We start from the raw sequence: 143,060 nt of genomic DNA, 5'->3' as shown, positions 1-143,060 counted from the left end.
GATAGCCTGCTGTCATCCCTGAGCATAACAATGCCTCAGCACACCTAAGCACTATATGAGAATGCTAAAATAATCTTCAGAGATGAATATTCAGCAGAAATCTTAGCACCTCATTTTTCCATGATATTTTTCCTAATCAAAATTCAGCTCAGTTTAGCTTTTCTCCCTTTTCTAAGCATGTCTGCATAATATCAAATGCTTGCAGTTAGGCTAATTTTGCTCTCATGTGACAGAATTCATTTTGACATCATGCTAGACTTGGCATCAGTTTTGGGTACATACCAGTGGGGACAGGTGGAATTTCAATAATAACTTGTCTCCTGGGTTGTGTTATAAAGCTAACCCGTGGAATCCAAGAAGATGAAGCAAAAGTGGGCTGCAGTAAATTGTATTTTATAGAGATCGAACTTTTTTAGTATTGAGTATATATCTTAAATCCTATAGACAACACTGGTTTAAACACATTTTACATCATAAATCATACAGAATAGTGATTTGCTTTTATAACACCTATTTCCTTTGCCAACTTCTAAAATGATATTTTAAGAGCCCGGATATAACAAGAATTTTATAGAACATTTGTGGAATAAAAAATTTGAGGAATTACTGCAGTTTGTTTATTTCTTTAAAATGAACTGCAGTATAAAGCTAGTTACACTGCACTTCAAATATTTCCCCATATGCTCTTAATAAGTAGCACTGCTGCACTACACTGGTCTGAATTGGATGAGGGTGACCATCTGGGGCCATTTCTCACACAAACGGAAATGGCTGAATAATTTTGTTATTTAACATGACTGCCGTAATTAGCCAAGATGTAACACAGTCGCATAATTACTCCAAATATAGACTTTCTGAGACTTCGAAGAGCTTGGCTAGCTTGTAAAAATAGCTTCATCTACCCCCTCCACAAGCAGTTTTGCTATACTGGCTAGCGGCTGCTCCACTCGGTCTGTTTTTGCCCCCGTCTGTTTGTGCATTGTGTGTTGACAACTGTATCATGTTTGTACTACAAACCATGCTTTGAATGAGGGCTTAAATCTGTTCAAGCTTCCTAATGTGAAAGGAATGTTGGCACAGCTAGAGAGAAAAAGAAACCCTTTTAAAAATCTTCCTGCATGAAGAAGAAACTTTTTCTCCACAGTAAATATGATGTGAATAGAACAGGACTAATTGTTTTCTTCTTGTTCTGGCACATATGTTGTGAATTGGGTGTGACCATATTTAACTTCAGCATCTATTCAAATTGGTAGCAAATAATTGAGCACTAAATAAGAGTTTTATTTGGGAAGGAAGTTTAGTACAGCCCTTGCTGTGGATTTCAACATGTACTCAAGGGGAACACTTTTTCAAAGATTATGCCTTTAGAAACAAAATATACATATATACACACACTGAGCAGACAGATAACTCAAAGGTAGGTGCCCTAAGTGACACTCATGATAACTACAGGTTACTGTAAGGCATATTGGCTGACACCTGGAAATTTTCAGCCTCCTGTCCCTTGTTATGACAACCAACTACCACCTCCAGCATCCACCGCTGTTCCCGAAAAACAAGTCTTTAGCTGAAGTCAGTTGTTTTGCTGACCATCTCACTGCCCACTGAAGATCTCAATTTTTACCTCATCAGAGCACAGGGCTTCAAAAGAACTAATGCCCTGTTGGTTCCTGACATGTTCTCTTCCTTCTTCCCCTCCATTAGAAGACCCCATGTCTGCACTAAAACTAGACTTTACCAGCTTCTGAACTTCTCATTTTTTGTCAGTGAAATCCTCTTAGACCTAGAGAAATGTCAGATTGTTTCTACTTCCACATTATGAAAATGTAGTATGAAAACTTCCAATAAAATTTTAACATTTTAAAGAGTTTCATAAATTTTTGGATGCAGCTTATACTGCATGCGAATAGTTCTAAAGGGCGGGTTTATGAAGTTATATATAGTGTGTGAAGAAAGATGATTCTTCTTCTCAATAAGAAGTGCTTTTGACATAATAACAGTCCTTATAAAGCAACTGCATTTTGTTGCTTTTTCTTCTCTTGGGAAAACCACTTCTTTGCTTGCTCTGTCCATATCTGCACAGAGCCAGAAATTATACTGGAAACAAAACAGTAGCTGTGTTATTTCTGTTCCTGGGGTTCTTTGTCTCTCAGACTGGCAGATCTGAGAATGCTGGGAAGACATTAGGTGATCAATTGTTTATGGAAAAAAAAAAAAACAAACAGCCTTATATCTTGAAAAAAAACCTGCCTTACATTTTTTCACTGGTTATCTTCCTTGTTGGTTAAAATACAGCACTTCCACAGCTTTGAATCCAATTTTCCTTAGCCAGAACACTACTGGTAGGCAATGAAGGGCCTATCAGTAGAGAAATGAAACAAGAAAGTCACAAAAAATTGGAAGAGGATGGAGGATGCTGTGCAATTTTAAATTAAATAAAATCTTGTCTCCTTAGCAAAACTATTTACAAACATGCCAGTAATGATGGTTAAGAACACAATGGTGTTTTGGGGAGTTGGGATTTTTTTTCCTATTATAATGGTTGTCCCATTGCTTCTGAGTGAAGAGCAGCCAGCTTCAGAAGAGCTGCAAGGAGCTCACCATCATCCCATGTGGAACAGGGGAAGCAAACTAATGCAAGCCTGGCCTCTAACTGCCACCAGCATGATTCAGAACCAGGCTGACATTATTCAGCCTGCTGATGACTGGGTAGGGGTTCTTTTTCCTGCTCCCCTAGCTGTGGAGTGCTGGAAATGCTCATGGATGGAGAACAAGCGCCCTTGCCCAGGTACATTTTCTTACTGCAGCATTAGCAGCAGGACAAATTTCAAATTTATATTTAAATAAGATGTGTCACACATGGCTATCTACTTGTAAGCGGTTTTGGGAGGAGGAGCACAGCCTAGTACCCACTACTTTTTATTTTTCCCCAGTGTACCCTCAGCACAACAGCCACAGTGGCAACGCCACAGTCCTGCCCACACCATACTAGCAGGACCCTCAACAGATTTGTATGCACCCGAGAGACTGAGCAAGACTCCTTCAGAGAAAAGTGCATATTGTACACTTTGCCCTGCACCAGCACTCAGTTTCACCTGAGAACTGACCTTTTATGTTCCTGCACCCCTCCTGACCATGCAATGCTGTGTGCTGTTCTTTCCAAGTAGCACATGCAAGGCAAAAGTTATTTTTATAAAGGTTGTTCCATATACCCTATTTGAGGTTAAAAGCTTTTGTTCTACAGGAGAGTGGTCTTCATTGTAATAATTGGCTTCCTTGGCCTTTAAAACCATTAATTTACAAAAAAAATCTTTGCTTAAATAAGTTCAACAGACATAAACTTACATGGCTAAAGTATTCTAGGATGCCTTTCCACTCAAACTCCTGGTTTCTTATTTGTTCCTTTTTGGATGGAAAAGGAAGTTTAGTTAGATTCAAATTTAACAATAGGACCTTTGACATGATGAAGTATTTATGTCCGATTTCAGCCATGCGTTTTGTGTTGTTTGATTTTCCAGAGCTGCCAGTTCAAACAGCTGTAGAAAGGAGTATCACATCACTTATTTTTCTTCCTATCTGTTTCTACATCTGGAACGCTAATGAAGTACTTGTGCTAGGAAAGACAACTCTGGTTTATATATCGTCATCAGGTTTATAAACATCACATCCTTACCACAGACAGAGAAGGAAAAATGGTCTTCAGGAATGAACACTAACATCAGCATTCATCAGAAAAATCCCATCTTCTAGCCATAACTCCATACATGGCTATTTGTAGGGTCTTAGGCAAATCACATCTTTTCTTTGCCTCATAACCTCCACCTATAAGCTATAGCTAAGTGAAAGAGTTAACAATGTGACAGGTGGGTAGTGAAAAATAATTGATGAGCGAAAAACCTCCCCACCCATTTTATACCTTCAGAAAAGCATTGTTCTGATTTGCACCATTTCCAGTGAAAGGAGAATGAATGGTACTTTGAAGAATTACATCAAGGCAAAATATTGTATTTGGCATTTAAATGCAAAGTTGATAGCTGTTTCAGAAATGCCTGAACCAGATAGTCAATGCCAACTGCTACATTTTTTGTATTCTGTAATATTCTTCAATAATCGCTTCAAGACTCATACAGAGAAAACAGCACACAATGAAGGCTGTTAGTAATACTTTGATCAAAGTCACATGATTTGCCCTTCTGATTTCTTAAACTTTCAAAGCTGGTTTTGGTTTGTTTTCAGTTGTAAGAGTTCTCGACATAAAGTACCACTTACACATTCTCAGCAGCTCCCAAGGTTTGTACATGGGCTGTGTAAGTCATAACAATCAAGGCGCAGTAAATTTCCTGAGGATTAACGACCGGCTGGGATGAGACGAAGGTCAGAAGCACAGCCAAGGATCATTAACCCAAGCTGGTCATTAATCTCAAGAATTTACCTCATGCTAAGGTCAGTATTGTTATTTTAACCTGGAAATCAAAAACCATGGCCATATGAATTTTTATTTGACAGCTTTACCTGTAACATCTAGCATATTTTAGGAAAAAATGTATTTTATTTGGGAGAATTGCATTAGTTAATCAGACCACCAGGTTACCTTTCAGTGTTTGATTAGTTTTGCTTTCTTTAACGTATATACTGGACTATGACAGGCAGAAAGAATTTATAACATTTTTCTTCCATATGCAGTTGCTATGGACCTATTAAATAGTGACCTTGTTTATATACCTATTTACAAGTTTTGATTTTGATTCCAAATTTCATCTCCTAGAGCTTACCAACCTCTCTCATAAAATATTTGTTTTGACTGAACATCTGTTCAAGTGATTAGTTTGAAAGCAGTATTTCATAAAGATTGTTGTTTATAAAGTGAGGGTGTTAGAGATAACTAGAGGGTGTCTACAATTTAGGTAGCTTTTACTCCCTTTAGAAAACATTAGTCCTTTTAGAAGAAAAATAAAAACCTCATAGCAGCCTTCCAGTATCTGAAGGGGGCCTATAAGGATACTGGGGAGGGACTCTTCATTAGGGACTGTAGTGATAGGACAAGGGTAACGGGTTCAAACTTAAACAGGAGAAGTTTAGATTGGATATAAGGAGGAAATTCTTTCCTGTTAGGGTGGTGAGGCACTGGAATGGATTGCCCAGGGAAGTTGTGAATGCTCCATCCCTGGCAGTGTTCAAGGCCAGGCTGGACAGAGCCTTGGGTGAGACGGTTTAGTGGGAGGTGTCCCTGCCCATGGCAGGGGGGCTGGAATTTGACAATCTTAAGGTCCTTTCCAACCCTAACTATTCTATGATTTTAAAAAGGCAATTTTGCTGTCCAACTAATATTCACCTTTTAATTCATGGTCATTTGGTATTTAAACTAACACTGCCAATTAATTCTTTCTGTAGCTTTTTATCCTATTTCTGTGTCAGTACAGATATGCTGGTCTTAAAAGACTTTAAATCCTCCCTGATTAGGAAGGAGCCGGCCATCAGCTCAGCAGCATGCTTCACGAGGGCAGACTCCCCCACATACTTTGCTGAAATAGGTCTCCAAAATAAAGAGGTGCTGGCAGTCCTTGTGTCTAGGCACAAAAGGTGCCTAAACGGCCCCCAAGTCTTCTGGCACGTTCCAATTTACCATTGATCCACGTTACAGTTGAAGAAAACACATATAGACTCAGCAAAAGGAAAACATATAGCAATTTACCTTATCCAATACACAACATATTTAGATCTTTCTATAGCAAATAATGTTTTACTTGTGAAGCTTGTCTTTTGCTTTATAATGTTTCTTCTTGCAAGGAAATTTGTCCCTGTAAGTTACTCCTGAACTTCCCAGCCTTTGCAGTTTTAAATCTCCAGTCTATTATTTCCCTCTTTGCTCCCAGCTGGGGATTTGCTGCTGAAAAGGACCAAATGGATATTTGAGTTCAGTCCTCCACAGCTATGCAACAGATGCAGATCTACAGAGTTTTGACTATGTTGGACCCAACTCACCACAGATCGCAAAATCTTTTCCAACATTTCTTACAAACTTCAGCTCCACACTAAGGGACCAAAGTGAGAGTGTAATGTGCTGTACAGAGAGCAGTAATGACAAGGACCCACTACAGCAATTTTACTTGCTGGCTATATCCTGTTTCCAGCTGAGGTCAATCTGCAATGCTTTAGAGCATGGCTCACCAGCCAGGCACCTTGAAAATTTTAATACAATTCTAAATCACCTCATTTATTCTTACTGACATCTGTTATGTCTTTACTTGTAACATATTTTTAGTATTTCCTTTAAAATATATTAACAGGTGTGCATGTGAAAAGTGGACAGCTTAAGGAGCTTGTTGTTGCTGGACAAAGACTCAGTTTGAGTGTAGTCCAATGAAAATGTTACACTATGTAGCTTTACAAGCCAAAAAAAAAAAGTTGGTCAAATCTCACATTCTGATTGTAGATCAGGCTAACTCTGCCAGAAATAAGCTAATCTTCAGGCTCTTTCCCACAACATATTTAGTTTCTTCTTTCAGTCATGCTTTTTTCTATCTTCTCATTTTACATTTCTCCTGTAAAAACCTAGGAAATGTAATTAAAGTCTTGATATAAAGTTATTGAAAGTCTGTAAACCCATGAAACACAGGATTGCTTCATTATTTATTAAGTGCTAGCAGACTTTTGTTGCTATGGAAAGGCACAGCAAACATGGACTCCCATCCATAGTTCTTAGCATGAAATTAGAGTATTTTGGTGGCAGCCTTATCTTGGCTGTTTTGTGCCATGACAAGGTCCTTCAGTATAGGCCAAATTTTGCTGTTCGTTTTTTGACTGAACAATGTGTGATTTCAGAAATTATTCTACTGAAGCAGCATTATGTGAGTACTTATGACACGAACTTTTTTACCTGAATATACAGCTACACACAATATGTTTTGCCTAACATTAGTATCTTTTTCCTAAGTCTGTCAAGATGCTTTATTTATATAAGCCACAAGAAAATCTTTCCTCTGAGGTGCCCAATGACATGTTCTATCCAGTTCCTACTAAGCTTGCTACATCAACATTCAGTGTTTTGGTAGACAGCTGCTTAAGCACCCGCACCCCACTTCTGAAGCAAGTTCCATTTAATGGAACATCAAATGTCGTTATGAAGGTGGCTATGAAGTGAAAATACTTTTTAATCTCTCTTCCTTAGATTTTCATACTAAAATATATACAGGGAAAACTGCCATACAAGCCATAATTACATGCAGATTTTTGTTCAGGTTCTTAATAGTCATGCTTTACTAACCTATGAACGTATTAATATTAATATCAATATTAATGTTGTCCAGGAAATAGTATGGGTAAGAAAGTGCTGGCAAAATATTCACAATATAGCCAAACAAAAAGAGAAACATAACATTTACAAATGCATGAACCACAGCCTGCCTAATCTAGTATTGCTATCAGTGCAATCAGTATCGGCAGTGTCAGCCAGAAGTTACACAAAATCCTCCCCAAGTGGGTGCTTTCCCTGAAGTTTTTATGAGCACATTGAACTGTAATGGACTCCCAAGCAAACTTTCAGGTGAACAACTGGGAAGACCAGTTTTGTGGTGGAAGGACAAGAAACAGTGAACACAAGTTGAAGCAAGAGAGGTTTGGGCTGGATATAAAGAAAAAACCTCTTACCCTGAGGAGAGTCATGCAGTGGAACAGGTTGAGGCTGTGCAGGCTCCATCTTTGGAGGGTTTTACAACCTGCCTGGAGAAAGCCCCAGGCAGCCTTGTCTGATCCCAGGGATGACCCTGGTTTGGTCAGGAGGTTGGACCAGAGACCTGAAGCCCCTTCCCACCTGAGTGGCTCTTTGATCCTATAATTAGAGGTCTTTTAATAGAAACAATAAGACTTAAAAAAAAAAAAAGTCAGGTGAAACCTTCTCACAATGTTTGGTTGTTCTTTCCCTAGCTTCAACAGCTTTTCATCACCCGTTTATGAGCTTCTTTACAAAACAAATACACAATATTATATACATATATAAAAATATATGTACACATAACTGAGTACCAAATACGATATGTATATTTTTATATAATGTCATTGTAAATGTATGTATGTATATGTACCTCAACATCAATATATATATAATAGTATTATGATATTCCCAATTTTCTTTTCTCTCCTATTCTAACCTAAGGTATTCCTAAGGTATCTCTTGCAGTTGTTAAACAGATTTTCACTGATTTTCCATGACAGTAGTTGAATTTCTGAAGAGTGACAACAAATTTATTCTGAAATGTATGTGGACACTAATTGTTCTGTCCAGTTTTTCTATCTTCCATTTATTAACACCAGAGTAACTATGACTCTGCTGAAGTTATATAAGCTATAATAATTTAAACTAGGTAAAGATTCAATCCACTGTATTTATATCTACTCAGATGCCTAGACAAGACTGGTGTTCATTATATTTTTTTTAACACTAACTTAAATAACCAACAGACTGTACTGTTGCTGCTTCTCTATACAGTCCTGCACAATGCCAGAACTATCGCAGATAATTTGAACAAATTGTTAACCCATTGCTCCCTGCAGATATATACATTTTATTAATAATGTAATTAAAAGACAGTAAAACTGTCTCAATTATGTATGCATACACAAACCAGCTATTTCCTTGGTACATTCCTTGCCATGATCCTACTGAGCCTAACTGCATTGTAATTTTGCTATTTGTAAGAGATTTCAAATCAATCCGTTCCATCTTCCTGTAGCTGATGGCTTTAGCTTAAAGGAATACAGCTACATTTTAGACTATGATGAGTGCTGCTGACAGACTAACAGAGTGATTAGAGTAATTCATGTTATTTTTAACCTTTTTAGAAAGGACTCGGGGGTTTTTATAATTGTCAAGAAGGAATATTGCCTTGTGACTGCATATAATTTTCCTGTTTTCTCTCCGTTTCTCTGAATTCTCCATTAAAAGTCTTGGAGACAAAATAAGAAAGCACACTCAACACTAGCTGTCCTGAGAGAGGCTTCTCTTCAGTATTTGGGCAGGCAGAAAGTAAGGGAATCTCTTATTTTGCTAGTTTGTTTGTCGGAATCCAATGCAATAGAACATGTTTTAGTCTCACTTACCTCTAAAAACTAGCCATTTAAAATGACAATAAGAGGCAGAAATGTCCTGAAAATAGCTAAAGAAGCCAATTTGCCCTGAGGCACATTGTTGTAAATTCCTGAGGAAATCAGACATCATTCTTGCCCACTAAAGGAGGCAATGTTGGTAAGCCAGTTGTAAAGGAAGCCTCAACTACAACTCTGCTGCTTGCGGTGTTGTGTATTAAGATGTAAAACCAAAGAACTGATCACTTGTACCTTAAAAATCCCAATTACACTTTTTGCATTAGCAGTAGTTTTTTTTACTAGGTTTCTGGCCTACATCCAGTTAAAACAACTATATATAACTACTTACCTAAACATTCTATTTCTGCTCAGTTGATTATGGCATTATTTATTTTCTCTCCTGAAGTGTTGAAATACTTTCACACACTGTTAAAAAGTTCCTTGCCTTCTCCCTAAGGTAGCTGCATTTCAATGATGAGTGATGTAATTCATCATCAGTTCAATAGAACAGTTGGTAATTGGTTTGTAAAGTTGAGCATGCACTCTGGGATGTTTTCAGGAAGGGCTATAAACAACTACCCATCATTCTTACTCTCTAATATGTCATCCCTGGACCTCTCACTTAGCAGGTCTAAAGTTCCAGAGCTGTGATGAAATATTACCATGCCACGATGTGCTGAAGCAATGTCATGATGTAAGGGCAAGAATTTTCATCAGTCAGTAGGGAAGTGAAAAAACGATTGAAGCTACTCCTCTTAGAAATACAAAAGAAAGGAGAGTGTGTAAAACTCAGCATTGATTCACCTGACAGTACCTATGGAGAACAGGGAGTATGACAGTTTTATTGGAGTATATTCTCCAGGGTTTGGCTTTTGGTATGGTTAGGGAACTCCATAATATGATTAGAAAGGGAAATGAAATTGGGAAATGTGACACTTGGAAAAATACGCTAATTATCCAAAGATTAGAAATGAGTAACATCCAAGTGTTCTTCACATCAGCAGTAGCATAGTTCTTTACTTAATAGTTTAGGAAGTAGTAAAAAGATGATACTATTTTTGTCTTTGCTAAGTAATGATTCTATGTTAGTTCAGGTGTGTCACGGAAAATAACCTTACATGACTGACCATGGAATAATGTAATATAATTAAACATAGGATAAAAATAGAGGTCTGTAACTAAAAGTCACTATTCTATGACAATCTTCAAGAGAAGAATTAAATGAAATTAAATAAATGATGACTGGAATGATGTTTGTTAATTATTACTGGGTTTAAATTATGATTTTTTTTTTTTTCCGCCTCCAGAGAGGAGCCTTCAACCCCCGAGTGAGGGGAAACCCCGCGCCCAGGAGCCTCAGTTCTGCTCGGCGAGAGCCACCGAGCGAGCCGCGAGCCCTCGCCAGGCCTTGCCCAGGAGCCGGCAGCTCCGCTGACGCGAGCAGGGACTCACAGGGGGCGGTGAGGGGAGGGACGGCCCCGGCCTGGGGGGGGTAAAACACCCCCGTAAGCAGCACGAGCGGCCGGGAGTGTGACGGGCAGGGTGGGCGGTGAGGGTGTGGAGCGGCAGTTCGAGGGAGCAGGTGAGCGCCCGCCTCAGGGCCAGGGCCCGCTCTGGGAGCTCTTCTCTGGCTGCCCCGGCGGTGGCAGCGTCGGCACCTGACAGAGCCGGTGAGAGGGGAGGCTGCAGCGCGGAGCTCGGGGTGCAGAAAGGCGGTCTCGTGAGGGGAGGGTGCACAATGGGCAGGGCTGCACTCGGTGCCCTGGTGGAGGTCCTCCTGCGGCAGGGGCTGAGCTGTGGGATACTGTCGGTAGCTGAAAGGTGTCAGGGTTGCTGAGAGGGAGCTGGACTGCTTGCTCCGGGCCCTAACTGTGCAGGAGTCACAAGCGTCCATTTTAGGACATACAGAAAAGGAGGAGAGTGTTAATCCAGGAAGCTGGGAGCTAGTAACAAAGAAAAAACAAAAACCAAACCAAACAAACAAACACCACCAAAAACAACCCCACAACAACAAAGAAAAAAAAAAGAAAAAAGACAAAAAGGACAATTAAAAGCAAGGGGCTTCCTCCTAAATCCAATATCCCCGCCCAGAGCTGCTTCGCAGTTCTGCAGAAGGCTAACAAGGACACGCACACAGCACCGAATGAACAACCAGATGATGCACCGGTAAAGAGGATCACTACTGACATCTCCAGGAAAAAAGCGGCGGCTCATACCAGTAGGTGGCTACTTCGAAAGGCACAGAGGCACCCATCTGTCAGCTTGACCCAGTCTCCAGGGAGGCGTGTTGCCTACCAGGGGCTCAGATCAGGGATGGTGCTGAGAGGCTGCCTGGTCTAGTTAGTCCTGCTGACACCCACTTCTAGTGGTCCATGTGGGTGCTAGTGATACTGACAGCAGTAGCCTGGGAATCACTAAGAAGGACTACAGAGCCCTGGGAGAGGTGGTTAGGGGCACATGTGTTAAAAAAGACAAGAAGGAAAGCAGCAGGACCTATGTTGGAATAACAAAGCCCCCAAATGGATGATGATTTTGGCCATGCTGGCAAAGGCAGCACATCTTGCTGCATTACTGTGTCTCCATCTTTAAACAGGAAAAATTAAGCACATTGAATCTTCTTAGGCTCCCATGCAGCTTTTGATGTGATGTTATGAGGAAAAGTATGAACTAAGCTGGAGATGATGGAATTGGCAAAGGGAACATGAGGTGAACAAGAAACTGAATAAAGGTTAGATAGTCATACGTCATACTGAAAATGAATAGTATCAGGTTAAAAGTCACTAATGGTGACTTCCTGAAATATCAGTCTTTTGGCTGATTTAATTAGTGTTTTTACAATATCCTTGACATCAATCTGATGACAACATTAAGTCAGGAGATGTGATGCAGGGGGAAACAAAATGACCATGCCTGTGAGCAACAGGCATGCAAAGTGGGCTAATAAAAACAATAAACCCTTACAGAATTCTCATATTATAGTCAGTTATTTGGAAACCACTGAGGAAAATCAGTGGAAGAACAAATGGTAAGAAACCATTTCTGAGAGGAAAATGCAACCATAATCCTGGGATATACCAGGAAAGTTCCAGGAAAGTGGCAGCTAATTCTGCAAAACATCAGTGAGGCATTACCTGGAGTAATCTGTACAAGTCACATGCAGGGTGAAGTCAGACTTGAATCCACATGCGGAAAGTCTAAAAGAGTGGTAAGAGAAATGAAAATAGTATCCTATGACAGGAAACTTTTAAGAGCACGTCTTTCTTAGTCAAGCAAATCAAAGGCTGATCAGAGCCTTTCTTTGTCTACATATCCATCAAGCAAAAACTATGAAAAGAAACGCTTCAGCTTTCGTATTTGCCAGAAAAGTATCAAACGTATCACCACCATGTTTAGGCTGGGAATTACAAGGTTTCTAATAATTAGAGTACTGAAGTGGCTTTTCATTAGAAATATGGATGGCAAGAAACCTAGCTACTTTTAGGAAGATACCTTCTCAGTTTAAGGAAGAGATTATATGATGTGGTTGCCTGCTGAACTACATAAAGAGATCTCTTCCAGACCTCTCTTAGCAGTTCTGTTTCTGCAGTGGTGTTTTCCTCGTGGCTCCACTCCCTCAAGTGCACTGAAAAAGGAGCATTCATGGGTCCAGCACGGGCCTAGGTTTACTTCCGCGACATGGAGGGGCAGACACAGACCTGTTTGAGAAGTTTACAATTGAGACTTCTGAGGGCTGACAGGCAGCTAGGAAGTTACGGGTTAAGCATCACTGCATGAGAGGAAGGGCACTGAACTCCAAATGGGATAGAGCCGTACAACATAGTGTAAACAAATGGTTATGATTCCTGTCAAGAACAATTTTTCATATCTCCATAAAGCCTGGTTTAATAACATGGCACAGGCACCACTGATAATGGGAATATTAGTTATCCAACAATTTCCCAAAATTGAAATAGAACCTGTTTTGGCAAAAACAGTACAGTTTTCTACCAAGAAAAACATTTTAGCTAGTTATATAAGCAATAAAAATAAATGTTTTATAAAATTCACCCAGAAGGACTTACAAGTATTAAACCCTCCAATAATAATTAACCAGATTTCATGATGTATGAAACAGCCAAAAGTAACAGCCAGTACAGCTGAAGATGGTGAAGTCATTTCTTCTACTTGCACTCCAAAGCCTGACCACCCGTAGAGATTAAAAAAAATATATCCAAAGAATTAATTTTCCTAATATGGACACAGTGCAAAATTCTGTCTCTTAACATGACTTCATTTTGCCGAAGTAATGGAATTTTATGCAAGCTTAATATGTTTTACAAGTACTTGCTCCTCTAGTGTAGCAGCAAATCATTGGGAAGACAGATGAAATGACAGAGTATCTTATTGAGTTTCCTTTCCCGGTTAAAAAACTGGCATTGTCTCCAGCCAGGCTTCTGCTCACTACTGCCCCTTGAAGCAGCCTGTCATGCTCCACTGATGATCGAGATAGTTTATGAAAAGCAGACTTTAATTGAGATTAATTTAACCTCTGTCAGAACCTACTGTTCTGTCAGAAACGTGATAATCCTACTCTGCAAAGCAGCAGAGTATGATTATCAGGAAAAGGATTTTCAGTAAAGGAAACCATCAACATCTCACAGGCTAAGATCTTGTTTAGCCTGTATGAGGACACTATGCTGAAAGACACAATGACTCCTATCAGAACAGGTTTCACGAGAGAGCATGATAAGGACATAAATTAGGAGGCAACAACAGATAATTCTGTTGGCAAAATGGTTGCGATAGGTTATGACAACATTTCATATGGGGGAATAAATGAAGGGAAAAATAATATCTTAAACTCAAAGGTCATACAAGATCAGGACCATAAATAAATTTACTCAGGAAATTGAACTTTTCTAAACTTCTGAGTTTCTAGAGTTGCTTTACATGCTAGACAGTGGACCAAGACACCTAAACTGCTTTAAGATAAAGCTTGATGCTTTCATTTCTGTGACAGGACACAAAAGTGATCCATGGGTTAAAACCTCATCTTTGGATCTCTGATTATTAATCTCTGGATATCCAATTGCACTGACTTACCCCAAAAGACTGGACCTGAAGGATGCTTACTACTGACTGATCATAATTCTTTGCATATATTTTTGGTATATTAATTACGAATCTCTGTAATTTCTGTTGGCTACTTGAAAAAGCATTGGCTTTGAGGTGAAAGAGTAGCACATTGGTTTGACTTGGAAACATACAGCTAAAGGCAGATGTAAGGCAGGATGCACTACTACTGAATTTTCAGCTAAATTTTCCAGATACCTGGCTGCTGAGCTGGTGTCCAACAGTTAGGTCAGGTAACACCAGTCATCGCACCTGCAGCAAGAATGGAACTTTGCCCTGCTGTAAGACTCCCAGAGATTCAGCGGTTGTTGCTATGTTGTTTGGGGTTTTTTGTCTTCAGTGTGCAGGAGCAGTCCTTTCCCTAAGAGAATTTACCCAAACAAATTTCTTGTTACTGCAAGGACTGAGTACATTGACGAAATAATTTTTTCCTCACATGTTTCTGTGGTATAGATAAACTATGAATTTTCAGGACAACGTATCTACTTCACGGTTCTTTTCAATGGAGGATAAAGGACAAGACCCTCCCATGAAGCATGAACTGCCTTTCTGTGTTCTCCTGCAAAACTAACCTATGGCAGATACAGGAAAAAACAGAATGTGCCTAGCTTCAAAATGAGTTAGCTGCATTTACAAACTATGAGCAACTCAGAAATCAAGTTCTTCTATAGGAATGGAAGATACCCTCTGTTTTATAGAGGCCACTTACAGTTGCAAGTGAAAAATGGAAATTGGTTATCTTTCCCTAGTTCCAGAGCCAAAACTGGAGGCTAGCCAACAAGCAACAACCCCAACCTTTAAATATACTTAAATCATCAAAGGTCAATCTACTGGATTACTCGTGGGGTGGTTTTTTGGGGGTTGGCTTTTTTTGTTTGTTTGGTTTTTGTGGGGGTTTTTTTGGTTTGTTTTTTCCCCTTCTTTTCCAAAACTTATGTTCTTTTAAATTATTACAAAAATCATGTTTTAGGATTCTGGCCTGTTTAGTTAACATCACCTTTTATTGACTGAGAAATTCATCTCACTCTCAGAATTTGAGTGATCAGTGCATTGATACGTGAACTCAGACATTTTATGGGAATTAGAACTTGTACACCCCTCCGGCTTCTGATCAGAATTTGTTTGCTTGCTTGTGTTTTGTTGTGTAGAGCAAATCATTAATCTGATCAGTGCCCTGAAATTTCCCCTCAGTGTATAGTTCTGCAGACCTAATTTTTGTTTGAATTCTGGAGTTCATAGGGTTGGGCCTGAGGATGCTGTCAGGTGTTGCTGGCAAAAAATCATAGAAACATAGCCTTTTGTAACTGGAAAAAAGAGCTTCATTTGAGTATTGATGTCTTTCCCACGTGTGCTTCACTGCAGGACTGACACTTAGAAACTTCCTCAGCACCTCCTTTTGTTTGGCTTTGTGTTAACTTCATGTGCAGAGGTGTTACTTCTCATGAAGGAGAAGCAGTCAGTTTGGGAAGCTGAAGCAAAAACAGTAAGCAAGAGTAGTGGGTCTTTCACATCAGTCTTCATGGGCAGCTGGGCAGCAAAGGCCAGAGGCATCCTGGCGGCCAGCAGGGGCAGAGCAGTGATTGTCCACCTGTACTGGGCACTGGTGAGGCTGCACCTGAAATCCTGTGTTCAGTCCTGGGCCCCAGGAAAGACACTGAGATGCTGGATTGGGTCCAGAGAAGGACAACAGAACTGGTGAAGGGCCTGGAGCATAGCTGTGATGAGGAGCGGCGGAGGGAACTGAGGTTGTTTAGCCTGGACAAGAGAAGGCTCAGAGGGAACCTTATCGCTCTCTACAGCTACCTGAAAGGAGGCTGTAGTGAAATGGGTTTGGTCTCTTCTCCCAGGTAGGGATAGAACAAGAGGTAATGGCTTCAAGCTGCACCAGGGGTTTTAGATTGGGTATTAGGAAAAATTTCTTCACTGGGAGGGTGATCAGGTATTGGCACAAGCTGCCCAGGGCAGTGGTGGAGTCACCATCCCGGAGTGATTAAAAACCCGTGTACATGGTTTAGGGTGGGCTTAGCAGTGCGGGGGTGGACTTGATCTTCAAGGTCTTTTCCAGCCTAGCCCGTTCTATGATTGTGCTGCGGGGATCGCCACGCACACCTGAACTGATGACAGTGATGGGCTCTAAGGTCCGATCAGCCGCACGGCTACGACGAAGTTTAGCGAGAGAAAGCACCGCCCGCGGCGGTGCTCACCGGAAGTGACGGCACAGCTCACTAATAACGAGGCCGCAGCGACAACCGCCGCAGTTGGCGCGGTCAGCCCTAGGGCGAGGCGAGGCGAGGCCAGGCCAGGCCAAGCCGGCGCCATCGCATTGGCGGTGTCGGCGGCGCGGCTGCTTCGGCTCTCCCCTTTCCTGCCCTCCGGGAGCCCGCGCAGGCGCACCCCGGGGTAGGACGGGACGGGATGGGATGGCGACGTCCTCGCTCCCGACACCGCGGTACGATCACGTGGGGCCGCACGGGCCCTTCCGCGATGTGTATGAGCCGGCCGAGGACACCTTCTTGCTGCTGGACGCGCTGGAGCAGGACGCGGCCCGCCTGAGGCAGGCCCGGTAGGCACCGCGGGGAGGGGCGGGAGCGGCCCTTGGGAGCGGCCAGTGGACGGGAGGGGGCGAGGCGAGGCGGTCCCGTCCGTCGCCTCTCCGCGGGCTGTTGGCTGAGGGGAGCGCGGTAACACCGCGTCTGCCGCGCTCCTTAGAACGGCTTCGGGCTCTGTTGGTTGTCCGTAGGGTGGCGCTTTGGGGGTAACATACGAGCAGCGTGCAAGGGCTGCACCGTATTTCGGTGGCAGCAGCACGTATTTGAGTATTTCAGCTCTGGGGCCTGGAGGACTGGAGCACCTCTCCTGTGAACACAAGCTGAGAGAGCTGGGGCTGTTCAGCCTGGAGGCTCCGGGGAGACCTTAGAGCAGGTTCCAGTGCCTAAAGGGGCCTTCAGGGATGCCGTAGAGGGACTTCATCCCCTTCAGGGATGCCGTACAAGGGCATGTAGTGACAGGACAAGGGGTGATGTTTTGAAACTGAAAAGTGTACATTTAGATTAAATATTACAAAGAAATCATTTACTATGAGGGTGGTGAGACATAGCAGAGGTTGCCCAGAGAAGCTGTGGCTGCCCTATCCCTGGCAGTGTTCAAGGCCAGGTTGGAGGGGGCTTTGAGCAACTTCCTCTAGTGGAAGGTGTCGCTGGCCGTGGCAGGGGGTTGAAACTGGATGAGCTTTAAGATCCCTTCCAATCCAAACCATTCTGCGATTTTTATGAATGTGGTAAAATGCTTGTGTCTCAACCCCAGTGAAGCTGTAGGAGTTGTGTAGCTGCTCGGGTTGCTGCCCAGTGTCAGCAGCTGAAGTATGCCTCTGTAACTATAACCACTACAGAAATCGCCCAAGGAGTTAATGTTATGAGTGATTATTTTGAAACTGCCTGCCACTGCTGTTTGCTCAGAGCTGGCTGAAACTCTTATGAGGTATTCTGCATTTGAGTCCTGCTTTAGTTGTGTGGCTTCGTAGAATAGTTAGGGTTGGAAAGGACCTTGAGATCATCTAGTTCCAACCCCCCTGCCATGGGCAGGGACACCTCACACTAAACCATGTCACCCAAGGCTTTGTCCAGCCTGGCCTTGAACACTGCCAGGGATGGAGCATTCACAACTTCCCTGGACAAATCATTGGAGGTGTTCATCAGTTTCTATTGGAGTTCAGTATTGCTGCAATAAATCTGTACTAAATGCTGTAGAAATGTAGCCTGTCCTGTTGAGATTGTGCAGTTAATGGAAACTTTATGTTAGTAGGCATGAGGGAAATGTTATCACAGGCCACTTTGGGAAACACATAAGGAATTGTCTGTATGGTCACCAAGAGGCCTGAAAAACACCGTGGAACAGGCAACAAGATGTGGGCTTTGACATGTCATAGGCTTTGAAGGCTGTATGATAAATATTTCAGCACATAGGATGGCATCAGGTTTTTTAACACTGCCTTGACTAATTCTGCATCTGTTGTAGGTGGTCTTATACATTACAAATAAGTCATCCAGAGTCTTCTCTCTTTAGAGTTGAGATCTGCCTTGAAATAGGATCTGGATCTGGTGTGGTTTCGACATTTGTAGCTTCCTCCATTATTGGATCCAGTGCACTGTATATGTAAGTATAATAGCACTTAAACTGCTGCATGCACTAATAAACAATACTTAACCTTCACATATATACTTTCCATTTTTACATTTTAAAACCTGTTCTTTTCACAAAGCAATATCAGTTCAATTCTGCAGGTATGGAAATCAAAGCAAAGCAAGCCTAAACTACTTACTTCAGGTTCTTTAAGTAGTGGTGCCACTAGAATTCCATTTTCCCACTTCTGAGACAAATTGCTAAGTTTACCATTGTGTTCACTTATCTAAATTTTAGCCACTGACTAGTCTTACTGAGGTATGATGACACGACGTTAGTTATGGATGCTGGCAGTAACAGAATTTTATGAGAGACTTGTATGCATATGTATTTATGCAGAGTTAGCATTGAAAAACAGATGCTGCACTTTAGCTTTCATACAGTCATTGAAACTTCCAGCATAGTGTTGAGTGGTTTAGCTGCTGATACATTGTGTGTATTTTACTGGTTATTTTTTGCTATAGACTTGAAAAGTAAAGGATGTTTTCACTGGGAGTACATAAATCAGCATATGGTTCACGGTGATGTTACAGTACCCAAATATAGTACCCAGTAACTTAGGCTTTGTAATATTTTGCTTCTAGATGCACAGATATCAACCCAATGGCAGCTTACTGTACACTGGAGACAGCTCTGCTTAACAACGTTCACCTTCAGCCAGTCATTACTGACTTGGTAAGATGTTTCAGTAATATCTTTATAGGTTTTGTAATTTTTAATACTTATTAGGGATACTGAAAAGTAACTGTGGCCTGGAACAAGCATTCTCTTAAAAAGCACAGAAGTAAAAAAGAAAACAATAAAATTCGAAAGTGTTTCTGAAAGAAGGGAAAACCAAACTGCTTCAGCTCTAAAATTCAAATTTAAGCTTTAAAATTTCACTGAATTAATTTTAAAACTTAATCATGTAGATACAGTTTAGAAAGTCTTGCACAAGGAACTCTGCAGTGACCTGAAATTATCATAGCTCTTTCTCTAATGTGATGCATTTCTTAGTTCTCGGCTCTTTCTGATTTAATTAGGAACTGTGTATGTTGTTACTTTTTCCTTACAAAACTTGATATGGAGAAAAGCTAGGTTTCTCATCACTTTAGCAAGATGTTTGTTTAAAATACTCTAAATATCTGTGTTTATAAAAGATAATGAAGATAGGCTCTAAAATGGATGAAATACTGCTCATACTTGAGAAATGAACTGCCGTTGTCACTGATTGGTAATTTTGGGTAACAAATATTAAGCAATGATAACTTAAATTCTTTTATATCTGACTTATCTAATTTTGTGTCCACATATGTGTCTCTTTCTCTTCTACATCCCATACATAACATACTCTTTAAGATGACTGAAATGTTCTGCTGTGCGTGAATACTTCTTCGTGATGCTTCTCTTGCACTTAGAAAGTAGAGCTCAGTGTTCCAGAGTCAGGCTGAAATGCTCAGAATATCCAGCATTATGTAACTGTATTTTTGCAAAATGCTTGCATTGTTTCAAAAAAAGAGGGAAAATTAACCAAAGAACCTTCAACTCATCTACAGGTCAAAGGACTGTCTCCAAGATTAAATGGGAAGGTTGATCTACTGCTATTTAATCCACCATATGTGGTGACACCTTCTGAAGAGGTAGGAAAAATTGGAAATACACAATAAAAATGATATTTCTACTGTCGGAGGAGAAATGGCAAAACAAATACGCTCTGCTATGAAAACTGAAGGGGTTTGGTTTTGTTTTTAAATAATAGAGGATGTTGTAGGACCAGCACTCTTCTAACAGCACTGTTGTGGAAATTATTTACTGGAGTTGCTTATAAAGACTATGTGGGAATAAGGATTGCTAGCTGCTGCTTCTCAAGACCTAGTTTCTCCATCAAGTATAAATTGTGTAAGACTTTTGTTAGGCATGCTAAGGCATTCCCATGAGAGACTTTCAATGTAAAATGCACTTTTTCCCTGCAAAATATCCTCTGCTTCTGCAGTCACTATTCTCAGAATTTGACCCAAAAACACTTAAAGGGTTTTCTGGCCACCTTCCATTTGGCAAACACACTCATAAAACATAACAAGAAAATATGTAAAAAGCACATGACAAAATGTAGCTCTTTTAATCCAGTTTAAGAGTAGAATTTGAAACAGAAATTGTATGTTCATTGTGTAAAAAGTAGTCTTGAAGTAATTTTGCTGCATATTATGTATTCGCATGCTTCAAGCTGAAACATTATCACTCTGAGCATACACTAATCTGATAAATTAAAGTTGACAGATTTCTAATGGCAGACATCCAAAACTAGAGATTACGGTAATGTTTCTCTTCTGAGTGACTCTTCTATCATTCTGTATTGTGACAATCTTTGCCTTCATTCCTTCTAGGTGAAAAGCCACGGAATAGAGGCATCCTGGGCTGGTGGCAAGAAGGGCAGAGAAGTAATGGATAGAGTTTTTCCATTAGTACCAGACCTACTTTCACCAGAAGGATTATTCTACTTGGTCACAATTAAAGAAAATAATCCAGGTGATCGCTTTCCTTGGACCATTAAATGTGCCAAACCAGATCTAACACTATATTAAATCAAAATGTTGATCACTGCAATGTTCTCCAGCTTATCAGACTTCAGTAAACAAGAAAAAGTTGAATCTAACATGTGGTGACAGCAACTAAGTCAAGATTGACAGCATGTATTGACATTCATATAGGTGGTTTAGGTCCTCATTTAGAAATGCTGTAGATGACCATATCTGCCTGCTTCATAAAGGCCATGGCATCTCTGTGGACTCTTGTGCTTCTCGTCTTTTAATTTCATGTGGGTGTCTAATCTACAAAGGGACTTTTACGTAAACTGATGTCTCTTGGGAGTCCTTTTCCTGAATTGATGGCTTTTGCATCCAGTGCATGGTGAGCTAGACAAAATATATAAGCAAATTTACCAAAAGAACACCCTAACTTAGTTTGGAAAATGGTATTATGTAGGTCCTGACCCCAGCAGGGTCAGGACCCCACACTCAAGTGTGGGCTTCAGTTCCACACTTGAAAGGTGACTGTAAATCTTAAGAACTAAGTATAACAAAGCCAGGCCCATCCTTCCTTGTCAAAGAGAATGATGGTGTGAACTTAAAGGGCAAGAGCCTTCAGTTGGGTATGTGATGTCTTTCATTTTGGCAGGCATAGAGAAAAGGTGCAGACTTGTTTCTTCTAATCTAGTGCTTAATGGCTATGCATTGTTTTAAGAAACGCTTTTCTTTCACATCCTGTAGATTAGGCAACTTTTGGGAGAAGGTGCTACAAATTTTAGTTTCTTCTACAAATTAGTTTCATAACTGAATTGTTTATTGCTATTAATACCAAATACAGAACTTCAGTTAGCAAATTGTGAACTTCATTTGTTCTTGGTTGAAGACTATTTTGGATAAAACTTAGCAACAGCACAGTTTATAATCTTTGTTTTACAGCTTATGTTCGGTAGATACTTCAGCATTGCCTTTTACAGCTGCTTTCCATATGAACTCAATTGTAATGCTACACTTTCAATTACAGATGAAATCCTGGAAACAATGAAGAAACATGGCTTAGAAGGCACACAAGTACTTTCCAGACAAGCAGGACCAGAGATGCTTACTGTCCTCAGATTTAGGAAGTCACTGATAACTGCTCTTCATCTTCCAGACACTAGACATGCAGAAAGCTGAACACAAGAGAACTGAAGTTGCCCAATCAAATTTTAAGCCTAGATTTTCCATCCTCTTGAAGAGTATCTTCACTTCCCGATTACTGCAGTGAAACTGATCAAGATGCTATATTTGTTTTTATTCTGGATGTCACCCAGCAGTTGTTGGCTTTCAGAGGTGTAGGGGTTCTCTAGCTATCCACAGGACAGTTGAAGGGCAACTGTGAAATACCCTGCCTTGTTGTATTTGCACTTAAATATTGAAAACTGTTTCCTTTATAAATAGGTATTTGTATATTTTGTCATTGTGGCTTATTAAAATAATTTACTTGCTATAATTCTTCCAGATTTAATATCCTTATAATATCTTTAATATATCCTTTTAATAACTTGCTCTCTATGCCTGTGCTGGATTTGAATGAACACTTAAAATCAGTGTTACTTATTTTGATGTGGCATAAGATACTTTTAGAAGTCTAAGGCACAGTTACTGAGTTTCCTTCACTTGCAAGGAAACGGTGTACTTTTGAACAGTAAGCGTCTATCAAGAGCTAAAGCAAAAGCAAGCTCTTACTCCCCTAAAGTCTTCTGGGCAACAGTGGGGTGACTGTGCTCCCTCTTCTGTCATTTTTCATGTAATCTACAGCAGTACCCTCCTTGTAAAGTTTTCATCCATGAAAAGGCAGTAATAGGGGAAAAAGAAGAGATGCTATAGAACAGGCTGGTTACTGGGTAGCTGAAAACAAGGACTTTAGGTAGACAAGTGGAGTGAAAGTCGTCCCTCACTGTCCAAAATGGGAAGCTATTTCCTTACCACTGAATCCAGATGAAGAGCTTTCCTCTGCAGTTTCTTCCTCCTCCTGCCGCCCACAGAATGTTCATGTACAGAGGTGCCCCAGCAGCATACATGAGATGTGTGCTGTGCAGTGGGCACAGTCCAACAAAGAAGATGTTTTGCTCACATGCAGCACAACGGCAGAGACAGTCGTGTATGCAGCACCACTGCTGATACATTGCAATACTAAACCAATCCTCCCTATGCCCTTCACCCCCCCCATATCTTCTCAAAACTATTCCCTAGCGCTGCCTGGGAGAATGCTTTCAGAGACACTGACCTTTAAGAATTTGTGTCAAGTGCTGTTTGATAGACCATCAGCTAACTCTTCTATAGGGACCAGGGTCACAAGGGGTTTTCTGTAGAATGCTGAGGTACTGAAGAGACTTCCACTTCAGACTACAGAAGTGAACTTACAACTCTTGTGCTTACCCAGCTTGCACAAACATTAAAAGTTCTTCCATGCTTTGAATTGACCAAAAACCTTAACTAGGACACTGAAAAAAGAAAGTTTTGAACAGGAAGAATAAAACATGGGAAGTGTTAAGTGCTGTTAGCAAAAACACATGATTATAAACCTAGCTAGGCAGCTTGAGATTTTTTAGTGCAAAGAACATGAGAAGCTACCTTTCACTCCAGACTTGTCTATGGACTGTCAAAGTTGAGGAACTGGGGAGGAACTTTGTGACCATCTGAAGTAACATGTTTCCACAGTTTTCCACTGAAAACTTTAATCTGTTCTTGCAGCTTAGCAAGTAGACAACGCTCCAGAGTTGTATTTCGGTCTACTTCCTACTTCTAGGACCTGACTTAATGGCAGACCCTTTGCTAAGCAACACTTTTTTTTTTTTTGGTTCAGTTTTCCCTTACAAAGCTGTAAGGAGAAGAGGTTTTATGGTTAGTGATTTTACTTTGATGTAAATCATGGCTTTTAAAGTAACAATCAGAGCTGCAGGGCTGTTTGAACCAAAACACTATCATACTTACACCACTCTCAAAGTTTTATGTTAACCACTTTGGCTAGCAAAGTTAAGTTGCTGAGCAAAAGTCATAACATCAAAAGAGGATTTTTAAGAGGTAGTCAAAACATTTAATAGACTAAAACTACAGGTTTAACAAAGTTTAATTAATGTCTAGTTATAACTAAAGAATTGGTTTTAAAAGGTAATCAAAGATAAAAACAGGCAATTATCTGGCACATATTGCAATGCTCAACAGTGTGTGCAGTTTTAAATTATAAAGAACAGAATAATGAAGATCAGAACAGAAACTAATAAAATGTAACAAACATCCTTTCCCCAGAACATGATTGCACTGGGCTATCTAACAGCTGGATATTTGGACAAAGAAATACAAGCATCCAGTTCAACAAATCATAAGTTCAATTTTCCTGGCCCCTCTCTACTGCTGTCTGCTGCAACTCTGGAGTTTTAGTATCAGTAAAAATGAAAAACTACAGCTTGCTCCTTAATCTGTGTTTCCAGTTAGAGCTTTTCAGTACCAGCTTTAAAGCCTTTCCATTCTGTCTTTCTCAAAAACTGTGAAGAAATTTCTCCTCTGGAAGGTCAGCACTACCTGTTAAAAATACAGACTTATTAACAGCTAAAACTCATTTCTAGAGCTTCAACGTCAGAAGGGACCAACTTGTTATCTTAAAATTTATATTATTAATTTCTGAAACTTTATCACACAAACTAATAGAAAACAATCCAGACACTACACAGGTCAATTAAAATTTATTTATTCCCTCCCTTTTATTCACTTTTCAAAAGATATCCACCCCAAATACCATTCAACTTTGAATATATTAGTATACTACTGCTGTTTAAAAAAATAAACAGCATGGAAAATGTATAGTTGGCAACAATATTAAGTTTTGATACATCTGTCATATTCACTTGGAGTCCTTGTAATTCTGGGACAGTGGAAGTACAGTGTCCATTCAGTGATAGCTGCTTTGCCAGCTAACGAAGACATCAACTAAAACAGTAAGAACTGATAGGTGCATATGCCTTCTCTTTAAAAGCCAGTTGGCAATAAATGAGTAGCATTTTTCATTGTCATGCAGGAATGATTGTATTCTACTTACTTGGGCTTCTGAGTTTTTGTGGTTTTAGGGTGCTGGATGGTTAAGGGATTTTTGGAAAACGAGGCTGTTAAAGGTGAAAGCTCAGCATACAAGCATGTTAATTTAAAGCATCCTATGTTTAAATTTTATGCTTTAACTGAAGACTGTCACCCTAGATCCATGCCTTCATGTCTAACAGCAACAACATTCTTTTTTCCCCGTAAAAGGAATTATTATGAACACACTATAACCAAAAATCAAGGGTTTATACCACCTATGTTAAATTCACCTGCTATATTAAAAGGCATGAGCTGGGTTAAGTGCCTGACACCGTGTTAGAATACATCTAAAATAAGAGTTTTTAATCAACTATGTTGTGGCTTAAACACAACTTTTGAAACATAACTGCATTATTTCCAAATTTTTAATATATCTCATCTTAAAAATATACACATTAAAATAAATTATTCTTAATATATTTCTTTATATCAAAGAAGAATCTTCAAACTTACAAAAAACAGTCCAGAGGTAAATACGTGTCATATATCCCACTAGTCAAAAATTTAAAGTAACTGACATTATTTCCAAGTAGTTAGCTTCTTACAACAGTTTTTTGCCATCTCTTCATTTATTACTTAGCTCACAGAAAGGAGAATGTTTTAATTCAGAAAAATGTCTCTCGACAGAGTGGACAGGTGGATTTGTTGCTCGATGTGAACCATTTGTACTGAAAGATAAATATAGTAGTTTAAGACACACATGCAAGCTCTCAGGAATGACAGTTTAGCACCAATAACCACCATTATTTGCCAATTTTTATAATTGTCAAAGCATTAACTGTACTTTAAAAAGACCAAATAAACAACAACAAACTGTAAAAAGACCTTTCCACTTCTGTATGTATGCATGTGCACATACAGATACACATGTATTTGTATATACACATCACACACATATAATACTAAGGTCTAATTCTAAAAAGCCTGACACAAAGGAATTCTCATCCAGTCTCATTTTAGAATAAAAAGCTAGCATTTTTAAAGCAGCAATGATCTCTCCATTTCATGTCCATACAGGTGCTAACCTGATCCAGTACGCTCTGTACAACTACTGCCTACAATGACTTGGGTATAGTTAAATGTTAATTGTCCACATCAGTATTGTTTACTAAAGAGCATGCTGCACAAATTAAATTTAACCTTTTCCATTCCCATATTGGTGTGGATAACAGCGAGATGCTGTTGCTACACCCTACGTAGATGTAAGGCTTATGTCTTAGTGAATGTGAAATGGATCATTATCGTCTGTGAAGTGTAGCAACCCCTCTCTCATTACATGCTCTTACATCTTATTACAAAAGCCATACAAATAACTCATGAGTTTAGTTAATCCCTGATACTCCAATAACACAACAGAGAACTGACAGTATTACAACAGAATTTCCTGGTTCAAACTACAAATGGATATTTTGCGTATTTGAAAGATTTAGCCTAGGTACTTACCAAGCAAGCTGAATGAAACTTTTTCTTGCATGTTCTGCAAGCTTTTTTGGGAAGTGAATAGTTGGAACCATGAATGACTGAAAAGCAGATCATGCAATCTTCAACACCCTCAAAACGTTTGTCCACGTTATTTTTCCACAAAGACAATCCTTCCATAATACTGCCATTCTAACAGAGGAAAAAGAGCTAGTAATACTGCAGAATTTCTTCACAGTATTCTTACTGTTATTCATAAGCAGATGAAGGAAACAAAGCCTGAAGGCTTTATCTGAAATTATATGCAATATGTGTGGTGAATAATTTATAGAGCAAATGCATGAAATACAGATGAAAGTCTAGTCTATAGAAAAGCAATGAAAGGAATGTACTTAGAAGCACTTAAAAGGGGATTTTAAAATTTTCAATCACTGTTTTGTTCTAACCACAGATGATGCAACTTCAGCAACCACCAATCTTTTACAGAATTTCATGTACTGGGTTTTGGGTTGGTTTTTTTTTTCCTTCCTTCAAATGATAGCTGAAATGGAATTGCAACATATAGCAGACACTGGCCCATGTCTTAAAGGATCTAAATTTCCAACTTTGGCTATGGATTTAACAAAACTTACTAGGCCGATAATTTTACTTCTCTCTTCCAGGATCTGGAGAGATGCAGACAGAAGTGACCAAACCCATGAAGTCTTTTGAGATCTACTGATGAGATCCGTTATACAGATCTAAATAATACTGCATCACTAGGAATGTTTTTCTATTTTCATGACTGATTTCAGTTTTCAAAACTAGGGGCTTCCTCTACACTTACCTGATGTGTAAGGTAGGTGCTTAACTGTAGCATCCAATTGCGCCATTGCTGTACAGCCACACCAACCCTCTTTCCACTCTCAACTGTTATGGATCCCAGTGGGTAATTTGATGGAAGCTGTATTATTAGTTCAATAAATATATCATCAACTGAATAGGTAGCAATGACTTCCCGCGCTGCAGACCGAGCCTTTACCTATTAATAAAATAGAAAAACAATATAGAGATACAAAGATACACTCATTTTTTCTTTATATATATATATATATACACACACACACACACACACACACACACATATATATAGAAAACATAAATACTTTACTACACACATTAAATAATTTTCTTAGACCAGGAAAACACTCTTCTCACAGAAAATAAAAATCCATTCATATGTTGGTAAACCAAAGAAAAAGTTACCAGGCATTTTTCAATCTACTGATTCATTACTTTTATAATAAACTGAAGAAAGTGTATTGATAGCCATATCTTCCACTTACCTCCTCCAACCTCATAAAACCCATTCTTTTGTATTTTTTTCCATACAGAATATTAACAAACATCAACTTAATATACAGATACCAAGCTAAATGTTGTTTTCATCATTTAGAACAAAAATTCAATCATACAGCACACTGTAATACAGCCTTATAATTTCTTAATGTTTCTGAAAAACTGAAGTAAATTAGAAGAAAAAGGACAAAAAGTCTTACTAACCGTCATGCCATTAAATAACTGTGTGCTAGTCTGAACAGAAGCTATTTCCTGTGCAGAAAGCACGCTGCTGACATATTTGCTTGTAAACTTATCTACAACATTGAAGACGCGTTTCTCACAGCTATTCCACCAAAGCCTGACCATGGCCGGAAGGTCTTTCAGTGTTATATGGTACACAGAGCAGGCCAAGTGCGGAATCTGGGATGACAGGACACCTGTCCCTGGGAGGGAAAGAAAAGATGTTGAAATGCATTAATCACAAACGTCAATTCCTCCACACCATGTACAAAAATATTGACACCAACATAACTGTGGGAACCAGAATGTCATGTACATGGTCCTTAGATACTTGCTACCTTTAGTGCTTGTTTGACTGTGTCTTTCTCCATCAGTCTGGTCTCTGTTTCTTAGGCTAATAGCTCACAAATGGAAATTCATCTTCTAATTTAGAGATTAATTCTAGGTGGACTATCAGAAGTCAAAAATACTTTTGCATTCTAGAAACTACAAAATGCACACTTCGGAGCAAACAGTAAGAAATCTGGAACACTTTTGAGATTTGCAGTGTTCCTATAGAAGTTTATAAAGAGATAAGGGAAATCATTCTCTTGGAATGTCACATTAGTAATTCTTTCTACTGTCATCCAGGTAAATTGCTCTGCAACATACAGTGGTGTTCAAGCAAAGTAACAAGAAATGGAAACTCAGTGTCTTTGCTCTCATCTATACAGTACATAACAATTTCAGTGAAGTAACTTTAAAGACTAATTGTCTTTTTCATGTTTCTCGAAAAAAAAAAAAACCAAAAACAAAAACAAACCCCAAACAACCAGCATACCTTCTCACATCACAGTTGATTAACTGGGTCTTCTGAACAGCGTGATGAAAACACATAATCTAATGTCGCAAACATTTCAAAAAGTATGTATTAAAATATGCATAATTACAATTTTTACTAACCTTTGATATCTAAATGAAGCTCTTCAGTAAAAAAGGTTTTTGTGTCCTTATTTGGAACTTCTGAAGTTGGCCCAGAAAAGATGGGGCTTTCAGGCATAAGCCTGAACAAGTGATACAGCAGTTTATTCAAGCTTTTAGTTCTTCTAAGGTATTGTGAGTAGAGAACTCGCAGCTGATAGTGTAAAACAAAAAAGTCAAACCAAAAACCATAACATGTACACGAGACTTAACAAATATAGCTTCCTCTGTAAATAATACAAATTTGTTTCTATAGGAAAGAAAAGCAAGATTATGATTCAGAACAGGTGTTTAGAAGAGTGACTTAGTTCTCTGCATCACTTTGAATGATTAGAAAATTGTAAAAGTAGCAAGCTTGTTTGAAAATGCAAGAATCATCTATTAATTCACCTTAATTCTTTATTACTCTAATACTACCAGCCTTAACTCCTGCAGTGCAGAAATCAAAGTCTATTGATGCTTTCAGAATTCCACTAATTCCACAAAACCAATAGGTGCATAATTAAAAGAATAAAAGGTTGGATGAAACGTCAAGATTTAAACCAAGTAAGTATATTAAGAAATTCAGTTAAGAGGAAAGGACGCAACATATACCTGAGAAGAAGCTGCTTTGAAGAAAGCTAATGTTAACTTCCAAGTGAGAAGGTATCCCAGAACAAGGCAGAACTCATCACTCAGGGGCTGAATAACTGCAAATTCTCCAACCGGAATGCATTCCAGGATGTTTTCCAGCAAGACCTCTTGAGTGGCCAGGACAGACATAAGAGCTGCTGGAGGTGATCTATGGAAAAGTGTTATCTGGTTTAGTAAATTCAGATCTTGAGCAGAGCATTAACTGAATTTATATTCACAGATTTCCTAGAAAAGTCATGTCAGTAAAACTATGTATGTAGAACATAAAAGGGACCTTTTATTACAGGAAAAAATACTTTTAAAATCTAGCACAAATGTGTGAATGTAAGATTTTTTCATTTTTATTTTCTTTTTCCTGAAAAGACAGTTGTTTTTTTTTGCAAGACAAACAAACTGAATGCTGACCGCTTAACCTGGAAGTGGTCACTGTCTAAGCTGATTCAGCCTACACCACGCACAGCTGGTTTGCTTGCTTACTTTGTCTGCAGGTCACACCAACAAAAGAGCAACTGAACAATGGTTCTCCTAATCACTGCATGTGTTGGGTTTGGATTAAAAAGCCCTTTGCGGCTCTATAGTAAAGGTAGGCATTGATCCCTAGGGTGATGTGAAGAAAAAAGATTTTATTGTTGTTTTTTTTTTAAACAGTTACCATGCTTCCTCTTGAAACTGTTGACTTATCATATTCAAGCTGTATACAACACCCAGGTGAGTTTTGGAGGTTCAAGTAACTGAAGCTACCTGTGCAGCTGGACGCAGTCTGAATAGAGCAGTCCAGTAAAAATCTGTGAAGATTTCACAATGCAAAGCATGTACGTTGTGCTTACTCTAGTAACTGTACCTAGAAAACAATTGCAAATACTGCTTGCAGTTTTAGCACAAAGGCAGATTTAACCAATTATAGTGAATATTTTTAATTTTAATATTACCCTACTGTCATAGTCATATCTTTTTTTCTTAACATCTCCTGAGAGGTGACCACTATGATGCTAATCTCAACTGCTATAGCACATTTTAAAAATACAGAAGAGCCACAAAAAAACTATGAGATAAAAATACTCACAATGCTGATTCTTCCTCTTCGTCACCATAAGATTTCAGATCTTCGTCATCAAATTTTGGCAATTCAGGCATTAATCTACAGAAATATGGAAAGGAAATCAGATTTAATTTTTACTATGATGCACAGTTCTTTGCTTATCAGTGTCAAGCTAATGATAAGCAATAAAATAACGGCAATTATTTGTTATTAACAACATAGAATCTTTAAGAGTCATGTCACCATTGCAAAGATGGTTCCTGAATGACAGCCAACAAGCACGTAGCCTTGCTCAGTTCTTTTCCAGACTTCTTATATTTCCTGAGTCACACTACTCTCAATTAACTTTTCTATTGGAATAAAGCTATTGCAACTTTATGCCTCAATGTAAGTGAAAGATAACGGGAGCTTCTTATGCTTAAACCAGCTGCTTCACAACCTGCATTTTGAGCAGTCAAATGTGCACAGTATTTTTCAAATTCTGTATTCTCTCTTTTGGCATTAGAGAGATCCAGAAGGTTCACAAGACTACACATTTCACTTTCTTACTTTCTATTCTGAATTAGTGAAAAGGCCATACTATTTAACAATAGTCAGACCCAGATCAAACCTGGACTAATTCAGTTTTTTATTTTAGGATGCTACAAGTATTAGAATAGGGGCTAAAAATAAATAGCTTTATAGTTACAATACTGTTATCTATGTAAGAATGGTACAGAAAATAAAACTGCATGACTGTATGTTCGTTACTGCAGTAAAATTTCTCAGTATATATTTAGTCGATTTTTACAATTAAATTTAGCATTCATAGTTTTATATAACATCCTCCAATACAGAACACAAGCTGCCCAGTTTTTTCTCCCATAATGGAATATGAGTTTGCTAAACATACATCTGTAAGTGCATGTTCTACAGCATGGTTCTGGGTTTGTTTTGGTTTTTTGTTTTTGTTTGGTTTGGGTTTTGTTGGGTTTTTCTTGGTTTTGTTGTGGTTTTGTTTTTTTTTAATTAGAAAAAAAAAAACATGGGATGGAAGGTGACAGAAGTGAGAAATTTTTGATTCTTACTTATACAACATGTGGTAGACAGAAGTTTGTACAGGTCTAGCCCGGAAAAGCAACAGTGGAGATAATGTATTTAGTAGAGTCTGGAGCTTATCTGGAAGATTTGTTTTTTGGCCTGCAACAAACTTTGGTGGCAATTTATGGTTTAACAACTGGTCCTTCGAGATGTGAGTTAGAGCTTCACCCAAAGACGTTAACACAGAGTTTTGAAAAGAGCCTTCAGATGCATTTTTGGTTTCTCCTATTTAAAATAGAGAAAAATGAGCTGTGATACAGTGTATGGATGATATCATAAACAAGCATTACTATGAACTCACACTGAACTTATCAGAATCCACCTAAACTTAAGAATAACAATGTTAAGTGCAGTTACTTTACTAATTAGCATGTAAGTGTTAAAAAAAGCAAGTTTTTATAAACTGTGTTGACATATTATTACTATAAATTAAAAAATATGGCCCATTGGGTTATATTTCAGAATAGCCTGATGGGTACCACTATGACCCTCCTTGCCATATACTTGCCTGTGACTTTCACCAACAAAGGTAATAGCAAATTGTGAATTCCCTCAGAAAAGAATTCTTTCCATTCGCTGATCAAGTTCACAGGAAGGTTTTCAGTAGTTTTGAGAGTTGCAGCTTCAAAGTAAGTGCTAAGGGCAGATGCCAAGTCACAACTGACACAAGCAAAAATCTGCACAAGCGGGACATGATAAAGTGAACGGTTTTCACTTGTTGTCTAGAAGGAAAAAATAAGAGGACAATGTCTTAACCATAAATTTGCTTTAAAATGTTTCACATTTCCTGTGTACACCAGAAAGTGTAATTTCCAAGAAAATTCAATTGCAAAGACCATTTTAATATGACTGCGGGAAAGTTTAAAAATGTAATCTGTATCATAGCAAGACTTACTGAAATGAATGTCCAAGTCTCATCAACATTTAGAATCCTGGATTGCTTCCTTTATGTGACCTTCTTTTCAATGACAGAAATTGCCACCAAGTGGATTCAAACAGAAATGTATGCAGCTGAGCTTTTCTGTGGCACTTGTGCAGCCAAGTGAGCTAAAACTGGTATGTAAAGTGCTCTCACTTTCCTCTCCCAAACACAAAAGCCATATGGATATCATACTTGTATTTCCAACTCGCAGAAGGAAACTGACAATACACTATTGTAAACTGGAAATTATTGAAGTGGCTATCAGGAGAACATTACCTCTCCCCCAGGAGAGTTTATTCTTCTAATTCATATTCTTACTATTTTCCCCCAAGGAATAACATTAAATATTAAAACTATTCCCAAGCACTTGTCTATGCAACAATTTTTTCATTCAAGTTTGTTGGGTTTTTGTTTATTTGGGTTTATTTGGGTTTGTTTTTTTGTTGTTGTTTTGTTTGTTGTGATTTTCTGCATATACAGCATAGGTAAGGAGATTAATCCCAAGACCAAGAAAGGCCACATGGAAGTTTCCAGCTTGCCCTTAGTAGTGACAGGGTGAGGGATTCTGCATCCTTATTTAACAAATAAAGTAGTCAGCTGTTCACTCTGTTTTCTAACACTGTTGGAATACATTTTGATGCTTCAGGTGATCAGTTTGATATTGCAATGCAGATACTGCTTTACATTCAGATAATTTTTATATGTCATATTAGAATGTGATCTTAAAGGGATATTATTTTTCAACATAGAGACCTACAGCAGACATATTTCAAAATTATTTTCCAACCACCAGTGCCATCGTATTGCTTCAAGAGTAAGGTAATTTCATCTCCATAAACAAAAAGAAACCAGGGATTTAGTATGGCTTGTGCCTTTAAGCAATAGATGACTTTTGTCAATGCTAAGTAAAAAAGGATTTTGTACAATTCTTTTTAACAATGAGACAAATATTTGCTAAGATGAGACGACTATGTCCCTGCCACATGCAGGGAATAATCTAAAAAAGTAAGTACATCAAAAGTGAAGATGCAACATTAGCACTCGAGCAGTAGGTATTTTCTTAGTTCCGTATCTTAATAGAGGTGATATGTAAAATAAGTTACCCTCAAAATGCTGGGTAACCAGCTATTAATATTAATCATTACTCTGAGATACTATAAAGTTAACACACATCAGATGAAACTAAAACTGTTAAGCCCCACCACGTTCTAAAAGTTAAGACTGAAACATTACGAACACTCTGACTTCCATTCCTCTTGGTAATCCTCATGCATCTTTATTCAAATTGCTATGTGGCATTGCTTCTATAGCATTTTATTGTATCATACCCAACTTTCCACTTTGTAAATAGAAAGGCGAACTTTCAACATAAACTTTTAAAAGATTTAGGTTGAAATTTCAATCAGACAGCCCAATAAGATTACAAAAATTGAGTTATTTTGTAGCCTATTTTTTCAGTTGTTCCCCCTTCCCCCTCCCCTGCATCAATCCATCAGGTTTGGAGGTCATCAGGATACTATTAAAAGCTGCAGTGCAACGGTTAGTAATAATCTCTTTCGTATTACCTCTAACCAAGCCAGCATGGAGCACATGATGAAGTCCCATTCACTGTTGTCCAAAGGAGCTATGGAATACTTCAGCAATAAGGGAAGGTAACGGATCACCTCTATGTTGAAACCAAGCAATTGAGCACTTGTCTCTTTCAGATTACTGTAATAAAAATACAACTAAAGCTTACAGATCTTCATGTTGTAAACATGAGCATCTATATTCTTGTCTTCACTCCTCTTAGGACAAATTAAGTGTTGCAGTAGATTCTGCCCTACGTGCTTTTGATACTCCGTCTTTCAAAGTTAGAATACTATATTAGCTGTCAAGTTTAAATAAGCCAGTCAACAGGTACAAAAGAGACTGTAGGAGCTACTTGCTCATCTGCATGTTATAAAGATTTCTAAAATTGTACAATTTACATATTTGCTCAAGTAATACACTTACATGGAACTATGAAATTTAGCAATTACATCAATGCAATAATCATTTAAGTTACTGATTTTAAGAATTTTAAGAATAAGATAGAAGCACGCAAGTGCCCAAATAGCATATATTATTTCGAGACTCTGTGGCCTGGGTTTCTCTCACTACACTCAAGACAAATGAACCTCAGTATATTTTCACTCCTTGCTGGAAGATTTCCAAGCTACATTTGCAGTTACAGAATTTTAAACAACAGCCACCTAAGTTTACTATCCAAGTTTTCTTTCTGGTACCTAAATAGGCAATCAGAATTTGTAGCAACACCTACAAAAACTGAATGCTTTTGAAAACCTTTGATACCCAGGTACATTAAAGAAAGCTCCTAGTTTCCCAACCTTCAACCACCCAGGTAATTTTCTTCAGCATGAGTTATACATGAACACAGGTATATCGAACTAAGGGATGCAGTTCTAGAATGGCTTAAAAATGTAACGTTAGAGTAGCGGATGGCAGTTGTAACTTTCAAATTGATTTTGTTGAGTTAATAACCACTCTGTACTTTTAAACTCTCATGCTTTTTTGGCTAGGACAGAATTAATGTTTTTCATAGTATCTAGTATGGGGCTGTGTCTTGGATTTGTGCTGAAAAGACTGTTGATAATGCAGTGCTCACACAGAGCTATGGTCTTTTATGCTTCTCACCAGGGAGTAGGCTGTGGATGCACAAGGAGTTGGAAGGGTACACAGCCAGGACAGCTGACTCCAACTGACCAAAAGGACATTCCATACTGTATGACATATGCTCTGCATATAAAGCTGGGGAAGAAGGAAGGGGGGGAGGGAGTTCTGAGTGTTGGTGTCTTCCCAAGTTACTGTTAACATGTGGTGGAGCCCTGCTTTCCCATACATGACTGAGCGCCTGCCTGCCAATGGGAAGTGGTCAACAAATTCCTTGATTTGCCCTGCTCGTGCATGCAGCTTTTGCTTTACCTATTAAACTGTCCTTATTTCAACCCACAAGTTTTTTCACTTTTACCCTTCTGATTTTCTCCCCTATCCCATCAGGGGGGAATGAGCAAGTGGCTATGTGGGGCTTAGTTGCCAGCTGGGGTTAAACCACAACATCTCATTTTAGAAATTAAAAGTCAAATTATCTCAAAGTTGCACCTACCAGCTAAAGAGAAAACTGTCTTCACTGTTGTTTTTCCAAGATATTATGATTTTTAGTATTCCAGGTAACAGATGATCACAATCAATACTAGTATCATTCAAGCAGGAGTTCAGAATGGAAAGACACCCAAATGCTCCTGTAACAGAATGAAAATACCATACTCAATAGACCTTTATTATCAAGAGAAAACAAGTGTTACAATGTATGTCAACTGACTATTTTTATTTGAACATCAATACTGTAAGACAATTTGGACAATGCCTACACTTTCTTCTTTGAACACTTAATCTAGAGATGGCATCATTAAATCAAAACCACTATATCTAACCCAAATTTCAGGAAAAAAAATCCTACCAAGAACTTCAAACCAACCACAAATTTGTTATGATTTAAATATATTTGTGCTACTAAAAGTGTGTTATAATATTGCTTAGAGTATGAAATCTCAATCACCTCCAAGTAACTTTTCAAAAGCTGCTGAAAGTGTATGCACTGAAAGAAGTACTCAAAAAAAATCATATATAAGCTGTGAAAGAGCTCTTGCTAAAGCATGTAAATACAATCATGACACTTCCAGTTGACAACAGTAATATTTTTGCATGTTGTGTAAAGCCTAAATGATTGAAAACTCCAGTATTTATAGATGTGTTTAAATCAGACAATTACAATACAGCAGTATCAAAATTCTTCTAACAATATCAGCCTAAATACTTTAGTTCTAATTTTGTACCAGGCAGTATTGCTTGTACTTCCTTAATAAAGCAGAAAACTACTATGCTGAACAGTATATAAACATGCAAACTGAGAAGATCTTTCTAAGAAAAACAATATTAACAGATTTTCTCTAAATGCAAACAGTATTACAAATACATTCTTAAGTTCTCATGGACTGGAGATAAGAACACACTCACCATCGGTGCTGGAAAGCTCTGTCTGTGTGCACGTCATAAGTTTGGCCACACAGTGGAAAACAAGTTCGTTCTTTTCTTCCTCAAGTAGAAAAGGTGACATGCACTGAAGTGTATGTAATCTGCCCTCTGTTAATGGCAGAAACCTATTTATACAAGCAAAACATCATAGAATGAAACCCAAAAATTCAACTAGTAAACAAAATGTCAATTGGTTCACAATGATCAAAGATCCTACGACATACCTAATGCCAGGCACTGAGCTCTCACCTTTACATACCATACACATATTACCAAATTTTCAGTCTTCAACTGTCATTCATCAGAATCAGTATCATTTAACACTATCAACATTTGCAACAAACAAAAAATTGTAAGCGTCAGGACTAAAATACCCTTCTGTTGTCTTAAGTTGTTTCATCTCACAGGATACAGCATTTTCTGCACGAATCACTTTAGCCATGGTTAAGGACCAGAGTCTTCCATGTTCCTCTGATCTTCAAAGAAGAAGAAAGACCCTGGTTAATACTGACAGATGCACAGTTCAGTTCACAACACAAGCATGTGAAGTTTGAGTCAGTACACATAAGGAAATATGGTGACACTTTATAAAATGCAAACATGCAGAGAAGTTGGTTTTCTTGTTCTTACATACCTGTCAAATATTGTTTGCTGAAGGCCAGTTGTATCACTAAGCATCCTGAACTTCTCATAGGTGATATGTATTTCTTCTAACATATGGAGATATTCTTGAAGTGGATAAGGAGGATTTTCCAATTCTTCAACCCATTGTAACGAGTACAACAGTTCTGCAACTAATCAAACCACAAAAGCTGTTGCTTACAAACAACTGCTGAAGATATTCAGTGCGTAAGCAAGAATGTTCAGGTCAAGGTTTTGGTTTTGTTTTTTAAATATATTTTAAATGCATTAAAAAAAGATGATATTTACATGCAATTTCAGGTGCTTCAGAGCATGAACTGGATATTTGCCATTGCATCATAAAATACAAAAGAAAAAGCTACAATAACTTATTCTGTATGTTCAGGACATTTTAAAGTAAATCAAGCATGACAAGAACTGTAGCTTGTCTCTATTCTCTTTATATATACATATATAGATATATACACATATATGTATTTCTTGCAGACAAGGTACTCAAGATTCAAGTCCAGAAAGCAAATAAATTTTATGCTAACACTTAGCATGTGTTTTCTTTATTAGCTTATTGAACAATTATGCTTCTCATCATGGTGAGACTTCCAGAGATAAAAATGTTAATTTGATAATGCTGCTTCTAATTTGAGCATTCTATAAAGAAACAAGATTCCACCTGGTAGAATTAAGAAAAACTGCTGCCTCAAAATATCTTTATGTTATGGCTAAACACTCAGGGAGTCTATCTGATGGCACAGATAAAGATCCTATTGCCCACTCACGCCAATGCACCACATATTTTGGGAATGAACAACTGTGAAGTTCATTGTAAATTGAAACCTCCAAATTCAAAGTCCTGTTGAGACAGCATGTATATAATCACAAGAGGCCCTAGAAATAGATTACATTACATTTGTGCATTATTTATACTTTTCAAGAGAAAAAAGGATGACTTCTCATATCTATGTGCCAAACTTTAAATACACATTTCTAATTATCAATTCAGATTAATTTCCAATTACTATAAAATCAAATTCCTTTAAGTTTTACCACTTACTTATATTATCTATTTTGCTTCTTTCAACATCACAATTTTCATGGGCTGTATCATTTTCCAATACAAGTAGCACCATTTTACTTAATAAGGCTGAAGTACACAGATGGCCTGGAAGTTTAGTTGTGCCACACAGCTGGACACATGATCCCAACGGTTCACAATTCATACTAAGCCTTCCTTCCAAAAGAGGTTTGTGCATCCACTGTAATACATGCGTAAGAAGAGTATGAACAAATAATTGACATTTTAATGATGCACAGAAGAGCTCTGATCTGTTTAACCTTGAAAATCCAGAATTGTTAAAAAAAAATAACCATGAAAGACACAAATGAACATTGAAAGCACAATGGTGATGGTGACCCACTCTGTCATATTTGAAAACCTAAATGCACAACAGTAGCTTGAAACTGCATTGCTGCCTCAGAAATAAATATGCATCTTTGAACTGTAATAATTTTACAAGAAATACTATAGTTAATGAAGATAACTGCTTAGACAGGAAATTTAGTCCTTCCCCACTTTCCACACTATGCATATCAGCATTTTGTTTATAGTCAGCACATCATGTTTCTCTGCAAATATTAGTGCTTTTCACAAAATTTATCTTATAGAAGAATGAAAGATAAGAGCACCTTCATGATCCATATTCTGTCAGATAAAATTTCCTGGACTGTAAGGCAAGTTGCTGGTGTTCCATGCAGAAAAGAATGATTATTATTTTCCACAGTAATACTGGATGGGACCATAAACAAACAGAATTTGTCCTCTATCATTGACAGAGGCTGAAAAAAACCTTTGCTTAGACATATGCATATTTGTAACTGCAGTACCATGTCAAAATAAAGAATGGTTACCACCCTAAAGAACAGAGACTTGAGGTAAGATTGACTACTGCATGCAAGTCTATTATCATTTTCATACCTCAGTAGACAGAGATTCGTGCAATTTCTCCCACTCAGTCTTGTTTGGCATGACATGGTCAACATAAGCTCCCACAAGATATCCAGACTGCAGGTCAGCTTCCATAAGCTTAGACAACAAATCACTGACTGCAAAGATCAAAACCTGAAGGCTGAGATAAGGAGAAAACACTGCAAACGAAAGTTTGACACTATCCAGTGAAAGCAAGCTGCTTTATTTTACATTGATACAATGCTATGTACATTGTATCAATGCTATATACTTTGTATCAATGCTATATACATACTACAGAAATGGCTTTTTAAATGATGCTCCACCTGCAGTTCTCACCTCTGACAGGCTGAAACATCTCTTAGTAGTAAAATTCTAATTAAATAAAGAACAGTATAGCACTGATCTTACTTTGTTTTGGTGACTATATTATGAAATGGACATGTACATCACAATTACCTTTTAACATCCAAGGAAGAAGACTGAATTTGATTCTTGACCCATAGTGCAGATTTATGCAAGAAGGTACTCTGTTTCTGCATACTCCGAAGTTGATGCACAAGTGAATTTACTCCAGACATCCAAGTGTGTTTTAATTTACATACAAGTAAATCTATTGTAGGGAAAAAGAAAATAAAAACTCAATGTTGAGTAGTAACTACTGACATTGTAAATTAAAGCACAAATTTTCATGTGAGTTACAGCTGAAAGCTCCATGTCTATGAACTCAATATTCTGTTATATAATCTGTTTGATGAGAAAGAGTTCAGAAGTAATCATCAACCACAAAAAAGCTTGGTTGAAGTTTTTTTCCAAATTACCTGTTAAGTGCGTAGCATCCTGCCTCTGAGCACACAGCTGGAAGATGGTAAGCAGCAAGTCTTCTGAGGACGGCATCAGTAAACACCCTTTAACTGAACTGAAAAAGCTTGAGGCTACGTCACAGATGAAAGATACCAATGGTTCAGTATTTCCAGCTTCAGAAAGATCCTTAGCTTTAGACAGAGCTGCTTGAAGTTTATCAATAATCCTTTCAACAAAAGTTTCACCAATCAAAGATTCTATTAGGGAGAGGAAAAGACAACATGCTTTGATTACTTGATAAACATGATCATTAAGAGACATCATACAAATATGCACCTTTTTTTTTTTTTATTTGCTAATTTTGAATGCAAAATAAAGTGCAAAGTCATTTCAGTCTCATGTATAGCTAAATTCTCTTTCTTACTCCACAGTTAAAAGATCAGCTAGACAAAGTTTCACATTGCAGAGTATCCTTTCTCTAAACCAGCTGAAGCACCTTAGACAAAAGGTATATAAAATAGAGCAAGTGCAGAGTGGTCCCTTTCCCCTTTTATGCCTTCTTAGCTTCTGGCCAACAGCTGCAAGCCAGAGATTACACCTGATTACCCCAATCACACAGATCTTCCATGAATACACTTACTCCATTTCTCATGGGATAGAAGTAGGCTAATCCCATTTATTCTCGAACTCCACAGCATCTTGTGGCAACAAATTCTATTATTTAGTTATGAAGTGTATGAAGAATTATAGTTTCCTTTTTCCTTAAGCCTATCTAAACAAGGAAAAACCTCTTCCTATTTGTTTTTTTCCATACATATTATGATTTTATGGCTCTTTACCACAACCCCATCCCAATCACTTTCATTGCAAGATGAAAAATTCTAGTCTGTTTTACTGCCCCTACAAGCAGAAGCCACTGCATTTGCCTAACAACCCCTGCCATCTTTCTTTTGGAACATTTTAATTCCATCACACTTTTTTTCAACAGCATATAGGTGACAAGAATATTGCAGGGACCAAAACTACAGGCAATATTCAAAATATCAACACACCAATGCTATAATAATTTTCATTTGTCCCTTGTTCTTTTCACAGCAGCTCCTAAAAAGCTGTATTCCCTTTTTCATTGATAAGCACTATTTACAGAGAACCTTTACAATACCATTTACAGAGAACCTTTACAATGACTGAAGAGCTCTTTTCTGAGTTTTAACAGCTCAGAGCCTATTATTGAACAGACAGTTACAGTTGTGTTCTTCCCATGTATACTTTTGATATTTACTGGGATTGAATTTCATCTGTAATTATATCAGTTATTCATTCAATAACATAACACACTCCTATGGCTCTGTGAAGTTTCAGTTTTGATCACTCCAAATAATTTATCAGAAACAATTATCATCATTCCAGTATTTAACTTTCTTCACCTTTAATTCATATCATTTGATAGGTTACTGATCCACGAAAGGCCCTTCCACTTACTCCATGACAGCTTACCTTCAAAAATTTAGACGAGATCACAAAATAAAAAACTAAAAAAAAAATCCGTTTTAGAGTCCATATACTTTATCTTGGCCCAAATCTAAGTCGAGAATCACCATAGCTCCTGAAGGTTTAGACTTCACCCAAAATGCATTAAAACCAGGTCACACAGCACCCAGCCCAAAATGAGCTCAGCAATACCTCCAGCTCTAGAGCCAAAAGCAAAGTCACTGGAAAATCAGCCCTAGGATACCACTGACTCATACGGTAAGTTTGTTGAAAACTCTCTGGAGAGAGGGAACAGGTTTTCCTGATGCTCCTCTACATCAAAAAGTTCCAGTAGCCAAAGTAACAATCTTACATCTTCAGGATGCACTACCTATGAATATCCACTGCAGTCAACTTGTTGCATGCAATCTTTGATGAATGAAAGCACCACAAGTGTGCCCAGCTTTCAGATAAACCAAAGTATATTACCTCAGGGATTAAAGCAAATGCCAAGTTTAACAAAACAGAAATAACAAGTTTACATGGAAAACATCAAGGAAATCGAACTCCACTAGATGTCTATATGACAGATACCACAAAACTCAATGAAGACGTGAAACAGGAGGTTATTAATAGAAAACAGATTGCATATATAGCATAAATACACACACACACAGTTTTTAAAATACATGAATCTAACTGAAAGTGGCTCAAAGCAATTTATAGGTCCTGTAAGAAGGCACTAGCACCACATGCATGGGTCCATAACCACGATCTTTGATATTCTAGTTCTGAAGGTAAATTTCAGATGTTCTGGTTTAAAAAGTAGTATTATTTTACAGCATATCAGCTAATAATGCAAACTTTCTTAAATTTTCCTCAGGTTTTCCAGACTTGAAAATCTGAATCTGCTCTTTAAACACTGACTTTTGTTTAGCAATAAAGACAAAAAAAAAAAAACTTACAATGTCACTGCTGCAATCTAGTGTTTACAAAATTAAACTGCACATAGTTAATTGGCTCAGGTAAAAAACCAAACACAAACACATCCCCCCTTTACACTTCACAAACTCCAAGGAATAAATATGCTCACCATTTCTAATGTGTTGCGACAACACTAAGCTCAGGAGGGTCCACCTTTCAGAAGAGGATGATTCTGATGAGGTGGCTACAGGTTTTAAACCTAGGTGACACAGATCATCTGTCAGCATTACAAGTCTTTCTCCAAGTGTATCTCCTTTCAGCCAGTCAGAGACCAAGGAAAGTTTTGTTGTGCTTGAGCATGCCTGAATCACAAGAAAATAATACGATTCTCACTCTGTATGTGCAGGTTTGACATATTGATCTTGTGCTTAGTAATAAAAGTTAATACCCCAAAAGATTATTATCTGTCATAAACAATAAGCCTCTAGCTGTTTACATCTGCAACAATTCCCCCAACTTTCTTTTTTGTCAGAGACAGCAACTTATGGCTAGGTTAGACCTCTACTTTAGAGTGAAACAAGTCACCTTCTGAGAGCCTTCTTTTCCCTTTTCTCCAACTATAGAGCCCAGGAAATGCCTACATTGGCATTATAAAGATAACTTACATTTTATTTCAGCCAACCTAGTCATCCATTTGCAACACAAAATCTATTTACAGTATCTGAATTTCTCTAAGAATAAATAGGACGCAAACCAGAAAACTATTTTGGTGGTAAGCCATTAAAAGGTACAATATCACAAAAGAAAAAAAAAAAGAATACCCAAAATACACATTATCTGTAAGGAAAGATACTGTGGTAAATGCACTGGACTGCAAACCACATGCTATGAGTTCTTGTCCAAAAACTTGTAATATGCTTCATATTTCATCCCAGGCAATCATACAAATGTCAGTGTCTCAGTACCCTGCGTGAAAAATGGAATACTATCTTTCCCTTTTAAGCTTGATGTGAGAGTGATTATACAAATAATCATTTTAATTATTGGTCTATTACGCAACTCCATTCTCTCTATCTTAGAAGGAATAACCAGAAGGAAATCAGGAATCCCTCTGGTTCAAAGAGCCAGCTGACCAAAAATAGGAGGGACAAAGATGATTTTGTTTTGGTACCATAGTTTCATTTTTAAAACTGTCCACAGATCTAAATGCAGTTAACATTAACTGCACTAAATGCAGTTTTACCATTTGTTGCTAAAATGAACACTCAAACTATTAGTACAAGATTTTCAAACTACTGAAATTCTCACAACTTTAAAAAAAATAACAAAATTTTCAAACACATGTAACTCTCAAAAGGTAATGTCAGGGAAATATTCAAAACAAGACTAAAAAAGTCTTAAGAGGTACCTTTTGAATTATCTGCAGAAAAATAATCCATTTCAAATCCATCTGAAAAATAAAACAAAATTCCATAATATTTAACAAATTCTTTGCTGAACAGGAAGTATTTCATACCTTTTAAACTCTGTTTACAACCTTTCTGTAAGGGATAGAAGAAGTTGCTACATTTCAGTAACAAAGTTAGTGATTATGTTATTTTTGGCTTCCAAGTCTTTTTCTACTGTGCATATTTATTTATATGAATTTTAAAAAAGGGTCTATATTTGTAAGAAAGGTTACCAATTATAAAAGCACACTGTATAAAGCAGCAAGACCAGAGAAATTCTGATGCTACTTTTTTTTGTTATTGATTATACCATTCAGATAGGGACATGTGTCAACCTTTTATCCCAACACTGCTACGTCAACCTTCCCTAAATTTACCTTTCTTATGTTGAACTTATCAAGTTCATGCAATTATCTTCCAAAGTAAAATTATTAACTAGCCACAGCCCACAAAAAGACTAGTCACTTTGATAAAAACTAACAAAATTAAAAGTCATACCTTTGTTAAATTGTCAAGAATGATTTTCCTTTCATCATTACTGTTGCAACAATTAAGCACACTGTACAAAATGTCAACCAGAAAATGGGTGTCTTTCCTCCAGTCTTCTTTCAGCCAAGTTATTAAATTCATATACAAAAACCTCATGGATGGACTTTCATAATGAACTTTCATTTTATTTTGGGATTCAGCTTGAGTAGAGCTTGCATCATTGCCCTGCTCTAAAAGTACTTGAAAAACTCTATTTGATGAAAAAGAGTTAAGCAGGGCAGAGAGAAATTTCAAATGCCGTTCTGACTTCTGTTCATTCACATACACAATACTCAGTTCAGCAAGGCTGCAGACTAAATTCTCTAAAGGTTCTTTCCTTAGAAGTGAACTATGCTGCAAGTCAGCCTCTATTTCAGAGTCATTATTTCTCACTTCCATAAGCTTTCCATTCTCTGTGTTTCTTTCAGATTCATCCTCATCTGTAAACCTGATTTTTAGAGATTTTCTGTTGTTTGGTTTTGTAGCACTCTTTGGATTCTGAAGAATTTCTAGCATACCAGATATGGCAAACAATGATTTCTCATCAGCGTCCAATGTATCAACATGAAGCACACACATTTTTAAAAGATGGTCCCAAAAATTTGACAACAGTTTCTGGAAAACTTCATCTGTGCCATCATCACTGGGGAGTTCTGCTTTAGCTTCCCAGGAGCTCAGTGTTTCTGCCATTTGATAAAATAATGGTCCATTTTGTAACCTGGGCTCCTTAAGTACAGCATTGGTGAGAGGAATTAGCTATGAAGATAAAAAAAGTTATTAAAGAACAGTGGTCCAACTAAATTATCATTTTACTCTTTATGATACCAGGAAATAATTTGGAAAAACATTTCAGAAGTAATTCTGAAAACATCAGAATTACTCAAGTTTGAACACTTTATAAAAATATACAGGGCAGGGCGCCTTTTTTTTTTTTAATGTAACTTAAACTGCGCACTAAAAGGGATGATTTTATAGGAAGGAAAAAAACTATGAAATTCAGTAGAACTATTTTTTTTTCATAAAATCTAGTGAAAGTTTCAACACAGAAGTAAATCCCACAGAAATGTACATTTTTCTTCAACTTTGAATTATTGACTGTACACTCAATATCGCATATTTCTAACAAATACCTGGTCATATACAAGCATTTGATGAATTTGCCTTTGGTCATCTTCTTCATCTATTTTCTGTAGTATGGCAAAGCGCAGACACTCCATAAAAGCAGTAATAATTGCTGAACTTTCTGAAGGGCTGGCTATTGCTCGCTCACTTGACAACCTATTCAAAGGCAACATTGGACAGAGGGAATACTCAGTCATACAAGCTTCTGAGAAACCCAGTACATGTGTCAAGAATGTAAACTTGGTGATGCTGTTCTTATCCAGACACCATCAATATAAGAATATAGAATCACAGAATCATTGACAGGATGTCAAATCAAAACAAATTCAATAGGACATATTTAAAGCAACACATCCAGGTATTTAATGTAACTTACATTAAAATAACTTTTTCATGCAGTTTTAGCATTCAAAAAAACCCAACACTACATTAATAAAGGAAGCATATCTGGTCAAGCATACTGTCTACTCTTTCAGCTGTTTGTCAAAACTCCTTTGCAATCTTCTACACACACCTCAGAAGCTTAGAAAGTATCACTTTCTGTCATTACATAACAAGAAAAAAAACACCAAAACTCAAAAAACTACGAAACAAAAAGACAAGTTTCACCATAGCCAGTTTGAGATTGAACAACTGTGAGTTGCTACTCATCTTTAAATACTTAAAAATTACCCCTTCTATTTCCAAATGTAAAGGAAACTGATTTCAGAATAAATAAATAATTTTGTAGTTCATACCCTTGAATTATAGAACTGAAAAAAGTCCTGAAATATTCCAGCTTTGGTTCTGCAATGCCAGGAGGTACCTTGCTAATGAACGGCAAAAGATTTGGGTATATAACGGTAGCTAGTCCTCGTCCACCTTCTCGAAGCACTGCCCATAGCTTTGGCAGAACTCCCTTTTTGGCATTTACATGAGCCCAACAGTCCTACAGAAAGAAATACACTTGTTGTAAATTAAATGAGAATATGTTGTCTTGAAAGAACTCCCAAGCTAGATATTCAATATAACTCCGTGTTATAGCTGAAACAAGTTATTGTACAATTGAAATTCACTTACCAGTATTTTTAAGAATCAATTTCTCCCTATCTCAGCTTGCAAATTTAAATTAACATAATAAAACTGTTCCTGCATTGTTTAACACCAGTTGACCTTCCTTGTTAGCAAAATGCACTTAAAGGCTTCTCTTTAATAATTACTTTAAGGATGCTTCGTAAAAATCATTGTAAATCATTGGTCCTGTATTTAATTCTGAGTTCTTCTTACTAAGAATAAGCAATGATTTCAAAATCCTAACTTTAGAAGCATCACTAACTTCAAAATTCCCCTCAGAATTTTTCTGATGGTTACAAAATACCTTGGCACTTATCCCCATACTCCCAAAGTTTTTTGTCATCTCATTTGATTTATCATAGTTCAGATACCTATATTTATAGCAAGCTGAACAACAAAGCTGAACAATAAATCCCCCATAAGTGGTTATAGTTTATACCAGCAGTTACAAAAGAGATCAGCAGCATTAAGCCCTCAAAACATCCCAGTCTATGGCAACACCACTCATCCTGCTAATAAATTCAAAGCTGGTGTTTCACTTAAAAAGATAAAAAAAAAACGACTACCAAAGTTACAGAACCAAACGTTAAATTAGAAGGGGAAAAGAAACAAACCAAAAATGCATATCAGGTCATTTCTATAACTGTCTTCAACCAAGAAAAAAGTTTTAGGTATCATTTTATTTATTAATAATTATATTTACTCAAAGGGATTCAGGTTAATTTGAGTAAACTCATAAAACATCTGATTTTAAGACATGCTGAATACAATATATTTGAAAGTGAAACCCTAAGGGGGGAGAAAAAAAGGAGCATGTAGCATTGATAAGTTCAAGTTATTAATCATACAGAAAACCCAGTCAAGCTATTCTTCCTAATTCTACACAGAGAACAATGGCACTTGGTGAAAAGTTAAATTCAAGTAAAATATCTGCCCCTTAGATTTCCCACATTACCTCAATAGTAGTGACAGCATAAAGTACAGCTTCCCAAAGAGCAGGACACACCACTGCATCACTGTCACCAATGCTGAGAAGAACAGCAGTACAAGCTCTTGGTGCTTCAGCTTTCATCAGCTCAGGCAAATACTGGCAAAAAGCAGAAGCCAGCTCAAAGAAAGCTGAGCGGACCTGATACAGGCCACAGGAAAAAAAAAAAAAAGCAAACACAAAATTTAAGTCAAATTACAAGACTTTGTTGTAGTTTTTCCATGTTCCTTTCACAGTCATCATAACTTACAACTCATGATCCCCATATTTTATCACATCAGCAAACATTTAAATATTAAAAATAAAGAAAAATTGATAAACCTGTTTAATAGTTAAAAGTAATTTTTTAGCTATAAAATGCTCCTTAAAAAATTTGTTTTAATATACTTCTCAAAAGGCATGTTTCCAAAACGCACCTTAAAACTTTTTAACAAAATACTACCAGAATCAATTAGTTACTTTATGCACCATTGGTCTTAGCAGACCAAAGACCAATAAAACAGTTTAAAAAAAAACAAACAGAACACCTCCAAAAAGCACTAAGAATACATGCAGTAAGATGACACAGTCTGTATCTTTTACATTAATTTGAAATGACAGTAGATTACCAAGAAGTAGATGGCGGTGACACGTAAATAACAGATTAGCCTACTGGGCAAAGTTTAAAATTGTATTATCTATTTAAGGCCTAGAAATCCAAAGGCTGTTTGAAACATAATTCAGCAAAGTACAAAGTTCATTCTTGTAGGATACAAGTAATTAACACTTGCTTAGGCTCAGTATATTATCTTTAACTAAAACCAACCAAAAGAAGGAATAAATTAAAAAGTCACCTGTGGCATGTTATGTTTGCTATATTTCCAAAACTTGTTTTGGGACAGAAGTGACATTAACTTTTCCTCCAGAGAGTGTACCTCTGTCTTTGGCAACATGCTCAGCAACTTCTTTAAAGCTAACAACGAACAGGTCAGAATCCGGAAAAATTTAGCTTCCCTTTCTTCCTCTGGTACAGTTCTCAGAAAGCAAAGCAAAACAAATTTAAGTGAACCATAAATAAATCAGAAAGCTTCTCAAGCTCTTCTAAACTGAGTAAACTAAATTGTCTTGAGCCGTTCTACATTCTTTTGATTTCAGAGACCAGCAACGAACATACATAAAGTTTCCATAGGTTCTGATACTACCAAATCACATTACAAAGTGTTAGTAAAAGAGAGTTTCAAGTCATCTGTCTTCCAGATATTCAAAAATGCTATTCCTCAAAGAGCTGAAACAAGAGTTGCACTGATAAGTATAAATGCTTTTGAAAATGTTAAGTCCCAGAGAAAGTTGCTGGGGCTCAAATAACTATTCCGTCTCCTAAAACAAAACTAAATCCACTACCTCCAGGAACACAGAACCAAATACAGACTAAGACTTAAACCATATACATTAGAGCAGGCTAACGTACTGGGGGTCACTGATTGTATCGGCTGTTTCTTTCAGAAGGTGATCTTGAAGTACCTATGGGGAAAAAAAAAAACAAAACACATATTACACATGAGAATCTGATGTTTACATGTTAATAATATAGAACTACAGAATAATTAGGGTTGGAAAGGACCTTAAGATCATTTAATTCCAACTCTCCTGCCATGGGCAGCGACACCTCACACTAGACCACGTCGCCCAATGCTCTGTCCACCCTGGCCTTGAACACAGCCAAGGATGGCACATTTACCACTTCTTTGGGCAACCCATTCCACCTCCTTCACAGTAAAGAGCTTCTTCCTTATATCTAACCTGAACTTCCCTTGTTTAAGTTTGTTGTGGTTTAAAACCAGGCAGAGGGCTCATTCACTCACTCCCCCCCCCCCCTTCTTGCTCTCCCCCTCCTCCCAGAAGGACGGAGAGGAGAATCGAAACGAATGCAACTCCCACGGGTTGAGATAAGAACAGTTTAGTAACTAAGGTATAACACAAACCACTACTGCTACCACCAATAATAATAATGATAAAGGAAATAACAAGGGAAGAGAATACAACACCTCATCACCAGCTGACTGATAATTTGTCCCCCCCACCCCGACCAAGCTCTGACCGATGCCTCCTCCAACCCTGCAGTCCACCAGCCCTTCTGGGTAACTCTCAGTTACATCCTGGACATGATGTGCTGTGGTATGGAATACCTCTTTGGCTAGCTTGGGTCAGGTGTCCTGTCACTGCTTCCTCCCGGCTTCCCCTCCTCCCTGGTAGAGCATGAGGCTCACAAAGTCCTTGGCCAAACCAAAACATCATTGTTATCAGCTCTGTTCCCAAGCTGAAAGTCAAAACACAGCACTGCACCAGCTACCAAGAAGGAGAAAAATGACTGCTACTGCTGAACCCAGGACATTATCCACCCCTTATTCCATACCATTCACGTCATGCTCAGATCCCCCATTTTCAATATACCATCACTCTTATCTTAGTGCATGGACCAGTCCCTATAAAGCTGCTGAGTCCATCTGGTCCATGATGTCAGGCTCCATCTCTTGTAAGTCTTCCAGAGCAGGAGAGGCTGTGTGCAGTGTTCACACTTGTGAATAACCTGGGCAATAGTGTCCATTGCTGAGTCCACCCCTCGATCATGAGTCCATCTCTGTGTTGCATCTCTGCTCTGACGGCCTGAAGTGCCATGGGCCCACCAGGCTCAAAATAATTCACTGTCCCCTTCAGCAGCTTCTGCAGCTTGCTGCTGGGGACTCCATACAGCTGCCTTCCACCTCCGATGCTTCCAAAGCACTGGAGGGGCCCAGTGGACTAGATACTTGCCCAAACTGTCCCACACAACCTGCCACTCATGACTGTCTAGCCTTGGAGAAAAACCTCTTGGTCCCCCTATATCGTCGTCTAACCCCAGACAAGACCCAAACCTGACCTGGCTTAACTTTTGAGATCAGACAAAACGGTTGTGGGTAAAACACACTCTGTATCTGTGCCAACATGCTGATCCCCATCACAATCAGCAGGCAGGTCCCAAGGATACCCAAAGGCCATTCAAAACCTTCAGAACTCTCAGTTGATGCTGCTGTACTTGTCACTGGGGCTGGTGTAGCTGCTGTGCTTGCCGGCTCTCCCACCACCAGCTTCTCTTTTCCTGAGTCCAGCTCTTCCTCCTCTGCCTTGCTGGGAAATGCTGCGTGGTCTCCTGCATTCTCCTGGGGCTCGGCGGGCGGCTGCCGGGGAATGCTCTCGGCCGTCCGGGGCTCGGCTCCTCCGCCGCCTTCTCCCCCTGCTCGGCAGCCTCCTCCTTCCGCTCCTCGACCGCCCCGGCCTCCTCCACCGGCAGCCGTCCCCTCGCGGCTTGCCGGCCCGCTCCCGCCGCCTTTTGGTGCGCGGGGCTGCTCTCCCGGGCCGCTTCAGCAGCCGCCGGCTCGCGAGGCCGCTCCCCCTCGGCTCCCCGCAGCCTCACAAAGATGGAGGCGAGGGCGAGAGCCAGGACGGTCAGGTACAAGTCCACGGCCACATCCGTCCTGCCCTGCTGCTGGAGCCTACCCGTATTACAAGTCATTGCCATAAAGCACAGTGAGACAAGAACCTTAGCCCAAGCCCCACACTTGATAAACACTAACACAGCAAATACCGGCTCTAAGCAAGTTACAACATTCTGAAGCTGTGAGATCAAGAGGAACAACTCTGAGAGCCAATAAATCAGCATTGTGACGAATTACTATTAATCCGGTCAGATCTGTTGTTAGCTCAACCCTTCGTGCCCCACGTTGGGCGCCAAAATGAACTGTCGTGGTTTAAAACCAGGCAGACAGCTTGTTCACTCACTCCCCCCCCTTCTTGCTCTCCCCCTACTCCCAGAGGGACGGAGAGGAGAATCAAAACGAATGCAACTCCCACGGGTTGAGATAAGAACAGTTTAGTAACTAAGGTATAACACAAACCACTACTGCTACCACCAGTAATAATAATTATAAAGGAAATAACAAGGGAAGAGAATACAACACCTCATCGCCAGCTGACCGATAACTCGTCCCCCCTACCCCAATCAAGCTCTGACTGATGCCTCCTCCAACCCTGCAGTCCACCAGCTCCTCTGGGTAACTCTCAGTTACATCCTGGACATGACGTGCTGTGGTATGGAATACCTCTTCGGTCAGTTTAGGCCAGGTGTCCTGTCTCTGCTTCCTCCCGGCTTCCCCTCCTCCCTGGCAGAGCATGAGGCTCACAAAGTCCTTGGCCAAACCAAAACATCATTATTATCAGCTCCATTCCCAAGCCGAAAGTCAAAACACAGCACTGCACCAGCTACCAAGAAGAAAAATGACTGCTACTGCTGAACCCAGGACAAAGTTTAAACCCATTACCCTTCGTCCTATCGCAACAGTCCAGGATGAAGACAGTCTTCACATGATGAAGACAGTCTTCACATGATGAAAGTCTGTATATTTTTCAGAAACAGCTCTAAAACTTCACAACCTCCAAGTCAAGTCTTTCAAACATATTTTAGACATGCTAGTAAACAAAAAAATAATTTAATTGACTCCTGCTGAACACATTAGCTGTGGTACTGTTTGAACCAAGACTTCACAATACTTCATAACCTGCAGTTGTATGCCAACACGCTTCTGGTAAAAAGAAGCCGAACTGAGACAAAGCAAAAATGGTTATGTTTGCATATGATGGGCCAGCAATGCACACTTTGACCTTTTTAAATTCAGTCAGTTCAGTTTCAAACACGACTGGCAAAAGAATGTTAACCCTGGTCAGAACTCAGTTTGCAGAGGCTCTTTGAAACACAGCTCAACATTCAATCCTTTACCACTGAGGATAAACCCTGTCATCATTATTCCATCTGTCAGCATTACATGATGACTGAGCATCATTACATAGAAATGCACACAAGAAAATTCACTTCATACTCTTTTCTCTGATTCCAGTCATTCTAACTGCAAGTTACAGAAACAGAGGATGTTTTTGCCTCAGTCTTCATACTAAGAGGAGCGAAATTTCAGACAAGAAAGAAATTTAACCATGAAGAACAGGTGGGAGAGGATGAGTTTTAAACTCATAAGAAAAATGACATAAACTCAAAACAGAGCCTTAAAGAAATAGAAAAGTATAAACTCACGTTAAGAATTTCATCTTTACAAAATACTAAGGCTTCAGGTTGCTTGCTTGAAGGAAAAGCTTTTTCAAAAGCTACTTTTGCAGCAGAAGCAGCAGGGGAGTAAGTGTCACATTGAGCAATCAACCAGTATCCCATGATACTTTTTAAGTAGGGAGCTAAGTGCTTCTTTACTTTAAGAATCAGTTGCTCAAATGACTGCTGAGTTGCTTCTCGAACACGGCGATCATGATCCTGTTAAAAAAAAAAAAAAAAAGAAGTTTATTGTTTTAAGAATTATACCTTTAGTGCAGAGTACTTCAAAGCAGAAGTAATGATGAAGAAAAAAAGCTGTGTCTCAATTTAGCCATTTTTGCAACGAACTGGGCTACACAGATTTGAAAATACACAATGACAAAAGTCTTGATAACCCTAGGTACGGGGATAGTCCCAACTTAGCAGCATCGTATTCCCAATGTGCTGTAAATTCAAAATTGTAGCCTTTTCTCAATATCCTAATGACAGTTTCTACCTTCACCTTAAACAAACATTTAACAAAAAGACAAGAGGCAAGAGAAACAGGAAGACTTGAAGACACTTTCTTGACTAAAACAACTATAAGCCTACACAAACTGTGCATCATTATCCAATTTTTGTGTGTGAATTTATATCATCATGCATTTCTATGCTCTTGGCTCCTGAAAGACTAGAAATTGCTCTTACAAATCAGCATTGTGATTAACTTTGTCCAATATTTGTTTGGGTTTGGGTTGGTTTGTTTTTTTTTAAAATATTAAGTCTAGTCAGGTATTAGTCCTAGATCAAAATATTTATAAGAGTACATTCTCTTTAGCCATTCTGGAAGGGACATAAAAGAACTTTTCATGAAATGTCTTGTCATCTTTTAAACATAAAGGTCTAACAAACATCTCTATCCAGTAAGTAGAGCCCAGATTTCAACAGTTCAAGATTCCACTCACTGCCAATACTGACATATCTCCACAATAAAGAACATTACTTTCCTTCAACTTCATGTTTGTTCCTAGAACAAGTCAGTAATTCCAACATAGTTAGATATATCAATACAGACCACCTCAGATATTTCCACAGGAAGTATCCACAGAGCTTTTTAATTTAGATACTTTTAATATTTACCAGTGAGATTTTACAATAAATTCTTGGCCAGTAAGGAAGAACACCTTTAACAACTTCTGCTTCCCTTTCCTTGCACATTGTTCCAAATTCTTGCATAGCCTAAAAAATATCAAAAGCATGATTTAAGAATTCAAATAGATGTCCTGCAATTTATCAGCTTCTACCATACAGTAGAAATCTCTTTTTCAAAAATCAATTAATTTCCTGCCATTAAGCATCTACAGATTAGATAATTAATTAGATGCTTCTACAGAATCTAATTACTTTTATGACTACTCCATCAGCACTGCATGGACCTTTGCATAAGTCCTCCAAGATACTTTCTGGATTGCAGTTTTAGCAAATTTGTCAATATGAAATTAGTATTAGCTATCTCGACATAGATAGTATTAGATATCTCTGTGGGAGAGGACAAAGGATATACCTACTTTTAATTTTGTTGTGATATCTCTTTTAGAAAGTTTTCGCAACACCATTCGAAAATCAGCATCCACAAGGCTGTCTATCTCCTCTGCTCCTTGAACTGCAGGAACATATCCTAGATCATTCTGAGATGTTCCAAATCCAATAAACCCAGGCACTGTTCCACGTTCTTTGGCGAGGAGCTCTGCAGCTCGGCCGCTGCTAGAAGGCTGACAAAAAACAGGGACATAAGTCAGTTATCTACTTCAGTAATTTTATTTTAGTCTGCATTTGAAAGAATGCTCCTATTTAAATTGTAGAATTAAGCTTCTATTTAAAATAAAATTTCACAAAAAAAAAAAGAGCCACCACATATGCTTTACACATAAAAGTTTGACCTAGAAAATTATTCTTCACTTCAGAATCAGCGTTCCCTTTTCTAATAATCCATGAATACTTACGAAAAAAAAAAGTTGGTTTTATACAGATACAAAAAAGCATAACAGACAAGCTCTTCTGTAAGTGAAGGATTTATTAAGAAACCATTTATTCTCCTTCACTACTTCTGGTTTTCTTAGTTCTTCTCATGTTATTGCATATGGACTGACACAGCCTCCAAGGAATGCTCTTCATATCACTGGGCAAAATAAGAATACGCATGAAACAAAAGATGATACCAGCAGCAAAGAGGCCAAGAAGGATTTAGAGGAACAGAGTGAAAGGATGCATATGTTACAGAGGGTGATACTATCCCATTAGTTCTACAGTGAGCATTTGAGAGTTCAGCATCTCTTCTAGTTTGCCCCAGTTAAGTCAACACCTTGTTCACTGTATCAGTAGGTCATGTTTATTTCAACCACACTCTTCTCAAAAGATTGTTCCCAAACCAACTGATGCTTTAATGTTCTCCGTGATACCTTATAATCCAAATATCTTTTATTTCATAATGATCCTTACAGTTTGTGAGTTTGAGTTTGCTTGTTTGTTTTTAAAGTAATGACAATTTGATGAAGTCCACTGTACTTTTCTGATTTTTTTGAGGTACATAAGCCACATTTTACCTGACTATTGTATCTACAAGCCTGAGTACTGTATCTACATTCTGCATGTGAAATCTGAAATATAAGGACTGCTTCTTTGTGTTCCCTATTCTTCTCTAAACACATGCAGGTATTACATCACCTGAACACAACTCTTCACGCACAGTTCTCCCATACCAATCCAGCGCCGTATAGCCACCACCTCAGGCCCGGTGTCAGCACAAGAGATTCACGTAGACACAACAGGTGTGCTCCAAACCACTCCACAGAGGAACGCACTACTCACCAGTACCTCGCTGAACTCACACAAGCACTGACTTGCCGGTTACACCCCCTGCCCTTACCCCTCCCTGGAAAGCCCGCACGAAAGCCACAGAAGCGGCAAGCACACTGCCCTGAAGCGCGGACCCAGGCCAAGAGTCGCCTGCAAAGCCCGGCGCTGGCCCCGCCTACGACAGCCGAGTCCTAAGACTGGGCCGCCTCCGGCGGCCTACAACCCAGTCCCGAGGACACCGGAAGGTGAAGTACGGCCTCAACCCACTCGACAGTGCCCGAAGCCCCAGCGCCAAGGCCCGAGCACCGCCACCCTCCCCGTCCAGACCGCCCGCCAGCGGCTCCGGCAGCACGGGACCCGGGCCCCAAGGGCAGGGCGCGCTCACCCGCAGGTTGCCCTTGGTTCGTTGCTTGTTCTTTCCCCCCATAGCGATAGTGATAGCAACAGCAACGACACTGGGGAAGAGCCGGGAGAAAGCAGCAGCGCGGCCGGGGCGCGAGAGGCGGCACTTCCGGGGGGGCGAGGCCACGCCCCTGGCTGTCTCGTCAGTACAGCCGAGTCAGGCCCCTCGGTAGCGGAGGCTTCTGTACGTTTACAAAGACCGGGCCTCTGTCAAAGGACCGGAGGCAAATCGGCGCTTGCCGAAAGAAATCACCGAGGAGTATTGCTACGGAAGGTGTCCGAGTGCACACCAGAGACATGAATGTTGGGAATTTTAACAGATCATCAACATCAGAAGCAAGCAACCCCTGGGGGTGTTCAGCCTAAAGAGAAGGTTCTGGGGAGACCTTGTAGCAGCCTTCCGGTACCTAACGGGACATACAGGAAGGACTTTTTACAAGCGCATGCAGTGACAGGACAAGGGAGAATAGCTTTAAACTAGCAGAAGGTAGATTTAGATGTTAGGAAACAATTCTTTACTATAAGGGTGGTGACTCACTGGAACAGGTTGCCCAGAAAAGTTGTGGCTGCCCTGTCCCTGGCAGTGTTTACGGCCAGGCTGGTCTAGGGAGGTTGGAACTAGACGAGCTTTAAGGTCCCTTCCAACCCAGCCCATTCTATGATTTATGATGTGAATTAGATACACAATCCATAAACAAATCAAAATATCATTCTGATACAACTTTGTTGAAACTGTATTCAAGAGCACCTGCAGTGTAACCCCCTTTGTTCCTTGGCTGCAACTCCACAAGCTCAGACCAGTGAGGATTGCCTCCCTGCTCTGGAGTGTGCTTGCCATAAGGCAGCCCATCCCTGGGTAACGTTCTGCTTTAACATGAGTAGAGACTGGGTTTCTCAGCTACAGGTGCATTAGAAAGATACCACAGCACCTCTCTGCACACACAAGTCTACCTATGGAAAATTCTTATGCCTTAAAGTAGGCATCCTAGCTCATCCTGTTTGCCTAAGCAAGACTTTTGTGAACTTGCTCATTCCTTTTGTGTTTGTTTCCTTTGTTTTGACTAGCTTGGTTTTGTTTTGTTTTGGGTTTTGTTTGTTTGTTTTAATAAAATGTCAATATCACAGCTCAATATACTTCCAGATAGAAAACAGAATAAAAGCTTGTTACAAAAAAGCTTTCATGTAGTGTATGTAAACAGCAATAAATAATACAAACGTTTTGGTATCTCTCCTGAGATACCCATACTTGAATTTTGTCTCTTCTTACTCATATATGCATTCACCACAATTACATCTATTCATTCACCTATAATTCTGTAACGGCCTGATAGTTCATCAAACATATTTTCTTTCCCAATAATTAGGTATGTACCCTAAACATCCAGAAAGTTTAAAAAGCAGTTATTTTAATTTTCATTATTCAGCATCTCACTGGATATTTGTTTTCATTGAAAACTGGATTCATCGTATAAAATCACAAATGATTAATTCCCTCTCTGATAAACTCCTGCAGAACAGCTAAGGAATCTGTTACGAAGATTAACTTACAAACGTAGACGCTTGGACCAGTGGTGATTGTCAACCCCTTCAATGCCCTTCAACCCCAAAGTACATTTGAAAGATGTCAGCACATCCTTTTTCTTCTAAAAAATGATATAGCTGCCCCAAATCCATACGATTTCCCCTGGTACCATGTGCATCAAAACATTTTTCTTCCAAAGTGGAGAACTTTCTTTGTTTCTGAATCTCAGCATGTCCTCCACCTTCCAAAGAAACATCTTCTCTGTGCCGAATGAGAATTCTTTTCCATGTTAATCTTCTCACTCTGAAAGAAATTGGAGAAATATGAATCTGCCTATAAAATAAATACTGTTTTAGAAAATACTATGGAATAGCTATTATCACAGAAGTCAACAAACTCCTTGCACCTGTACCTTTGGCAGAGATAATGGTTCCCTGGCTGGTCACAGAAACACCACTCACATGCAAACACTTCCAAAAGCAGGAGCTTGTTTCTTTGTATTGCCTCAGGATTCAAGAACCTTAATGTTATTGCTCACAAAATAATTGATGAAGATGTGGTTTCAACTTCAGTGCTTATTTCTGCCTTGCCTGTGCTAAGAACTCTCATATTCTTGTACTCTCTTAGCTGTTGCAATCAAATAACAATGTTCATTTAGTCTGCACCACCCAGAAGTATAAATGATGGGAGCAGAATAAAACACAAATGTAGAGGAATATAACAACGTACTTATCTAATGCCACTAGGGTACTGAAGTCCACTGCTATACAAGTGAAATATAGAGGAAGATAAAACAGAAATGAATAGACATTGTGTGGTACTAGCAGCTTTGATTTCTGCAACCAGCACTACAGTTGATATTCACAGTTGGAAATACATTATGATAAGCACACATACTTTGCAGACCTTCACAGGCTGGAAGGTGGTTGGACTTCCCACCTTCTGGCCACATATACAACATGAAAAATGTAATAGTCTAACTACTAATGACATTTAAGAACAAAGAAAAACTAACCTTGACCAGAACTCTTCACAACTACTTTGAAGACCTTCTACACAAACAACACCTGGTTTCCCCGGCATGCAAAACCCTGACAGAGAGAGCTCCTTGGCCCAGTCTATAATATTCTTTCTTTTTTGCTTATTGTAAATGTGATGACTATAGATCCACAGTCGAGTAAACATGATGACTTCTGACTGAGTGGCATTCGATGCTGTCACTGAGGAAGATGAAAGCTCCTTGTCAATGTAAGCAGCTGCATGGTCTTTAACCCATTCCCTTGCACTCAACATGCAGGGCTCACCACTGCAGTTTTGCATCAAATATGTTTTTAGATCCGAGTTCAGGTGAAGCTGCTGAGAGCGGCTCAATAACGATGACCTAGAGAAAAATATAAAAGCAGTTGTAATACACTTACAATTTAGATGTTTTTAAATTTTTTTTTCAGTTTTACTTCAAGCTGCCAAGAAAACCCAGGCCGCATTTAGATGGTATACACTTGCTATTATTTAAGTCATTATTAGCTATGAAAAGGTGTTAATCAGTACTTAATGGGTGTACTAACTCTTTCAGTTCACATAGAATACGACCAATCTGTAAATTAAAATCAAGGAAAATGTACTTGAAAAGTAGGCATCCTGGCTAAACTGACTTCCTGCAATATGCAGGGCTACTTCTTTAAACAGGTATGTTGCAATAAAAATAATTAAAAAAAACAAACCAACCAACCAACCAAAAAAAAAAACCACAAAACAAACCAGAAGCCTGCAAGTGACAGCATTTTGACAAGGGAAGAATAAGACCACCAAGTAACTTTTTACTCTTTTGGCATCCTTGCCAAAATGGACAAGTCTCTCTTTAACATCAACATATGAACGGTACCTGTGTGTAACCCCTCTGTACAGAAGATGGCGCTCCTCCACGGTTTTACTATTTTTCTTACTTGATGAGGACAACAGAGAAATCATAACCTTGTAGATTTGTTTCTCTTCAACACTGTTGTCCTTCTGGCTTAATTTGACAATAAACTATCAAAAAGGGCCTGTCTTTTCCTTTCATAACTCTATCTATGTAGTACACCATAGCTTCTTAATATTTTTGTTACCTGTACTTTTAATGCCATACCTCACAGTAATTTCTGGTAGAACAGCTGGATATTTAAACGGTAAAGCACAGGCCATAGAGAATTCCACCTAAAAAAAACAAATAAGCAAGTGCTCAGGTCAAGTAAACCCTAAAACCTCACAAAATCAAAAATAAGTGTTTACCATACCATAGAAGCATTAGAGACCTCTGGCTTTACATTCAGTATGAACTGAACTTTCGAAGATGGCATCTCTGCAGCCTCATTTTCAACATAGTGTTTTAGCTCTGCTACAGCCAGCTGGTCAGTCACAAGGAACTCTTCCTCATAAGGAAACATGCTAGAGAGTAAATCCAATTCTGAAATTTGTATCTCAGCTTCTTCTCGGTTAGTCATTTCTGTTGATTCCTAGGCAAAGAGGAAACGAGGGAAGAAAATAAGGGCTTGAATACGGGACAAAGTTCATGAACTACCCTTAAGAAATCATATTAATCTTTATAACCAAGCCTTTCGAAACTAGCTCGCACATGCGAGCAGTTCAGGAGCACGAACGCACTCTGTGACAGCCCACGAGGTTTCCAGAGCTGAGAGGGGGCAGGATGTGCTGTGCCAACAGATACATTTCCCTCTCACAAGGCCGCACACCTGGAGCGGAGCCGCCTCTGCTGCTGTGACAGCCGTAGAGAGCTAGACGTTACCGCCCGAGCCTCAGTCAACATCCCCCACCACCGATAACTCACCCTGACGGGGCTGAGGGGCTAAAGGCATGATGCGCATGCGCAGACACGTCCGCATCCCGGTTCCCTCCACTGCTTTCCCATACCGCCGTATCCTCACGGCCCCACAATGCAACGCGCCGGAAACGCGTATGGCAGCTGGTGACCGTTGACAACCGGCTGCAAGATGAGGTGAAGCTGTTGGGCTACCCCGAGAAGGAGCCATGCACCACCAAGCCGTTCACCCCGCGGCGCCGTCAGGTAAAGCACGGAAGCCCTTCGGTACCGCTGTCACGCTCCTATCCCCTCGGCTGCCCGACTTTCCCCCGGCCCTGGACTCACTCCTCCAGCGTTCTGCAGCGTCCGCTCCGGGCCGAGACACTCGGCTCTCCTGTTGGCTGCGGTGCGTGTCAGCGTTGGCACGGCAGGCGGGCGCAGGCCAATCGGAAGCAGGCGGGGCGGTGCAGCGCGGTGGGGTGCGCGGCGGCGGGGCTGGGCAGGGGCGCACGTGGGTGGTGCGGCCCAGTGCGCGGTGAGTGCGGGCTGTGGGGGGGTTGGGGGTGGCTGCCCGCCCGGGGACCTGCCCGGCGGTGGGGGGACGGGACCAGCCGTGCCGAGTCTCGGGGCGCACCTGCTTCCCTCCGCGGGGGGTCCCGGCTGCCTCAGGGACAGGGAGTATTGGCTCCCAGCTGTTGTCCGGCGGCCCGGGACGGCCTGGTGCTTGGGACGGGAGCTTTCCGCGCCCCGGTGTTTTCCTGGGCGTTGGCACACCGCTCTCTTACCAGAGCACCCCCCAAACACCCAAATGGTCGTTTTATTGCTTTGGCTGCTGGCTTTGCAGCACTTTTGCGTGGGCTGTTCCGTGAAAAAGGCTAGTGAGGAGTATGTTAGACAAGTTTATCCAGAGACAGTGTGGGTTCATGCTGCCCTGACCTCCCCGCAGGAGCAAAGTCGATTTGGAAGGGATTTTGACGGTTTAGAGTTGTTCGTGTAGGATCAAATGTTGTCGATTTTGGCAGAAAAACGTGCTGGGGGGGGGGGGGGGGGGGGGGGGGGGGGGTGTAGTTCATCGGGTGAACTGTCATTTGTTTTCCTGAACAAACTTTGAATGCTAATTTGCAAAAACTGATAATTCTGCTGTTGATGATGTGGCTGTCTGCCTGTCATTCAGCAACGGGGTAATTTGTCCTAAAAGCATGCTTCAAAAAGGTTTTTCGTTAAAAAGTTCTCTGTGCCCTGTCTGTCAACTTGACTGGTTTGTGAATGCTCCAGCAGAGAATTCACCCCTAACAGCTATCATGCCTAAACAAAACTTCTCTCCAGTTCTGTTGGGCTGGCTTTAGTTGTTGTTTGTGACAGCCCCACACAGGCAGCTGTTCTCTGTGGCTGGTGTGCTGGTGAGTCCAAGCTAAGAGATGGTTTTGAAAGGATGAGTGTTATACAAGTCAGATTTAGTGCTGTGCTAACATGTTTATGCTAAGGGTGGACAGCTGGCTTAGGCCAGCCTGCAAAGACTGTGTAAGGCTGCAGAAACGTGGTTTTGAACCAGCTTAGGTTGTGTGCTTTCATTGTATAGCATATGTTGGGTTTTAAGTTTACCTGATGTTTATGAATGTTCTTTTGTGAGTTAAGGCACAGACCTCATGGGGCTACAGACAATATATACAAAATATATTTGAAGGCAAGTACTTGACTTGGAACTCTGTAGTAGTAGATTACTCTTGTTTGGAAGGGTCTACAGGCATATAAATAACAGACCCCTTCTGAATTAGTTGGTTGATAGGTTGGGAAGGCGATGATAAATCTCCCCCAGTGAAAAAACTGAAAAGTTTCAGCTCCCACTGTATGTATACTTTCAAGTATGTTAGCATATTGGTGTGTGTGAGACTTCTTCAAAGATACAAGGTATTTGCAGTAAAGAAAACTGAAAGATTGTAATAACTTCAAGATTTAATTGGGACAAACCCAATTCTTTTTCCTGTTATTAGTTAAAGTACAAGTCCTAAAGGTTTATGGGATTTTTGATGCTTAAGTTTCCCATCTTTTATATAATATTTTTGATTTAAGGTTTTAAATCATTTCACTTTTATAGTTCATGCTGTCATCTTGCTTATACAGCAGTTGCATTTGTTTCATGTTAAAGTATAATTAATTTATTTTCTTTTGAAAAGTCAAATTAAAACAAGTTAATTCACCTCAAGGAACATCTTGGCCATAGAAATAATGTATTGTTTAGCACTGAGCAAGTAAAACCAAAGCCTGTTTTCTAATTTATTATTTTTCTTTGCTAGGTCACTGTTCCATGTAAGAAAAATTACAGACTACAAATATGGGAAAGAAACGCATCAAAGGCAAACCTCCACAGACTGATGAGTCTCCAGATACGCTGGGTGTGTTTCCTCTGAGAAGTTTGTGGTCCTAATGTTTGTTTTAACCTTAAAGAGGGCTTGAAAACTCATTAATATTAGAAGGCCTATACATTAGTCACTGGCTTTGAAGTCTCATTTACAAAGTATAGGTTTGTATAATTGAAACTGGACTGCCAGGAAACTGGGTTGCTACTTAGGTTAAGTATGCTAGAAAATAATAATAATAATAATCCTGTCTTGAAAATTAGGATTATTTTCTGGTTTTCAGAAAACTCTGACACACAATTCTTTAGTCATACACAGATTGTATAAAATTCCTCAGAATATAAAGGGTTTGCGGAGTCAGCTACCAAACTGGTTGTGAAAGGTTTAAGTAGTATTTTCCTAATGAAGATTTTGTTGCAGAAGGTTCTTGCTTCAGCAAAAAAGATAGTGATTAAAACGTTTCTGTGAAACCATTTGTCTTTACACTAGCACCTAGCTTAGTACTGTCCCTGGACATTTTAGCTCTCTAGTCATGGTGCTTCTTGGCTAAAACCTCCTTCTGATCCCTGCCTTCTGCTCCTAATCCTAAATTCATGGTACCCTTCTAGCTCTACTGGAGCTCACCCCTGTTTTGAAATTTCATGATCTTGTTTACCCTGGTTGATCTAGCTCTTAATTTTGCTTGTGCTGTGTAGTATTCTGTTCTACCACCTTTTATGACCAGGTCACAGATTGTGTCTTACCCATCCTTTTTGTTGGTCCTGATTGGGCAAATGAGTTGGGCCATGTTAATTAGAGGGCACTTAGAGTTTTAGCTAGGAGGCTTGGTGTGATGGCCTGCCTATTTTAAATTTAAATCTACTTTACTTTGGTCTCCTGGTTGTCTTGGTCTTGTGTTGCCGTCTATCTTTTTAGCTTCTTTTGTCTTTTCTTCCTGAAATCAAGGTCAATGTCTGCTGTGAGTGTTCCAGCAAAGAAATCGGTTATGTTGCATTTACTGATGACATCTCACTTCTTTGGCTAAAAGTAGGCTGGTTTACCCTGACAAAGTCCTTTAAAGCCACAAATGTAAACTAAGACTGATCATTGTAAATAATTCCACTATAGTAGTAGTGGCAATAAACAAAAGTTTTGTTTAAAAAGACAGTTTTGAAGTTGTAGATGAAGCTTATGGGTTGTATGCTGGGGTTTTTTGGTTGGTTGGTTGTGGGGGGGTGTTTTGTTTTTGTGTTTTTTTTTTGTTGTTGGTTTTTTTTTTTTAGGCTTGAAGAGTGTATCTGAATGCCTGTATTTGGCTCTTACTGGCTTGCACTTGTAGTCTGGTAAAATCCTGTAATCTTGGACAGAAATAGAACTGTAGATACAAAACCTTTCACCAGTTTCAGCTCATACCAAGAGAAGTTTCCTGTCTTGAAGCTGTAATCTTGGATATGATCCCCAACAAAGATAGATTGAGGTTTTTATGCCATCTGAGCAATAAAAGTACTTCTGTAGCAAAGGACTTAAGACAGTTTAATTATGTAAACAGCTATATAATTCTTAATAAGTTTCATAAAAATGTGATTTTATTTTTAACATACTAAGTTCATACAGCATTTTGTTTAATCACGGGGTGTTTTTTTTTTTTACTTTTGAGGTAACTGCACTGTCAGATATTTGAACCTGTATTTGCAAATTTAGACACTTGTAACTGCAAGTAGTGAAGAATTGTAGGCTGATGTAGGCTAAATGTCTTAGAAACATGCACAGGAGAAAAAAGGGGAGGGATTAAAATGTGTTCCTCTTATAATTTTTATTTTTTCATTTTATTTGGAAGATCTTGAAACAGTTTGCATATGCGTTGTTTGTCAATTGCAGTTTCTCTGTTCATGACTCAAGCTTACAGCTTTTCTTCACGCAAGTTTAGTGTAACCAGCAATCTTAAAAATTAAACAAAGAAGAAATAAGGTAATTAAACTCCTGATAGTAGCTCTTAGCAACATATGCCTGGTCTCAGTGCAGCCGTTCTTAACAGAATGTGGTTAAATAGATGGAGTTCACACCATGCCCAGAAGGTGCAGCTCCGAGAAGGGTGTAGTATTGTAGTGTGGAGTGATAATGGTATAGGCAGGAGAACTCTACCATTTGCTTCTACCATAGTCTGCTGTATAATTTCACTGATGCAGCTCAGCTAGAAGTACAACCTCCATAACCTCCACTTTATAGGCCAGCCAGGTGCTGCCTTGGTGGCTGGAAATCATGGCAGTGGGTTGTGCCTGCATCCTGGGTGGTGTGGGAGTCACAAGGCCACAATAACAGAAGCCCACAGCCTGACACAGTAGGTAGGTTTTTATGCAGAAGTTTTGTCAACAACTCTGACTAAATGTGGGTTTGAGTGATAATTTTTTTGGTTTGGTTTTGTTTGTTTGTTTGGGGGGTTTTTGGTGGTTTGTTTTGTTTTTTGTAGCTTAGGATGCAGTAACAATATCCGTGTATGTAAATGGAGGTAATGAAGGGTTTCTTTCTGCTATATCCGCTAGATTGTCAGTGTTTCTTTGACTCTGGAAAGGCTGTCCTAGCTTGTGGATTGCTGTCTGTGTCTTCAACATTTCCATTTGTTATGATACCTACAACCTTCTTGTGCTTTTTATTTTGTAGAACCTGTGTGCAAGCATATTCGTAAAGGATTAGAACAAGGTCATCTGAAAAAGGCACTGCTGAATGTGGAATGGCATGTTTGTCAGGACTGCAAGGCAGATAATAAGACACAAGAGAAGTCTGAAGAGGAGACCAGTGAAAGCCCTTCAATATGGTTATGTCTAAAATGTGGCCATATGGTATCTCTTGTTTTGTTTTTAATTTCTCTTAATATCTTTCAGTGCCTCATAATATAGTGAAACAAGAGAGTTTCTATGTCAACTCTTATATTCTTTTTATAATTTTAAAAGTGGTGCATAATTTTAGAAGTGGTGCATAAATCATTTCATCTACTGTAGTGTGATTCAAGAATATCTGCTCTGAATTGGAAATGAAGTACTTAGAAGCTTGGCACAAAGGCATTTAGCAGGCTTAAGGCTAGAACACCATCTTGAGGACTTGTTTTCTTAGAAAGTCCAAATTATTTTCCTAAGAAAATAAAAATTTCTGTTAATGCTCCTGATTTGTGATTCTTACAGTGAGATCTTATGCTCACATTAGTTTAGTAAACTCAGAACTCTGCATGCTGAAGAGCTTTTTGTCTTGTTCCATTCTTCAAGCTGTTCAAATTGGAATTTGTAAATTAAATGTTCTGTCCCTGAGCAACTTTATAGTTATTCTACACCCATTTCTCTCTGCAGAAATAAGGGTCTTAAAATAGAGACCTGACCATCCTAAATAGTTTAACATGATTAAACAGTTTTCATTTTAATTCTTTGTTTATACTTTGACTTTGTTTCATTGATAGTCAACTGGATTTTGTGACGCTTCTGGTTATCAACATTATAGGGCTGTGGCAGAAATTCTCAAGAACAGCATGCTTTAAAGCATTATGAAACGCCAAGATCAGATCCCCATTGTTTGGTTCTCAGTTTGGACAACTGGAGTGTGTGGTGAGTTTGTCAGGCAACAGTTCTAAGCCATAGCTAGAGGGCATCAGAGGCTGGGATATAATTTGTTTTCTTTTATTTGTGAATTCTAGGATTTACCTCTAGACGGGTATAAAGCATTTCCACACACAAAGTTTTCAGCAGTCTTTGCTGAGGTTTGCTAAATAAATACTACTTTCTTGTAAAATTCATAACTAGAAAATTTTTGTAATTGAAGTTGAAATCGACCAACAAGTAAATGGTGCTTTTGCCTGGTCATAATACTAACACGTGGCAACCAATGTTGATATGTAGCTCTAAATCTTAACTTTCAGCTTTGGGAGAAGCTCCTTTCGTGTGCGCTTCATGACAAACTTATTTTCTCAATAAGTGTGACTTCTTAATAGCATATGTAAAGTTTAAGAAGCACAGCTGTAGAATTACAAGATGCTACTGGATCATTTAATACAAATTGCATCTCCCTGGTAGCATATCTTTCTCTTAAAAGGAAGAGTGCACTACATAAGGGGAAACCTTAATTTTCTAAACTGTACTATACACAAATACTGTGCCTGACATAGAATTTTCATTTTGCTTAGTACCCCTTTTTTTTAGAACTCATTATCTGTCACTGTTCATTTTTATAGAATCTTTTTTTATATAACAAGATCTTACTTGATTATGTTAAGCACTTTTATGTGTAATGATCAATATTTTCATTGAACTCTAGAATGAAAATAAATATTAATTGCATGTGTTACTAATGAATTAGTGAACTTTTTAGATTTAAATTAGTGTTAAAAATACTGTTTAGAAGTGCTTTATTTTCTCTTTTCTAAAACTTAGTTTTTAAATCTAAGTGCTTGCAGCTGAGAGGAAGTTGTTTAAGCAAGTTGTTTTGCTTACTTTGCTTCTCGAATTTCTTGGTTGTACAAACTTGCACAAGAAATTAGTCAGTGATTGGTATAAATTGTTATAAATCAAACCTATAGTCAAGAACCGTATTTCACAGTGGGCCTGGTATACAAAAGCAAAACCAGTTTTGGTCAGAATTTATTAATGCTATGAATGTGTGAATAGATCTTTTTATGGTGTGTATGCATTTGTGGTTGAAATTGGCATTTAAATAGTACCTGTAAACAGTTAAAACAAATGTTTTGAACTTGGAGAGAAAGAGGAGAGTTCTAGTAATTCATTAAGTTCTGCTATTTTGGGTTTACAACAAGTGCTGTTGTATGCATGTTCACTACTGGCATGACATAGCAGTTGGACCTACTTATGTTTTTTCCCTCTACCAGTCAAACAGCCATCAATGGGAAAAAAAAGCCAGCTTCTTCCAATGCCTTGATTCCTTCAAGGTTACCTCCAAATTTTTGACAGATAAAAGTTTATGATGTAAACATTACCTTGGAAAAATAACTATCATTTATTCAGGAGTAAGAATGCCTATTTTTATAATTAACCAGATGGACAATAAGTACATAATCAGGGGTACAAAAGTTGAGCAAATTTTCTTACTATGACATGAAGAAATGTGAAAAATTGCAGCTAATTTCAGGGATGCTGGAGATTTAGGGAAGCACTTTGCTGCTGACTTTTACTGCTTTTAATATCAGAAAATAGTCTGATTTATGGTAATCCTGAAATCTGCTAAATGCATTTGTGCCTGAGAACTGTAATTGGTGTGTTTCAAGATGTGAAGTATTTGCAATTTCTTCAATACTTTTTGCCACCTATTCAGAGAGCTGATTTGGCAGAACTGCAAAAATCTATACATGCAACTCTCCTTCAGCTGTATGTGTTCTGGCAGAATTTTACTCAAGCCGTTATCACTGCAGCTTCTTGCACAATTTTGTTTTAAACAGACTAGTGGCCTAACCGTGCGCTTCCTCGCTCATAAAGACACAAATATGTTTGTATCAGCAATGGAAGAGCAAATAAAAATGTGCAGGACTAATGGAGGGCAACAATTTATTTCTTATCCAGTTTAAATAAAATTAAATACTTGCTTGGCTAGAATACTCGTAGTATTTTTCCATGCCATAACAATGTAAGTAATTGTTAGGGCCTGATATTTTTGTTGATTTTGGCAAAATTTTCCCTGCATTTATTTTACTTGCAACAAGGTTTCTAAGCACAGCTTTTCAGAGTCTAATTTATACTTGTAAATCACAGCCTCCAGTCATTGAAATAATTTAGTAGAGATAACTTTTAAGCTTTCTTTTCTTGATTAGAAATAGATTGAACTCTTCTCCAAGACTTCTAAACCTTAAAATAAATCTTGTAATTTTGTGTAATGAACTGCATCAAACAAGCAAATAGTTTAGGAATTTTAAACAATAGAAAAAAAATAGGATTAATTCTCTTTCTTTTTTGGGGTGGCGGAGACAGGTGCTACATATGTGATAATGAAGTTCCATATAGTACTTCAAGCCGATTGGGCCAGACTGTGGATTATATTAGAAAACAAGTTTGCACTGGCTCATCACATACAGGTAAATAATTGTAGTATGCATGCAGTAAATCACAAAGTCCCTTAAATGTAGGAGACACTACTGTAAATCCAGAATGTACACTAAATTAGATTTAACTTTTGGAGCATTTTGTAGTTAAAGTAAAAAGCTGATTTCCTGTTCTTTTTTCATTTTTCCCTCCTGTGTCAGAGTTCTGATAGCATAAGTACTGTTTTAACCTGTGCCCCTAATTGGACCAGGATTTTGCTCAGTGTTTCCTAAACTTTTACAGACCAGAAATACAGGAATAGGAGGGGAAAAAAAATACAATTTTACTGTGACATTTTTCAATTTTTTTTTTTTTTTTTAATGCGTTGCTCAGTTGTTCTGTAAGGCATTGACTTTTGGTACTTAGAAGTGCTGTGTTTATTCATCAGAATTGCTTAGTCTGTCTTGAGATTCGAAGGATACTTTGAATGTTTAAAAGTATTTTTGTAGGTACTTGTGAATGTATCAGCTGGAATTACTGTCTCCAGCTGTTGTAGCACATGAAGGCATATACAAGAGGATTTGTCTGCTGGGTCTGTACATTTAGTTTAGGTAGCTGCAGCGCCTTCAGAACTCCCCTAAAACAGCATGTTCAGCCCACAGTCTGTAAAACGTGGTTGTTTAAAAGGAGATAAACCCAGCAAAACCACCCACTTTCCGCAGTGGCAAAACTGGTTTTGTACAAGGTATTTCCACTAGAAAACCTGGAAGAATTTGCATATCAAAATAAATGCTGTAACTCATAGCTATCAAAAATTACACATTTGGATGAAATTGTAGCCCTGTTGGGAAACAGATCACAACCATCCAGCAATGCCAAGTGACTGTCTCCAAATATTTGTTCAGGAAGCAGCTGAAGTTTTCCCTCACAGACCAGAATCTTTGAGTGGTTTTGGTCAGTCTTTTCCAGATGCATAGTTTTTGTGCATCTAATATCCTTGACCTTCTTATTGGTTCCCAAAATTCTCTTTTTCAGGTTTGATCTGGAAAACAAATGAATACCTGGTTGCAGTTGTTCAGGTGTTCTATCTGTTGTTGTCCATCCGTTTCTTGTCCATCTGCAAAGATTGTACTGTCTGTTGCCCTTTCTTTCTCTGAGCTGGTTTTACTTTATTTTAAAGTTAATCTTGGCTCACAGCTCTATTTGTCAGAAACTGAATCAATAGTAGACTGCCAAACTGTCAGAACCAGTGTGGGTGTTACTCTGAAAATTAACCAGAATTCCTTTATGGTTTTATTATGGTCATTGAAATTTTGAACTACGCACCAAAGTAATTTTAGGGAAGATATCTTAATGTCTTAAAGAATATAAACCTTCCAGTTTCATCTGCCTAGGTTCATGAAATGAACATGTGAATGCGTTCACAGTGGGAGGCCTGTGCATTTCATTTCAGTCAAAACGGGTATCTCAGATGCCATCATGTTGGATGTTGTATAAAGCCCTAACATATATGGTTTGCTACAGGAATTCAACTTCAGATAACACATGCAGAGTTTCAGAGATTGATGGTATGCATGGCTAGTGGGCCAAGTGGCGTGTTTAAATTGCATGCTGATCTGAAATGACATTTCAGGGGTTTGTTGATGTTTTTGTTTGGTTTATTTTTCAACTCCTGTTACCTAGACAGTTTAAGAATCTACCTCAGTAGCATTACACAATTGCAGAATTAATTATATGTTTACGTTTTAAACATCATAAATTGCTGATGCCTATTTTTCTTTTCTTAGCACATTCCCTGTTACTGGGTAATATGTGGTATGTTTTTTCTTTATTATTTCAGTAGTAAAGCAACAAGAGAACAAAGAATTTGAAAATAAAAAAGTAGAAAAGGACAGCAAAAATGAGCAAGAAAAAGAAGTCTCACTTAAAGAAGAGAATTCTAACTCAAGTACTAACTCGGAAGTGACTGTGAAGGGACTTAGTAACTTGGGGAATACATGTTTCTTTAATGCAGTGATGCAGGTATGGTAGTTACTGCTTAAAAAAGAAACCTTAAAAACAAACAAACCAACCAACCAACAACAAACAACCCAAGCCTTTGAATTAAAAAAAAAAAAAAACAACAAAAGAAAAAACAAACAAAAACAAAAAAAAAAGCCAAAGTCAGTCAGCCCACAACTCTGCTGCCACCAGTATTGTACAATGACACAATTAAAATGTTTGGGATTTTTGTTTTGTTTTGTTTTTAATATCTGCCAAGAATGAAGCGTTCTTTTTAAAAATAGTGTGTTGGCCCAGAGAAATGCAAAGAAATGGAGCTGCAGGTTCAGACTTGCTGAAGGGAAAATATAACAAACTGCCTTGTCTTTGAGGGACAGCATCTTTTGCTGATGTAGACTGAGCATGCCAAATTCTTGCTTTTATAAAAAAATAGTCTGGCACATTGCCCTTGCTGACCTCTTAGGATATAAGACATTAATACCCGAACACCATGTGTGTTTACTGAAACACAAATGTTTCTCTCGGCAACAGGAAATCAAACAAAAGTAAATGTTAACAGGATGAGCATATTGCATTGCTATCTTGTGTGTCTTGCTCATCTAAGCAGTGTCTGGATATAATAAGCTTGCTCTTTACATGCAAGTTGTAATACAAATGAATCTTGTGCTCTTTGGCTTTTGATACTGAAGCTTTACTCAAAATTTCTCCTCACAGGTTTTAGTAAACAGTTTGTTTTATTTTTTAAACATGTTTTAAACCAAGCGAATATACACACTCCATTTTACCTTTTGATTTTTAGAAAACAGACACTAGGAAATAGAAGATCAGTCTGTAGAAGAATTTAGGGTTTCTGCAATCTAAAATAATACAGAGAGAAGACCTGACAGTCCCATTAGCTGTATGGAATGTACCTTTAACTGTTAGACACCATTAGAATTTCTGGAGTGGTGGTTTCCACTCTAGTTCTGTATTTGGGAAAAATAAATTGATACTAATCTGATTGCTGCCAATTGCATGACCAGTGGAACTCAACTGCTCTTCCTCTTGTTCCCAGTTACCAACCTTTTTCTTTCATGTTCTGCAGAATTTATCACAAACTCCAGTCCTGAGGGAGCTGCTTAAAGAAGCTAAAATGTCTGGCACAACAGTTAAAATTGAGTCACCTGAGTTATCCATGGTATATATGCTTTGACTTCCATACTGTTTCTTTCCACCTTCCAAGCCTGTTAAAGAATCAAGAAGCACTCATCTCTGGATTTTAAATCTGTTTCAGCTAAATAATAAGATTAAGATGTAAAATCAGCAGGAACTTCCATAAAGCTGCTTCTGAAGTCCACAGAGTTCTTTCATTCAAAGTGAAAGAGCAGTGATTCATTAGCTATTAGTTGTCAGTTGTTAGTACTTACATTATGATTATTTAAAGGGTGAAAATATGTAACTTTTCCTACAGTGTCGCTCGTCTAAATACAAAATAGGAAACTAGAGGATGTTTGTGGTGGCAATTGAAATAACACACCTCTCATTTCAGTTAGGGATTTGGAAGGGAAAGAAGGGTTGTGCGTTTTAAGAAATTGTTGGGTTTTTTTTATTCCTAATAAAAGCAAGAAATCCAGAGTTGCAACTAAGCAGTAAATATTTAATGATTCTTAGCCCAGTGTTTTGGTTTCACCTCAACAGAATCCACCTGTTGATTGTTTTTGTTAGGTTAACTTACTGCCATTTTAGAGGGTTTGTTTATAATAATGTTTTCAATTGTTGAAGTGTTTAAGTAAGGAGAATCTACCCCAGAAGGATCTGTCACCAAATTAAGGCAAAACAACTTTGCTGCTTTTCTTTAAAACAGGAACCTCAGCTGATAAAACTCGATCAGCCAGGTCCTTTGACATTAGCCATGTATCAGTTCCTGACAGAAATGCAAGAAACAAAAAGAGGGGTCGTCACTCCTAAGGAACTTTTTGCTCAGGTTTGTAAAAAGTGAGTATCTTTACAATTGCATGTCATAGCAAGTATGAAAAAAGCTTGCTATTTAAAAAGACAGAGAGTTTTGTCCCTTTTTTTCTTGAGCTCGCATCATAGCCTGTAGAATTTGTATAATACGTAGCAAGTTTTGAAAGAAGCAAAATATAAATGAACAGAAGTAAAATGAAAGATTAACAGTGACATATTCTGATTAGCTAAGCTTCATATTTTTAGAAAACACCGTATATAGACATTTGTTGCTTTTATATACATACATGCTTAAGACTCTGTCCTTTTATGTCTGATGTGAATTGTTTTTACTTTGTCCAAGTTCAGTTATACTTTACAACCATCATTTCACTTAACAGAGCAATACGATTTAAAGGTTATCAGCAGCAAGACAGTCATGAGTTGCTTCGTTACTTACTTGATGGAATGAGATCAGAAGAAATGCAAGTGAGTGCTAATTTCATAGTTTTGCAAAACCTGTCTTCTTCATGCTGTAGATCAAGACTTTCCCCTCTGCTGAGAGGAAAGGAACGTTCTTTCTAAGTTGAACTCTGAGAGTGCTTTGTGCTGCTCATAACACACGCTTCAAGCAGATGAGCTACAAAGCTGTAGAACTGGGCAGCTTCTAAGCAGCGTGGTTGTGAAGGAACAACCATGGGTATTACAGGCCACAAACTTCCCTCTTTGAATACTTTTGTTAAATGAAAGTAGTATCTCCTACATATATTGCATGTGCCGTTTAGGTTTCTAAGGCAATGATATTTTCTGCCATTTTACAAGGCAGGGAACTGATTATGCTCAAGCCAAGTAGAAAGGTTCAGTTTTGCTTGCTTTAAAGGTCTTTGGTTACTTCAACACTACTAACATAAATGTCTGTTGTCCTTCAGAAATAGATTGATTTGTCCAAAATTTCTACAGAAAAGCATGGCGTATGTGTACTCTCCCTAACGTAATGTTCTTTTTTCTTAATTTCTGAAATGCCTGAAAGCTCACTTAATTTGGAAAAGTATTTTACCCTTAGGCTTACTTTCTTGCATCCTAATTGCAACATTAGAGTTGCAAGCTTGTTTCTCAGTTGCTCTTCTTCTCTGGCATTTGTGGTGGTTTATATTGATTCTCTTAATTACTGGTGATTAAATTTTTTTCCTCCATCTGAAACATTTTGTGAAGTTAACTAGTAAACAGAATTAGTTTAGGAAATTTTACAGTATGTGTTTGTTTTGAAAATTTCAGCAAATAAGTGTTGGAATACTGAAGGCACTGACTGACTCTAAAAAACAAAATGAAGAAGAAATGAAAAAGAAAATTAAAGGTAAAATATATGTTTCTGATAATTTAAAACTTTGTTTCATTGAAGTACCCAAAGTAACACTAATAGTATCAACTAAAAAATTTATGTTTAATTGTACAACTTTATGGGATCTCTTGAGTATGTGTGTTTCTAGAGTATAGGGCTCAATAGTGTTAAGTCTATTTAAATGTCTTACCGAACCTTAACAGTCTAAGAGAGAGTTGATTCTATAGACATTATACATTAAAATATGTTTGGGTAGTGTTTAATTATTCAAATATTATCACATGAATGTAATTATTCCTTTAATAATATTAATCTAATAATCCATTGGTACTTAACAGTGGTATAAAAGGGAAACAAACACTGAACAGAAGAATTTTTAAACTTTTCAACATCACTTAGGTTAGAAGTCAAAGAGCAAGTTTAAGTTTAAATTGTGTGCTACACTGAAAATACAGCTTGAGGAAATTGCTTTTGGTTTAGGGCACTTATACAGACCAAAGTTGGTGCTTGGTTTTTAGGTTCAGGCAGCTTTTTGAGTTAAGTCCTGTGAGAAAATGGGAACTCTTACTGGGATGCAGTACTTCTGAGAAAATGAGGAAACGTGTTTGGGTTGAGAAAGTGGTAAAGGTGTTGGTTCAGTCAAGCTGTCTTCTGCAAATCTGTTTTTGCTTCCATTTCTTTGGTATATGAAAGAATCTTAAGAATCTTGCTGTAGTTCTGAAGGAAACTAGAACAAACCAACACATTCCACCATACATCTTGTATATGTATTCACTTCTTCTTAAAGGTGGTATGCCATAACTAAATTGGTTGTCAGTATATTCAGTGTAATATTACAAACTTTACTATATACTTTGTCAATTCTCAGATTATGAAAAGAAAAAGGGAATACAGAGTTTTGTGGATCGGATTTTTGGTGGAGAATTAACCAGTACAATTATGTGTGAGGAATGCAGAACCGTAAGTAAATTGCCTGCTTTTAATAGCCTAGAGTATGATTTTATGTAATCTATGTAATTTATGTAATGTAGGAGAACACCAAAATAGCTATATGTAGATATAAGTGAAACTAGTGAAGTGTTTTTTGGTGGGGTTTTTTTTTTTTTTCATTTTATTCACTTCTAGGAGTCAGCTAGCTACATGCATTTCAAAGAGGAGCATGGTTTGGCTGGAATCTTTCTTCCCTTATGTTATAAAGCTATATTTTATACATGGATAGCTGTTTGTCAAGGTAGATTAGCTGTGTTACGTTTGTGTGCACTTGTGAAAACATGACTTAAATGCAAACAAGGCTACGTACAGCCTTGACAGCAAGCCAGCTGCTTCCAAACAAAATTAAACTGGACTTTTGAATATTCATTTAAAGGTATCCTTGGTCCATGAGTCTTTTCTTGATTTGTCACTTCCTGTACTAGATGATCAGGTAAGAAATTGTACGTGCTTGCCTTTTGCATTAATTTTTATTCTCTTGCATGAAAACACCTTTATTATATAATCAGTAGGGAATGAATCTATGCATATTTCTAAATGTCTCTTCTGAAACTTAAAATAAGTTTGCCCAGAAGGCTAGAAAATAAGATTTTTTTATTTTTATGAGAGTCATTCCTGTAGGTCGTGGCTCATAAATGGTCTCTAGAAAATCTAATAGTCTGTTGGTAATCTTGCTGCTTTGTCAATTAACGTTTCTAATGTAGAGATCAGCTTAGGTGGTAATCTGGAATGTACCAACATTGCCTCACTATTGTAGAAGGCTGTTTCAAAAAACAAGGCTTCCCAACTCATCTTCACTGTTGTAAAACTAAACGGTGAAGAGCAGCCGGACGGCCAGGTACAAGTCCACCGCCACGTCCGTCCCACCCTGCTGCTGGAGCCCACCCATATTACAAGTCATTGCCATAAAATACAGTGAGACAAGAGCCTTAGCCCAAGCCCCACACTTGATAAACACTAACACAGCAAATACCGGCTCTAAGTAATGTACTGCATTCTGAAACTGTGAGATCAAGAGGAACAAGTCTGAGAGCCAATAAATCAGCATTGTGACGAGTGACTATTAATCCGGACAGATCTGTTGTTATCTCAACCCCTTGTGCCCCACGTTGGGCCCAAAATGAACTGTCATGGTTTAAACCAAACCAGACAACTCGTTCACTCGCTTCCCCTCCCCCTACTCCCAGAGGGACGGACAGGAGAGTCAAAAAGAATTCAACTCCCATGGGTTGAGATAAGAACAGTTTAGTAACTAAGGTATAACACAAATCACTGCTGCTACCACCAATGATAATAATGATAAAGGAAATAACAAGGGAAGAGAATACAACACCTCACCACCAGCCGACCAATAACTCGCCCCCACCCAGCCCGACCAAGCACCGACCCATACCTCTTTCAGCCCCATAGTCTCCCAGCTCCAGCTAACTCCCAGTTACATCCTGGGCATGACGTGCTGTGGAATACCTCTTTCGTCATTTTGGGTCAGGTGTCCTGTCTCTGCTTCCTCCTGGCTTCCCCTCCTCCCTGGCAGAGCATGAGGCTCACAAAGTCCTTGGCCAAACCAAAACATCCTTGTTATCAGCTCTGTTCCCGAGCCGAAAGTCAAAACACTGCACTGCACCAGCTACCAAGAAGGAGAAAAATGACTGCTACTGCTGAACCCAGGATATATGTCTTCTGCAACAAACAAATTTTATCATAGCAGAAGCAGACAAATTCTGTGGCAGGCAGTTCAACTACAAATGTCTCTCTATTTGTGTAAAATGTTACTCCTCAGTGCATTTAATGAGACATCTGTTAGAGCCAAAGGTAATGTTGCCCCTTTACAGGTTCAGAATTTGGCCCTTGGTTTTTCATACTGTTTCATTCTGGAATTCATTGTTTCACGTGGGCTCCCTCTGGAGTGAGACACTTCTTTTGTAAATATTAGGGTAGCATAAATGAGTTACTTGTATGTTATAGTCTCTAAAATGCTTTCTCTTGAGCTGAAAACTCACATAACATCGCATTCATAGTTTTCTTTTGAATACTATTTTGTTATTCGGGACAGTAACATCTCTACTTCTGTGGTGGTTTTGTGGCTTTTTGCATATTTTTTTTCATAGAAAGTAAAAAATACAAATGAGAGAAACATTAAGAAAAACAAAGAAAAGGAATCTGAAGATGAAGAGAACAAAAATGATGACTGTTACCTTAAGCAGAAAGATGAGCCCCCTGGTACAAGTAAGCACCTTCAGAAAAAAGTAAAGAAACAGGCCAAAAAACAAGCCAAGGTTGGTTTTGATCAGTGTTTCACTTTTATTAATGAAGTGCTTGCAACTTTCAGTAAAACAAATTTTTTTTGGTTCTTCAGATTAGGTAGAGACCGCTTAGAATTTCTACTCTGTAAAATGCACAACTGATAAGACTGATTTTATCTACATCATTGCTATTAAGAAGTTACGTATTCTGTTAAGAGTTGCTGTGCTATATATAAGCTAATATCCAGAGGAATGTGGAATTTTGATGCTTGTATGAAGTAATTAATTTGTTTCAGACAGCTGTTCTCTAGTCGTTGATTGCAAGAATACTCACAAAACTATATCCTTTCTTATGTCTGTGTTCTAAAGAGAATCCTGAATGTATTTTGAAGATACTGTGTAACAAGAAGCATTGGGAACTATAGCATAGAATCACAGAATGGTTTGGGTTGGAAGGGACCTTAAAGCCTATCTAGTTCCAACCCCCCTGCCACAGGCAGGGACACCTTCCACTAGACCAGGTTGCTCAAAGCCGCGTCCAACCCGGTCTTGAACACTGCCAGGGATGAAGCAGACACAGCTTCTCTGGGCAGCCTGTGACAGTGCCTCACCACCCTCACAGTGAAGAATTTCTTTCTAAATCCAATCTAAATCTCCCTCTTTCAGTTTAAAGCCATTCCCCCTTGTCTTGTCACTACAGTCCCTTGTAAAATAGTCCCTCTCCAGCTTTCTTGTAAGCCCTGTTTATGTACTTAAAGGCTGTTATAAGGTCTTCCTAGAGCCTTCTCATCTCCAGGCTGAACAAGCTCTCTCAGCCTGTCTCAGTGGGACTAAATTCAGTATATTAGTCACCTCTGGTTATTAAATCATACTTTCCCACCCTATGCATCTATGGCATGCTACAAAAATTTTGATAAATAGTAATAAATGCTAAATATATTTTAAACTTGTTCTGGTTTTTGTGTTCTTCTATGTTACGTATTCCAATTTGCAGAGCCAGCGCCGTCAACAAAAACTTCAAGGAAAGGTGCTTCACTTGACAGATATCTGTGCAACTGAACAGCCAGAAAAAGATGTTGAATACAACCAAGAATCAGAGGCAGAAATTGGCTCTGAAATGCCTGATACGAAGCAAGAAGACAAGTCATCAAATGATTGCAAAGATCGCTGCTTAACTCAAAAAGACTTGAGTATTCAGGGAAATAGTATAGAAGTTCAGAGCATGCATGAAAATACAGGAAAGCCAGAACAGGAGTGTGAAGAAAAGGAATCTCTCAGGGATCTCCCTATGGAAGGCTTAGATTGTCCTGGAGAGTTAGTCAATGGACTTGACAATATATCTTTGAAAGATGAAGATGATGAAAATAATGAGGAAGAGCTTGCTTCTGACTTTTCAAAACTACATTTGGGTGCCAATACTGAATCTGATATGAGTACCTTAGATGACCTACAGTCTGTTCCCATCAAGACATGTGAAGTATTGACTGAAGATCCAGAAACAGCATTTTGTACTCTTGCAAATAGGGAAGATCTGAACCCGGAAGAAGGTTCAATCCATCACTGTTTGTATCAGTTTACCCGTAATGAAAAACTTACTGAGACCAATAAACTACTGTGTGATGTATGTACACAAAGACATGGACCAAAGAAGAACATGAAAAGTATGACAAATTATCTTTAAGAAAACAAATATTCTAAATATGTCCCTATCTGCTGCTTGGGTGGGTGAGGGAGTGGAGAGCAATATCCCTAAAGTGGCATTGGTGTAACTTTAACTTGGATACGTGGAACTAGTATTCAGTGGGTAGGTTGTAAGAACCTTTTTTCATACAGATTAATACAAGTAAGTTCTTAACTGAGCAGAATAACAGGCTCACAAGCTCAGGTACAGAATACTGCAGGACTGAAAAAGAGGAGTGGGTTTGGATTTGGTTGGAGGAAAAGGGCACTGCAGTCTAAACATAAATTTTGTGAGTAAATGTAGGGAGTAGAGATTTAGCAGGTGACTTTTTTTCCTGTTTACTCCTTAAATACCAAAATTCTGCTGAGACAGTAATAGGGAAATCCTGTTGGTGTTTGCACAAAAGGACGGTAAAAGCTGCATGCAATTTCTGATGATGAGACTTGTGGAGAAGGGGGAGAATTCATCCTGCTTGTGCAGACATTGCTTAGTAACATGAGGGGTTACTTTTCTTATATGGAATCTGCAAGATGGCAGCTGTTGTACAGTTAATCAGGTTAAGGGGGAATATTCCATTTCTCAGTTGTAATAGATTACATTAGAGCAGCCTAAGTAGTGAAAATAAATTCTTGGTGTAACGTTTGTTTAGACATTAATCATTGGTGGTTTTTCTTTTCTGCAGGTGAAAAATACATTTATACTAATGCCAAAAAGCAGATGCTAATCTCTCTTGCTCCTCCAGTTTTAACTCTTCACTTAAAAAGGTTTCAACAGGTAAGTAGCAGGCTGATAACTGCAAAAATGCATATGTACAGAGTATCAGTTTAATATGTATATAGGCACATAATACTAGCTTAACTTAAATCTAATGTTAGCATATTTTCATGAGAGACTGTTTTGGTTTAGGGTTTTTTTTCCAGTGTTCAGAAGGCATTGGTGTGCAGCATTGCTTTTTTGTGGCCTTTGAGGAGCTGGGGTGTATCTTCCTGAAAGAATATTCCTTAGTTACCTGGAAAACACTGTTTTATGAGCTTATTTGTAAGACATTCCCTCACTGTTGTTACTGTTTACTGGATTAAGCAGCATCTTGGTATTAATTGTTTCCTGCTACTACAGCAGTTCAGTACAGATAGAGTAAGATCCCTTACTAAGTGAGTGTAACAAATAGGTCCATAAAATTGGAAAAGATTCTGAGCCTTACGAGGTGATGGTGGTGAAGCATGGAGAATGGAGAGCAATGCAACTTGAGTCTTATTTATAGACACTGAAGTAAAGTGGTTTATGTTTTTTTCCAAGTTGTAGGAAAACTTTTAGGGCTTTAGGTTTTCAAGAAAGAAAAGAGGAATGGGATGGGGATGTGAGACAGTATTGCCTCTTCCGAATTTAAAGCTGTTCAGTGCTTTGGTCAAAAAGCTTGAAAAATAAGGGAGGTAACTTTAAGTAGATGAAAAACAATTTCACAGAGAAAATGGAAATATGTAGCTTATTCCAAGAGACTGTAACATAATTAAGAAAATAACATTTCTCATCTCCTTTTGTTTTTCTAGTTTGATACTGGAAGATTATTTACATAGGGCAGGAGTAGAATTTACATCAGTTCTGACAATATAAAATTAGATCCTCAAGCATATCACAGTGTCTGAGAAGCAAGAGATGTCCTCATAGTTACATAAGTGTATTAGAGCCGATTCTTTCTCTACTTTTGCTACCTTTAAGTTACCATAAGAGTGAGTTGAAGAGCCATGTTGTGTTCCAGCGCAGCATGTGGGGGCCAGGAGGTACTGCTGGTAAACCTTGGGCATTGGAGGGAAAAAGAAGTGTTACTTTTTCACCAGTTTTGTGTAATGTAAACCTGATTTTTTTTATTGTTGAAACTTCAACCCAAAACATTTAGTAACTAAGCGTGGTTTTAACACTTACATTTTAACTTTATGGGATTTTACTTTGTTTAAGGCTGGATTTAATCTCCGGAAGGTTAACAGGCATATCAAGTTTCCAGAAGTGATAGACTTGGCTCCTTTCTGTACAGCTAAATGTAAAGTAAGTGGGAAAACAATCAGATTCTCCTTTCCCATGTTCTAACAAGCTTTCATGATTAAGCTGTTTAGCAGGATCTTTGTAGAATGCTTGTCAAGCTTCAGTTATTTTGTGTGATAATACAGGGTAACTTACAAGTGCAGCTTATACTTGAGTCAGAGTATGTCCATTGACCATAGCTGTAGTGCTTGCATGAATCTGCAATGACCAGCTTCACTTTCATTAGCAAGCAGATCAGAGCAAAGTGAAGAGTTTGCGTTCTAGCCTTGCTTAAAACCCAGTACCTGACTGGCATGTCTAAACTTCTGCTTTTATAGAATGTGGCTGAAGGGAATACAAAAGTATTGTACTCTCTCTATGGAGTTGTTGAGCACAGTGGAACAATGAGGTCTGGGCACTATACTGCATATGCTAAAATGCGAAGTATGAACAACCATCTCTCTGATCTTGTCCTTCGAGGGCAATCTCCTCAAGGTAAATAATTTGAAATATTTTACAAATTCTTACCGCACAACAGTACAGGATTGATTGCTTCAATTCTTCATAAATTTTACTCCTAAATTCTTCCTTTCACAGCTTTAGAAACTGAACCAGTAAAAGGGCAGTGGTTCCACATCAGTGACACCCACGTACAAGCTGTGTCTGTGTCAAAAGTGCTGAGCTCTCAAGCCTATCTTCTCTTTTATGAGCGACTCCTTTAACTCATCTGAGAAACCTTCTTATAGGTGTTGAGAGGTGGTTATCTTCAGGTGGTCTGAAAGAAGCAAGACTTGCAAATCATGGTCTTAACATGTTGTAGCTACTGTATACAACTGAAGGAATATACTTTATGCTTCGTAGACATGCTGACAAGTGGTTAACTTATACTTTTCCCAGTGTTTTCACTGCTTTTAAATAAAGGCCTTTTACAAAATTACAATGTTAAGTTTGTGTTGAGTGCATTGGCACAAACAAGGAACCACTACTTTTAGTTTCCTGCACGTGCTACACATTTCAGTCAACTTACACTTCAAACTAGTTCTCTTGGCTATCATCTAAGTGTATTTTAGAACTGGGATCCAAGTAGAAGCTGTTTCTTCCTACACATCTTACAGCTGAGACCAATTCAGCATCACCTCCTTTTCCACTGTTGGTTTATGCCCAATAGTGTCATTCCTGGTGTGCAAACTCTCCGGGAATTCTTCTACATGGGAATGTTGCCGGTATTTTGGCAAGGCTGAGAGCTTGGGTCTCTCTCCCTTTTGCTACAGGCATTCCTTCTGCACTGGGGAGGGGTAAGAAAACTAGTCCTGCAGTGACTTGTAACTATAAAGTTCTCTTCTCCACAGGCTAGGCTTCACATTGGGTTTCACATAAATAAAATCTTGGCTTGTCCATGCTAGAGCAGCAGCTGCTTACATTCAGTGCATTTTTCACAACCTCACTAACGAAATGGGCAGTCTTAACGTGTTCTTGTTACCCTTACAGTCAGCAGCAGCAGCACTTGTGCAGCTGACTGTTATCAGTATGCCAATCCTGAAAACTTGCTGAGTTTATTTTTTGGCCACACCAGCAATGGACTATAAAGCAAGCATTAGTGTAGCTGCTGTGTGGCAGCCTTATTTAGGCATAAGATAGTTGTAGACTTGATTTAGCCTTCCACTCCCTTCTGGCTGTGAAACAGTAGCACTGGCAAGAGTAATAAAAGCATTAATTATTGAAGTGACTTGAATTTCAAGTGCAGTTCTCCTTTCAAGTTACTCCAAGACACACAAGCTGTTTACTTTCCAAGAAGAATCTTAACAGAGGACTTTGCTTGAAAGATTCTGGTATTCTGCATCATGCTAGCTAGTGCTGCCCAGCCTTTATTTTTAAGGCCATTAGAATGAGATGCAGTTCACGGCAGTCACGCTGCCATTTTGAGAGCATGGAGACTCTGTAAAGGGTGACAATGAAGCTGATATATGAAACAAAAATAAACTAACCCTTTGCCATACTTGGTTCTTTCTTACAATATTTGACTTTTTACACTCAAATATTGGGCAAGGAGTACAGTGAAGAGCTACAACAATTAGATTATGCTTTCCAGAAGTTCCTGCAGCAGGCTCAGTCTCCCCTCATCCACTATACTGGGTGCAGCTGTGGCCTCTGAGGAGAGGCTGGGCATGGCTGCTGCTAAACACAGCCACTTCTAATAGACCCACACCAGGGCACAGCTGAGCCCTTCAGCCAAGGGGGTGGCACCTTGGAGAAAGCAAAACGGTGTCAGGGCTTGAAGGGGAAAGTGCGAGAAGCAGCCCTGCAAGCACCGGAGAGGAGCAGCTCCAGGCACCCCTCACAGCCCCTGGAGAGACCATGCTGAAGCAAGTTGTCCACCTGCAACTCACAGAGGACCATACTGGCCTCCACACTGCAGCCAAGGAGGCTCCCAGGACAGAGTCAGAGGAATATGTGCCTTGAAGAAAGCTGCAGTCTGCAATGAGGAACCCACACTGGGGCAAGTGCTGCTGCAGAAGCCAGTTGCTCCTGGTCAACTACAACCTACGGCGGACCCCCATGCTGAAGCAGCTCAACAAGGACTATACCATGGTAGGGGAGGAGGGGAAAAGTGTGCATAGGAAGGAGCAGTGAAGAGGTGCTGTTACAGCCTGACCACAACCCCCCTTCCCTATCCCCTTTCAGCGCTCAAGTGCAGGGAAGAGGTAGAGGAGTTGGAATAAAGAATACATCTTAGCCTGGGAAGAAGGGGAGGTGGACAGGAACATAGTTTGGATTTAATTCCTTCTCACCCTCCCGTTCCTCTTTAATTGGTAATAATTTTCTGCACATGCCTGTTGCAGTAATTAGTAAGGGATCTCCCTGTCTCCACCTCAGCCCATGAGCTTTTTCACCTTACTTTCTGCCCCTATCCTGGTGAGGAAGGTCAACCCATACACAAATGCCTGGGAACAACCACATCATGCTAAGTCCAAATAATGTGACAATGTTTTAACAGCAAGTATATTTATTGGTGTGCCTGAAGTTCTGCACTCCATAAGACACAATTCATAACTTAAAGGCAACAGAGCAAAACATCATGACAGGCTCTGGCTGGAATATCAAAAAACTCATCATGTCACTTAAGAAGTATATTTAAATCGTTTAAGCATTTTGGTCTTCATCCCAATCCTTCTTTCCTGATGGAGGTTTTGGGCCACCACTGGGTTTTGCCATAATGATCTTAAAAGATAACAGGGAACAGAAAAAGGTAAAGGTTAGAATCAGACTCTTACAGCCCTATGATTCTGTCAACATTCACTAAAATTAATGCAACTTCCCTAGTCTGAACCTAAGCCTCAATCTTATTTTTATCCATCAAATTGAGATACTCGCACATTAGTTTGGGTTGGGTTTTTTTTTTGTAAATAGCAGAAGCTGAGCCCTGATACACAAGAAAAGGGCTTTTACCTCATTTTTGCATGCAAATTATGGTTAGTCTACAGAAAGCGAGTGCAAAAATAGGAGTGATGGTTTTCCAGAATGCACACCACAGAAAGCAGAATTATCAGAATTATTAGTCTGAATTATAGTCTAAACTTTACTAACACTTTAAATGCCTAAAGTCCACCCGTCCTGCCATGTGAAAGACTCTTTTTCTGTACTTTTGATAGCAACAAGCAAAGCTAAAACTGCACGTCATCACTTAATCAAAGCTTGGGTTTAGAATTCCTTTGCAAAGGCATAAATACAAACTGTAGCAATCAGCACACCTAAGACAGCAGTGTCACATGTCCTCAAGAAAGTTATCATCTGCCATGTGCTTGTCAATATATACTCATGCATGTGCCCACACACACAGATACCTCTGCTAGAGACAGCTTACTGCACACTATTTTTCAGGCTCGTCTTTCCAGTCATCCTTATCCCAATGTCCTTGTTGCTTAGGGACTTTTGGACCACCTGCTGGTTTTGCCATAATAATCTACAGAAATTTTACATGCAAATACCTTTTTGCTAAAGTTGCACAAAATATAGAAACTTAACGTTTTTATCATTAAGATTATAACATCTCTTTTCCCTAAAAGTTGGATTTTTCTGTGAAAACAATATATGACAGAAGGTTTCTTCTGTTAAAAATCTTGCTTCTACAAAAGTTAGGACAGCTTTCTGGACTACGAGTATCAAAATGTCAAATCTTAAAAAAAAAACCAAAACATTAAAAGTGATCTTATGGAAGTGGCAACATTACAACATTCCAAATTATGAGCTCTTTAGAGAACAACTTCCAGGCTTTCAGCAATAAACAAACCACATTTTCAAGTATTCTGTTTTTCTATCTTGCATTCCAAGAAGATTCACATGTTCTGCACATTTAATTCAAGATTTCAATTCAGTGCCCAAATTACTTGTGATCTTACCTGATCTACTCTTAGGACAGTTACTGCTGCATTCATAGCCAGCTTGATACCCCAGAATTTTCCAAGGTATGTGTCTAGTACACCAGCTTCCAACATATCCTTCACAGCAGCAGCTTCAGCCTATCAGACAGGGTGAAAACATTGTTCAGAACCTCCTCAGGCTTCTACATAGCAAGTTACTGGGTTTTCAACGTTACAGGTTTAAAACAAGTTATCACTTTTCTAATCTCTCTTCAGAAAACCTTTGTTCCTAATCCATTAGCAGGAAGACTAAGTAATTACTAAAGACTTATTCTCTATCACATCAGTTCAGTATCTCACTTTACCTTCAACAGAAGGCTACTATACTACACTGAATTTAACTGCTTGCTGGCTGATTATTACAACTCTAAGAAGTTATTCTTCTAGACCATACAACACAAATTCAGTGATTTAAAGTACTTCTATCAGTATGAATTATGTATATATTAAATATAACCCTGTATGGCAAAGCACCAAGTAATGCAAAAGACTATTTACCTCAATATCAAATCCAACATTTTTGTTCCCTTCCTGATGCATAGCATAAAGTTTGGAGATGACCTCATTAGCCTTTACTCCAGAGTTTTCTGCCAGTGCTCGAGGAATGGCTTCAAACGCCTCAGCAAACTTCTTGATGGCATACTGGTCAAGCCCAGGACAAGTCTGAAGTAAAGTCGAAAACCATGTCAGCATTTAAAAAATTTAGGTATAAAATAATATGTATATATTTGTATAAGTCACATATATATTTAAATAAGTATATATGTGTGTCTAAGTTGTATAAAAAAAGAAATAAAGTGCCCATTTGCTGTACCTCTCCATAGGATGTGATCTGCTTGGCTAACTCAATCTCTGTTGCACCACCTCCAGGAACAAGCCGTTTATCCTGTGAACATACCATCCCAAAACACAAAGTTTTGGTTAAAGTGTGGCATTGATTTTCACTTTTAAAATTTATATATTCTATGAAGAATGCAACAGAACTTTATCCCACGCAGACTTATTAAGAATATGCTTTGGAACAGACATGAATTATAACAGAATTTACCAGAATTAACTCATTCGTTCCAATGTCTTTGACAAGAATAGCTTCTCATGTAAAAGCAAAATAATAATGTAGTGGGATCTGTTTGGTTGGTTGGCTGTGGGGTTTGGTGGTTTTTTGGGTTTGATTTTGAGTTTTTGGGTGGAGGGTTGGTTTGGGGTTTTTATAAAGTAATTTAAACTCTTGCCTAACTAATAAAAGAATTCCTAGACTTTCTCACCCTTTCCATTAACTTTCCCAACATTCCATTGTTGGGAAATACCATGCAGGAAACCAATCTACCGTACACTATGTTTAAGGTATCACAAAGTGCTTGGAGTTTTTGTTTTCTTTTAAATTAAGCATTTTGTTTATCGTTTAGCAAACACCAGGATTCACTGAAGAACTCCCAGTCTTTCTAACAGAAAAGTAATCATCATAAATCATAAGTCAGGCCAACTCCTGGAGACAAAAATAAATACAGAGACTATGGCTGCTTCTGCACTTTAACTCTGTGTGCATGTCCCAGTATGCATAGGATATTAAGCATCAAACAGAAGTTTAGCATTTTTTGCATGCCATCTTCTGAGTAAATTCACAATCATTTCCTTTTGTATAAAAAAAAAAAAAAAAAGAAAAATGAACATTCAAGCATTCAAGTCTACAAAAGCTGCTCAGAAGAAACTCTGAAGAACTGAATTCTTCCATCTCTAAAACCTATCTGTAGTATGTGGAAGAAGCGCATCTATCTTGTCACCGATGAACTAGAAATTCAGTATCCAACCAGTCTGTTCCTTCCGATACCCAGTGACAAAGCTATCTAGCTTTTCTCTGTCCCTGGCTTCCAAGGAGCATTATAAAACATTTAGGGAAATAGTCAAGCAATAGCTGACTGCTATTACAGTGTGGTAAAACTAATGTATCTTCAAGAACTCATTCATTACTGGAAAATTAAGAGCAGTACATTCAGAGCCAAGCACTATCTTTCATGTACATGGCATTCACAACAATGTTGGCAGACATCTACACAGTCTTCTCTACACCTCAAGAAGGTTCCTAAGCTGATGAGCTACAGCCTTTGTAGCAAATGAGGGCAAAGCAAGCATGAGTTTTGCTTCAAACTCATCTACATAGCTCAGTTTTGATAACTGGTTACTTACCCTTGTGAGTACTTTGAAAGTATTTACACCATCATCCACTGCTCGCTCTATGTCATCCATCAGATTGTCTGTAGACCCACGAATGAGGATAGTAGAAATGGCACCATCCTCTTTTTCTGTTAAGACATGTGCATTACTGAATTTTGTTAGATGCAAAACACAAGAACATCGTACTTCTAGGACAGTAACATTAGGAGCTGTAAGGAACAAACATACCATGCTTAAAAACAACAACCTGTGTATCCCCAATCTCTGATAAATACACACTGTCACAGTGACCCATTTCTTCTAGAGTAGGGGGAGTCTGTAAAGAAAAACAAGAGTTAAGAGGTGAACCTCCTCATAAGTTCTCTCCCTCCTACTCATTTGAAAAGTCCATACCAGTCTGGGTAGGGCTGTTGCACCAACAGTTTTGCAGAGTCTTCTCAGATCCCACTTTGAGTTCAACCTTTAAAAACACATTTGCAGAACAAATGTTAACACATATTCTCTTCACTTGGCAGCATTCTGTAAACTAATGACATCTATCAAGATTTACTGCACCAAGTTATAAAATCCATTTATCTCTTTCAGTTACAATTTTCAGGAATGCTATGCAAAAATTAAGAATTTAAAAACAAGTAAGTAGTTCGAATTGATGAAAATTATCAATAATCTAGTGCATTAAGACTTGAATGCATCTTTACAGCACTTCTATAACGATCTTTGTTATGAAAAAGATTACACTACCATGCTCCATTTTCAGAAGTTCAAACTTTTTGGATACCACCAATAAATTTACAGCTTTCAACAAAGGTCCACTTATTTGTGTGAGATGAGAGCTACCGCTAGTAAATCTGACTTACATTGTGCAGAATATAGTTCAAGGACGCACAAATGATTTATTTAGAGAAGATGATTTAAGGCCCACAAAAATAAAGTATTAAGAATTAGTTCTTCCACCCATCAATACATCAGTGATGCATGGAGGCATCTCATTATTGCTAAACCATCACATGAAGACTCTGACCAGGCAGAACCACTGTGGTATAGACTTAAGTGCGTCTGAGGCCACATCCCTCTTTACTAGATCCACAAATTTTGATATTCTTAATTTCAGCTGTGCTATAACGACACTTAAAGACAGAATAACAGTGCCATATACACAAGTTACTCCCTGATTAGCTGTCATACAGAGGTGAAATACTAACAAGAAACATATGCTATGAAACAACCAAACTGCAGCTCAGGTTTTGATCAGTAGAAAAGAACAGTCTGCAATAGTTTCTTTCCAATTTGTTTGAGAGGCAAGTGCCAATATGGCAAGTATATTTCATAAAACTTGCAGATGAAAAGTTTTCACATTCTTCTAGCACTTACCTGACTAACATAAGATTGTATTTGTTGGCATAGTGAAGTGCCATGTCTGCCACTTTGCCACCCGTTACTACTACATTTGCACCACTATCAGCAATAGCTTTCACTTGTAAATCCATTAGATTTTCTTCTCCCTTACTGAAATTCATCAGCTCTTCAGCATTCTTTATAAGTACAGTGCCCTAGTAAAAAATAAAACACATAGTTATCAATTCAATGTTAACTACATGCCTAGAAGTTTCTGACAAATCATTTTGTCTTCCAACCTTATCCATAAACCCCAAGTTATCCTATTTCATAATACTGCCACCCTTCCCAGGTAACAGGGTAAAAGAAGTCAAAAAAGGGCACTTTAGTGTTTATAGACAACCCTGAGGTTCAGACATTCTAGCACACACCTCAAATAACCCAACAAAACCAAAACCACCTCACAAACCCCAAAAACCCTCAGAAGTAAAATTGGTTTCAGATGTTTTCTATCAGCTTTTTTTAAACTAATGAACTCAATATTAACAAAAATATCTGAATCATCAAGTGTCAATGATATTTATAGTTAAGACTAAAAATAAGAGCACATGAGCATAAATAAATACACAACTTATTCTGAGCTTTAACATACCTTAGTTTCAGTTATCATAGCATCAAAAGGGCAGGAATACACAGCTATTTTTGCATCTTTGACAGAAGTGACATCTCCTTCAGTTTCTTTTTTAAAAACCATGCCATGCAGTACTGAGGAAGCAGAGATACCAGCACCCTGAAAGGAAAGAAATGGAATGGGGGAAAGCTGTATCAATCATTTATTGCCAGAAAGCTGCACTACACCCTTTAGGAAAGGCAGTCTTTACATTCATTTGAATGCAGCAACCTAAGTTTTTATTGCAGCATAAAGAAATGAGACTGAAGCTGGTTTAACAACACCAAACATAGTCTTACAGGTTTCCATTTTAAGACTATTTGGTGGTCCACCTAAAGCCTATTACATACATTTTCTGTGCTCAATCTGTTATGTATTTATTAGCAGGGGAAATTCATACTAGATATAAACTTATTCCTACCCACTGAACTGAGGCCTGACAAAAAGAATGCAAGATTAGACAGCTACATTTCTGCCAGCCTGCATTTTAGCTTAATCTTGTGACTGCATCTACAAAGATGCAATCAATCAACATCCCTGTGTACAATAAAGTTAATGTATCTGACTTAAGTGTATACTTTCATGATTTTAATGATTTTTGTTTCTGAAAGTTGCAAGTGAGCACTAAATACGGAATATAAAGACCAAGTTCCAAAACTTACTATGAATGCCACAACACAACAGAAACAAGAATATAAAAGACACTTCTGAAATTTAAAGATCTGAAAATTAACTTTCATTAAACCGTTTACCTTGATAATACAGTAAAGCTAGCTACTTCCAACTTACCACAATTTTGCACACTCTGATATTATCAACATTGAAATGACCAGAATCCGAAAGAATAGAAACTGTTCGGAGGAAAGAAATAAAAAAAAAAAAATTAATTTGTGCTGGTTAATGAATAAAGTAGAACAATGACCATAAATAATGGAGTTTTTCTGAAGTACTAAAATTCAATGGTTTGAGATGCCTGCCTAAATTTAAGGCAATTTTAATCTGCTAATAACTTGCATGACGAGAAACAGATTTTGTTTTTTCAATGTAGTAATCAGAAAGAAACACCTATTTCAGGCTGCTCAGTTAATTAAATTCAAATATTCATTTACACACATACATTGAAGAGTGAAGTCTGACAGAAAGTATTTTCAGAAAACACTTAAAACCAATCATGGAAGCTTTTTTTCCTGGAAATCTAAAGGGAGAAAACAAGAGCGCAACACAACTACAGTCCTGCTTCCACTGTTCTGTGGCTGAGACTAGCAACAGCTTGTATGAAGTGTAACATATTTTCCAAATGGTAAGAGGAAAAAAGATGGTTTCTGATTTTAAAAGAATAGAAATGTGTCTATAAATTTTTAGCAAGAAACAGACCTTTTCTGAGCCACAATACCAATGAAGAGTTCAACACAATAAAGGTTATACTCATCTCACATGAAGACATTACTAACAATCATAAGCAAAACCATTCAGTTTTTTAGATGCATGCACACATCTGTTCTTGTCCACTTACCGCAGGCCTGAGCAATAAGCTTTGATAAAAATTGCTCATTGCCATATTGTTTGCTCATCACTGGTGTGTGCAACAAAGATGCCACTTCTTCAACATCTCGAAGGTTCTTTGCAGAATAGCACACCAAGTCTGGAAGGATTTCTAGGGCTTTCTTGCAACCTTTTTCATATCCTTCAATCACCTGTGAAGCAAACAAGAAATACTCGCTACACCACTTCATACTGCTTGTATCTTCTTTTCAAAGGACCATTAAACATTAACAAAAGCAAAAGCTTACAAGTGTAGCAAGAAATCACAAGCAGCAAAACTTCTGTTCTACTGTTGTTCTTCATATGTGTCTATCTAAAAAATTACTTCAGAAGGAAGGAAGCAGACAATTCACAATACCATGATCCAAGAATTATAGTGTAAATTCAAGCTCTGCGAGTTGTAATGACAATATGACTTGCCTCCGAGACGGATAATCCCATCCTCAGAAGGTCTTCTGCTAACTCCAGAAGAAAACCAGCAAAAACAAGGACAAAGTTTGTTCCATCTCCAACTTCTTGCTCTTGCATGTGGGAAGCCATCACAAGCATTTTTGCAGCAGGATGCTGGACCTTTAAAAGAAGTTACATATCTTAGTTACTAAAAATCCACCTAGACTACAGCTTCAGGTTTTTCTGTGCATCCAGTATAATCTCTCTTATTTTAAATTGTACCTAAGTATACTAAGAAAGCACAAAATTGGAAAAAGAAAAGAGGACACATTATCTTAACTGGCTACCTTCCCTAGTAAGCAAATGGCATGTATGAAGAAAACAGAGACCCGAACATTTCCCCTACAGCATAAATCACACATCCCTGATACTGGTTCTGTACTATTTTTATAGAATGCAATAGTTTCACAATCAAGCTCAGCAACAGGAAGTTTAGATCTTCAAGCCGAATTTGGATGCATAACATGCCAAGTAAATGTTGAAATACCAGTTTAGTGTTTTTTCTGCTTACATACTGCACTGCTTTCCCTTTTATCCCAAGGCAATAAAACCACTGTCATTTTGTCCCAGAAAATAATATGCAAGATTCATTAGATTCAGTAAATAGTCCACATTAACAAACTGCATTAAGGAAATACTTAATACTTACACAATTTCTACCAGTAAGTACAGAATTCAGTAAAGTATTATTTGTATCAAAACACAAATATTAAGTTGATAGTAAGAGAAAAAGTTATGACAGATCAGTCTTCACAGACTTTTACTGCATGCACAGGAGGATGCTACTATAACCTCATCTTCTTTAAATGCAATTAACCTATTCTAAGCAGACAGGAGAGTACAGCAACCACCAACACTGGAAGATAAACAGTGATTTCATGCAGAGTTTTCCAAACACTGAATTGTCCAGACATGCACTCTTCTAAATCTACATTGGTCTGGGGGACAAAAAGTAGGCAATTATTAAGTATTTCCTGCAATTATTTAATGCTGCTTCACAGAAGAGTTCTGTTCCTTGCTGTGGACATAGCCCACTGACTAAGCAAATCCAGTAAAAGATGTCAACGACTCAAAAAATGACATGTAAATCATCTGTCAGCGTGGCATGTATTAAACATTCAGAACCATCACAACCCATGAATGGAAACACTAGTTCACAACTGACATCTTCTGAAGCAAGAAAACTTACATCCAGCTCTCTCAAGATAGTAGCAGCATCATTTGTAACAAAGAGCTTCTCCAAATGATTGATAATCATTTTGTTCATTCCTCGTGGAAGGGAAAAGAAAATAATAAAAAAAGCATTCATTAGGAAAGCAGTATTTTGTACAGATACTATTCCATAAACTTCAAGTATATCTTATGCGTTAAAATGTTAACCCTATTTATAATTCAAGAAACTAAAGTATTTTTTGTGAAGTAACCCTTGAGAATGTGCTACAATGAGAAGAAATCAATTTCTGAATAAGCAGTTTTCTCTTCAAAAGAATGTTAGTACACCGTTTAATTAACAAATACTGCAGAACACCTTTTGTGTTGGTATATCTGTCCAGACATAATACGGGTATATTCATTATAACTAGCTTCCAAGTTAGTCTTTCCTTTCATTTTTGTACGTCTTCCATACAGCAAGACAGCAAAAAGGACAAAAACTCACAAAAAACTGGCAAAGTCAGGTATATTGTATAGCATAAATCAAGAGCTAACAAAACAAAGTCTTAGCTATACAGCCACAAAGACTTTTTAGCATTCCAGAGCAAGTCCAGCGTGCTTCCTCAAACACATCTGCACAAAAACACTACATTGATTTTAGGATTTATTTACCATTTGGTCCATAAGTTGTACGAGTGGTTTGCGCGAGTTCTTTGCATGCCTGGATGTTCCTATAGACAGCTTCTTCTAGTCCTGAAAAATGCTAAAAAGGAAGTTATTTAGAATCAGGCTAACAAAAAAAGAAAGGGATTAACTAGTCATTTCTCATCAAAACAGCAATAATCTACTGAGTCAATGGTTTCATCAACTTAGATTTTGCATTTCACTTAAAAATTTAAAAGGGAAATGAAACCTTACCCAAAGACAGCAAGAAAAGAACTACTGTGTACTCCTCAACTAGGCAGTTCAGCAGGCACAGTAAGCTCTGAACAGAAAATCTGAACAGTGACTCAGTTTTCAATACAGTCTGCATGTCCCAAGTCTTCCAAAAAAGTTAGTGGCATGCCAAAGGGAAACAGAAAATAACCAATACCAGATTAGAGAGGGGCAAGGGTTCTGTAAGCACAGAGTTTTGCGCGCACAGTTTTGCACATGCTTCTTTGCTCACAGCTCTCTATTCCACAAAAATAATCTAACTCGGTTCTAAGTTCAAACACGTACAGTGTGAAAATTCGTAATGATCTATAAGATATCTGTGTTTGAGAGGTCAATCAGCCTGGCTTCAGTTTGGAAGCCTTAAGAAAAGGAGGGATCCACAGAAAGGGCCTGAAGAAAGAGCAGGGTAAAACATACTGTGTGGGCCATAGGAGAGGGGAGAAAGCTACTCTCTAATAGTATTTGTTCTCTAAATACAAAAGAAAAAAATGTCAGAATGCCAGCTGCCTCCTTCTTTTGTAAAAGGCAGTTCTTGCTGTTCTGGCCTTGGAATCTCTATTAGAGCATCTAGGCCACTTTGTTTCCTTGCTCTCCCCCTGCCCTCGATATATGCCATTGTCTCCAAGAAAGATTCTGAAAAGAAAAACAGCCTTCTGAGTTGCCAGCTTCACTTTCCTTTCTATTCAGTAGCAGCAACCAGAACTTTTATTTTTCTCTGCAATTAAAGAAAAACCCACCAGACATGCCTGCTTTCTGCCCACTTTCTCAAAGAATGACTCGGCTTTATTAGGAACAGTCTCTGACTACTACCAGAATCTACACTATGTTAGCGATACACACAATGAGAACGGATTTATGGAAAGGAAATATAAGGAAAATTGTGTGTTACTCTACAACGCTGGCAGAGGTACTTTTCTTACGGGCACAGTATGCGCGTCAAGGGATGCACACAACAATCGGGACACTTCTGCGAAGCTAAATCTAGCGGGCCCGGTTGACTTTTGCTGATCACCACCTATACAAGCTCTCCAGACACACGCCTTCTGACATAGCTTCCAGGCGCACCCTTCGGGAGGGACTGTGGGGGACCGGGGTGGCGGGAAGTAAAGGCAGCACCTCCGGGCACAGGGAACGAGAAAGATGATGCGGCCGCAGCAGAGCCTTCTCGAAGACCGCGTGCTCCAGGCGCCGCCCTCTCGCCGCCAGCGGCGCGGCCCGGCAGAGACCGGGGCCGGTCCCCGCCCCACAACGGCATCCGAGAGGTCCCAGGCTGGAGGATCAGGGAGCACAAAGCTTCCCGGGCCCCTACCCCGCGGGACCCATGGAGCACCGGGACCTACCGGCCCTCCAGAACCTTCTCCGCGCCGCTACGCTGAGACTCCCTGCCACCTCCTCCCATCCCACACCCCCTCAGAGGAAGCAGTCCCTGCCCAGTGCCGCTCCCACCTTCGCCCCTTCCTTGAGCATCTGGGCGAAGCCCGGGGCCTTAGGGACGTGAAACGCCATCTCCGCTCCGCTCGGGCCTGGCACCGTGGGGCGCTGAGGACGACGGGAGAGACGGGAGAGACGGGAGAGACGAGAGCAGGAAACGCGCAGGCGCGCCGGGGCAGCCGGGAACTCGCGGGCAGAGTGGGCTGTGCTGTGCTGTGCTGTGCTGTGCCGCGCCGCGCCGCGCCGCGCCGCGCCCTGCCCCGCCCCGCCCCGCCCCGCCCCGGGAAGGGGGAAGGGAAGGGAAGGGAAGGGGGGCCGCGGGGAGAGGAGCCGGGCTGTTTGCTTGGCTCCCGCTGGGAATGGGCGGTAGGTGGCGCGCAGGCTGCGGTTTATCTGCGCCTGCGGGGCCCGTGCTCCGCAACTGGGAGGGGTTTTGCTCAAAGCTGTGTTTTCTAGTGCCCCGTCTCGGCTGGTGTGTTTCTGTGCTCGCAGGCCTGGCTGAGTTCGTCAGAAGGCCGCCTAGTCTGCAGCCTGGCCGCTGGGTAAAGGCTGCTGGGTTTCTAAAGGAGAATAGAGATTGATAGAATGGGGAGTGTTTAGAGGTTGCTAACCTGAGAGACGGTTGGCTTGTCCTGTGGCTGGGCGTTTTTCTTTAGGTGAATATAACTAAAGAGAGTAAATGGTCATTTCAGTGTTGCTGTATTTATGTAACATTTATGATACATAAATTTATGTAACTTTTTTAAAAGGAAAAGACCCCTGTTCTTGTTTTTCTGAAACAGGAGAGCATTGCCAGATTTATTGTACTATGTCCAACTCACTGCCTCCTTTTGTCAGAGGTGATATGTGGTGGTGGTCTTTCCTAGAAATCATCAGGGATATAGTAAGGTGATATGGTGACCATGGCTGATGTTGGCTTCTTTCTTTCACTGTCAAGTGCAGGGTGTTTCCCAGATGTTTCTCTGAGTACATTAAGTGATACATGTCTCAGAAACAGTTAATAGTATTCATTGCCACTGGTGGCAAAAGTTGGTCATGAAACTTCGCAGACTCCAGTCAGGTGTTTTGCTTGGTACAGACCCGACTTGTTCAAATGGAAACAAAATGTGCTGATAGCACTGATAGTCTGAATAGCAGCCCTGAGGAGAAGGACCTGGGGGTGTTGTTGGTCAATGAGAAGCTCAGTATCAGCTGGCACCATGTGCTTGGAGCCCAGAAAGCCAACCATATCCTGGTCTGCGTCAAAAGGAGTGTGGTCAGGAGTGTGATTCTCCCCCTCTTCTATGCTCTCGTGAGATCCCACTGCATTACTGCATTCAGCAGTGGGGCCCCCAGCATAAGAGGAACAGTGACCTGCTTGAGCAATGTCAGAGTAGGCCATGAAGATACTCAGAGGGTTGAAACACCTCTCCTACGAAGACAGGCTGAGAGAGTTGGGCTTTTTCAGTCTGGAGAAGAGAAGGCTTTCGGGAGACCTTTGAGCAGCCTTCCAGTACCTAAATGGGCCTACAAGAAAGCTGGAGAGGGAGTTATTACAAGGCCAGGTAATGACAGGACAAGGAGGAATGGGTTTAAACTGAAGGAGGGTAGATATAGATTAGATTGCGTGTAAGGAATGAATTCTTCACTATGGTGGTGGTGTGGCACGGGAACAGGTTGCCCATGGATGCCCTGGCAGTGTTCAAGGCCAGGTTGGACAGGGCTTTAAGCAACCTACTGGGTGCTCAAAGCTGGTCTAGTGGAAGGTGTCCCTGCCTATGGCAGGAGGCTTGGAACTAGATGAGCTTTAATGTCCCTTCCAACCCAAACCATTCTATGATTCTATGATAGGAAAATTACAGTCAAGTCCTCATTGTCCAGGGTAATCCCAAGTAGTATGTGTGCTACAGGACACAGTGAAGAGTACTTAGGAGGCTCACCATGACATCTCTGTAAAATAGCTGAGGTCCAGCCAGGAGACAGTGAAGCTGCTTTGTGTTTGATAAGTTTTATTGACTTTGTTTCTGTGCTACACAAAATCAAGCATATTGTTTCAAGGCCTTAGAAATAATACTGCTGCATTTGGGCTGCGCAGTATCTGAGCAATATGTACCAACAGAGGCTGAGTTGCTCCATCTCTGCACCACAGATAGGCTGCCTACAAGGTTAATCAAATTTCTTGATATGTGTTGCTTAAGCAGCCTCGAGAGGATGTACTTGGTTTAGGTGTACTGTCCTGTAAGTCTTAAAATTCAGTCAGTTTTAACCTGTAACACATCCTGGCATTGTAAAAAAAAGAGTGATAATAGAAAGCACAACTAAATAAAGCACCCTGTGAATGAACTTCAAAAAATCCGTATGCAGTTTTGCTAGAAGTACTCGGAGGCAGATGCCGCTTGAAGTAGAAGGGGGAACCTACTCAGCCCTGCCTGTCATGACCAAGGAGTATGGGCATTTTCTAAAGAAAGAGCTGGGGTTTGGAACAGGGGGTATAACCCCATTTATATTTTTTTTTTCGCTTTTCCAATGTATCTGCACCACAGTTCAGCTAGGAAGGGAAGAGCTGTCTGTCCTGTTCTACAGCCAAGGTACTGGAAACTTTTTTAAAGCAGCTTCTGTAATCTGTTGTTGGCCTCAAAGATCAGAGGAGAGGTACTTAATCCTAAATCAATGTAGAAGACTTTTCATAGTCATGGGCATTATATCAATAGTTTGAATGCATTCTAGTAAGAAACAGTTATTTTAGGGCAGAGAGGAAAGATGTCTCAAGTGCTCATCAGCAATGGCAGGATGTGTTTCAGCTGTCTGTGACTAATAATCTGCATGACCTCAGGCAAATTTCTAGTGAATCATCAACACTTACTAGTTTTGTAATTTTTACCATCTATTTTACATTCTCAATGCCGTCATCTGGAGATAGCTACCTCATTGTTGCAGGACTTAACATGAATACCGTTTTTCCCAGCTAGGAAGTAGAATGGTGAAATGATGAAATGGCTTCCTGGAAATTTTGCGGTCTGGGAAAAGTCCATGGTTCTTTTCCTGTAGGATCCTATCATTTGCCTGGGTAAATTGCCAACCTGGGCTTAAATTCATATACCATTTGTATTAAAATATGTTTCTGAGTTCATTAGTATGCATTTGTATTATTCTCCTTCTCTGATTTTCGTCAATCCAAATAAAAAAAGAATTAAGGCAATAGTATGCAGGATGCTAAAGAAACAGGTCTAGTATTTTAAGCAAGAGGCTTAAGCACAAAGGCCGTCCCATATCTGCCTGCTTGTTTCACAACTACATTGTCCTTCCCCTTCTCTTAAATATTCTCTTGACAAGCATTTGCGCACCCATGCAATGAGTCAGATTAGGGAACTGGTCTGCGTTGAGGCTAATCCAAAAGAAGTCTAGCCAGCTTTCAGCTTTCATGCTTACTACATGGATGTACAAAATCTTGGGAGTGGCACAAGGAGAGAGGAAGGGAGACAGGGCAGTCTATTCTGTGGCAGTGCTGCCTTATGCATCTTCAAGTACTTCTTGAACTGTCCTGTTGTTACAGTGCTTTTATTGAACCTTATGTTAACTACATCTTTTAAACCGAGAATACCAGTAAAGCTAAAATGTGTATGTATATTTGTGATTATGAATATATATTATATACAAATATATTTATCTGTATTAAACTATTACTAAAACATCTCTTTCTATTAGAAGTTATTTGGGACTCGCTGTCTAATCCCGACTTTGACTTGGCCTTGATCTTTTTTTAGCTCTTGTCTACACCATTTATATTTTGCACAGATATTGCCATGCTAAAAGACCATCCAAAGGTCAGAGGGTTGGCTATTGGCAGTTGGCTGCCCTTTCACCAGCCAAAATCTATTACTGTACAAGTGGAAATCCCCAGCTTATCTGTAGGCACATATTTGTCAACTTTTAGGATGGTAAAATTTTAATAAGATCTTGGGAAGTTCATAAAAATGGCAGAATGTTGATTTCTGTTTGGTTTTCCAGCAGTGGGAACCGGAGCAATTGGAAAACAAGGATAGAAAAATGTCTGCTGAAGTTGTGGGTGTAACATCTGACTGTGTTTGTCCGACAACACTGACATCTGGCCGATGAAAAAATGTGAGTGTCATCTTGAGGGAAGCCTGAGGGCCATACCTAGTTTGCAGAGAATTGTGCTTATACCTGAGACAGCCTGTAGGGCTGAACATGAAGGGTTAACATAATTCTCCCATAACAGCAGCAGCAGTTACATCAGCTTTTCCCAGATTATGTTTATCTCACTTATGATGAGAAGGAGCACACTAATCAACTGGAGCACTTCTAATCAACTAAGTATTTCTTAGGTCATTGGTCCACAGCTTCTGGGTTAAATGTGACCCTCATCCTGGGCTTATCTCACTTGCTGGTGGAGAAGATTGCAAGCTAGACAGGAAAGCAAGATTACTTTGCCATTTGTGTATTCTTACCTCAGTTGTATGTGATTTCTGCTGTAGCTAAGACAGTTTGAGTCACTGGAAAGCACTTCTGGGGATTTTAAAGCAGTATTGCCTTTGCGTAGGATCAGTAAATTGTCTGAAAATGTTAACTAAATAGTGATGACAGTCCCCAGCTGAGTTAAGTATCCAGTATGTTTGATTCTACCTGCACGAATGGCAACAATTCAAAGGTTCTACTAAACAAGCATGATTGGAAAGGATAATAGTCTCAGAAAGGAACTGATGCTGTTTGTATTGATTTTGTATTGCAAGTACAATCAAGGTATAAAATCATGTTGTGACACACGAAAATAAAATTCAAGAGCCTCTGCTTCATGAGAGAAAGCAAAAGTGTTGAAGTCTTTTTGGTTTTGATGTCATAAAAAAGAAAGCCTAATTGGGCAAAACTGATGTCTTCTAGATGGTGAGTTCTGTTTTGCATGAGGAGGTCAAATCTGTAATCAGGTGAGGGCTAGAGAAACATTTCTCTTAATTTTTCGAAGTGGTCATATAGTTTTGTTTTTTTTTCCAGTGGAATGCACAGGATCCAACTGCTATTGAGAGTTCCACTGTTGTTGTTGGGGTAGGAAGAATTTATCAGTACCTATGTGGATGTGGGAGCTTGGAGAACATCAAACTGAGAAGTGATGGAAATAGGAATTTTAGGCTGTAATGTAGAAAAGATAGGAAATAGTGGAAGAGGGTGGTTGCCTCAGCATTGAATAGATTTCTGCAGAAATAGCACCTAAGTGAATTCACAAAGAGTAAGATGAATACCAACTGTCTGCAGGCTCCTGGAAACAAGCTACTAGCACACCTCATTTGCATTTCTTTCATCTCTGCAGGCACGCAGAAAAAAAACCTGTAGATAAAAGGTAGAATTCTGAGATCAAGACCACAACTTACATTGCTTGGCATCTGGGCCACTGAAACCTGTGGTCTTCTTCACTGTGCCATGCATTGACTTGGATGCCCAATTTGTTCTAAGGATGCTCTAAAATAGTACTAGAGATTCAGGACAAAGACAGAGGGACAGAGGTTTTTCCAATTTTTAATACTTTTTTTTTTCTCTAACCATATAGTATTGAAGATCTTGTCCAAGTAACTACAAATCTTGTTTCTCTTATCATCCCCATTCTTATTCGGGGATTAATTTTAAGGTTCTTAATCCTGTGTCATCTGAATATACTTGTTGAGAAATCCATTAATTCTCCACAGCTCATGTCAGTGGGAGTCTCCTGGCCCACCTGTTTCTGAATCGGGCCCAGGGTCTGCAGAGCACTCTTCTTTTTACCAGCATAGAGTGTGAGCCACCAGTATGACGTGGGAAACTCCCCATTATTTCCTGGCTACTCTGTCAGCCCCATTTATCTATCAGAAGCTCAGAAACTAGCCTGTATCTGTGCTTGGTTGTGAATCAAAAGAATTCCAAAGACACCTTTGCAACACTCATTTCTGCACTGTACAACCTTCTCAGCTGTAACTATGAATCATAGCTCACGCAGTAATGCGTAATCTTTCCTACATGATTCCTGAAGTGTTTAAAGATATGTTAATAAATCAATGCTGTGCACTTCTTCAGAGCAGGAGATACTATACCATGTTGTATAAGTAAGGGAATCAAACCATAGTGTAGTAAGGGCTAAAGGCCATGGAATAGATTCATGCCAACAGTTGGGAGTATCACGCACGACTTATTCCCAGTATTTACATGCTAAATCCTCAAAGTGCGATCTCATGTTCGAGCAGTAGATACACCACCTACTGCCTGAAAAAAACAATAGTTGAAGTCTATTCCCTTGCTATTTAAGTTCCATAATAGAGAAAAATAAAGTAACATATATACATGAATAATTATGGACAGTTACCAAGGTATCATTTAAGCACTGCAACACAGTTTACATATAAAGAATAAGCAGAGAACATTTTCTAATAAACAACAAAATAGCTAATTATTAATATACCATTGTTGTAATATGTACAACAGAAAAAAAAGTTAATGTCCTGGAGGTTTATTTAATAAGAAAACCACCCTCATGTGCATCCAATCAGAAGGAACTATTCTTTGTACTGTGCTATGAAGATACATAAAGCTCCTGAAATACTGCATTACTTTGTTCACTCTGACTTACATGTATTTGCTAAGTATTTGATCTCCAGATGCTTTGCATACTACACAATGAATGGGTGAAATGACAATGAGGGAACTAAGCAAAAGGATGACACCAGACTGATACCAAAGTTCCAGCACCACATCCCTGACTCAGCAGTATCAGTAGTTTTCCTTCTTGGGTCTCAGCCAGGTTTAATTCTGAACCATGGAGTTCAGAATTGGGGTTAAGAGTCTTGAAACAATAATCAAACGGTAAATAAATCTCTGTTTTTTATGCTTTTGAGGGACAATTGTCCCACCTGATTTTCATTGTCAGTATTGTTTGTCTTACCAACTCTGCAGGCTGGGTATTCATTGCTCAGTACAGAATAGATTTTAACTGTGATGCATTTGAGCTGGGGTTTTTTTGGTGTTTTTTTTTTTTTTTAAACATAGTACTGTGAAGTGAATGTCTAAGCGTTTCTTATGCAGTTACGCATCTTTATGGTCCAGGTTCTCTTGAGTAAAATATGGACATCAGTAAGGCAACTGTGAGATTCACAGCAGATTGTCTGTTAATCATTGCCTTGTATGCAAATGGTCCAAAACATTTACCACAGCATCACATCCATTATTTTGATCCACTAACAGATGTCATCAGCCAGCTGGGAAGAGCCTGCAAAAGACATCAAACCAGTGCTTTGAATGGCAAGCCATACCTCCACTCTTTTACTTTCAACATCAGCAAGTTGCAGTTTTAGGAGGGAGTCATTTATGTTCCCAACACCTGCAGACGCTCTGAGAGAAGTTGTCTTGTTTCATTACTTACAAAGGCTTTGGATAGTTTGGCCAAGAAGACACTGCGTTAAGCAGAAAGGAGTGGTGGAAAGCAGAGTGAACAAATTCCAAATCGTACTGGTATAGTTTGGCTTCACTTGAACTTAGTTTGCTAAGCAGACATTTGATAATTGGACTTGCTTTGTGCATAAACTCAGAAAAATACAATGGAGTGGGGTTCACAAAGATATCTTTGGGCAAGACAAGAATCCCAAAGCAGTCATTCAGCAGTGTGTGATTCTATTAATGATTTTGAAAACACAAGTGTAACTCCCTTTTCTCTCATCAGCAGCTTGGTACCTGCTTTTCAGGCCTTCAAAATCCCTGAATGTTGAACTCTCACACCTAGTGGAGTACTTCATTGTGCCTTCATGCCTCCATTCCTCTGTGATACAATCTAACCAGTAATTTCTTTTTTAATTTCTGTTACTGCTGGCACATTCAGGAGAACTACAGAAGAAAATGCTCTGTTCTGATGAGACTAATAAAGAGAGCTAAGAAAAAAAAAAGGGGGGGGGGGAAATTTAAAAATATTTGGTACAGATTTAGTTTGGAAATTTCATTTTGTTCTTATTGTGATTACCACATGAAGAAAATCATAAAATCAAAACCGTCATGTCATTATAGGCTTGCAGGAACGTGGTATGAGGAATAGTGAATGGTTTTAGAATGGCGCAACATTATACTGTCCTAATCCAGCTCTTTTTGTGTTGTCTTCAAAGGCTCTTTGACACGAGATCGGTGAATTTCTCGAATGTGTCCTCTAAGGGGCAGCATTGAAGAACAGGTCTCGCTAAACTGCTGCGTCTTTTCATAATGCGAAGAAGTTATTGACTGTCAGATTAGTGCCTGTTCTCTGTTGTTTGGAATTACAGGTTTTCAAAGGTAACCAATATTATTGAGAGTCATTGCTGCCAATCTGTAAAAAATCCTGTAGCAGACATATTTCAGTTTAAGTGGTAAAACCATTGGGGTTCTCCCCTTTCGAGTACTCGAAATCATGCAAAAAAAGGTGAGCATTTTGGTTTTGTTTTTGTTTGGTTTTTTTTTTGGTGGTGATTGTAGTGGTTTCTGTTGTAAATTTTTTAGTGTGAAACTGATGGCAGAGCCTATTTGCATTTCTTTCTTGTGAGAAATATCAATATTGTGTCATTTCTAGATGCAGTATGTTGTCTTGACTAATGCTAATTAGATAATGTCAAGTCTTTCCTGTCAGTATTGCACTAAACAGTATAGTGTGGGTGACTTGATATAGGAATATTCTGGAGTATTAATATCACTGGCTTAGTCCTGAACATTAGATCACAAGAATATCTGCTTCTTCCTTATTAAAGTCCTGTGATAAGAGGAAGATTGTGGCATTAATGTCAAAACGGTAATGCTTGGTCCTTCACTTGCAGTCAGCCTCAGGATGATGGGTAGTCATCTAGGAAGAATGAAGTTCAAGTGCTCTTTTCCCCCTCTGAAACATAAGCAGTTTATTTTCCTTACCCTGCTTCATTTCATCAGTGAACCAATAGAAAATTTGTAGTCTTGTTTTCTGGGCAGGAGCTTTGCCTGGGTAAGATAGCCTTCAGAACTTTCTTGTACAATTTGTCTTCCAGAGCAAAGTGCTTTTTTTTTTTTTTTTCCTTATGTGCCTTTATAAAAAGATAATATGTTTGGGTTTATAAAAATACAGTATCTTTCATTAGAACAAGCAATTTGGTTGAATTTGGGCTCATGGGGGAAAGTGGCTTGAGCACCCATCATTAAAGACTATATCAGAGATGCACAAGGGATCCAAACCAGCTGTAAATAGGGAGGCCGGTCATAACGGCAGTTTTTGACTTTGTAACCATAACAATTTCCTTTTTAACATAGTCATTCTACAAAACAAGATAAATTCATGTACACACATCTGTCACTGTGTGATTGTCATGTGCCTAATACATCTACCACAGTGCAGAACTGTCTGCTGTGCTCTTGCTAGTTATAATATCAATCATAGATTTTCTCTTCAGGGAGGGAGAGAAGATAAATATATAGAGGAGGTGTGAGAGCTTCCTGGACTATTATAGGCTGCATTTACTAATGAAAATTTTTTGCTAACAAACACTCTAGCATTAATTGTTTCTAAATGTCTTCTCTTTGCAGCTTGCACTATTAACTAAGGCAGTTTTGGTGCTGAATCAGCAGTGAGGTTTCAAGTAGGAGCAGAATACCAGCCGCTTTTGAGGATTTCACCCCATTCTTCTGGATGTTGATTTCTTCCTTACAGCGTCAAAGCTTCATGAAAGTGTGTGTTCACTTGAAAGTCTTGTGCATGTATCCATAAGAGCATGATGTTCTCAGCCATCATCAACAAGTGAGGCTGTAATATATTATAGTATCTTTTTCAGGTACGTTCTTAAGGTAAGCTAACCATTCTCTTAAGGAATGGCAAGTCTAGTTGAAATAAAGCGATTACTTTGCTTTTATGAGGGAATTATCTTTCTGTTCTAGGACAGATGTGTTTTAGTGGCACAACTGGTAAGCAAAATTGAAGCATTTGTATTTAAGTACTTGCAAGAAAGAGATGGTGTTTTTAGTTAGTGTTAGCTTTGAATGTTAGGCTGCTGATCTCCCAGTGAATTGCTGTACACTGTCTATCCATATTGACCTTCAGTATTCCCTGTTGAGATGACCCATTATCATTCTTCCTGTAATTAGTTTCTAAAGGTTATTTCCATCTCTGTGCTGATGTGAGTGAAGCATGTAAGTTTGCACCTGTTGATTTCTGACAATAGTGAGTCTTTTCCAGTAATGTTTCTAACTTCAGCTTTCATCTCTGCAAGAGACATGCAAGGATCGTTGGCAGCATCATATCTCAAAGGCTTCAGTTTTCTTTCTCTCAGCAGAATTAGCATCCCACAATTTCTGTCTAGGGTTTCCTTTGGAAGTGATGGAGTTTTTCACCTGTCGGGTTTTCAAGTGATTGAAGATGTGGTTATTTCCAGATGGTCTTAAGGCAGGTGTAAAAATTGCTGAGTCAACTCCTGTAAATCCACATTATCGTGATTGAGCTTATTTTTTAATTTCTCTGCAATGGCCTCCTTTATTAGATTCCTATGTTCCTATATAAGTGAATTCAGCTATTGCATGTCAATTTGCCATTAATTATAAAGTTTCTCATCCTATTTTTTAAGTCAGTGCTTAATGTATGTTTCATGCTGGTTTTAATGACTGTATTTAATCTGATAGGGTTTGGCCATTTATTATTATAGAGCTTTGGGGAAAGTACATTATTTTACCTCTGTTAAAATACTGCATAGGCAAGGAGACTGGAGGAAGCATCTAAGAAGAATAATGAAGTGCTCTGTTGGCTGCTCTGGTTGTCAGGACTTGGGAGGTCAGATTGTGAGTGAGATGCAACAAGACTAAATAATTTATATTTGATCTATACCTTTCCATTATCCAAAAGACAAGAAAGAAGTATTCTTACTTGTTTCTGGATTTCTGGCTGGGAAAATTGTGATTTTATTACTTCATATCGGATGTTCGGATCTCACCTAGGATAACTGCTGCTTTAGTAAAAAACACTTCTCTACCCAGTTCCATGCAGACTTGAGATGGTTATCCTTATGGACTGCAAGAAGAGATCACAAAGAAATTCTATTTTTATGGCTGGTGTGAAGGCACTTATTCAATTGCCATAGCAGACAAATGGAATATACCATCTAGCGTTTAATAGCTGGCAAATTCTCAGCTATGTAGTCCAAGTGGTATTGGAAATTCTACAGGTAATGTGGAGTTAAAGGATGTGACTCACCCATGCTTATGGTTTCAAAATCAGTTCTCTACAGCATGGAACAGCTTCACCCTGATCAGCCCTAATGTCAGTAAAGGGGACCGAATCCCTCCCACAGTGTGATTTTTAACAAAATTTGGTGCAGATAAGTTCATCAGAAATCATCAAAAATGGGATTCTGTTTGTACTCAGAGGAATCTATAAGATGATGCTTTTGCTCTGTGTCTCATTTTATGCAAAACAGTTTATTTTTTTAATTTCTTCTTGGAACATCTTCAATATGATAGAATATTTAAAGTGCATTTTTAAATAGTGGCTGGCAATCTGTGAAACACCATTTTAGCATGAATGAAATCATATGCTACTAAAATACTCCTTATACTAGGAAACTGAGATAAATTGAAAGTAGCACAGCTAAAAAAGGGAGGGCAACAGGTGTTTTATTAGACAGCAGATATCAGCTTTTTTTACATGTGTAGAATAACTGATACTTCATCCTAAAAATTGTTATAAATTTGCGTGTTTCTACTACTGAATATCAGTAAGTCGCACTGTTACTAATTTAGTGCATGTTCCTTTAAGGTGTTTTTGATGAATAAAACATGATACGCTCTTCTAGCATATCACCAGTTTCGTAATGTGGTACAGGATTGAAAGAATTTTGCTTGAGTACCAGGCATTTGATGACTAAGAGTATGCTGGAAAAGGGAACAAGGCAGGTTGTACTCCTGCACAAAAAACCCTGCATTCTGTAATTACAGAGATGACTGTAAGGTGCATGTGCAGCCTGTTATAAAGAAGTATTTTTTGTGTTGCAGTAAATGGGAGAGTAATTTTCTTAGATACACAGATCTTAGTCACCTACTTAGTGAATAAGAGCAGTGTGATTTACCTCTACCCAAAATTTAAAATGCTTTTGACTGTTAATTTGAGCAAGTCTCCAAAGTGAAGCATCCTGGATGCCAATTTTCCCACTGTTTAAAACTGGGATCCTCCCTAGTTTATTGCTGTAATTTACAGAACCTTTTAAGATGTGCTGTTTAAACCCATGTTGTTGGGAGTTTTAGCACCATAGACCAAATAATAAATAGATGGTAAAATGGTTTCAGTAAAATCATTCAACCTGATGTTTTAAATTTAATGTTCTGTATACAGAATGCTGTAATATTCTCACATCCTAAAAATATGGTACCTTCCATAAAGTAGTAGTTTCAGGTGACTAATCATTGTGTAAAGCACAGAACTGATATTTAAATGCAAATCAGGGGCCTTTAGGTTTGTGCATTTTTGGTATTTTAGCATGATTCACAGCACACCCCTTAGGAATGTGCATATTAAGCAAAGGTGATTCCATTTTCTTTTGTAAAATGTGTATAATAATGTAGATTTAACTAGAAACATTGACATTTTAAAAATATGTGTGCAATGAATACAAAATATAAAATGGTTTGAATTCAATTTGCAAATGCATATACTATTTAAACTGAGTACAACTGAAGTGTCAGTCTGGAAATGTGGAGTGTCAGAGCCATCTGGAAAACACACCCCTGGGCTATTCAGACATCATTTCTGTCCAAGACCCTTGCTGTCATGGCTATTGAAGATCTTGCATGTCTTAAGATTTTCTGTAGAGAGCCTTTTTTAGGCTTTGCTGTAATGGCATGTAATGAAGGCACTCATGCTACCTAAATACCATCTGTCCATACAAAGCAGAAGAGGGTCTTACGATCTCAGGGACACCCTGACTCCATGGAAACTGAAGCAGAATATTTGTAGTGACTTTACTGGAGCCAGGATTTTCTGTATCTTCAAACAAATACTTTTGCAGTAATTGGATCTGGACCTGGAGATCAGTATCAACTGCTGATGTTATCGAGCAGTACTGGTGATGCTATTGAGCTGTAGAACATTATTTGCCATAATGGTTGTGATCAGAGACAAATCTCTCTTCCCTGTCATTCCAAAGGAGATATACAGGGAGGAACCCTCAATCTTTTCAGGAACACATCAACAGAAGAGAAAATGGTCAGTGTAGTCAGAATTGCAGTCCCGCTTTTCACAAACTCTTTGGGTGAGAGCCCATAGTCTGCCCTGAAATTACACTGCAGTTAGAAAGACGGCCTCACCAGATACCTAACTAATGGTGTAGCTGCCCAGGTCACTGCTGGAGAAAAGGCACTGTGGGTAGAATATCTTTGCAGTTTAGTCATTTCAAAGTATGAAGAGGTCTTTTGAGGCCACAAGGGCAACCGCTGGTTTCCTGAGATTTGCACTGATTAGATCAATCCTGGGCTAGGGCCAGAAGGTGAAAGGGTGAAGAAGGATGAAAACTTGACTTCAGACCTTCACGTCTCTGTTTGTCCTGCAGTCTCTGTGTCTTTGCTGAGCCAAGAGAATCTAGCAATGTGCCTATACAGGAGATCTGGGTTAGAGACACCTCTATTTGGAATTTAAAAACATAAAATATACCTTAAAAACACATTTTGAAATATAAAAGCAAGAGAACCCTTTTTCAAGCACACGACAATAAAGATACTCTGTGTAATCATTCTGTAACTCTCCAGTTTTCTCCATTTGTTCAAGTGACTGTGCTAACAGTCAATCAAAGAAATCATGTAGGCAGTACATGTGTGTGACACAGCTACAGAACATAAAATTTTAAGCTGAAGAAATTAACCTCTCTTGTGATACTTCAAGATTTATCTACTAATTGCTTGCCTGTGGCTTAAAAAAATTCACAAAAGCTATCTGAAATCACACTAGGAAATCCTCTGAGTTCAGTCAAATCTCTGATTTAGTCAGCTTCAGCTATCACTGCCATCACCAATGCATCTATAAATACATCTGCTTTCACAGCGTACACATTCTGAAATTTGCCCGTTGCCTCCTCAGAAGTGCAGAGCTATCATTGCTATTAGACAAGCCTGGCTTGACCAAAGCCAACATGAACCCAGCCTAACGGGCCAAGCCCATCCCTTGTTGTTAGTTTTGATAGTTGCTGCTATCATTTGATAGTTTGCTTGTAGCCTGTCCAAGTTGGCAGTGTCAGCCCAAGCTGATTGGAGCTGCAGACATTTTTGCTGACTGGAGTCATGCTATCTTTGCCAGTTTGCTGGAATAGACACAGACACTGATTGGGTCATGCTGAAAACATTCCTGTCCTATGAAGCAAGTCTGTTTGTATTTTAGGTTTGCCAGGACTAATGAATTAAAAATCTTGGGCTCGCCACAGTTTGCTGCTTAATAATGCCTGTGACAGAAGGATTTTTTCTTCACTGAAGCGTGACAGCATCATAATCCCTCGTCACTGGCAAGGAGAGGAAGGAAAGGTGGAATTGTGGAGAAAAGCGGAAAAGGGTGATCTTTTGGGACAGCAAAGCCAATGGGAAGTGCAGGTAGCAGCATGTTGCCCTGACAGCTGTCTCAGCTTCTCAGACCTTGTCAGTTTGTTGCTATGCAGCAGGTGCAGCCTTTTCTTTTATTGAAGCTTTACTCCATAAAGGCAACGACAAGCCAAGGCAGTGGCTGGCCCTGGATTATACAAGTGCAGACACTCCGCTAAGTGAGGTAAGGCAACAGGTGTGAAAACTGAACTAAATTGATAGAGCTGTAACAGCACCTAATCTGAGTTCTGCAGCAGGTTTTTCATGGAGAAGCAGCAGCCAGTTCTATAGGCAATTGTTGTGAAGAAGAGAGCGGCTCATTAAATCTCACTAAATTCCAGGTTGCCCACTCACCCTCTGTCTACAGAGCTATTGTTCTTCATACATGGAGAAAGCAGGTGGGGAACTGGGTGCAGTTGGTCTGTGTGTTTCCTGTATCACTTTGTCTGCACACAGGCTGCTTCCATCCCTTTCTGTTCTCTGTGACTGCTTTTTGTGATGAAGAACTTGAGGACTCTGCACAAAAAGGAGTGAAGGGATAAATGCAATACAAAAAAAAAAATGGATAGGAGGATAACTGCTGCATATAAAGATGAGATTTCTTTTTCTGGATTGAAATAAAATGAAAATACTTTTTTGTGTTATGATAGAATTCACCCTTGCGTATCTAAGGGGTATTGATTTTTGCCCTCATATATTAGATAGTTAAAAGAGGTAATTTAAAGACATCACAGACCACAGAGTGTGTGATTGGGATAAAAAAAAAACAAAACAGATTTGCTCCTAGCAATAATTTTATGTCAAATTTAAAACCTGAGTAGAATGCATCATTTTCATTTCTCAGGCTACGATATGAAATGTTAAGTATACTCTTATGTGGAATACCACTTGAGATAGTAAGCAGATGACAGGGGACTGTGTACCAACAACACAGAATGATGAACAGCCATGTTTTAAGGATGTGCTTATCACTTTAAATCTCTTATTTTCTTTCTTTTTTTTTCCTTTGTACTGGCAGGTATGGAAGGGAAATATAATGAATTTTTGATTAGTAGTTCTGTTGTTTTTGAAGAACAATGAGATGTCTCAGATGTTTCTTATAAAGTGAGGGTCTGGGGGGAAAAATAGAGATCAATAATGCTCAGAAGGTAAAAATTATGAGTCTAATGCAATACATTTCAAAAGGGAATATTTCAGTTGACCCAAGGATCTTTTCCTGAGTCCAAAAACATACACTGTTGCAGTTTAGTTGACTTTTCTTTGTCTCTGCCCAATAGATACGAGTTCAATTTTTGTGTCTTGATTATTAGAAATGGGGAATAAAGAACAATACCTGATATCCTTCATGTATTAGTAGAAGGAGACACTCTCAGCTCCAAGTAAGATTTATTTGAAGTAATCATTTTAGATTATTTGCTGTTATTTTAAGAAAGGATTATGTACTTCAAATAACAATTTATTGTGTAGCATTGCTACAGGGTAACCGTATCACTCTGCTAGCTAAATATTAAGACAGACAGAGGAAACACAAAAGAAATGCTGAAATTAATGTGCCAAATGCAAATTTGATACTCCTCCACTGATTGCAAGGCAGTGATGCCAGGGAACTGTTTGATTCACTTGTGCATCACCAAGGAAGACTATAACCCTGAAATATTGTTCTGTCCTGTTGACTTTCTGAGACTGCCAAATAAATAAGTGTAAATTAGAATGAGTTGTTTGGATTTCTGTACAGTACAATACCTACTTTACTGAAAAACTGCAAGGCTGTTGGCTTAGGACACTGGCTTTTGCTTTCACTAGCTAAATGCTGCGTTGTCTATTGACGTGGTACAACTTTTAGTAAATTAATTGTATTTTCCTGAAGAATTTGGTTTATAATTGACTGAGGAGTTTTTATCTTAATTTGAAAGTGACTCTCATAACTGTCCACATAGTTGGTATGGATGCAATGCACTCTGGATAGCATAGTCTTCAGTCCTAAAATAATTTCTTTATGGGCAGATCTTTTTCATGCATGATGTCCCACTGACTTCTTGTTCTCCACACATGGAGCTAATCAGAAGATTAATCTCTGTGAATTTTAGCAGCTTTGTGCTAGATATACAAGGAGATTAAGCTTGCATTTAGCTATTTAATAGAATTTAACCAAAACCAGTCAAAAGGTTAAATGTACACTGAGCTCTGAGTACAACGTTTGAGTGTTCAGAGATGTTTTAATTATACCATTACAGATCAGTAGTGGCTAATTTTTTTGTTGCTCGGCAATTCTTTTTGTTGCTCAGCTTGAAATGAACTAGCAGTTTTCTGAATGGACAGGGTTTCATCTCAGTAAAACTACTTTTTGGGATTGGTGGTCTCAGAAGAAAGACTGAGGACTGAATAAGGTCCTGATCCAGGAGTCAAACCCATGCAGACAGACCCCTACACCTGCACAGAGTTCCACTGAAGAATCACCACCAAGGTTTGGAGACCCAGTAACTTTCTGACCATTAAGTGTGTGACTATCAGGCACAGTTTGACTGGGGGAGTATGGGTGGAAGGTAGGAGGATGGGTGTCTCCTCATTGACACCATGTGGAGTGGTGTGCACGTTTCCAATCACATGGCAGGCTTGGGGTCATGTTACTCTCAACTCCCCACCCCTTCTTCCTTCTTCACCTTCAGAACCAGGCAGCATTGCCACGAGTCAAGGCTTGCTGAAGGGGCAATGGCGGGGAGCAAGCAGGTGAGGAGAGGGCAAGCTTCCTTTGCCATCGTTCTTTCTAATCTGTAAATAGCAAAAGAGAGGCAGTCTCAGCACTGAATTTCACTTAAATCCTTTTTAAATGGAAAAGTGAAATGGCGCTCCCTTGACTTTGATTCTAAACATTGCTTAGCTAGAATGAGAAAGATAGCTATGAATGCATGAAAAGCATTAAACCTCATTTGTTGAATGGTGTAACGTGTTCTGTAATAAGTATATTGTTTGTATTATTACAGCTGGAACAAACAGGTAAAAGCATTGACTCAAGTGCCCACATGATCACCACCGCCAGGGTACCTGCTGATAAACCAGTACGAATTGCTTTCAGCCTGAATGAATCCCCAGGTACAGTTTAATTTATGCAGTAAAGCACAGTGAAATGATTGCTTTAAAATTTTATGCGTTCTTACCAGTGTTTACAATGTCAAATGAAGTCCAGTGTTACGCATAGATTTTTTTCCTAAGTGATAGCATGTGATCAGTTTTCCTGTCTGATAACTTTTAATGTTTCCATTAACAATTTCATTATACTAAACCCACGAACCTGATGGTTTAGATCTTAGCTTTCTTTCAGTAGTTTGAGTAATATAATTTGGATTGTAATTAACTATCGAATTTAACTACATATGCGGTATGTCTGATTTTAAGGAATTTTAAAACAAAAAAAAGAAAAATGGCATGTTCTACTGAGGATGATGCTAAGAGCACAAAGAGACTTTCCCTTCAGCAGGGAGGTTGGAAAGTGCTGCATGTGCCCAGCTTGATGAAAGGTTTCAGGAAACAGATGCCCCACATGGCATGTGCCCTGAGAAAGCATGAGAGATTTCATTGATGCTTATCCTGTCAGCTAGTGCTGATGGAGTATTAATTTCCCCAAACATACCCTGTACATACATGGATCCTTTCATCTCTGGAATAGATGGATATTATTAGTTTTCACCTTAAATATTATTGAAGTCTAGAGAAGCTGTTGCCAAACAGTAAAAGTTAGAATGAAATAAAGTAAATTGGAAGCTGTGAAGCATCCCAAAAAATGTTGCCTGTGCTGTTGCTAAAGGTGGGTGCGTGGACCCAGGGTTGGGATGCATTTATGGCATGACATATAAGGATCTTTGACAACCCCAACTGAAACTTATTGCTGATGAGTGCTTTATGGGAGGGTATGCATTGCAGGATAATTGTGAGGCTGCTTCCTGAGCTTTGTATGAATAGTCTCAATTTGAATACAGTTCTCTCATTTTACAAGTATTTTAGAATATGCATTATCTTTCCTAGATAGTTGTTATGTAATATTAATTTGCAGCTAGAAGCCTGAAACAGGATCTTATTCCCTAAGCAAGACAATCTAAACCCAAATATCTTTATATATTGCTGCACATCAGTTTCAGCTCAGGAGTACTTGTGGCTGTGTGCCCATTTTTTGTAAATTAAAATAATTTTGTAATTACATTTTATTATAGAAAGTAATAAGGAATCATTCTTATATTTCAAGACATAGTAACATGGCAAATTTCTCACAGGAATTGTGACAAAAATAGGTCTTTAAGAGAGATGTAAAAGAAAGGGGAGTGCTGTTACAAATTATGGAAAAAGAATGCTTATGTAAGATACTGAAAACAAGTCAGGGAAAGCTGAGACCATGGGAAAATCAAAAAGGGCAGGGTGATTTGTGACAAGAGATGGCGGTAGGAAATGACAAGGTTGTGAATAGCTTAGAAGAAGACGACATGAAAGGCAGGAAGCCTAGCTTCCTTAACATTGCATCATATTTTATTTTTTACTTTTCTATCCTGCTAATAATTACAGCCTTTCTTTAAACATTTAGAGAAATAAACTAAAATACAGAAAGCTAATCTTTTTCTGCTACAGTTTGGTTAAACTTTTCCATAATTTTGAGGCCTTTATTGTATATATACAAGTGTTCCTGCAGTATGCAATCCAGAATCTGTGTGAGTACTGAGGAAACTAAACAGCAGCCAGTAAAGTGAGGGCCAGCTCCTCTGTATCACATCCCCTTGGGTTCTGTCAGGAGGTCTAAAACAGCATACTGTTTTACCATGACAGAAAAATTCTGTTCTTGCTCTTAACAGTAAGCCTGAACTTGGTTATTACATTTGATATATCTAAAGAAGGCAAAGGAAAAAAACTTTTACCAGCTTTGAAAATTTCCAGCAAACCATCGTTGAATCAAGAAAGTATAAAAAAGTATTTAACACTTTATTTTTCAAGATGAGCTACAAAACCATTTTACAGATAGACCTTTAAGTATTCAATATTTGGCTTGTATTTTTTTGTTGTTCTTCTTGGTTTTTTCTCCTTATTTTTTTATATTTAATCTTTTATTTCTCCTTGACAGCTTGTTTTCAGTTCAAACAGGAGTTACCTGCTGCAAGTGTGATGGTAAATCATCAGTTAAAGCTTGTGTACTGCTTTATATACAAAATGTTCTTCACCAGGGCTAAGTGGTGAGGCAATCTATCTGACTTACGCTTTTCCTTAAATTCTACCTCACTTGAAGGGCACAGTAACAGATTCACCAAGAAAGGCTTGCATTCTCCTTCCGGGGGCTGTACAACTGCTTACGAGGAGGAACTGGCAGCATAACTGGATATAAAAAGGGGAAATGGAATGTTTCTTCTGGGTGCTGATTATCTCACTGGCTAGGATTGTAACCAAGCACTGGGTGTGAGGAGCAGCAAAAGGAGAAACTGCTCTCAACTCATGAGAAGAGATTAGTTTGTGTTAACTGACCTACAAGACTGAAGCTGGCTTATCCTGAGTATAAAAGAAATAATTTAATTGTGTTATATTATTTGCCAGTCAATATCTGATGACTGAAATCCTGGCCAACTTTGAGCAGGATTTTTAATGTGGAAGTAGGGTAACCAGTTCCTTAAAAGTCTCAGGAGCAGCCCATGAGAGGGTGCTATATAAGAAGACAGTTTTATTGTGTATCTCTTATTCAAGTATATATAGCTATTTATGTTTGGCTCTTTTACTCAGGTTCACTAAACTGGCATCAAACATAGGTTTCTCAGGGTGTGTCTGCACACTGTATTGCACCAGTTTGACTTAAGGTACCATTCTAATTTAATGAATTTCAATACTATTATTTCAGCCTACCTTATATCAGTGGAAAACTAATGCAAGTTAAACTGAACTTGGTGTTCTGAAATTTGAATGTTTTCCCAAATAGAAAATTCATTGCCATTTATCAAAATCAATTTAATTCAACAAATTCAGTGTGTCCTAATTTATATCACTGACTTATTTACTGAACATATTAAGATGCAATGATTATAAGAGGAACTTTATTCATTTTAGAGAAGTGGATTTTTTTTTTGTGTAATAGTTCTAAAGGAAGGTTTATAGGCAAACATCTCTTCACTTTCCCTCCTAGAATAAAAGCTTGACTCTAGATGAAAAGTTCTGCTAATGACATGTGGTGATAAGTAATATCTTTTGTTTGAGATTAATCTACCTCTGATAGCACTCTCCAGAAAAATCACTGATAACAAAGGCAAAGCATACATCTTCTAATGAAACTGCAGACAGTGGAACGATGAAATATTTTTGCAAGCATAGCAAATTACTTACTTTACTCCTCTTTATGCCTTTGTTATCCTAGTGACCATGAAGAATTTTTTGCTTTTACAGTTGATCATGCAAGACTCTTTTGCAATAGTTACTTCTTCAATAGCAACCTTCAAATCCCTCTTCCATCCTCGTTTTGGTTGTAATGGCAACAGAGGCTTTCCAGTAGATAAGATACTGGCTGACAACCAGTGGGGATTGCTAAAATATGTGGCTAAAACGTGAAAAGCTAGTTTCCTAAAACTACACCCAGCCTATAAGTAAGTGGCTTGATCTTTGGGAAATTACACAGGAACTTAAGTGAGATACCCTCAAAGGGGAAGTGGCTGCGCATTCATCAGACGATGCTTTAGGCTTAGGTAAAGGTATGTGTAGTAGCAGGGTTTTGCTCTTGTATCTTCTGTTATGGGCATTTCTATTTTGAGAAGGTCCACAACTCTTATTACTGAGCAAGCCTTCATAGCCTGTTCCTAGTCAAGCAGTGACCATTCCCCACTATTTTACGAGTGAGGTAACTGTGAGGTTGTGTAAGGTCATGTTAGGCAGGGCTGTGAATAGAAGCCTGGGAGCTTCACTCAGCAGTGCCAAGTCGCAGTCACTTAGCCACACAGCCTTCCAGGATGAATTCAATGAGTCTATGCTTGTCTGTCAGTAACTAGACTGGAGCTTCTGGATCTCACTGTCCTCCTAAGGCCAAGAATGGACCCCAGTACACAGTTTGATAGTGTTGTTCCACTGTGATTTGCAGTACTTGCAGTTGAGTTTGGGCACTTGCCCTGTGTAATAGCTGATCCACTTACAGGATAACAGCCTACTTATGTTACTAATTTAATTCTTTAATTTAGGAGGAAGAGATCTGAATACACTTACCCACGCATGTAGGAGAAAAAAATAGTACCTGATTGTATAATTAAAGACTGGATCATAACTCAGTTACTCAAGGAAGCAGAGCTGTCATTGGCATTTCCTAAATTTTGAGTGCTTGATTTAGCAACCTTAATATGCTTTCAACACATTTAAATTTTTATGTTCTATTTCTGTCTTTGTGAAGATCCTTGAGAAAATGTAATTCGCAGGTTTATACTGCAAGTAAATCAGCTGTTGTTCTTAAAGTATTTATTAACTATTGCCTGTATCCCACAGCTCAGCTAAATAGAGCAGCCATATAGGAAGAGACTGGGGTGTTACACTTAATTGTACCAGACATTGTGTTAGTCAGCAAAGTGTGAGGGATTTTACTCGTTCGTCTATGTGGTGGAGGTCTGGGCTATTGGAATCTCCAGAGGCCAGAACATGATGGAATAAGTGAAGCTTTCCAGAAAGTGTGATTCATTCTCAAATGTACATTAGCATATACCAGGGGATTGAATGCATCAGGGCATCACTGAAAAGTAGTAAGCCTTTTCAATGAAGACAGTCAGTATTAATACAGTACAGTCCTCTAAATCAGATGGCTTGTGTGGATCTCTGTACTATACATTAGAAACCCACCTCTCTTTTGTATTAATAGATACTGTCAGCAGAGAGAACTTACCTGGGCAGTAGATTGCTCCTCAAAGAGCACACCCAGTGGCCCACACAGCTCCATCCCCAGATAGAGAGGAGGCAATGAAAAGAGACAAAAAGGAGTCACTTGGATGGGCAGAAGAGTCTTGTTAAGATGTTATGGTAGGAAATGAATGGGCTGGTATTGGTTGCAAAGGTGGGTAACATTCATTTTCAGGGAGGAGGCTCAGGGAAGACCTTGTCGCTCTCTACAGCTACCTGAAAGGAGGTTGTAGCGAGGGTGGTGTCAGTCTCTTCTCCAAAGTAACAAGTGATAGGTCAAGAGCAAATGACCTCAAGCTGTGCCAGGGCAGGTTTAGATTAGATATTAAGAAAAATGTGTTCACCAAAAAGGTTGTCAAGTGTTGGAACAGGCTGCCCAGGGAAGTGGTTGAGTCACCATTCCCAGAACTATTTAAAAGACTTGAGGAGCTTAGACATGGTTTAGTGGTGGACTTGGCAGTGCTGGGTTAACGGTTGGACTTGATGATTTTAAAGGTCTTTTTTCAACCTAAATAATTCTATGATTCTATGACAGTGAAAATTGAGCAGCCTAACATTGATGCCCTTACACAAAGGTGCCCATCACACCATTTAAGCATGAAGGAGAGTTGACTGGGCAGCATGCTTAGGGAGCTTGTTATTTTGTTGTGGTGTTAGTTTTGATGTAGGAATGGTCAGAGAGCTGGCTCTGACACAGGAGGATACTTTGTCTGAGCCCAGCTGATGGAAAGCAAAAGGAGGAAGTAATTTCCCTGGAGACCCTCCCTCAGATGCTCTCTGTTATAATGACAGACTTCAGGAACAAGCAAAATAGATGAATGAACCTGATGAAACAAACATAAAACCCAAACCGTATCCCATACACATGAACCAAGCCTTTAGTTAAAAAACTGTATATACAGAGTTCATCTTGTAATTGGGGTACAGGTACTTTAATATACTTCTATATTTCAAAATTAGTTTCAGGATCTATGGGAAATCAGGAAGTGCTACTCGGAAATTATGCAACAGATAACTTTGACTTAGGTGGTTGTAATGACATCCCTGATCTCTTTCACATCATATGTTAGTGCTCTTTGCTTGGATGGCCATAACATTCACGTGTATGTTCTTCCTCCTTTCTTTTTTTCTTGTGACCAGAACCTTGATTCATTTTCAGTTGCAGCAAATTGTAGTCTCTGAATTTTTTATATTTTTATTTTTAAACAAAATATATTTTCAACAACTATCTTGAATCATTTTTCTTTATGAGTGACAGAGAAGGGAGCAGTAAAATAGTGACAGCAGGAGCTTGATGCTTTTTGTATCAGGTGAAGAATCAGCCTAGTTATTTTCAGAGTATTGTGAAACAGAAAAGCCGCTAACTTTATTATAAAGGGAGTCTTTGATTATGTCAGTGATTCCTTATAACAATCAACTCATTAAATACTGCTAATAAATTGAAGAAGGAGAAAAAGAGCTATTTCTAAATTCTGTTGTCTAAGGAGATGTAGAATAGAAAAGAACAAATATAGAAAGATGAAGAGATAATTATGAGAGTGTTTTGATCTTTAGAAGATCTTCTTTGATATTTCAGGCATTTTCAGTGTTTCTGATTTTCAGAGTCATAGTTTTTTTAAGGCTGGAAGCCAGTGTGGTTTCATCCAATCCCCTGCATAACATCCAGTGTTCAAGCTTCTAAGGGCAATAATGACTTTTAGGGGAAAATGCAAGACTTTGTATCTTTCCTCTTGACTTTCTGAAAATATCCTCAATAAAGTTTTAGGAGGTGAATGACAGCTGTAATTTGCTTTCCCCTTGTGTGATATATAAACATGTTTATGTTTTACCAAGTGATTTTTGCTGTTATTGTTGTGGTTGTTACTTTGACTACAGTGAAATCCAGACTGACCTCATGCAGTAATTTATTTTCACTGAAAGTTTTTCTTTTTGGGGAAAGCAAGATTACAGTTAGTTTTGAGAATTTGTTAGTTTTTGTAAGCTAAATATTTCAGCTGAAAATTTCAGAGTAGCCTAAGAGAATTAGGAACTCAAAAAAATTTCAAACCACTGAAGTCCTCGACTTTTCTTGATGATGTTCTACACATCAGACGATGATTTAAACAAGTTTTAAACTAGCATAACTAAAAAAAAAACCTCTAGCAGCTGTTCAATGGATGCTAGGGCAGGCCCATTATAAAATGTACTATGGTATGTCATAATGGTTAGGATACCAATATGTTCTATTTTTAGTACCATTGACTCAGTCACTTGGAGCTCAAAAAATAAGAAGGGAACATCTGTTTATTGAAAGGATTTCCTCTATAGTAATTTCTGTTTCCATCCCATCCTTTCAAAAGTATTTCCAAACATTTCTCTTACTGGTTTTCTTCCTAAGATAATCCAATATATTTTTAATATTCCGACACTGTATTAATTTTGATTTCTTGTTAATATCCAGTGCAGTGAAAAGCTAATTTCTGGCTGATATTTCGTTACAGTTTTTGAAGTTGTTTTTGCTTTGTTTTTCTTATGTTAAAAATGTTTGAGGTCCCTCCTTAAAGCTACTGTACCGAAGACTGTACTTCTGGAATTGTCAAAACAAATAGCAGCTTAGCTGCTGTGGACACAACTCTGGTCCAATATCTCTGTCAGAATATTTAACAGCTATTCAGCCAAATATTTGTAGAGCAGCTGTACCCTTAGTCAGACTGAGCCCTATTCCATCCTTCCTTTTAACCTTGCCATATGATTCATCTTTCTTCTTTTAGAATATTAGTCTATTTTTGAATTTTGTGAAGAAAGCAATAGCAAATTAAAGGTAAACACATATCAGTGTGTTACAATTCTATACAATTAAAACAATTAAAGTATTTTCCAGAATGGACATGTTTGTGACATGGCATAAAAAATGAAGTGTGTGGAAGTGGGTATGACTTCTTGATAATACTAGCAAAACCTCTATCCCGTGACAATATAGAATTTCACTTTGTTTCCTGGGGAAATTCAAGATCTTTTGTTTTCTCCCTCTGTATCACTATAGGGTTTTTTTTCTTCTCTAGGCAGCTCCCCAGTTTATTCTTCATAGGGTAAGGTGAATTATTTTACTTTTTGTCCTAACCTGCTTTGCTGTATGACCACTGAGGGTAGGAAAAACAGAAAACAAGTATTTGACAGATAATTTAAATCCTAGTTTGTATTCTCTAAGAATATGCAGAATCCTGCTTTGAGACATGGTAATCTTAATCTTGTTCGGGGTTTATTGGTGTGTGTAAATCTGCCAGCACAGAGCAGGTTGCAGGATCTGACCTATGTTAGCAATTTTCTCCTATGAGAGCCATCCTTATTTAATTCTGACACATTACAAATAACTGTAGTAAGCTTGCTAATAGTAACCTTCTCTTGGCCTCCCGTAACCTGTAGTAAGATGCATACAGTCATCACAACCCAGTGCAAAACCGATAGTGTGAAAGTCACTGAGAAAGAAATATTGCAGTGGCTAGCTGTGACGCCACCGAGTATGATTCATATTTCTGATCTCAGTCCAGCTACTAGTGGGCAGGTGTCCACTTCACAACACTGATGTAACTGGCACAGTCTGTCCCACCTTTGCTGGAAGCCTGTACTAAAAATAAAGAAATAAATAAAAACACAGATTGGTCTGTTGTCATGAATCAACTAACTCTAGCTCATAAGGATTGTTATCTACAGGTTAAAGACATTCCTTTGCAGTACAGAGAAGTTTGTGGTGCCTCCCCCATTCTGATCACATCTGTATAGGTAGCAGTCTTCTAGTTCCAGGGTTGCCAGGCTGGTTTGTGTGTTCTTGGGGTTGCCTTTGTGTAGTAAGAGAAAAGTTTTCTGTTACTGTTGGGTTAGCCCTGGTAAGTCATTGTATTGTAATGGGGAAGATATCTTTCCCTTCATTCAAGTGAATGAGCACTTTGGTAATAAGGATGATGTCCCTAGAAGATTCTTTACTTTGCAATGTAATAGAAAGCTCAGGAAGAAAGACTCTTTGTTTAGATTCATTTTTCTTACTAAGTTATCACGTTCTACTGTGTTAACTGGCTTTGTTTAGGTTTTAATGACAGCAATACAAAGTAGGCTTTTGTCTTTCCATCACCTAAACATTTACTTATTGCCAACGCATTAGTACTTTCAAGGAGCCTATTGGGGTATCTCTAGTGTAGAAAGATAAGCAGATGCTGAGGTGTTTGCAGGATCACAGTATTATTGTGAATACATGCAATGTAGAACAGCATTAGACAGGTCATGTGAAATGCCCTTTTCAGCAGACATTGACTTTTAACATCATGTTTACCTTTTAGATGATGCTTCCTCTGAAAACTTCCCTCTGACATTTCCAGAACTAGATCAGCAGCTGCAGGTAAACCTTTTCACTACAGTTCGTCACATTCACTATATTTGTTATGATAAAAAACCTCTGGTTGCTACAGTAGAGTGAAAGTGGTGCTTCTCTAACCTGTTAATATTTAATAAGACTGTATATTTTCACAGAAAAAAACATTGTCCTTTCAAGATCTGCAGAACAATTTATATGACATTTTTAATCCAATTGTAGGGAGATGACTATTTTAACATTCTCACCTGCCTTTTAATTTTTTTGTACAATTCCTGTATAAAACACAGCAGGTACTGCTGTAATGCAGTGAAAGTTCTTGTGGTTTTGATGGGAGAAGGAATGAGCCTACTTCTCATGCCTACAGACTGGGCTAAGACTGGTGTGACTAGCTTTCTCTGAAGCACTCCAAGAGAGTGCAAAGGTGCCTTTTGTAGTGCTTATCTCTAATCTTGGGTGACTAAAGCCAGTCATCAGGATCGGTAAGAGTCTTCTCAAAGTTACTTTAGTTCATGCTGCATAGCCAGCAACCCGAACTGTTGCTCTAGCAAGTGTCTGCAGATAGCACTGGATAAAAGTGGTGAATCTCTTTGTGAACAGTCCGATTTGTCACTGTAGGACAATAGAGCCTGGGTATACAGGACAATCAGATGGCAGTTGATGGCAACTCTATGGTTCACTAGGCACAGAGCCAGTTCTGTATCCAGGGATTATTTCCCTTTCCTCTGTGGCGGTTCTGGAGTGCTTGTTGGCTTTTGTAAACTACTTCAAATCATCTGTTTCCCAGGAGCATTTAGACTTCCTCTAATATTTCAATATGAACACAGTTGTTTCCTGAGCGTAAACTGAGAAAGGCATTAGCAGACGGTGTTGTCCAATAATGTCATCCTTCCTGTCCTCATCAACTCATGAGACAACACTGGAGGGCTGCTGATTTAAAGGACTGACATCTCTCCTGTGGCTCTCATCAAAAGGATGACTGAGGAAGAAATGGAGGCTGACATAGAGTCTTCTTGCTCTATCCCTCTAATACTGAGAATAGGGGCAAGTTCCTTAGGTGTAATTAGGAAAGATTAAAGGAATAAATAGCAACCTAAGATCTGGCCTGAAAGGAACAAGGTCGTATGTTGTTCTTTTAATTCCACTAATCTTTCAGTGCAGCAATGCAGATTGATACTCTTTTTCCCTCAGAAGCATTAAATTTGAGAAAAGCAATATTGTTTTGTGGCTGAAGCACTGAACTGAAAGAACCTGCATTCTGTTTCCAATTCTGTCAGTGACACACTGTGTGATCCTAGAGGAGTTGCTTCATGCCTCTCCTCATCTCTGAAATGAAGTTAATAATTTTTATCTTTTTTGTTAAAGAGCATTGAGTTCAGTGGGTGAAGAGTGCTCTAAAAGAGAAAAGTATGATTTCATTACTGCTATTGGTATATAAAAACAAGATTGCTAGTGTTAGATGTAGATACTTTACAGGCCAAGTGATGATTTTTTTTTATTAGGACTTTTATGACCCATCTCTGCAACATATAATGTACTCTAAATGTGCAATTTCATGATAGACTGAAATTGCTCCTCTGGAATCATTCAGGTCTGCTGGATAAATAATAGCCATTCTTTCACAGTTTTTGAAGTATGCACTACGGCAGTTCCACAAAGTACACTCTTGTCTGTTAAGTGCCTGACTTTTTTTTCAAGAGAACCTTCCTTTATTCTCATATCAGTATGATTCCAAATTCAAACAAACAGTCAAAGGCTTTGATTCAGATAATGTTCTTTATATTATCCTTCAGAAACATTTTTTGGTAATACTGAGGTAGTTGAAAGGATAACTTAAGACAACTATCTGGCTGACTCAACCACTCAAAAGTATAAAATTAGTGGTAGTGCTTCATTTTTTAGCTTTCAAGCTTATTTGCATATTTAGGTTTAGATGCCTTTATGTTCAACCAGGGACAGTTAAGTCAATGTAGGGTTCTGAGCTGGTGCAGAGGTAGCTTTAGCAATGAAAACTTGAATTTTTTTAAGTTTTGTCAGTCTGGGTCACAGTTTAAATTTGTAACAATTTAATGTAATTACATTATATTTTAAAATTTTGAACAAGCAATAACTGTAAACAAAATTAGGATTTGCCTAGTTACATTTTCTTATTTTTTAATTTATTTATTAAATTTATTATTTAATTTTTTTTTTTAATCCAAACTGCTAACTTTGCGTCAGCCCAGTATAGCATATAGTTTCAATTTATGTTAACGTAGCCACACCAGCTTTGAAACAGGTACCTCTTGTATTACAGAAGCAAACTACAACATGGGCTTCCCTTGTCATTCTTCCCATGTCTTTCTCTGTCCCAAAGTTAGCCAGTATAAAGTAGCATACATGAAGTGCCATCTAAATGAGCCCTTTAATCAATTGTGGCATAGCAGCCTGAAATGCTTGAATTTGTAAGAATGATGGTACATATTTTTGTAATAGAAATATGACATCTAGAATCACAAGATTTTCATCACTGTACCATAAATGTAGTCAAAAGCATTCATATTTTATTTAAAGTAACAAACTGTAAGTGTGGGGTAGGTAGCTATATAATAATAGACATAAAAAGAAAAAAAATATAAATTCCAGGTTTCAAACATACAAAGGAAATTTTTGAAACATGATTTAAAACAAAACAAGCAAACTAAAAAGCCTGCCTTTAGGTTGGGTTTTGAAAGTAGCTTGAAAGCTATGTGCATTCACTGAGGGACTTGGAAAATCAGAGCCTTAGAATTTTATGTATGCAGGCAGCAGACCACAGCCTGAGTACCAAGCAATTTGCACCTCTGTTTTAGGTTTCAAGCCCTTGTCCTCCTATGTTAGGCTCTGGCAGACAACTTGGCTGTTTGAGCAGAATTACCTAGTGTTCCCACTTTTCCTACCACGTTCCTACCATACCTACTCCCTGGGCACTGGTATCCGATGGCAGGGCAAAGTTCAGTGAAGCCTCCCCCTGACAGGGTAGTGAAGCCTGCTGTCTAAGCGCCAGTGCCAACTTTATAGAGGCAAAGGTAGGACTGGCCAGAGAAAAGGTATTTCTAGGAGGCTAGCTACAAATAGCTAATTCTTTTATAAAGTCTCTTACTGGAGGACAATCCTGGTTGGAAGTTACAGCTTCTTGCTGAAGCATAAAAATGATCAGTCTAGTGTTCTGATCTACTAGCTAGGTTCAGACCAAAATGTTGTCTTCTCCAACTACCTTTTCGAATGTTAACATTTTTCTACTACTCTGAGAGGAAGAAATTCCAATAAGCAATTTGTAAGAAAGTAATATCAATTCGCTAACTCCAAAAATTTGCTTTTGGTTTGTTTGCTGGGTTGTTTTTGTTTGTTTGTTTGTTTTGTTTTGTTCTATTTTATTTTTATTTAAAAATTAATGCGTGGTCAACCAGACAGTTTAAGCTATATGAGGGAAAAGCCTGGTCTCTTTTGCAGCTTTATTATTAAAAAAACTCCATGAAGTTGTTCATTATATGCTACCAGTGAAGCAATGCTCATATTAATAAACTTCTTGCTTTCAATTCCTTTTGTTTGCAGTATTGGAAATTATTCTCTTTCCACTGACAAGAAATACTTTGAATGAGATTAAAACACTTGCATATTTGGGCTTCAGTGTCATTTCTCCCCATCCTTGTTTGAGCAGTGTGGTGGGTGGTGCAGGGCGGGTAGGCTTGCTACATTTGTCAGTTTGTTATTGGGAAACCTTAACCTTTGCCTTGTGCAAAAGTAAGACTGGGCATTGGAAAGCGCTTCCTTGATTAGCTGCATAGTCAGTGGTGGCCCCTGTAACAGACACTCTACTACGGGTTATCTACTATATTTAGACACCTACATCAGCATCTAAAGCTCACTGTTTATGTCACTGAATATAGAGGAAGGTACCTAGTGTTAAAACACCCATATTACTATGCCCTGTATGCCGTGCTGTTCCAGCATTTCCTATGACTTGCTCAGTTCATCTCCACCAAAGTCTTTATTCCAGCTGGGAGTTTGATCCTGAAGAGGGAAGAGCACAAGTCACGTATGGATGCATAGGGTGGTCTGTAGTTTGTCATCTCTTCTCATGGAATCATGAGATTGAGAGAGGCCTTTCTGTCATATTTTGTATTGCGATTCTGTTGAGGTCAGTGGGGTTAGGTGGCTGTAAAATTGCTGCAACAGAGAAAAGGCTCCAGCCATTTATAATATCAGTTTGTTAAGTCAAGGGGTAGTTTTTGATGCTTTAGTGGGAAATATCTATACAAAAGAAGCAAGGAAAAGATTATGAAAGGGACAATTTATTGTGTGTGATACAAGCATTTAGCAGAAACCTTGTTTACTCTGAAACTTTAATAATGGAACTGTTGCTTCTACTGAATGCCAGGATTCTTGCTATATGCATACAAATTAGCTTAGAAAGTTTGAAAGTATATTCTGTTTTTAAAGAGTATACTGTATTTTTTAAATATGTATTAAATTACAAGAGAATTCCCAGAGTACTGTGGTGCTCTATAATTAGATTTGATTTCCTATGAACTTGATAAGTCTCCTGTAATGCTGCTGTGATAACTGTGATCTTAAATTAGATTATGTAAGACATGAATATTTACAAAGTAAAAGCATCACACTAAGGTTAGAAAAGAATGGAAAATCTCTCAAAAAAGTAGAGCAAAACTGTTAGTTTCTCACATCCAGTTGACTTTCATTGAGGAAAGAGAACTGCTTACTTTCATGGTAAAACTAGACTAGACTAAACTAAATATATCCTAGACTAGATACCTAAAACTAGTTGAAGAATTCCTGTTGCACAACAAAAAGTAGCTGCAATATACAGCTATAACTTTGGCTTGGAATAATGTGTTTTTTTTCATCATGGAAGAGTATATGAGGCCATGTAATGAACATAGGCCACATGCAAAATATTGGCACTGAACTTTCTGGTTTTCCAGACTAGTCTAACTGAAAATCACCAGACTTACAAAAAGTGAGACCAGTGCTGAAGGTGGTCTTTGAAATGAGTCCACATGCTCAGCTGTAAAAACTGCATGATGCAACTTTTTCTTTGAACTTTAACCTTTTCAGGAGAAAGTTTGAGTTTTTTCTTTCCCCATGGTACAACCAAAATGTAAATGCAAACAGGTGAAGGTGAATTAAAAAAATAAACCATATCAGAGTTTTTAAACACTTGGGTGACACTATCAACTATACAACTTCTGTGGACATGTAATGCTGATATTCATATGGCAAGGCAAAACACACTTTGTCGTGGGAGTGGTGAAGCAAAAAAAATTGGTGATAACTCTCATTTTGTATCCCCCAACAAAAATTTAATTAGAACAGCTCCTTCAGCCTTTCTTAAGAAACAGGCAGAACTGCTCAGGCTCTTTCTAGTTCTTCATGAACTGCCTTTGCATATCATCTTCCCACATCTTTCATACCTGGATTCCAAACAAAAATCTAAATAAACCACGCATATGTCTTGTAAAGATGTACATAGATATGTGCAGTTATGAATAGCCTATAACAGGATCTCTTAGTGTCTACTTGCTGGATTCTGTAGAATGGTTGTCAATGTCATAGTGAATTATTCAACAAAATACAAGGAGTAATCAGGCGTTGTTGAAAATTGGGAATAGTAGTATAGAACACCAGTGTGACTGAAAGCTGTAGCTTTTTTACTAACTTGGTGAACAAAATCAGAGATGCTGTGTGTGCATATTTTGTCAGCACAGGAAAATGAGGGTGGATGACAGTGAAGCCTGAAATAAGCAGGATTAGAAGTAGCAACTGTTACCATTAAATATAACTTTCTTCGGCAGGGGTGTTTTTTGCTTATGTAGCAGGTATGCTTTTATATATATTAATTTATGGATGGGCAAGATACTTCATGAAGTAACAAGCTTGGGCTGTCCTAAGGAGAAATGTAAGCAAGGCTGTTAGCTCCTGAGTGAAAAAAATATATACTGCAAATTGAACTTTATTAAGGACTTTTGTAATTAGTCACCTCGATAAACTAGTGAACTCAAAAAAAAATAAATAAATTACAGACTTCATAGATGAAAAATGCTTTCTGCTGGGAATTCCAGTTATCTGCCACAGGAATGCCATCAGGGTAGCATCTGCAACACTTCCCATGGCCTGGCCACAGGCATTCAGAAAAATCATTCCAGGTAGAACGGAAGTTGCTGGGGCAGGTCCAGAAAAGGTCAACTGATCTGGTGAAGGGTCTGGAGCACAAGCGTGATGAGGAACAACTGAGGGAACTGGGATTGTTTAGTCTGAAGAAGAGAAGGCTTAGGGGGACCTTATTGCTCTATACATCTACCTGAAAGGAAGTTGTAGTGAAGCGGGTTTCGGTCTCTTCTCCCAAGAAACAAACAACAGACAATAGGAAACAGCTTCAAGCTGTGCCAGGGAGGTTTAGATTGGATATTAGGAAAAATTTCTTCACAGAAAGAGTGATCAGGCATTGACACAGGGTGCCCGGGGAAGTGGTGGAATCATTGTCCCTGGAAGTGTTTAAAAACCATGTAGATGAAGCTGTTAGTGACATGGTTTAGTGGTGGACTTGTCAGTCATGGTTGGACTTGATAACCTTAAAGATCTTTGCCAACCTAGTTGATTCTATAATTCTATGAATGGGGATCAGAGAAAGACTGTTTGGATAAGCTAAGGAGAATAGAAATTTCATCTAGGATGCTTAGAGGAATGCAGCTTTGCCAAGACACAGGTCTTGGAAAGTATATGAGAACTCTCTGTAAGTACATCTCAGTGGTAAAACACATAGGACAAAGACGCACCGTTTGAATGAAATACAGTGTTGGCACAATAAAAACACTTGAATGAAATATAGTGCTGGCACCATTTGAATGAAATTTAGTGCTGGTATAATACAAACCTATTTCAGGAAACCCAAACTGGAAATGATGAAAATGCTTGTAATTCTTGGTGAGGCTCTGGGCCAGTCTTACAACTGGGCAGGGGACTTCAGTTTTTCTAAGAACTGGGCAAGTGTGTGAATGGCAAGATATGCTTCCGATAACGGGACCAGACTTGCTGTTTTTGCAGGTTTCTCCCATTTGCATTTAGATGATATAGGTTAGTCCAGTAATTGTTACTATTCTGTTACTATTTTCTTTTCTGTGGAAATATGCTAATTCTCTAAATGTCTGCTGGCCAGTTGGAGTTACCCGTCCAACAAGCAAAAAATAAAAACAAAAATAAGTTTTGCCTCTGTTCCTGAATTTGTTCTTCAGGAGTTTGCCCTGCTGTCTTCTGAAAATGCTTCTCTTAGTGGGAACAGATGTATCATTAATTATTTGCACTTTTGTTTATGTCAAAAAAATAGGCTATTAGACATGGGTAAAATAATTTATCTGTGCTTTTGTGTTGGCTTGAATTTTTTGGTGAGCAGCAAAGAAGCGACCAGATTTCTATCTCTTTTTCTTGCAATTGCAGTGGAGGTATTTGCTAAATAATGAATATATAAGCCTGTTCCATGTTCTGCTGGCCAGAAATTACTCAAACTGTAGGTACTATCTTCAAAGCTTTTCTTAGAAATTTCAAAATTAAAAAGTAGCAAACCAAATTGCCCAGTCGTACAGAAACATAATCAAAATTACATTTTGATGTAAAAATACACCCAAATTAAAAAAAAAATCTTGATATAGAGAATTTTATGAACAGAATATTAGTAAACTGATTGTATCTTTTGTTGTCAGTTTATTTTGAGTGATAAAATATCAACGTGTGAAAAAAAGACACTGAAGAGGGAATAATGATAGGAAGGGGTTTGAAAGTCAGCAACTGGTCTAAGTGGGAATTAGATACTAAGTCTCAGCATGGCTAGATAATTTTTAGCTCTCTATATATATCATTTGAGTGGGAAGCTGGAATATAGAAATTGAATGCTGCTTGAATTTTTAAACTGGTTTAAACCAGCTAGATATGCGGAAACTGAGTTGGAAGCAAAAGCAAGATTTTTTTTTTTTTTTTTCTTTTGAAATATCACTATTTGGGGACTTTCCCCAGGCTTACTGTTCAAAATCGTTTTATTGTGACGCATTCGTTGTTTGCTGATCTGTGGTAGATACCAGAGATGCTACTTTGGCTCACCCTTGCATTCTTGGATTAGAGCACTGAGACTTCTATATTCTGTCTTGTTAAATTTATGCTTATTATTTGGGCGGCTATGTGAATGGTGCTATTGCTCATCCACATTGAAATGCAATTAAAAGCCCTTTCCTAAGGACCAGATGCATCAAGTAATGGACTGCCCTTTCCCTGGGTTCCCAAAATCTCCAAGCTCAGAGAGAATGAAACAATACGCTGTGAAACAGTTCTGCCACAGCAATTTCACATTTCAAACATGAAAGTGAGTGCTTGTGTTAAAGTTTTGGTGAGGAACCACATGCTATCTGCAAGTACTTGCAAGGTCCATGCATTAGTTACATCTGTGCATTACGATATGTCTGAAGCCAACTTACCCTGCCTCCTGGATAAAAATAGTTTTAATCTTTGTCTCTGAATATGTTTAGTAAAATCTAAATTTCCAGTTTAGTTAAACAAATGTTTACAAGATCATACATACGAAAAGTCTGGAGACTTGCGCTTTCCCTAACAGTGTCATTGAAGGAATATTACACTACAGAGAAGAGTCAAAGAAGGACAAGAAGAAATAAAACATAATCTACTTATATTGCAAAAGGCAATTGGATGTTATTTAACTGGACAGTAAAGAAACTATTTTAAGTGCTTCCTTTTGCTTCAGACAGGTGGCTCAAGCATGCTATTTGAAGTTCATTTACAGTCAATTGATTCATGGCTAATAACTTAAAAATACTACACTTCCTGAAAGTGTTACAGCCCAAATGTGACAGTCAAGCCTGAAACCTAAATTAGGTTCCTTTTTAAGGATCAAAAAGCACTGACATTTAACCAAACCATATTTTTAAGACCTTGGATGAAAATCCCAGGACAGTGAGGGTTTATTTGCTATATTTATTACCTCCAGTGTGAATTATAAAAAAAACAAATTAAAATCTTGCTTCAATAATGTTGGTATTTAGGTTAGGAGGTGTGGAGCTTTTGCCTTTGCTGTATCTTTTTTTATCTGTTTGGTTTGGGGTTTTTTTTGGTTGTTTTTTTTTAGTTGATGCATCCTTCTGCACTCAATCTCACCTGCACTTCTTATGGAAATTCAAAACACTTTGCAAATATAACTGATACAGCTCTCATGACATTTCTGCTAACTAAATATATCCCCTTCTTCTACAGGAATTAAAGATGCAGAGAAACTCAGTATGTTCTTGAGCAAACTACTTGCAGCTTGAGGCATTACTGGGGTAGAACCCATCATGAAATCCTGGCTCCACTGGAGTCAGCAGTGTAACTCCTGTTGAGTCAAGCGGAATCAGCCCCAGTGTCCCAGTTCATGGTCCTGTCCTGTTTAGTAATAAAGTGGAATAAGCATTGCATCTATGAAAAAAAGAGTGTTTAGTCAATAGCTTTCCAAGTCTTTTCTTGCCATCTTGCAGAATTGGGGAATAAGAGCTTGTTTGCACTCAAATTACCCTTCTACTCAGTGCTGCAGTTTCTGCAGTGAAAACACATACATATTTTTTCATGGGTCTGATCAGTGCATCAACTTTAGCAATCTTATATCACTGTAGCTGAAAAACTAAGGGAGAAATCTTTCTTTGAACAATCTTTTGGGATACTTTGCAAAGTTGACAAGGGAAGTCCTGAAAATCCTTACAAGGTTTGAGGGTTTATGCATATTTTTATGTGGGGAAGTGTTCTTTCCCCTCCATGAAAGGCAATCACTAGGAATATTTGTCTGTATCCTGCAGTTGTGAGGTGAGGGGAAATTTCTCTAAGTATTCTCACAGGAATTAAGATAATTATTGGATCTTTCAAAGTGTATGTTTTTTTCCAAAAATTTCATTCAAAAGCACTATTTTCTTCTTCTTCTTTTTCTTCTGTTCTTAAAGCCACTGCCTCCTTGTCACGACTCTAAAGAATCTATGCAGGTGTACAAACAGCACTGCAAAATAGCAGAAGAGTACCATGAGGTCAAGAAAGAAATTGCGCTGCTGGAAGAAAGAAAGTGAGTAATTTCCCAAAAGTATTTACTGTTGTATATTCTCTTTGTAAAATCCTGTTTTAAACATGGGGGTTTCATGTGATATTTGCTGACCTTACACCTCTGCCTGAGAGTCACTGGGCCCTCAGTTATACAGATGTCCCTTGAAACCTCCATTGGCAGCCTACAAGTCACACCAGTCTGTTTCAGCTGGTGTGAGCCCTCTTTTTAGTTTTAGGGAAATTTCCTTCAATTTAGCTTTACACATTTTAATGAACTATTAAGTTTAGAGTATTTGACAATATTAGTGAACATTTTTCTGTTTACTAATAGGTGCATTGTCTCTGTGTACATCAAAATTTTAGGTGTTCATATCCAAAGTGCAGAAGCTGGAGACATTTTCTTGTCTGTGACCTATACTTATACCCCTGTCATCTTTGCATGACTGTTAAATGGCAAAGTGTGCTCTGTGATTTTCAGTCCCTTTGCACAAGAAACCTGAAAAATTAACATATAGAGAGGAAAGACGGTGAGTAGTGGAAGTTTTTAACAGGCAACAAACCCCAAGTAATAACAGTTACTGCTAAGTAAACTTTCTCTTTCAAATTCTTTTTTATTTTCACATTCACACTGAAGGTGACTCTAGCAGTTTTGCCTTCCTCAGGGAGTTACCTCAGTCTAGATCTCAGACTTCTTGTGAAAATGAAGACCACATCATGATTCTTTCAAATGCTACTTGAACAGAAACATTTGTAATATAGCAACAGGGGTCAAAAGAGCTGGGCTTTTGGTCCACTGTATCTGTTTCATAGCAATCTTTGTACCAGCTGACCATGCAGTACATCCAAATTTGCATCTGTGTGAGTATTGAGCTGCAGAAGCAAGCTGATGGGAGGGAAACTGATGAAATCCTGTACTCATAGAAGTAAGACAGCCAAAGATGACCTTGAATCCAAACTATGCAGGGTAAGAAAGTGAAGCTTGTCTTTATCAGGGTTGATGGCTACAGGCACAATATAGTTAGTTGCCTAAAGTGTTGGAACTAGTTAAGGTTTCCCTCTACAAATCCCCTTCCACTGTAGGACCTTTATGATGCTCAGTTGCTGACAAACTGGCATGAAAGTTAGAAAAAAACATTGTCCCAATGTTTGCATTTGATTCATCATTAATTGAACTTGACCAATCAAAAGTAATTGGTGTTTTTAAAAACCTGTAGAGAAGATAATTAATTAAAATAGTTTTACAATGATTTGTCAAATTTGATTGTCTAATATCAGCTGCGTACGTGTGTATTTAGCAACCACATTAATTCAGTGGAAACCATGTATGTTTGTCTTCTCTGAAAATCAAAATGGACTATAAAATACTAACTGGCATTAAAGCGCTTAACTTTTGATGTATAAACTCAAAAGGTGACCTTAGATCATTTGGTTTTTAGAGTCTACTAAACATAAATGCATTATTATTACTGACACATCCCTGAACCAGTTGGCACATTTATGAAGCTTGGAGCCCTTGAAAACTAGACTCACATATATATTTTTGCATCTGAAAGAATGAAAAAAAATACTATGTGAATGCATTTTTTTTTTATCTATGGAGTCTGTGTTACTTGCTGAATTAGAAGTATTTTACTCCTTGGGAATGGCAGATACATGCACAAAACTGTTTACCTGACCTCAAAACTACCCTAATCAACCTCTGAGCCTAGAAGTCAGCCTCTCAGCAGTGGTTATCCTGAATTTAGGGGCTTCAGGCTGGCATTTTCCCTAATTCCACCAATGGATATCAACAGTCAAATAATGTGAGGAAGCTTCCACCACTGCTTCCTTTGCAGAACCTGTTCTGTGGATAGAGGATTTCATGCCCTGGTAAACATATGTTAAACAAGGTTGGCTGAATAAGGCAGCAAATAGAATTATATTATTGTGATTTTTATGTGCCTTCTAATTATGTATCTATGGACTAGATACTCACATGCTGTGCAGCTGCGAAATGCCTAAACAAAACTAATACCAGTGCAGCACCTTTTACCACCTTCCAAATCTCTTAATCTGAAGAAGTGGTCCTTCAGGCTTTGGGAAGCTTTTTTCCTCCAGATGTAAACTATTTATGACTCCTCCCTCCAAGCAGATTCTCCATTTTGTAGTATTTTGAAGGAGGTATCATGAAGGTCTCATGACACTGCATTTCCCCTTTGGGATGCCTTTTCTTTCTGTAGCAGTCTGTTTTTATAAAACCTTCCAGAAACTAACTGGGACCTCTTCACCACATGAAGTTCAGCTAAAATGGGAAGGTGGATTAAGAAGTTATTAGGGCACATGTGGGTATGTGGGTATACACAATCTGAACACATTGGCCCTGATTTTTATATAAAACTAGATAGAAAGGGAGTATAAGTGCAGAGGTGAAGGAATAAGCAAAAAGTAAAAGAGGGTTTTTGTCTAGTGATCACTGATTTATATCTAAAAATGTTCTAAACAGTTACAGTTTGAGAGTGAAAGGAAGTTTATGGGGTATCATATACTGAATGAAGTGGAGAAGAATGGATGTCATGTGTGTCCTGTGTGTTGAATATTCCATTCTCATAATCAAAGGACGCTTTTGTGCTTTCTCTGAAAAGTCTGAGTTTGCAGCTTCTGAAATTTGCTCCTGTTGCAGGTGTCTGTATCTTCTACATTTGAATTCGAATGTACGGAAGTAAACGTTCATAATGAGTAATACACCTGCTATCTATTGTCTATTTATTTTAAATATTATTTTGATAAAATGGACAAAGACAGCTGTTCATCCCTTGCAGCGGGAGCAAACACTTTGTGCAGTGTTTTTCAGCATACATTTTTACCACGGGCAACCAGAAGTGCTGTTGGATGGTACCCCTGCCAGTGCTCTGAACTTCCTCTCCACAGATCTACTCACCTGTGGAATTCAAATGTCAAGTCCCACCAGGCTGTAACTGCACCTGTGATGTCTACTGATAGTACACTGTGCGCACAATACAATAATTATCAGGAGAAGAGCAGAAAATGGATTGAGCAAATATTTTTGCCTAGGGGGCAGAAATAATATTAAGTCAACCTGACATAAATCTCCATACAGGAACTGGAGCTTTCTAGTGAAAAAAAAAAAGAAAAGGAATACTATTCATTCCATTTAAAATCATTTTTGTTTCAACCTCCAAAGTCCAGTGTAACCTTTTACGCAGGAAATAATACATGCAGGTATATTTCTAGAGGAGGCATCTTTAAGAAAGTTGACTAACATTGTTTATAATACTAAAAAACATTTCCTATTTTGCAACTTTTCAAGGGCTTTCAGTTATGCTTAGCTTGACTTGTCTCTCACTGTAGTGTGAAGAACGAGTATTAGCTGAAGCATAGAAAGGCAGTGGTGTGAAATGACAAGCATTGTTTTTCATCAAGCCAAAACCAGAGCTTATTTGTCCCTTTGTCTTGAATGCAATATAGATGGCCAGAGAATGTATTAGGCTGGGAGTGGGAGAGAAGACAATAACTATTTCACAGGAAAATGCAAAATGTGAAAGAGAAAGGGTGGTTGCAGGTTCAAAAAACAATAGGAAAATCAAAGGACAAAGCAAATAATAAGGGGAAAGAAGTTACTCAGGAAAAAGACAAAGGAAGCAAGAATTGAAAGAATTTAAAACAACACTGGGTACATACAATACAAATACTAATACAAATAATCATAGCTTTGCTGCCTTCACTCGAACTCTTCCCATTTATGCCAGCAATATGTAGCACAATGGACAAAATCACTCTGGAATGGAAGACACGATCAAAAAGAAAGAAGAGGGTGTGGAAGAGAGAGCACACCACATTTAGGTCATAGAATGTAATTTAATTTATGTTCCAGAAACACACATGTATTTCCATAACAGATGCTTTTGGGTATCTAAGTTTGGGTGAAAGGGATGGGATGGCTGGTTATTTTGAGCACTTGTTATATTGCTATTACTAGATAATGACCCTGGATTATGTAGTTAAATATTAGAGTTGTCATGGTTGCTAGCTATATCTTATATTCTTAGCACTGGCTGGTTTTCTCTTTTTCCTCCCCCAGACAATTCTAATATAACTCTCCAGAAAATATCATTCGATCACCACCTGGTTTAGGATCATTCCTTTTCTTTGCCATGGATATGATTTGTTTCCTTCTTTTACATACATTACAGCAGACATGCAGTGGAGATGTCTGCTTAATTTTGTGGCATCCTTCCATATGCTTTAGCATGCTCTCATGACCATAGGACTGATTCTAAGGTCTCAAGTCCAGATGGTTTCTCCAGGTACACTATTTCTGGAGTGTCTTTTGGAACGCTATTGGGACAAGTAGTCTTCAGACTTCCAGGTACTGCAGAGAAAGATCGGTATGAAACATAAAGGCAATTTTTTTATCTTAATAATTTTCCCATTCTAGACCTGATTTTTCATCATCATGCCAAGCAGTGGAAATTACAATTTTATATATAGAAAGAGAAACCTCAGCTTGGCCAATTGCAGTGATGAATACTTAAGGAACTTTTATGTGCTGGCATAGAATCATAGAATCATAGAATAATTACGGTTGGAAAGGACCTTAAGATCATCGAGTTCCAACCCCCCTGCCGTGGGCAGGGACACCTCACACTAAATCATCTCACGCAAGGCCTCGTCCAGCCTCGTCTTGAACACTGCCAGGGATGGAGCATTCACAACCTCCCTGGGCAACCTATTCCAGTGCCTCACCACCCTAACAGGAAAGAGTTTCCTCCTTATATCCAATCTAAACTTCCCCTGTTTAAGTTTTAACCCGTTACCCCTTGTCCTGTCACTACAGTCCCTAATGAAGAGTCCCTCCCCAGCATCCCTATAGGCCCCCTTCAGATACTGGAAGGCTGCTATGAGGTCTCCATGCAGCCTTCTCTTCCCCAGGCTGAACAGCCCCAACTTCCTCAGCCTGTCTTCATACGGGAGATGCTCCAGTCCCCAATCATCCTCGTGGCCCTTCTCCGGACTTGTTCCAACAGTTCCATGTCCTTTTTCTGTTGAGGACACCAGAACTGCACACAATACTCCAGGTGAGGTCTCACGAGAGCAGAGTAGAGGGGCAGGATCACCTCCTTGGACCTGCTGGTCACGCTCCTTTTGATGCAGGCCAGGATACGGTTGGCTTTCTGGGCTGCAAGCGCACGCTGCCGGCCCATGTTCATTTTCTCATTGACCAACACCCCCAAGTCCTTCTCTGCAGGGCTGCTCTGAATCTCTTCTCTGCCCAACCTGTAGCTGTGCCTGGGATTGCTCCCACCCAGGTGTAGGACCTTTCACTTGGCATGGTTAAACTTCATGAGGTTGGCATCAGCCCACCTCACAAGCGTGTCAAGGTCCCTCTGGATGGCATTCCTTCCCTCCAGCGTATCAACCGAACCATACAGCTTGGTGTCATCGGCAAACCTGCTGAGGGCGCACTCAATCCCACTGTCCATGTCAGCGACAAAGATGTTGAACAAGACCGGTCCCAACACCGATCCCTGAGGGACACCACTCGTTACTGGTCTCCAGCCGGGCATTGAGCCATTGACCACAACTCTTTGTGTGTGGCCATCCAGCCACTGCGTTATCCACTGAGTGGTCCATCCATCAAATTGATGTTGCTCCAATTTAGAGACAAGGATGTCATGTGGGACAGTGTTGAACGCTTTACACAAGTCCAGGTAGATGACATCAACTGCTCTACCCCTGTCCATCAGTTCTGTAGCCCCATCATAGAAGGCCACCAAATTGGTCAGGCAGGATTTCCCCTTAGTGAAGCCATGCTGGCTGTCACCAAGCACCTTGTTGATTTTCATGTGCCTTAGCATGCCTTCCAGGAGAATCTGCTCCAAGGTTTTGCCAGGCACAGAGTGAGACTGACTGGTCTGTAATTCCCCGGGTCATCCATTTTCCCCTTCTTGAAAATGGGGGTTATATTTCCCTTTTTCCAGTCATCGGGAACTTCCCCTGACTGCCATGATTTCTCAAATATGATGGCCAGCAGCTTCGCAACTTCATTCACCAGCTCCTTCAGGACCTGCGGATGGATCTCATCAGGACCCATGGACTTGTGCACGTTCAGATCCTCTTCTACAGTGGGCACAAGGTCTTCATTCTCACAGTCCCTGCATCTGCCTTCCAAGACTTGGGTGGTTTGGTCAGAGCCTTTGCCAGTGAAGACCGAAGCAAAGAAGTCATTCAGAACCTCAGCCTTCTCCAAATCCAGGGTAGCCAGTTCTCCTGAGGGCTTCCTGAGGGGGCCTACATTCTCCCTAGTCTGTTTTTTATTTGCTACATACCTGTAGAATCCCTTCCTGTTATCTTTAATACCTCTAGCTAAGTTTAATTCTAACTGGGCCTTAGCTTTCCCAACCTGGTCCCTAGCTTCCCGGACAACATCCCTGTACTCTTCCTATGCCACCTGTCCTTGCTTCCACTTACTATAAACCTCTTTTTTCAATTGAATTTTCCTCAGCAGCTCCTTATCCATCCAAGGAGGTCTCCTGGCCCTCCTGCTGCACTTCCTTCTGTTTGGGTTGCAACACTGCTGAGCTTGTAGCAGGTGATCCTTGAATATCAACCAAGAGTCTTGGGCCCCTCTGCCCTCTAGGGCTGTATCCCATGGAACCTTCCTAAGCAGGTTCCTGAAGAGGCCAAAGTCTGCTCTTTTGAAGTCCAGGGCAGTGAGCTTGCTACACGCTCTTCTCACTGTCCTGAGGATCTCAAATTCGAGCATCTTGTGATCGCTGCATCCAAGGCTGCCCTGGAGCGTCACATTTCCAACAAGCCCTTCCCTGTTGGTGAGCATGAGGTCAAGCATGGCACCTCTCCTTGTCGGCTCTTCTATTACTTGCAGAAGGAAGTTGTCTTCTACATAATCGAGGAACCTCCTGGATTGCTTGTGCCGGGCCATACCTTCCTTCCAACAGATGTCAGGGTGGTTGAAGTCACCCATGAGAACAAGGGCCTTAATTTACATTAAAACAGGCTGTCTGCTTGTTTTAAAAATTAATTATAGACTTTGAACACAAAACCAGTCTTCTTAGACAGCAGTTATGTTACACGGTTTCACGATTCCTCCTGATTTGAAAGCCATGTCAGATGTGGGAAGAATAAATGATCTTATGCCCACCAGAACACACAGACACTTGTTAGCTGGGAAGAAATGTGTAGTACCAGAGATGCATGATCCTGAATATGTTGTTCACAATGGAGGAAAGACAAGTGTGCCTCTTTGCACTGTTGAAGCAGTTTTTCTTGATGTCCAAATACACTTGTCTTCAGACAGGTTTATCTGCTTTGTCTGTCATTTTTCTTGATATATATTCATTGTGAATATTTCTGTAAGGGAACTCTGTTCTCTGCATGGTCAGTCATTAAGGCCAGGACAAGAGAAATTATTTCCCAAAGACCAGGCTGGGTTTTTCTTCTGCTCTAATGTGGCTCGTGGTTTATTGCTTTATGATGCAAATCACACTTGTCTTCTTCCCACCTAAACCCCTCCCTGAGAAAGAACATTTAAACTGTATATTACAGATTGTCCTGAAGCTTCAAGTACCTCAGCACCATTTTAGAAAATACCTTATGAATGCTGTTAGTATTTAAACTCAGGGTAACCATTAACAGGAAACACAGATTACACAGTACTAGATTTATTTATTAAGCATCCATAACAAAGGCTAGATGGTGCAAGAGCTTAGTATGGTGTTCTTTAACCTCTGGAAGCTAAGTTCAAATCCTGGATTAGATCAGAAGCAAATGTTAGTTACTGTCTTCATCCTTTTGTGAGCTTCGTAAACCATACCATTCATAACATTTAGCAATTCCCTGGTACTCTAATTTTAGATCTCTGTGGCAGGCTGACAGTATTTGCCTGAAACATCACCCTACCCTATAAACAGGTGTTGATCCTGATGGGAAGGGAATAAGTAGGTTCTGCTGACTCAGAAGCGGGCAATTTTACTACCTCAGTGCAAGGAAACTGTTTTCTATGAGGGGAGTCCTAGACTGTGGACTACAGAAATGGGTATATTTTGTTTTTAATGCATTTATATTTTGTTTAATACAAAAGCTAAATCCAAGGGAAAAAAAATGTTATCTGTGCTGCTTGGGTATTACTAGAGAGCAGCACAAAAGCCATGCCTGCATATAGCTTAATTTTATCAAATGAGGACTGACACTCATTAATAGAGCTGTCTGAGTTTGCATGTTGTCTGTCTGTGCCACTCCTGGCTCAAGTCCAAATGTAGTAGTTAATACCTTTCTTTTAATTCTTTACTAAAAGTCCCTGTGGAAAAGGTTTACCTGCTTTTAAGATGCTGATTGCTTCTTAATATTTTTACTGCATCTCCCTTTAAGAACCTCCTAAAGGGTAAGAAAATGAAGAATGATTCTGAATTAATTTGTTTGGACACTTCTGAGTCAACAGTCTGTAATTTGGAAGAGTTTAATTTAATCCTTCAGTCCAGCATTGCACCAGTAGAGTAATACCAAAGAAATACTGCTAAGCTCTCTTTTGCTCCCAAGAGACAGAAATCTTCTAGAGGAAGCCCTAAGAGACTGAAGTGATTAAAGATGCCACACTTGTAAAGTCTTATTGTCATTAAATACATTTCTCACTCTCTAAAGCATACATGCAAGTAGTCCTTTGTGGCCTATAGTCCCATTAATACGAGCTGTCTAGCAAGATAAGTTCATCTTAGCCAATTTGAAAAATTGGTTGATCTTGTATGGCCCAATGAAGAGGAATGAAATGCTGCTTTTAAAATTTTTATAGCTAATGGACCAAATGTTAATAGAATTCTACTGAACAAAAATATGCTCTTGATGTTTTCTCTCAAGAGCCTGATGAAAGGAAACAGAAGAGCTTTGCTGCAGCATAGCTCCTATACAGTACACCAGTGGTATAAAACAATGCCAACGTATTTAGTTACTGGGGGGGGGGGGAGTTCTATACACTGCAGCATTTGGATGATTTAAAATTGCTATAATGGCTGCTAATTTTTTTTTTTTTTTTTGTTAATGGGAAACGCGGGAGAAATGAGTGTGCCAGGGCTCTCTGCTAACTTAACTCCTTGAACTGCAGGAGCTTTGTGAACAGTCAGCTAAACTAGGGGAAAACTGTGCAGCCACTTAAAGCTATAGTAAAGACAGAGGAACATCAAACTGGGGAAGATCAAACGGATTCTAAAAGAAGACCAAATAGAAATGCTTCTGAAAACCTGCGTGCTTATAGTTTTGCTGCTGTAACTGGTAGTTTGGTAGTTTTGCAGCTCTAAGTAATGTAAGTGATCAGCAAATACTGAAATGTTATCATTTCACGAATACTCTGACATGTAGTGATAGAATTGCTAAGCCATAGGAATTTCCCATCTTAAATCACTGGTCTAGCCTGACAAGAAGGCTCCTTTAAAGACTGTGACAAAAGCTATCCACTTTGAAGGCATTACATCTTCCCACTGATGATCTATAAGTATTGTTTTGACATGACTGAGACATAAAGTCAGAGGGCTATGAACAGTTGAAGATTAACTAATCTCTGAGATAGAATGATCAAAAGAACTGAGAACCTTTTAGAAGAGATTTCCTGTAGCAAGGGTGAATAAATGATTTGATTTTCAGGGGAAAGAAAGCAGAGGCCAGACCAGCCTGCTGGGTAACTAAGTGGAGAGCGATTAGATACCCTGTGAGTTACTCATGCCTTCAGTGTGTTTTAAGACCTCTTTTATCTTAATTTGTGCTGAGGTAATTTCAGTTGATACTATACAGGAGACTGCAGCTCCTGCCCAGCTCTGGGAATACAGGGCACTGTGTGACTCCCTCCAGAAAGAAGTAACAGCTTGAATCCTGCGTCTGCTCTTAGAAAGACCAGGAGGGGTCAGGTTTGCAGCAGTATCACTCTTCTTCAGCATAAACAGGTCTGAGCATAAACACATTATGGAAACAATGTATGTAGTTCAGGCTCATGTGCCTACTATTTACTATTTTTTCTTGTAGCAGAGAGTAGGAAACCAGGCGTACTTCAGAGAATTTACTGACAAATACAACTAACAGAACAAAAAACAAAAACAACAAACAAACAAAAAACAACAGAAAACAAACACATTGTTTGGTATTGAGAAAAAAATTACCTGTTATTCTTCAGGCTAAATATTAGCATGAGGTTTCCAGGAACTTGATTCTCTCCCCATGAACTGCATGTTCAGCTATTACTGAAGTTAGAGGTACTTGAAGGTATCTTAGCATCTTGCAGGTTTGGTCATTGAACAGCAAACCTGTCAGAGATTTTGGCAGCTCCTTTTTTTAAAGAGAAAGGTAGGCTTTTAACAAATTAATTTTCTAGGTCTTTATTTCACAGGAACTCAAGAAATAGCATGTTAACAACCTATAGCCCAGCTTTAACCTAACACATGATGCCAAATACTTGCGTACTGCCATTTTCAATCTTTGGGGTTTTGTTTGTTTTTTTGTAATCCTCAGAAAGGAGCTGATTGCCAGGCTGGAACAAGTGGAAAAAGAAAGCATGGATGCTGCTCAGCTGGCCAAGGAGTATGCAGAACTGACAGAGGAGAACCGAACACTGAAGCTGGCCCAGACACAGTGTGTAGAGCAACTGGAAAAGCTCAGAATACAGTACCAAAAGAGACAGGGGTCCTCATAACTCTCAATTAGTTTATGTGAGGCAGTTAATACAGGATTGGTCCTGTGCTGGAAAGAGATTTTAAAATAAAGGTCTGTTTAATATGTTATAATACTTTACTACAGATACAGAGTATGTAGAAGTCTATATTTGATTTAATGCTTGCCATCCAGTAGCTTAATATAATGGATATTTCATCCATTATATAATGGATATTTTATTTCAAGTAACATAATTGAAGTTAATCTATCCCCATTATATGTTCTAGTAGATCAAGTTTCTTTTCTAAACATATTTCTTCCAATTTAAGAAGATATGGACACACTAGAAAATGATATAAATAGTCTCTGTGTTGGAAATTTGGACCATACTAAGGCATACAACAAGGACAATGTTAATATATGAAATACATGTATGTTAATTTTAGTTTGGTGAAGATTTTTTTAATTATTTTCCTCATGCCTGAAATGTTTGGAAGTTATATTAAAACAGGTCTCCTCACTGGTAAAAACTATACTTCATTATCCCATGTCAGCTTTACATTGCTGTGTAAAATCTCAGAAATTGCACATTAAGAATTGAAGTAACATAATTAT

The 143,060-nt window shown here is 38.7% G+C and overlaps 6 protein-coding genes across 15 annotated transcripts; 3 read left to right on the top strand and 3 right to left on the bottom strand.

The window, feature by feature from the left end:
* The first annotated feature begins 16,581 nt into the window (after positions 1-16,581).
* N6AMT1 (N-6 adenine-specific DNA methyltransferase 1) lies at positions 16,582-22,365 on the top strand. 2 transcript variants are annotated; one of them, XM_057410204.1, is made up of 6 exons: positions 16,582-16,756; positions 18,256-18,345; positions 18,957-19,047; positions 19,908-19,991; positions 20,736-20,877; positions 21,898-22,365. In XM_057410204.1, the coding sequence occupies exons 1-6, from the start codon at positions 16,614-16,616 to the stop codon at positions 22,047-22,049; spliced, it is 702 nt and encodes a 233-aa protein (XP_057266187.1). In that variant the 5' UTR covers positions 16,582-16,613; the 3' UTR covers positions 22,050-22,365. The 2 variants fall into 2 exon arrangements, with proteins under 2 accessions (XP_057266187.1, XP_057266188.1); XM_057410205.1 differs by lacking the exon at positions 18,256-18,345.
* Positions 22,366-24,590: 2,225 nt separating this feature from the next.
* LTN1 (listerin E3 ubiquitin protein ligase 1) lies at positions 24,591-56,045 on the bottom strand. The gene is made up of 30 exons (XM_057410202.1): positions 55,949-56,045; positions 54,276-54,479; positions 53,848-53,946; positions 52,717-52,947; positions 49,066-49,118; positions 48,452-48,632; positions 47,586-47,759; positions 46,315-46,505; positions 45,586-45,733; positions 44,426-45,211; positions 43,888-43,929; positions 42,649-42,841; positions 40,103-40,342; positions 39,741-39,894; positions 39,291-39,441; positions 38,370-38,571; positions 37,311-37,470; positions 37,051-37,152; positions 36,659-36,801; positions 35,748-35,883; positions 34,168-34,312; positions 32,189-32,402; positions 31,668-31,905; positions 30,625-30,699; positions 29,523-29,709; positions 28,911-29,082; positions 27,951-28,171; positions 27,235-27,429; positions 26,433-26,600; positions 24,591-25,657 (listed from the first exon to the last, which is right to left on the bottom strand). Exons 1-30 carry the CDS (start codon positions 55,988-55,990, stop codon positions 25,595-25,597), a joined length of 5,310 nt encoding a protein of 1,769 aa, XP_057266185.1. The 5' UTR covers positions 55,991-56,045; the 3' UTR covers positions 24,591-25,594.
* A 1,081-nt stretch (positions 56,046-57,126) lies between these two features.
* Positions 57,127-60,238, bottom strand: RWDD2B (RWD domain containing 2B). 2 transcript variants are annotated; one of them, XM_057410200.1, is made up of 6 exons: positions 60,217-60,238; positions 59,761-59,979; positions 59,613-59,680; positions 58,503-58,868; positions 57,894-58,007; positions 57,127-57,790 (listed from the first exon to the last, which is right to left on the bottom strand). In XM_057410200.1, exons 2-6 carry the CDS (start codon positions 59,965-59,967, stop codon positions 57,553-57,555), a joined length of 993 nt encoding a protein of 330 aa, XP_057266183.1. In that variant the 5' UTR covers positions 59,968-59,979; positions 60,217-60,238; the 3' UTR covers positions 57,127-57,552. The 2 variants fall into 2 exon arrangements, with proteins under 2 accessions (XP_057266183.1, XP_057266184.1); XM_057410201.1 differs by lacking the exons at positions 57,894-58,007; positions 60,217-60,238.
* A 289-nt stretch (positions 60,239-60,527) lies between these two features.
* Positions 60,528-81,764, top strand: USP16 (ubiquitin specific peptidase 16). Of its 4 annotated transcripts, XM_057410196.1 has the most exons (18): positions 60,528-60,548; positions 62,579-62,677; positions 65,279-65,457; positions 66,107-66,210; positions 68,578-68,681; positions 70,469-70,650; positions 71,714-71,806; positions 72,473-72,603; positions 72,957-73,044; positions 73,831-73,909; positions 74,763-74,854; positions 75,261-75,317; positions 76,993-77,160; positions 78,122-78,788; positions 79,491-79,582; positions 80,762-80,848; positions 81,163-81,319; positions 81,422-81,764. In XM_057410196.1, the coding sequence occupies exons 2-18, from the start codon at positions 62,617-62,619 to the stop codon at positions 81,544-81,546; spliced, it is 2,466 nt and encodes an 821-aa protein (XP_057266179.1). In that variant the 5' UTR covers positions 60,528-60,548; positions 62,579-62,616; the 3' UTR covers positions 81,547-81,764. The 4 variants fall into 4 exon arrangements, with proteins under 4 accessions (XP_057266179.1, XP_057266180.1, XP_057266182.1 ...); XM_057410197.1 differs by lacking the exon at positions 60,528-60,548 and having other exon boundaries at positions 61,607-62,677; positions 70,472-70,650; XM_057410199.1 differs by lacking the exons at positions 60,528-60,548; positions 62,579-62,677 and having other exon boundaries at positions 65,319-65,457; positions 68,574-68,681; positions 70,472-70,650.
* A 2,046-nt stretch (positions 81,765-83,810) lies between these two features.
* CCT8 (chaperonin containing TCP1 subunit 8) lies at positions 83,811-95,057 on the bottom strand. 3 transcript variants are annotated; one of them, XM_057410195.1, is made up of 15 exons: positions 94,946-95,057; positions 93,236-93,326; positions 92,601-92,680; positions 91,382-91,531; positions 90,933-91,113; positions 90,209-90,270; positions 89,402-89,539; positions 88,786-88,964; positions 87,808-87,874; positions 87,643-87,730; positions 87,427-87,542; positions 86,057-86,128; positions 85,741-85,905; positions 85,222-85,341; positions 83,811-84,043 (listed from the first exon to the last, which is right to left on the bottom strand). In XM_057410195.1, exons 1-15 carry the CDS (start codon positions 95,003-95,005, stop codon positions 83,966-83,968), a joined length of 1,647 nt encoding a protein of 548 aa, XP_057266178.1. In that variant the 5' UTR covers positions 95,006-95,057; the 3' UTR covers positions 83,811-83,965. The 3 variants fall into 3 exon arrangements, with proteins under 3 accessions (XP_057266178.1, XP_057266176.1, XP_057266175.1); XM_057410193.1 differs by lacking the exons at positions 91,382-91,531; positions 92,601-92,680; positions 93,236-93,326; positions 94,946-95,057 and adding an exon at positions 84,667-84,785 and having other exon boundaries at positions 83,811-84,045; positions 90,933-91,167; XM_057410192.1 differs by lacking the exons at positions 91,382-91,531; positions 92,601-92,680; positions 93,236-93,326; positions 94,946-95,057 and adding an exon at positions 84,687-84,785 and having other exon boundaries at positions 90,933-91,167.
* A 12,319-nt stretch (positions 95,058-107,376) lies between these two features.
* On the top strand, positions 107,377-142,643 carry MAP3K7CL (MAP3K7 C-terminal like). 3 transcript variants are annotated; one of them, XM_057410190.1, is made up of 6 exons: positions 107,377-109,652; positions 111,788-111,932; positions 112,450-112,558; positions 121,666-121,724; positions 131,705-131,820; positions 142,305-142,643. In XM_057410190.1, exons 3-6 carry the CDS (start codon positions 112,489-112,491, stop codon positions 142,483-142,485), a joined length of 426 nt encoding a protein of 141 aa, XP_057266173.1. In that variant the 5' UTR covers positions 107,377-109,652; positions 111,788-111,932; positions 112,450-112,488; the 3' UTR covers positions 142,486-142,643. The 3 variants fall into 3 exon arrangements, with proteins under 3 accessions (XP_057266173.1, XP_057266174.1, XP_057266171.1); XM_057410191.1 differs by lacking the exon at positions 111,788-111,932; XM_057410188.1 differs by lacking the exons at positions 107,377-109,652; positions 111,788-111,932 and adding an exon at positions 112,026-112,195.
* The last annotated feature ends 417 nt before the right edge of the window (positions 142,644-143,060 follow it).

The sequence above is a fragment of the Pezoporus wallicus genome, unplaced genomic scaffold (genome assembly GCF_028554395.1).
Source record: "Pezoporus wallicus isolate ANWC-B61680 ecotype Strahan unplaced genomic scaffold, APGP_CSIRO_Pwel_v1 contig_7011, whole genome shotgun sequence".
In the NCBI taxonomy this organism is placed as follows: Eukaryota; Metazoa; Chordata; class Aves; order Psittaciformes; family Psittacidae; genus Pezoporus; species Pezoporus wallicus.
This window is presented reverse-complemented; position numbering and strand designations above follow the sequence as displayed.

Coding starts and splice junctions, on each gene's coding strand:
- N6AMT1 (XM_057410204.1), top strand. CDS start 16,614: ATGGCGACGTCCTCGCTCCCGACACCGCGGTACGATCACGTGGGGCCG. Junction 19,048..19,907: donor AGCCAGTCATTACTGACTTG/GTAAGATGTTTC, acceptor ACTCATCTACAG/GTCAAAGGACTGTCTCCAAG. Junction 20,878..21,897: donor AATTAAAGAAAATAATCCAG/GTGATCGCTTTC, acceptor TTTCAATTACAG/ATGAAATCCTGGAAACAATG.
- CCT8 (XM_057410195.1), bottom strand. CDS start 95,005: ATGGCGTTTCACGTCCCTAAGGCCCCGGGCTTCGCCCAGATGCTCAAG. Junction 89,540..90,208: donor TCAGAGTGTGCAAAATTGTG/GTAAGTTGGAAG, acceptor CTTTCCTTTCAG/GGTGCTGGTATCTCTGCTTC. Junction 87,875..88,785: donor TACAATCTTATGTTAGTCAG/GTAAGTGCTAGA, acceptor GTGTTTTTAAAG/GTTGAACTCAAAGTGGGATC.
- LTN1 (XM_057410202.1), bottom strand. CDS start 55,990: ATGGGGGGAAAGAACAAGCAACGAACCAAGGGCAACCTGCGG. Junction 39,895..40,102: donor GGATGCTACGCACTTAACAG/GTAATTTGGAAA, acceptor TCCCTACAATAG/ATTTACTTGTATGTAAATTA. Junction 34,313..35,747: donor GACAGTTTTCTCTTTAGCTG/GTAGGTGCAACT, acceptor TTTTTATTACAG/TAATCTGAAAGAGACAAGTG.
- USP16 (XM_057410196.1), top strand. CDS start 62,617: ATGGGAAAGAAACGCATCAAAGGCAAACCTCCACAGACTGATGAGTCT. Junction 62,678..65,278: donor TGAGTCTCCAGATACGCTGG/GTGTGTTTCCTC, acceptor TTTATTTTGTAG/AACCTGTGTGCAAGCATATT. Junction 73,045..73,830: donor TGAGATCAGAAGAAATGCAA/GTGAGTGCTAAT, acceptor TGAAAATTTCAG/CAAATAAGTGTTGGAATACT.
- MAP3K7CL (XM_057410188.1), top strand. CDS start 112,043: ATGTGGAGTGGTGTGCACGTTTCCAATCACATGGCAGGCTTGGGGTCA. Junction 112,196..112,449: donor CAATGGCGGGGAGCAAGCAG/GTGAGGAGAGGG, acceptor GTATTATTACAG/CTGGAACAAACAGGTAAAAG. Junction 112,559..121,665: donor CAGCCTGAATGAATCCCCAG/GTACAGTTTAAT, acceptor TTTACCTTTTAG/ATGATGCTTCCTCTGAAAAC.
- RWDD2B (XM_057410200.1), bottom strand. CDS start 59,967: ATGACTAACCGAGAAGAAGCTGAGATACAAATTTCAGAATTGGATTTA. Junction 58,008..58,502: donor TGTGAAGAGTTCTGGTCAAG/GTTAGTTTTTCT, acceptor AATAACATTAAG/GTTCTTGAATCCTGAGGCAA. Junction 57,791..57,893: donor TATCTCTGCCAAAGGTACAG/GTGCAAGGAGTT, acceptor AATTTCTTTCAG/AGTGAGAAGATTAACATGGA.